The following is a 121,896-nucleotide window of genomic DNA, read 5'->3' as shown; positions in this document are numbered from 1 at the left end:
GGGAAAAATTCATCATTTTTGGTACGCACCTCATCATGCCTCCCGGAACCAATTAACGAGTACCGAGGTACCACTATGCAGCGAAAAATATAAGCTCTTCCAAGTATCAACCTTAAACAGTATAAATATTTTCTTCATTCCTCTCTGCAGCATATGTCTCACTTCCATACAAATACAATGATACACTCCTCACAAAATTATTCTTTTATTCAAAGTAGATTTTTCTCTTACCACTGTTGCAGCTTATCCCACTTTCCAGTAATATCATACATTTGCCAAGGTTATGCTAGCCAAGAGAACATGGTACAAAGATGCCAGATCTGTTAAACAAAATAATATGCATGACCGTGACTGGGAGAAAATTCTCATGGTTTCACAAGAAACCTTTCATAGCTTCATGCTGTTTAGCTTTTTTTTTTTTTTTTTGAAGTAGAAACATCATAGATTGAAACTGGGATCTTCTGTATGTAGAGCATGACTTTCATGAATATCGTCCTTACCAGAACCAGCTGGCTATACACTTCCTCATATGTGATCTATACCAAATTTATCTAACGTAGATTTTGAAAATCAATAACAAGCCATTTTATAAAATAATCAGAGGTTTAAGCCAAGGTGCTCAGATGAACAAGAAGTGTCTCAATTGAACAGGCATATATCATCCATGGCCAATATATATATATTTTAAAAAAAGATCCTAAACAGCTTTCCCGCCAGTCAAATATTAAGGAAATAACAGTTTTATCAGAAGCAATGTAAAACCAATCCTAAACTGTCCAGTACCTCAATCAATGGAAAATTCCCATCACCTATTATAAAATTGGAGATACAACCTGAAGCTGTGACGGCCACACTATCATCACCCAAAGTTAATGCATAAATTAAATTTCAGAATTAAACAGCTGAGAGATTGTTGTCACTTGATCCCACCAGGTTGCTACAAGACAGAGAATGGTCCCTTTCTTCAATTAGATCCAACCTTCTCAGGATCTCCAAAAATTTGTATCAGTCGGAAGAGGCCCCCTTCTCAGGGAAACCACTATAGCAGAGTCCAACATTTGCAGTTACCTGCTAGACTCAACCTATATGAACTTGACAATCATCTTCTGATTTTGAGGCAGCTCCCACAGTCAGAAGCCCTGGCGCTTGGTGGGCACCCAAATCACCTGCCTTTTCAGGCACCCATGAATTAGCACCAACAAGACGAGAAACTGATGGCAGTCCTGCTGGTGAGTGGGAATGGTTCTGGACGCACAGTTCTCCCATAGCACCAGCAGTGTGATGTGGTGTGGGACTCTGAAAGCATGGTGATCCAGGTGCTGGAATTTGTGCGTTAGGATGCTGCATGCGCATGGCAAGCAACGGAGGAGGGGGGCTGTGATAGTTCTGAGTGGGATAAGAACCTGGCACTGGATTTAACCTGAAAAAGACCAGAGAGAGATGTGTTAACAGATTAAATGCATAAATGCAAAATGACACACTCAACCAATTATTATAAGGAAGGCAGAAGTTACACAGGTCCCATGGGAATTATATCTTTTTATTTGTTATCCCATCTTTTAATAAATAATTAAAGATGGCAAACATATCTAATAATTCTACCTCCTATTTTCCCACCAACAATCCTGTGAGATTAATTTCAGAAATTTCAGCCTTTCTAATATTGTAAAGAACAAATGATACATTAACCAGGCTACTCTTTGTTAAAGTTCACATGTTCCTATTCTGGGAACAAATTGAGAAGTGAATACTCATCTGGACCTGGAGACCTGAGGAAAGCATATCTACTTTCTTTATGCTCCAGGGAGAAAGGAAAGCATCAACTGCTCTTCACAGAAGAAAGCTATCAAAATCAACCTAACCACTTAAGTGCCAATTAATTCCTGTAGTTGAAGATTTACCCTCCTTCTTTGCCCCTAATCATATTTATTAACAGATATTAATAAATTAATGACATGAAAGAAGCAGCAGGGAATAAGCCTTCATGATAAAGGCACAGGCATAAATCAAGCTTGCTATTCAAAATAATACATCCTTGTAATCTTTGTAAGACTCCTGTTGTGTATTTTCACTTATGCTATATAAAGCAATCATCCTAAACTAAAAGACTTATAGTTGACCTCTATTTTTTCTAGTCCCATATGTTATTGACTAAAGATGATCACAAATCATATTTTGTCAATAACATTCCTAGCCTGAATTTGCATAGGTAACATTTCCACTACAGGTAGTCCTTGACTTACAACAGTTCACTTAGTGACCATTCGAAGCTGTAACAGCACTGAAAAAAAGAAGACTTCTGACCAGTTTTCATACTGATGACCACTGCAGCATCCCCATGATCATATGATTTATATTTGGATGCTTGACAACTGACTCACATTTATGGCGGTTGTAGTGTCCCCGGGGTCATGTGATCCCCTTTTGCAACCTTCTGACAAGCAAAGTCAATGGAGAAACCAGATTCACTTAACAACCCTGTTACTAATTTAACAACTGCAATGATTCACTTAATACATGTGGCAAGAGAGTCATAAAATGAGGCAAAATTCACTTAATAAATGTCTCACTTAGCAACATAAATTTTGGGCTCAATTGTGATTGAGTTGAGGACTGCCTGTATCTAGCTTAGCTACAGAACAACTAAAATCAGAGCTACTATTAGCCGTGATGCTTTTACTTAAAGACGATTAATGTTCAATAGAGTTAAACCATTTTTCCACCTTTCTGAAATTTTATGTAGTGTGTCTGGACCTATACACTTTTAGTAGAACTTATTTTTTTTGTAATTCTTAAGACACATAACACAAATTTACAAAAGCTTTGTATCTAAGGGGAAAGCATATGTCAAAACTATGTGTTAAGATTAAAACTGCCAATATTTAACATTAATACATTCAACAGAATGCATCTTTATCTCAAATATACATCTTTTAAATAGTGAGGCTACAACTCTTATTTACAAGCTGGCATGAAAGATAATACTGATTTAAATGTAGGATTAAAAACAGAATTATTTTTTAGGTGCATCAATTAACCAAGACATTAAATTTTAAATTCTGTGAAGGTATGGAAACTTTGAGAAATGCTGTTATCAGCAGAAAATTAAACAACAAGCATTATGATGTGGGTAGCAGACTTACTTTCTATTCTGGGAAGCCCTTCTTTCTGCCAGGGATCCGGGGACATATTTCATCCCAGGAATCCTTTTCAATAGCCGGAAAGGGAACTTCCGATCTAAACAAGAGGCTGTTGATTCAGAGAAATCCAAAGCAAAACAGTAACCATAACCATCTAAAATTCAGCAGATAAGGAGAGCCAGAAAAAGGATGTGAAAGAAAGCATTTTTAAGCCTGGTCTTCTGAATATATTTTTCCCAGATGTGTTCAGAAACCTCAATGGAAACTGGGAGAGTTCTAATAAGCACAAAACACCAATATTATATTTTCTTCACTTCCCTGCATATTTTTGAACTGCACTAACAAGAAAGGAAGGACTCAAGAATGCAAAGTGGATGACTTCCCCCTTGCTCTTAATGTAATTTGCTATCTTTGCAATTTTGGGTAGGGGGAAATCTACTTAGTCCATTCAAGCAATAGTTAAAATGATCTTGTTATATGGAAAACCCCAAAATGGTAAATATTGTTGATGGGCTAATATAATAAATCATTAAAGAAAATAAACTTCAAGTGTATCTGTGCCATTTGTAATGCTAATCTAGCCTAAAATGTGTTACAAGTATTCTTTAGATATGGAAGATGCAACTTGATAAGTTAAAGGGGTAGGTTATGAAGTTCATTATAAAAAGATACATATGTTCCCAATTAAGAGGCCACAGAGGTTTGCTAGGAAAGAAGAACTTGGGATAATCCAGGCCATGCAAAGCAGCAACCAGGGCACAAATGTCATGTGGAAGTTCACTCCAAGGAGCACTGTTTTCCTCATCCGAGAGCGAGCAATTGATGCAGCCAGCATGGCAAAAGCCACAGGAGTGAATCCTTCAGCATCCATCATCTTCGACAGGCTGGATGCCATAGTCCTGAGTACAAGGTAGAGTAAAGCTAAGGAAACTGCAAATGCCAGAGTGAGGAAGGAGTGCTTCACAGTCCCCACCATCGTCTCAAAGCTGCCGGCAAAGTACCAGATGATAACAGCACTGCATACCAAGGAGATCACATCCTCATAAACGAAGATGTAGGTCACCAACCTATAAACTGTGCAAAAAGAGCCAAGTTGGGAAATAAATGACAGACAAGAATCTGACACAATGAAATCATTCCAAATATATTCATAATTTTGGGAGAATGGTGCCAACTCCAAAGACAAGCTGAGTTGAAAGGCTGGAATAGGGTTAAAGCAGGGTGGAGAGCTGCATTAAGTCAAAAGTCCAGAAGTGTTGGGCTTAGTAAGACACTTAAGTGAAGTATTTTTAAATCTAATTTACATAGTCACCTATTTCACCAAAAACTACTTTGGGCAGCGAACAACAAGCTAAAACAGTTTATAAATACTAAAAACTACTTACCAGTTAATTATAAAAACATTTTTAAAACTCTAAAAATAAATCAAACAAGAAATAACAGATGGAGGGATGTTAATAATAGAACTCTAATAATAGAGTTCACTCAGCTCCTGGGGCCCCTAGGCTTTCTGACATTACCAGATCTTAAGGGATTCTCAGCAGCTCATAAGTGAGACCAAACTCACCTCAGGTGGGAGAAGATTCCACAATGTAGGTGCCACCACAGAAAAGGCCCATTACATAGGGTCTTCTTAGCTGGCAGTACCTCTAAAGCAGTGGTAGTCAACCTGGGCCCTACCACCCACTAGTGGGTGTTCCAGCTTTCATAGTAGACGGTAGGGCTTTTGTCTGATACTGAAGCACTTTCCTTTTCTAAAATTTAATTGACTTTTTAAAAAAAATTCATAGCATTATTTAAAAAGATTTTCATTAGGTTTTCATAAAATTCCCTGTGAAAATTTAAATTTCTGAAAATATACTATTTGTATCGTCCATGCCTAAGTTTAGTTCACGTTACGTAAGTGAAACTAAATGGCGCTATAGTGCGACCTCAAATAAAAGAGCCTCGTCCCAGAATAGCTCATGCATCTCCACCATCACCACCCAGCTGTAACAGACAAGCAGAGCTGGTAGCCGCCCCCCCCCCAAACCCCAAAGTTACTTCCCTACTTTTTAAATCACCATTACTGTGGAACCGGTGGGCTGTTAGAAAATTTTACTACTAACAGATACAAAAGTGGGCGGTAGGTATAAAAAGGTTGACTACCCCTGCTCTAAAGTATACCTTACAAGGCTTGTGATCTGGCCATTTTATAACAGACTGAACATGCCTGGTTTTGCAAGATTGGAGAGAGAAGATGCAGGCATATTAGTTTGGTCAGTCTGAAGAAACATACTTTTTTTCTTCTTCTGGAATTTTTAATATTAGACAAAATTACCCATGATAGTCTTTTGAATTGCCTAGATAGAATAGATTTGGGGTGGGGGGCAGTATTTACTCTGTGATACCTCTAGTTCTTCCTAAAATTGTATATTCAGTAGTTCACCTATTGCTTACAACAGCATTCCAATTTATTCAGCAAATTTATATACTGCCTATACTTTTAACAATTTAGGGTGTCACATAAAGATGTATGCAGTTGTAATCTATAAATATAATAGAAAAAAGCAACAAAAATCAGTAAATGTGCTTTAATATTGTTTGTCTCCTGCATTTCAGCATGTATGACAAATCACTGGGAAAAATAACCTGAAGAATGTTTCCGTCCATCAATAACATTCAGCTTTATCTGGTAAGCTCCTTAAGATTCAAAATCAATGCAAAATCAATGCAAAATCAATGCATAAATAGGGGAGATAAGAGCTAAAAAAAACCAAACTTGAATAGTGTGCATGGCTGAATGCAGGCTGTCATAAGTAGAATGTTTCTGAACAGAAGAGATCCTGAGTTAGGCATCCTCAATCAGGCATTATGAAAATATTAAAGGATCTAAAAATGAGGTTTCAATACTGCTTTTGGCAAATCTAAGCAAATATTAATAGCATGCTTTTGGGGGGGGGCAGGAGCAGCTTTCTGTCACATTCTTCAAAATATAGGAGCCTAACATTTTACAGATTGCCTGCAAATAATCCAGACCTACCTTTCATTCGCTCCTGCTTTGCCAATCATCAAGAAGCCTAAACTCAAAATGTAACAAAAGGAAGACGTCTGCTATGTAAGATTCCTCAGGAAGGGGGCTAGCTGCCTAGATGAATTGTATTCACTCCCAGGAAGAAGCCAGAAAAGACTGTGGAAATTAAGAGGATGGTCTAGCAGAGCTTAATAGAATTGTCTTCTATGGCAGCCTTGAAGAAATCAGTCTTTGCTAGGAGAATTTGCTTAGATTTGCCAAAAGCTAGGAAATATTTATTATTGTTGTTAATAATAATAATAATAATAATAATAATAATAATAATAATAATAATAATAATAATAATAATAATAATATAAATTTATAAATAAATTAATTAATAGGCTGCCCATGTTCCCTCGAGGTAACTGGGCAGTTTAAATGCTGAAATTAAATAAATGCTGAAAAACAATAGAATGACTCATGTAACTGCCCCAGGACCTCTTAAAGTTCTTTCCAACAAAGACCTGCCAGATGTCCTTCATGAAGCATGAAGAACAGAGCTTTCAAGTCGTCTTTATCGTAACTGTTATGGTAGCCTGCTCCTTCCCATGGAAGATCCATTTCCATCTCTCTTGGCTTTTATCATCCTCCCCCTCGGTTTCTGAAAAGACTCCATGGGTAGGTAGGTAGGTAGATGGGTGGGAAGGAAGGAAGGAAAAAGAGAGCTCATCCTTCGAGCTCACCCTGTCCATCCCGCACTGCCGCCGGCCGCAGCAAAAACGCGGACAGAGAGTCACCGGGCATGCCATTACTCCTGCTCCGCTGCAGCAGGCCCGGCCCGGAGACCAGCAACGAAAGCAAAATCGTGAGGCAAGTTGCCACGGGAAACTTTTCCATGCTTTCCCGCCTTCACTCTCCACAACCGACTTTCAGATCGCCCGGGTTACCATGCTTCCCCAAATTCTGCTTCCGGGTTAGGTCACGATTAATAGAGCTAAGAACTCTGACAGACGGGAAGTCCCGCCTTCCTGCTGAACGAACTCTTGGGCGGATGAGAGTGTATTCTCCCCCACACACCTCCTGTCCGGAAAAGCAAAGCCGTTCTCCGTTGCCGTGGTAACCGAATAACATGGATTACCCCAGCCCTGAAATGTGCCTTCAAATAACAACAGCTGCAGAAAAGAGGCGGAGCCATCTAAGGCTCCGAACCACTGATAGGGCGGCTGCAGTGGTCCTGCCTATTTGTGCTGCCTTCAACATGTGAGCGGGGTTCCGTAGGGAGACCTCGACTTACAACAGTCCATTTTGACACAAAAAAGAGGGAGTCAAGCTATTCTCCAAGGCACCTGAGGGTAGAACAAGAAGCAATGGGTGGAAACTAATCAAGGAGAGAAGCAACTTAGAACTGAGGAGAAATTTCCTGACAGTTAGAACAATTAACCAGTGGAACAGCTTGCCTCCAGAAGTTGTGAATGCCCCAACACTGAAAGTTTTTAAGAAGATGTTGGATAGCCATCTGTCTGAAATGGTATTGGGTTTCCTGCCTAGGCAGGGCATTGGACTAGAAGACCTCCAAGGTCCCTTCCAACTCTGCTATTGTATTGTCTATTAGTGACTGTTCAAAGTTGCAACGGCACTGAAAAAAGTGACTTAGGACCATTTTTCACAGTTCCAACACAGATCAAAATTCAGATGCTTGGCCACCAGTTCATACTTATGACCATTGCTGTGTCCCAAGGTCATGTGATCATCTTTTGCAACCTTTTGACAACAAAGTCAATGGAGAAGCCAGATTCACTTAACTGTGGCAAGAAACATCGTAAAATGGGGCAAACCTCACATAACGAATGTCTCACTTAAGAACAGAAATATTGGGCTCTATTGGAGTCATAAGTCAAGGAGTACCTGTATTATAGTTCTGTAGGAAGTTAGCACTCCACCCCCCTCCTAGAAAAATGAAATATCCTAGGAAATATTGAAAAGACAGAATATTATATTTCCCTGGATGTGAAAAGGGGGAAACATGTTTTAAAAACAAAGTAGCTCCCTGCAGCTTCTGCCCACCCCCCTCTGCCAATGAGCCATTAAAGCCTGAACTAGTGTACTTTACATAATAAAAGAAGGATTAGCTTGTTTTTCCCATTTTTGCCCTCCCCAGCCCCCAGGAGCATTCTATAAGCCTCCTAAAGGCTATGCAGGGCCATTTTGGTGAAGGAGGCAGGGTTTCAGGAGGCTAAAAATGCTGTATTCAGTGTATACGACACACCCAGATTTTCAGCCTATTTTTTGAAGAAAAAAGGTGCATCTTATACTCCGAAAAATATGGTAATTAAATGTCATGATTTAATGTTATACATGAACAAAATTAAGGTGACCAATCGTCCTCCTTTAGGAAGGACAGTCCTTCTTTTGTAAGTTCTGTCCTCCCTCGAAAAGTGTCCTCCTACATGTCCTCCTTTTCGATATTTGAAGACTAATCTGTTGCGCGTTATGTGACATATTTGTATTTGACATGACAATTTGTCAAGGCTCGGTATAGTGCGGTATAAGACACGATTATGAGACCCATGCGCTCCGCACGGGAGACCTTGAGAGAGAGTGCCGCACACAAGTGGCTTTGTTTACTTCTTACCAAAACATGACATGGCACATAAGCATGCAGTAAACTCACGGCACGTCGGCAATTGAATGACTTACGGTAATTATTTCTTTCTCAGTGAATATTCAATTATACAGAGGTAAGTACATTTCACATTTTATTAATTCATTATCTATTTAATATTTTCCAAATATGTATAATTTTATTTACAAGTTTATACAACCCTGTTTTCAACAGAAGTGTAAAATAATTTAAATTTAAATTTTAGTAAAGTTTATTCGCTAATGTTATTAAAGTTTCAGTTGTAATAATTAATTTTATTTAAACTTTAAATTATTCTGAATATGAAAAACAGTTAGTTGCAATGGAGGGAACATTTGCATTTCATACCATAATTCACAATCAAAGTTTTAATTGTAGTATGGATTGTACAACTAAATTATTGAAAAAGTTTCACAATGCTAAATTTTCATGTGCCAGGACAAAATGCGAGGCTATTATTAAATCAGTATTTAAAAATTACTGTGATAAAATACTTACAGCAGACTTGAAAATTGCAGCATTTGTAACGGTTTTATCTGATGCATCAAATCATAATGAAACCAAATTGTATCCAATACTAGTAAGATATTTTAATGTTACCAGGGGGATTCAAGTAAAAATTTTAAATTTAGAATCCATTGAGGGTGAAACATCACGGGAAAACAGTTTTCAATGGTGTTTTTTGACTTCATTGCAAGTATATTGGACAGATATTGAATCTTGTATTGAGTTTTTATCTAAAGAAATGCCAGACATTAAAATAGACGACAATTGTCTCTTTGAAGAAATTAGAAGACTGAATGTATATTTAAATTCTTTAAAATTAATACAATGGGAAAATCAACACGTTGAAATCGATAAAAGATGGGTGGATATTTTCAGCCATTTCAAAAATGAACATATTCCATGTGAAAATTTATTTATACTTGTTCAATTTACGTTGTGCTGCCCTGGAACTAATGCAGCAGTTGAAAGAGTTTTTTCAATTGCCACTGATTTTGGGACAAATGAGAAATCGAGATTGAATGTTGATACTCTAGCTGCAGCACTTGTTGTAAAATTCAATATGAAGGATATTTCTTGTTCAGATATTTCCAATATATTGTTAGAAGATGATACATTGACAAAAAATATTAATTCAATGGAAAAGTACTCATTTAAATAATAATTAACAGGCATGTAAGCATAATTACAATATAAAATGTTACAAATGTTTTATTATGCATATATCATATTTTAGTGTATTATTGTTGCAGTGAATAAAATATTTCTTTTATTTACGATATTTTTTTTCCAATTTATTTGTCCTCCTTTTCATTGTAAAAAAGTTGGTCACCTTAACAAAATATATCTCAAAACTTGGGCTGTTGCTTAAAACAATTTATTGATTGTGTATAGGGCTGGCAGGTTGTAGCTGCATATACATCTAAGCATAGCCAAACCTTTCCAGTGATTTTCAGCTTTTCTAAGAGCCATCGGATATAAAGATATATTCTATTTCTCCAGAAGTGGCATCAACTATGGCTATTCAATCTCTTGAACTGTGTCAAATATGTTGGAAATGTTAATTTTTTAAAAATGCTCAAGAACAGAAATAGACATAAAAATTATTTAGAGAATGACCTGTGAACATTTAAATTGCTAAGGTATACAACATTTATACTTACAAACTATGTTTTAACAATTGTCTACATGATATGAAAACAGCAACAATAGCTTTGCTAGACTAAATATTGCAAAGTAGTGTAGGAAGTTATCACCCGGCCCTCTCCCGGAAAAATGAAATATCCTAGGAAATATTGAAAAGGCAGAATATTACATTTCCCTGAATGTGAAAAGGAAGAAACATGTTTTAAAGACAGTTAGCTCCCTGCAACTACCTGCCCACCCCCTTTGTCAATGGGCCTTTAAGATGTCCAAGTCAGTCCCTTTACATAATAAAGAGTTCTCCCCTTCAGCTCCAGGGGGGTGGGATTAAGGCATGACTAGCCTTCACCAACTCACCACATGGCATCTAAGAACTCAAGCAAACCTGGATTCAAAGCACAGCCTAGAGAGTTGCCCCTGCATGGTCCCATGGGAGTCTGACAACCAATCAGAATACATTGCTTACACAGGAACAGGAAACAGAGAGGTGGGACTGAACAGATTATAAAAAGCCCAGCAAGCCCCTTCTCAGCCCTTCTCTTCTTCTGCACCCAACATCTTGAAGAATGTGATCACCTTTTCTGTTCAGGAGCTCAAGCCATGTGGTCCTGTCCACCATTAAACCATCTTTCCAAGCAGCCTCCACGTCTCCAATGTCTTTTTCCCCACTTGGAGCCGAACCCAGAAGGACATTTCTTTCAACAGTAGGAAAAGCATTCACAACAGAAGACTTTAGGCCGTGCTTATTCCGTTTCTTAGGGAGGGAGCCAGCGTTGTCCGAAGATATTTCCATGGTCATGTGGCCAGCATTATACACCGAGGTGCACAGAACACTGTTACCTTCCTACCAAAGTGGTACCTATTTATTTACTCTTATTTGTGTGCTGTCAAAATGTTAGGTGGCCAGCTGGGCAAAGATGGGAGCTCACTCCATTGTGCAGCACTTGGGACTGAGTGTAGAAATTGTGGGTTGACTTGGTGGGTAATTAGAAATATCTAGTTGGATTCTGCCCTTGCACAACAATTAGTTTCAGACAGGGGGAAAAACCAGTACAAACTGAGAGACTATCTGGGAAGCCATTTCATTTCCCCAAATGTCTTGTAATTACTAGAAAAGAAAATCATCCATGCAGTTGATTTATATTTCTTAGGTTCTCCTTCAGAGTATTGAAGGACAATTTTACACTCCAGCTGTTTATAAGGGATGGAGATGCACTTCTAAAGGACAGCAAAAATAGGCCCTGGCCCCATATTTTGATATGTAGAATTTCAGGAAAAAAAACCTCAACTTAGTTTTCTTTCAGGGCACCAAAACTAAATCAGAGGGTTTAAAAAAAGATATTGGCGCAACAGAATAAGCTTTTCTCCCTAGAATCCACTGAAAAAAACCACATTACTGTACTCATAAAATAAAGCGACTACTTGAGAAACAAATGCATTCATCTTCTTGCTTTACCAGGTGAGTATCCCTGCCAGATGGACTGGTCGGTTATTTTGGTTGCACGAAATCACAATGTATTTCCATCTGCTCTCTTCTGCCTTGTACTTGCAATCTTTTCCATATTCCTGAGAAAGTCTGCAACTTGTCACACGAAATTTCATGCTACTCTTTTTATATTCCAAATTTTGGATCACGTATGGTTTCCCTGCCACACAGGCTTGGTTAATAAGCTTCTCAGGGGCATGGATGAAAGTGTTGAGCCGTTTGCATCCACTCCTAGTCAAAGCAATCCTTCTGTTTTGCATCTCACTGTTGCATCTGTTATGATCTATGTTATCCAGAAATGTCATATGTTTCCTTTGAAAGGCTTGTGGGTTTTGAGACCAAGCAATATTAATAACAGAGATGGAGATAAAGAACAGAATCTGCATAGATATTCCGTTTGAAGCCATTTTCTTTGGTTGGACCTAAAGTATTAAGAAAACACTGATTACCTACTTATTTCCAGAGAGTTATCATTTAGAGTTCCATAAATTTGCAGGAAAAGTCACAGGAAGGAATTACATTTCATACTAAGCTTTACTGAAGTTCACACAATACGTTAAATTATTTGAATATTAACACACATATCACATACAAGTCTTAATAATAATAATATTGAATTTATTAGCCGCTCCCTTTCCAAGCAGGACTCGGGGCGGCGTACACTAGAAACATATAAAACATAACACATGTGTACAAACACATAAACATACATATATACAAAGACATACATGTACGGAGGAGGTAATAAATTACAACATTTAGACAATTAAAACCATTTACATACCCCAATAATAAAACCCAATATACAATAAAAATTTAAAATTTAAAAGACAGTCGGGAAAAACGAAAAAATTACGGTTGAGCCAGGCCAGATAGTTGAAAAAGGTGGGTCTTCAACTGTGCACGGAAGGAGCGGAGATCGGAAATAATCCTGATGTCACGGGGGAGGTCATTCCACAGGGCTGGGCCCATCACAGAGAAGGCTCTGCTCCTGGGTGTCGCCCCCTGACACTGTTTGGAGGACGGCACCCGGAGAAGTCCCTCTCTGTGTGAGCGAATTGGTCGTAGGGATGTGTGGGGCAGGATGCGATCCTGCATGTAACTAGGTCCTGAGCCATGAAGCGCTTTAAAGATCATAATCAAAACCTTGAAACGCACTCGGTAGACCACAGGAAGCCAGTGCAGCTCGCGCAGGAGAGGTGTTACAGGGGAGTATCTAGTCCTCCCCATAATCACCCGCGCGGCCGCGTTCTGGACCAACTGTAGTCTCCGAGTGCATCTCAAGGGAAGCCCCATGTAGAGAGCATTGCAGTAGTCCAGGCGAGACGTCACTAGCGCATGGGTGACTGTGCGTAGGGCATCCCGGTCCAATAAGGGGCGCAATTGGCGCATCAGGCGGACCTGATGGAACGCCCCCCTTGCCACGGCTGTTACATGGTCATCCATGGACAGCCGGGCATCTAGGAGGACGCCCAAATTGCGCACCTGTTCCATGGGGGCTAGTTGCACGCCCCCAATGGCCAGAGATGGAAGCACCTGGTTGAACCGGGGGGCCGGAAGCCACAGCCACTCCGTCTTGGAAGGGTTGAACTTCAGAAGTGGCTCTTTGGTTCTGCATAAACACTTGTTCAAATTTTGAACTATTCAACATTTGAATTAAATTTACTGTTCTGGTCCAAGCATAAGATCTCTCTTCTCAGACAGATAAACTTTACGCAAAGGTTCAAGCAGATCAGATTTATTATCAGGCATTCTCAAATCAGTAATGTAGTCAATGAAGAGATTCCTCCAAATTGATCATAATCAATTCAATTGTCCCATTCACATAATATGAAAAAATGGTAGAATTACTCCAGTGGTGAAATTATTATTTTTTTACTACCAGTTCTGTGGGCGTGACTTGGTGGGCATGGCAGGGGAAGGATACTGCAAAATCTCCATTCCCACCCCTCCCTGGGGCTTGCCAGTGGTAGCATTTGTCAGTTCTCCGAACTACTCAAAATTTCCGCTACTGGTTCTCCAAAACCTGTCAGAACCTGTGGATTTCACTCCTGAATTACTCCCATGATAAGAAAAGCACGCTGTTCTTCATTGGCTGTGATTCACAATGCCCGGGCTTTGTGCTGCAGGTACAGTGGCCAATCAAAAACACAGGTGTGACCACATGACATAAAACTACATTTCCCTGAAGGCAGTGCTGCATTACCCAAGAGGCAGTTCATTAAAGAAACAGTAATTAATTCCTAAACTAACTTAAACAGTATTTAATTCCTAGACTAATAATATCCTTTAAACAGCACATTTACATTAAACTGAATTTACATTGAAAAAGTAAGAAGTAATACTTGTGTATTAAGAAATCTAAGAAAAGGTCATCTAACTAAATATACTTTACATTGCTTCAATTCATTATACTTGCACTTCTTCATATCTTCAAACCTGGTTTCTGCCATGTCTTATTCCAAGACTCAAACTGTTGTCACTTAGAATCCTGATCTTGTACTTTCTTGACCACCCTGAATGAACCAACTGAATAATTTTATCTTGGACAAAAGAATTTAATTATGCCCTCAAATAGCTAATTAGGGCAACCTTAACTTTATAATATAATAGTATAATCAAAAGACTACAGCAGTGTAGTATTGTAATTGTGCCCCCATCAATAAATGAAATGCTTCTAGCATTTGAAAGGGTTCAGTAGTCATGGCATGTTGAGCATCAGAAAATAAAAAAACATATTGGCTAGAAGATCCGGAACGACTCTAGGAGGTTGGGATACACATCAGCATTTTGTATTGCAGAATCTTCTTGTTCTCATAGAATGAAAGTCGTCATAGCTTTGAGGACTTTGTTTCAGGACTAGGAAGAAGAAAACTCCACTCACAGAAAAAGAAAAACTGGTCCCACTGCATTTTGAGGAAACATTTTTACTGTTTTTTACTTTGCTGATTGGTTGCTCTGCCTGTTAGACAAGATTAATCCATCCTATTTTGACTCTATCAGCTGTTTACCATTTAATTTCGAATAAAATTGTACTTACAATTTTACCTTCTCCGGTGGATGATCCTGTCTTAGCACCAACTTTCACTGTCTCTTGGACTGCTGATCCAGAATAGTCTGCTGACAAAAGAGAGGATAGCTACGCCCCAGGTTAGATTTGTTTTTCTCCCAACTGGCATTTTTTCTTTGTTGAAACATGTTTTCTTTTCAAACTTGAACATTTAGGCTGTTCTGTAATTCCTGGAGCACTCCTGATTGCACCTTTTTAGACAGGCAGCAGCCAACCCCTTTGCTTTTGAGGAAATAAATCTAATGGATTAAAAAAAAAAGTTTATTTCTGGGAAGTAGGTGTAGCAAGAACATTAGATTCTTTTTGGCAGGGATGGGTAGATTTCAGGTTGATGGAATTTGATTCGTTTCTAGAATCCATCGAATCTGGGACTGTACAAAATATGTAAGCTTAAAATTGATCCCTGAGTCAAGGGATTTGTTTGGGTTTGAAAAATAAAAGCATTTCTTAAACTCTGATCTCCCCAGTAAGAGGCATGTTGGGAATCCTGGAAATCAATTATGGCCTCTCCTAAGAGGGAATAAGATGAGTGCTGATGGCAGCAGCAGAGGAGGGATCTCTTTAATTAATGGTTTCCTTCAGAACCCTGGGGTGTAATCCATCCGGTCCTGGTGATTTGAACTCGTCTAGGGTAGACAGACCCTATGTTGGGCGTTTGGTAACTGGCTGACCTTTATAGCTGTTTGTAGCATCTTGCGGTCACATGACTGTGATTTTTGCCTGTTTTTGGCACTTACTTTCCGTTTCCAGCATAAAATGCTCATTGGAGAAAATTGATTTTTCTTATTGACTGCACAGCTCAATTAATGACCACCACAAAAAATGATGAAAAACCAGGTCTAGTCAGATGATGCTTAAACGTACAACCGCAATAACTTACAATTATAATTCTGGGCTCAGTTATGATCTTAAATTGAGGGCCACCTTTACTACCTTGTTTCCCAAAAAAATAAGATCTCCCCGGATAATAAGCCCAATCAGACTTTTGAGCGCATGCGCTAAAATAAGTCCTCCCCCGAAAATAAGCCCTCCCCTAAAATATTTAAATGCATGTGTAGCTGGTTCCTGCCATTTCCTGGGGGGAGAAAGAGGAGGAACATGCCCCATGCACCCCTGCGATCCACGAGGAATGGCCTTGCGGAGGCTGCTCCCACAAACCCTAGCTACCATGCCCCTTCTCTTAGTGGCAGCCGCAAAAAAAAGTGGCCGGCCCAGCCATGCTAGGGCTGGCAAGAGTGTGCCAGAAACAGAACTTCCAGCCCTCTTTGGGTCAGCTGATCTGCGGGCCATGGACAGAGATTAAGGGGCCTCTTGCACCTCAAAAATAATAAGACCTCCCTTAAAATAAGGCCAAGTGTTTATTTCAGGGGCCAGAAGAGAATAAGACCCTGTCTTTGGGGAAACACAGTAGTGTTAAAATCTCTCATCTTTGAAAACCTTTTGCCCACTGTGGGTGTAATCAATAGGTCTAATATCCTGATTATGGCAAGAGTAAATTACAAGAGTAAATTACTCTTGTAACTCTCAGTAAGTTACTGTCAACCATCGGTCCACAACTCTTAGCCATTTAGAGGTAAAAAATGCAAAACAATCAAAATAAGCAGATATAATTGATTGGTGTGCAAAACCAGAGCGTTTTGGAATGTTGGAAAGTTTTAATATGTGGACTAATTGATTAAAATTTGCACTGAAAAATAATTTGAAAGAAAAAAAATTATAATATGTCTCACAGGCATTGTCAAAAATATATAAAGGAGTTTTAGATGTATGTTGGAAATGCAGCTGCAATTCCAAGGGTATTTTTTTAAATATATATTATCCCTGGTGGACTTATGATAAAGTAAAGAAATACTGGGATCAGACATTTACTTTAATCAGAAGATTTTTAAAATAAATATAAAATTGAAACCAAAAGTTTTTCTTTTAGATTTGCGAGGCCAAAAATTTGACAGAAAATTTAGGGCTTTGTTATCATATGCGCTGACATATTGAGAATACATGTTGAGAATATTACGGTATATGTCAGTACTGAGTTCCAGATCCCGTTGCAACTGGTACAGTGCAACGTGGCGGGGTGCCCACCATGTGCACACGCGCAGCATGTGCATGCGTACCCACAGCCTGCGACGTTCCAGCTGCTTGGTGGAGCTTTGTGCGCATGTGCAAATGCCCTGATCGGGTCAAATAATGGTAAGGAGAGCGGGCGGGCGGGTGGGCCCTCCGGAGCACCGTACCGGAACGCTACCTGGTGCTCCCAGCAGGCACTGGTATGCCCGTACCGGGGTGTACCGGTTGTATCCCACCACTGGTATATGTACAAAGATGGAAAGAAACACTAATTTTGGAACAGTGGATGGTCCAACAGAGATGGTGAAACAGCTTTAATCAAAGAGAATAATCTTTGTTTCTATTTGGAAACTGCTTCTGGACTTTTCCCTCAAAACTCATGAAAATGAAACTTTGGTTTTAGATTTTGATTATTAGACTGGTTTTGTTATTATAGAAATAGCTTGAAATATTGCAAAATGTAAAGGAGAAGATTGAGGTTGTAATTCTTTTGCACTTTATTGAAAAAAGTTGAAAGTCATTACTTTTTTCCATTTTCTTTGTACTTCTCTTTTTTTCTTACTTCTCCACTTTGTTCCTGTGTTTTCATTTCATAATTACAGTTAATAAACTCTATATTAAATAAAGAAATGTTGGAAAGTTCGGCAAGAATCAAAGAGCTGTAATCACACTAGGAACTTCAGGCAACTTGTGATTGAACTCTGCCCTGGGGAGATACTCGTATCATAATTCACCATCTTTATTTCTTAATCTTTATCTTTCTTATTTATGGGTCCAGGCACTGATTCAGAAACCAATACATTTGCCTGAAATTGGATGAAAAGAAAAAAAAATACAATCTCATATCTAAATGTCTTATATTTTTATGGTGGTGTTGCTGTGGTTATATGCCCAGAGTTACCAGGTGAAGTCATATAAATTGTATCAATAAATAGCTTTAAAAAACAACTTTCACCTTGAACCTTAAGTTCCTTACATAATAAAATCGTGGATTTTGTAACTGAAGTTTCTGGATAGGAATCCTACGAATTTCCCTGCAAAATCTGGAAAAGGTTATCATCCCCACTTCTCTCCTAAGCACTAGGCATTACTATTATTTATTTTTAAAAATTGCAACTCTGGGCGGCTTACAAAAGTTAAAACCGATAAAACTATATGTATAGCAATAAAATTATAAATTATGGTTAAAAGATGTGGAGGGAGGTAACAAGGTGAGCCTGCTGCTAGGGAATTCTGGGATTTGAAGTCCACACATGTCAAGGCTCTGCGACTGAGCAGTGACCTAAGCGATTCCGTAGTTGTTGCGAGGATCAATATTCTGCGGACAGAAACTTGTTTATTACGTTAAATTCCTTGGATGAAAGACATGATATAAATAAATTAAATTCATTTTGCCTGAAAGCAGATTATTTATTATTTAGGTTTCGATGGGACATTCCTTCCTAGCCTGTCGTCCTCCCCCTCCTCTTTAATAGCCATGGTGGTACAGCCCATTGGGGAACAGAGACTACTACTTATTCCTCTCTCTCCCCCAACATCCCGCAAATGAGTCGGGTTATTCCAATTCCCTTCTTTCACTTTCCCCCTTTTTGCTGCAGGCGTCGTTCTAGTTGGTATCTTCTGCCACCTCTGATTGGCTGCGTTGCCCCGCAGTCGAAGCGACGGCGTCGTCGATTACGCTACCGCCACCAGAGTCAGTCAGCCTGCTGGCGGAGGAGGCGGTAGATACAGTGTGTCGCTCGGGGGGCTTTTTGCTTTCCCCCGCCGCTGGTTTGCCCGTTGGGGTTGGTGACCGGGATGGCGTCGGGTAGGTTTATTTCCTCCCCCTTCTCCCCTTGTTGGGCGAAAGAGGAAAACTGAGGCCTGTCACTAGAGGGGCTGAAAAGAGGCGGGAGAGGGCGTGGTATATGCAGGAGGCGGGAGAGCCCTAGCGGGACCGTTCTGGCCGTCGCCATCTTAGAGGCTACTACGCCTGCGCTCTCGGTCGACCACTCTACCTTCCCTCAACCTCGAAATCTCCGCCCGGGTCTTATCGGTCTGATTCAAGTTAGTCTTGACCAGTCTGGGCGTGGCCCACTCATTTATTATTATTATTATTCTTTCCCCCGAACTTGAATCCGTGTCCGTGTATTAAATTTACAAAAGAATGCTGTGTACTCCTTTATTTTTTAACTCAGTTTTTCAGAATACGAAAAAAAAGCCTCTCTGGGGCTGACCCAAATCTTACCTTCTCCAATAACCTGTTTCGTACAGAGACCTGTGTGGGAAACTCGGCAGACAGGACGTGCCTGAAATAAATCTGTGTGTCTCCTCATCCTCACCGGACCTCGCAAATATGCTGTTTATAATGAAGGCTTTATTTTATTTGTACTTTCTCTTTAAAAAGAAAACCCAGTGTGTTGTAATTAATGTAGGATGGAAAGAACTAATTCAGTCAATAAGTTGAAAAACAGCTTCTATACCAGGGCAGTAACCATATTGAATTCTATGCGTGCCAAAATCACGTGTGCGCGTGCAAGAGCATGCGTGTGCGTGCCCATGCATAATGCAGTGCGCCCTCCCCCCCCTCTGCGCATGTGCGCGCAAACCCCCTGCTCCCCGTTTTGGGCCTAGCAGGCCTCCCTGAAGCCTCCTGGGACCAAAAATGAGGTGTCCCCCCACGCATGTGTGCAAGACCACTCCAACCCTCCCTGCATGCGTGCGCTTCTCCTGCATGCACTGCAGAGACCCGAAAATTAGCTGGCCAGCAGGAGGAGCACGCACATGTAGGGTGGAGCTAAGCTGGTCGACGGCTCGCTTGCCTGCAGAGAAGGGGGCTTGTGTCACCTGTGGCATGCGTGCCATAGGTTCGCCATCACGGGTATAGTGCAATATCGGGTTTTCAATTTCAATTATATAGAAAGTGAAGGATGTATGTTTTTATTTTTATAGTTATAATGTACACTGAAGATGGCATTTAATTTCGTTAAACCATGTGCAATGGCAATAAAGTAAACTAAACTAAGCTAAGTTTATTCATGAAGTTCTCAGGCACTCTTGGGCCAGTTATTTTCTTAGCTTAATATATCTTATATAGAGAGTTGTTGTGAAGGTACTTCTCTTGATTCCTTTATGACATAATTAATAAAAATGTAAGAACTACCCTGACAGGTTCTGTAGAAAGTGTGACTTTGTAGGATATGAATAATAGTAGTCTTAGAAAAAAATCTGTCCTTAACAGTGTTTTTGGGGAGGGGGCTGGTTAAAAAAATGATGGAAGAAGCAAGTAAAAAAATATTTTTCAGAATGTGCTCAGACACCACATTAAGTTTGTCAGGCTGTTTTTCATTTTTGTTTTAGTTTCTTTTTAATAAAAAATAAACTATTAATGGGAAATAGATATAATTCTCAAAAAAATGCCAGCATTATTATAAATTAAAAGGATACTTCTCAGCCCAATATGGGCCTTATAACCATTCCTAGAAAATGAACTATATACAAGTGCAGCATAGTCTTTAAGATGACATCTATATGTCTCTTCCCCCAATCCCAGATACTTAAGCTAAAGTAGCAAGGAATTCTGAGGTTAGCAAAGGGGTGTTTTGTAACAAAGTACAAGTAGCAGGCTCCCTGTGTTAGCTATTCTATAAGGTTATCCACAGTATGCAAGTGACATAAAGATTGTAACAAATAGGGAGGAGATTATTTATTAGATCAATTTACTAGGGGGACTGTCTCATCTTTCCTCTTGCAACAAGTTTGTGTGAATACTACATCCTGCAATTTTGCTCAATATCAGTCTTGCTCTTGTGGACTGACAGATAAAAAACTAGCTTCAAATTGTCCTGTGGGCTTTTATAACCCAGTGGAACCTGAACCTGGATCTCCTGTTCCCAGTTCATTATGTTAAGCACTACACTACTTGATGGTGAAGAAAAAGCTTTTCAAGGTTTGAGAATAAGTCCTGCTTCGCCATATATGAAAAATATATCCCTCAAAAAGGATTTCTATGCAGGTTTTAATGATTGGAGGGCAAATTTTTAACAACACAATCTTCAATATAGTGTTTTAAGGCATAGTACTTTAACTTAGTATAAAATAATTAAAATAGACCCCCTTCTCTTCCATATGTATTTTAAGGAATAGTATGAACCTCTTTCTGATAACAACAGGATTAGCATAATAAAGATGAGGACATATTAACTGAGGTTTAAGCTTAAGTATAAAAGCTCCATATTTACGTCTGAGGCACCTTTTTTTAAGAAACAGGTATACTTGTGACCAGTTCTCTTCTGCAGTTAGGTGCATTTTTTAGCCCATTCTTTCTCTGCTTTGCTTTGCCTTGTATTACATTTAAAGAATGTTTAGCTTACCTGTTCTTTTTTGAATTGTAATTGAGATCACCAGCTAAAGGTAAAGTGTCCTTCAAGTTTATCTCAGGTTTTGATGGCTAATGAACTACATTTCCCATAAAGGCTGTGTTGCTCATTTTATGTTTTGTGAGCTTAAGTAGTGTCTTTCAAATGTGAGTAAAGCTACCATTGCGAATCTAGATTTTCTACAGTTGTGTCAGTCCTCTGTTTGTGATTTGGACACATTTAGAATTTATTGCCTTCTAAATTTATTATAAGAATGTACATAATGTTAAAAAAATTATTTCGATACTAGTTGCAGAAGAGGTTAAGGAATGAAAGGAAGCATCTGCAGCATGCATATGTGTATGTGGTAGAAAGCAGAACCCTTCCACATGATCATAGCATGTTTTATAATCAGACTTTGGTCTTTGAAACAAAGTACAGGTTTCCACATACCCAGATTCCATTACACAGGATTTACTTGTGTGATATATACATTGGATTGTGTTGATGGTGACTGACTAGCATTAAATAACAAGTAATATCACAGATGAACTATTTATAGTAATAGATGTAGCATATCTCATTCACTGTGTCTAAAAATCACACTTGATCCAAGCACCAATCCATCTCTAGTTACTGACTAGAAAATAAAATATTCTTTATATTTAGTCAATGAATTATCAAATATCTTGAACTTTGGTCTTCTGTCTGAACTTGTAAGTTGTGTTCTTCCTGTCATTACTATAATGAGTTGTACTTGGTTACACTGAAATTTTTATGTGCATCCTGTTGGATTAACTGGATGTTAATCCAAACTGATTTTAGAGGAAGTCTTGACGATCTTTAGAATATGTTCTAAAAAATCACATACAAAAAATATTTTTATTACATGAGAGCAACACCTTTGCTTTGACTCAAACAGTTGCCTGCTCTCAAACCCCAGGACCATCTAGTTCAACATTCTGTTCACACAATGGTCAACTAACTGCACAGGGAAGCTGACAAGTCTCCCAGCAAATGGCCTTCAAAGGCAGTGATATTGCCATCAAAGTCATTGATCCCCATAACTTTCATGAATTTTTCAATAATGTTTTTAAGGACAAGCTGGTAGCTAGCATATCTCATGATAGAAGTTGAATTCTGTAGTGTTAAAAGTTATTATTTTTTAAATAATTTCTTTTATCCTGATTCTTCCAGGATTCAATTTTGTTAGATAACCTTTGTTTAAACTATTTTGGTACAGGTTAAATAGCATTCCCTTATTCACTTTATTCATACCTGTGCATATATGTAGTCCTTGACTTACAACCACAACTGGGACCAGAATTTCCATTGTTAAGCAAGGTGGTTATTAAAGTGAGTCATGCCTGATTTTATAACCTTTTTGCTACAGTTGTTAAGTGAATCATGAGTTAAGTGAATCTGGGTTCCCCCATTGACTTCACTTGTAGGAAGCTATCTGGGAAGATGTCAGATGGCAGTCTCATGATGATGCAACTTTCGTAAATATATATTGGTTGCCAAGTGCCCAAATTTTGGTCATGTGAGCATGAGGATGCTGTGAGTTATAAGTGCAAGAACTGGATGTAATTCAGTTTTAATTCAGTAATTTTGAATGGTTGTTAAATGAGTGATTGTAAGTCAAGCACTACCTGTGGTTTTATACACTTAGTCTTCTCACTGATCTCCTTTCTAGACTAAAATACCTCAAATGCCACGTGTTTTTCTCATAGGTAAACTGTTGCAGCCTCTTTATCATCTTAATTTATCTCCATTGAACTTTCTCTAGCTCCACTCTATTCTTTTTGAGGCATGGCAACCAGGACTGCATACAATATTCCAGATGAGGTTGCACCATTGGTCATTATGATATTGGCATCTCTATTTTCAGTGCCATTTCTAATTATCCCTAATCAGTTCTAGGTCTTTTTTTTTATAATGGATGCACACTTATAAGTATGTCTGTTGGTTTTCCACTTCATCTAAAACTGATATTCCAAAGTGAGAGGCTGATCTCGTTAACCTATTCCCAACCCCTAATTTATATGTTTCACACCATTTAATAGTTTGCATAATAAAACAAACTTACATATGCAGTTCTTTCTCCCAGGACAGAACCAGAAACTGATGAGTTAAGTCTTGTGTTTTTAGTACTGATTATTGTAATGTTTGCCATGTTGAAACAATTAAACCTGTCAATTTTGGTGTACCAATGTCTCTGATTCTTGTTTTGGGGACTTTCAAATATCATTTGCTATATTTATACTCCGCATACATCCTGATTTATTTCAACCAAGTATATGCTGTATTTTCTTTGCTATTCTTAATCAGTCTTATTTAATTATCAAACAAATGTATATGGCTGCCCAACTCGGACATAGTAACTCCGGGAGGGTTACAACATTACAAATCCACAACATAGAATCTGATCCCACCCCTGTTGCAGCAGCAACACAATCAAATCAACCACTTGATCAACTCCATCTCCGTTTGTGATCCCCAGGCCTGCTGACAAAGCCACGTCTTCAGGACCTTTGGGATAGTCCTCTGTAGAAATGAAGATCTGCTTTCCAAGCAAAATTAGACTTTCCTATTTATTTTCATTTGCACAGATTTCAAGATTAAAAAGTCCCTGTAAAATGTTAACAGAAGAAATTAAACATAATACTCTGCACAACAGAATGTGGAATTTCGTCTGAATAAAGAGTTTCCTAATAAATTTTATGGGCTTCATCATAACTTACAATTATAGTAGTTCAAAATTCTTAGATGTAAATGTCTTCTTTGACTACATGATTAGTTGCAGTTTATTTATATATATTTATTTATTTTTAAGATTCTGGAAGTTTCAGTCAATCTGGGGATCAGCAAAGGTATGTGTCCTTACATGTTATGGTCAAATGAGAATGAGGTATGTTCAGTGTCCCCAGTCTGTGATACATGTTCTTTTGGCTTTTTTACCACAAAGTGCTTATTTCCTTTGACAACCTTTTTACTTCAGGTCCCATATCTAAAACACTATGAACTGCACATGCCATTCTAGTTTCCTTGCTTTGTCTTCACTGATGCAATTCAAAGCACTTTCATACCATCACCAGCCTTACGTTCCAATTCTTTGAAGCAGTTTTGGTCTGTGTCTGAGAGTTTTCAGTGATACCATTCCTCTGGAGTAGCTACTATGCCACAAGCTAATTGACTGAGCTGCCAAAATGCTCCCAAAGGCTGTGCTCTCAGAATTTATGCCAATTGGCACAAATACAAGTAGTACCAATTCAAGATTGCCTTGTGTAGAAGAGGACTAAAAATGTTCTACTTTTCCTAGAAGACAATTCTACAAGGGAGAAGTATCTTTCTCTTGGATCTTTCCCAACAGAGGATACATTTGGAGGATGTATACATTTGGAGGATACATTGTATGACATCTTTAACACAAAATAAGTATTATCTTCAGTTGGTTGATACCCACCCACATAAATACAAGGAGAGAGGAGACAATGAGAATGTACACATGAAAAAAGTTAAAGGGGGAAATGGGGGAGGGGGTGTATTTGGCCACAATGGCTAGGGAACTAGCAAAATTAAAAAAAAACATTCTACAGATAATCCTCAAGTTACAACTGTAAGATAGCCTGTCCATTATGGTCATAAGTCGTAATGGTGACATCCCAATTTTACAATACTTTCATGGCAGTCAATAAGTGGATACGGCAGTCATAAATCAAATGCTATGGTCCTTAAGTAAATGCACAGATATAGGTCATAACTTCAAATGGTCTCTAAGCACCAGTCATAAATTGAGGACTACCTGTATATAGCACCAGCAGGGCCATGACATAGTTTAAAAACAATGACTGACATTCGGGGTTGAATTTTTTGGATACAGAAAGGGTTCTTTCTGTTTTTTTATGTTAGCTACTTAATAATTATTTGTTGTGAAATTCAAAAATGTATAAAATAATAGTAGATTACTTTTGCATTTCATCCAATATTCATTTTCCTTTGCAAGGTTGGATCTTCTGATCTTGCTGGATAGGAATATTTCCCCCTTTAACTTTTTTCATGTGTACATTCTCATTGTCTCCTCTCTCCTTGTATTTATGTGGGTGGATATCAACCAACTGAAGATAATACTTACTTTGTGTTAAAGATGTCATACAAGGTTTTGCTTTATCTAAATATTTGTTTTGTCCCAATAGTGGGTGGTAATTGCACTTCTTTTAAATGTCCTAACTTTTTTCTTCCCAGCTATGCAGGGTATGGCAGTCAAGGAAATCAAAATTATGCACATATGCCACAGGTAGGCTGAGCAGTTGCATCATTGCTTCTTTATATGCAAAATGTTTTTCTTTATGATCAAAATAATTATTGTGCCCGCGCACACACCCCAACTTGCTTCTGTGATTATGACATAGTAAATAATATCTTACTCTCCTGTAGAGGAGGAGTGAGGCAACACTTGGGGAGAAAGGTTAAAAAAGTATTTCTGAGATGACAGAACATAGTCATACTAAAATTACTAATTAGTAGAGTCCTATTGCCTTGATTATATGTATCTTAATTTATTGAAGCCATTAATTCATAAAGTAAAAGCTGGCTATGATTTTGTGCCAGTCACTTTCTCTCAGCCCAATTCATCTCATAGGATTGTTATTGTTGTGGGAAAAATAGGTGGCAGAAGAAGAAAAGGCTTTTAGTGTAGGACCATCTCACTGCTGATGTGCTAATTGGGCTCTCACCTGACTGTTCATCCCAAATTTTCAAAGTTCCTTTCCTTCCCTTCTTTTTACCTATTACAGGGGTGTCCAAACTTGAGAACTTTAAGACTTGTGGACTTCAATTCCCAGAATTCCCCAGCCAGCAAGTCTTAAAGTTCTCAAGTTTGGACACCCCTGACCTATTACTAGTGTCCCAACACAGCATCCCATCTTCCTCCAACATCCTTCCCAACACATTCTTTCATCTACCATTATCGGTTTGTCAACACAACGTATTCCACTGGCGTGCCTCCCTGGCCCACTCACATCTTCCCACAGCTATACATTCTTTGCTCCTCTCAATAGCAGCCACCAACGTGCCACCCATCATATAGCCATTCAGTAAATCAAATACATTAAATCAAAGATTTATTGTAAAATGGTCCATCCTTTCTCAGTACATGCCGAGATAGATAGCTGGAGTGTTTTCTGTGCTTAGTGCATTCTCTCTTAACTTTCTATCCTCCAGTTACCTTGAGACCTGAGGTATATTGGGAGTTAGTCTGTACATACCTGGAGTAGGCCATATAGCAGAGGGCTAATTTTGTAGTATTCATACCTTGAGTAAAAGAAACAAATGGATATAAAGCAGGCAGTTGAGAGAATTAACGGTATTGGCTTCCTCAGTAATCTTCACAATAACCCTCTAAGGTACAATTATAATAAAATGTAATCATTTAATGAACTGTTGTGTAAAACTTTATGTATATACCTGTATGATTTTTCTTTTTACAAAACAGAAAAAGAAAGATTAATTAAAGGCAAAAAAGAAAAACAGTTTCCCAGAAACACATTAGACTAAGAGATGTCAGTTTATCTAATTGCCATTTAAAACCTAAGTGTAATGCTTTTTGAATGTAAGTGACTAGACTCAATAAGCCCAGCCTTATTTAATTTTTTACCTGCTTATTTATTGCAGGGATATCCTGGCTATGATCAGAGTGGAGATACTTCATCATATGGGCAAAGCTATGGAAGCTATCAAGGAAACTATCAAGGGAACTATGCACAGACACCGACAGGTTTGGTTGAGCATGCTGACAATTTTGTATGTGTACACCGTTCAAGGGCACAGTTTACCTAAAGCATTCCTTATTGGATCTTTAGGTTATGGGCAAAGTAGCCAGCCAGGATATGGCGGATATGAAAATCAGAACCAGAGCCCGTACAACCAGGAATCTTTCGGCAATCCTGGGCAGCAGAAAGATTTGTCAGGCAGGTAAGCAATCTTGCTTTCCTCTTTTACATTAGTTGTAAAAAAAGGAAACTGAGCGCATTACTGATGTTGCCATGTACATGACGGCTATAAAAACTAGTTCTTTGTAAAAGTTCTACGTAAAACTTTTAATAAAAATGTAGCAATTGATTGGTTTTTGTGGGGATTGGGTTGGAGATAATAGTGGCTAGATCAGACATACCATATTTTTCAGACTATAAGATGCACCAGACTATAAGACACACATAAATTTACAGGAGGAAAACAAGAAAAAGTTTTTGGCCTCCGTGCGTCGTGTTTTTACCCTCCCTGGCCCCCAGAAGCACTCTGCAGTGTTCCACTAGGGCCTGTTTTTGATGAAAACAGGACATGTGGAGCACTGCAGAGTGCTTCTGGGGGCTGGGGAGGGCGAAAACACAACGCACAGAGGGTTCAGGAAGCCAAAAACGCCTGTATTTGGTCTATAAAACACACTTAAATGGGTGGGGAAGGTGCTTCTTATACTCTGAAAAACACAGTAATCCAATATAACTTTTACCTCTGGTTGGTATGACTTTTACATTTAATTTTTGTCTGGGAAATCAGTGGAGAAAACACTCTCAGGAAAATAAGAGCTCATAAATGATTTAAGATTTTGGTACCATGTTTCCACAAAAATAAAGCACTGTGCAGGCCATGGAAAAGACGAGAGTCATGCCGGAATGGCCGGCTGGCCGCGAGAGCTTCGTCTTTGTGCGGCAGCACCAGCAGCAGTTGGAGGCAAGAGGTGCAGGGCGGAAGGCAGGCGATCCAAACACGCTGCGGAAGGCCGAGAGTCAGGGTGGAGCAGGCGGCCGGCTGCAGGAGGCCTGTCTTCATGTCTCTTGCTTTCTCTGCAACCCACACAGTGTGTCCGGATCACCTTCTTTCCGCCCTGCGCGTCTGCCTCCTTCTGTTGCTGCCCTGTGCGAAGATGAGCCTCCCACAGCCAGCGGGAGAGTTCTGGTCCACTGATAAATTGTTTTCAATGTTAACAAACATTTTTAAAATTTTCTAAATTGATTTTATATAGGAAGTAGTCTAAACCAGAGGTCCCCAACCTCTGGGCTGCGACCTGTTGGGAACCAGACTGTGCAAGCAGCGGATGATCATGCAAAGCTTTATTTTTGCAATTGCAGGATTATACTGCTCCCATATAACCTTCCCCTCCCCTCCCACTATTGCCACTGCCAGTCGGCACATCCAAAAAGGTTGGGGACCGCTGGTTTAAACAACAGAAATAGCCTTTGTTTTGTTTTTATTTGAGCCTAATTATATTAATTCTTCCTACTTCCTACTTAATTGGATTATCAGTTGTTACCCTATATTCTTTTTGACGTTAACCAATAATTTTCAATTATTGATTAGGGAGGAGAGAAAATGTCTAGGGGAACCTCTGTTGTGTCTTCTACCCATATCACAACATCAGTATTTTGACAGGGAATTTTGGCTAATCTAACTGAAGGGATGCAGTCGTTACTTGGAAGGAAGAAAACGTAGACATGACTATAACTTGGTAGTTACAATCTTCACATTCTTAAGTCTGACTTAATGCACAGATCCAATTCAGGAGTTGAATTTATATACATTAGCAACACATGTAAACTTAATTATGAGCAACGATTCTTACAAAGTCAGCTGTGAATGATCTCCCCCCCCCTCCCCCGGCTGGGTATCCAGGCAGAACTTGAGCGTTGATTTGTTAAGGATGCTCTCGTTTAGGTTCCTGTACTGAGAAGGAAATTGAATTAGATGTCATACATTTTTTCTTTATTCTATTTGATTGTATCTGGAGATTTTGACATTCTTTGTTGCTTTGAATGGATAAGACCATGAAAGTTGTCTCTGTATCATTGTATGCACTTCTGAATAAAAAAGAGAGTGCAGTTAATTTCTTGTTTGCTTCAATATAAGGTCTTCCTATGACCAGAAATCCACCTATGGGCAACCAGGGTCATACAACCAGTCTTCAAGCTACAGCCAACAGCCAGGGTCCTACGACCAACAACAAGGCTACAGTCAACCGCATCAACAGTCACCTTATAACCAGCAGGGACAGCAAAGCTCATATGACCAGCAGTCAGGATACAGCCAAAATCAGCAACCTCAGCAGAGCTTTGGGCAGCAGCAACAAAGCTCATTCAACCAGAAGCCAAACTACAGCCCGCAACAAGGCTCATATGGTCAGAACCAGCAGTCATACCAGGCACAACAGAAGGAAAGCTATGGACCCAACATGCAAGGTAGGCATTGCATGGAATCCAGACAAAAATTTTTTACAGAACAAAGCATTGTGGTAAACTTTATAGAAACTGGAGGGTTTTAGTACCCAAGAGGTTGCAAAGAGTATATTTCTGAAATAGCTGAGAGTATAACCATAAATAGTTGTATGGGTCAACTACATCTTGTTGCTGCATTATCTTTTCTCTGATATGGGCATGACAGGAAGACTGAGTTGCTACATTCCAGTTGATTTTTAAAGCAGATACTATGATAAGAGTTTATTAAATTACATTAGTTCCTGTTCTTGCTGAGTTTTTTTTTTACATTAGAGGTATAGTAGCATGCCTTTTTATTCTCATGTAGGCCAAGATGCCTATTCTATAATCTCGCCTGCTGTGGCATATACCATGTTTTCCTGAAAATAAGACAAGATCTTATTTTCTTTTGATCCCCCCCCCCCAAAATAAGCACTTGGGCTTATTTTCGGGGAGGTCTTATTATTTTTGAGGTGTGGAACGCAACGAGTAAGGTCACCTCATGGCTGGTGCTGTGTTGCAATATTTTCAGGGAGGGCTTATTTTCGGAGAAGGGCTTATTTTAGCGTATGCGCTCAAAAACCTGATTGGGCTTATTATCCAGGGAGGTTTTGTTTTTGGGGAAACAGGGTAAATAACATCCAAAGCCAAATAAGTATTTCCCTCCTTCTACAAGTATTTCAGTATTTACCAGTGTAATTGATTGAAAGACATTCATTTAAAATATTAAGAAATTTTGACTGAATGGGAGTTCTAATATTTTTTTCATTTTCAGGTCCTAATAGTATAATGTATTCAGTGTGTAATTCTAAACTAATTAGTCACTTTAATCTACTAAAGAATAATTGCTTTGAAATTCCTTAGATGATCGCCGTGACAAAAATAGATATGGAGACGATAACCGAGGCTATGGGGGCCCACGAGGTGGAAGCAGATTTGATTCTGACAACAGAAATACTATGTCTGGCATGAGGTAAAATATTTAAGCTAGAGATGGATTATGACACCAGTTTAGTCCATTGTTTTCCTTGCTTGCTTGGATGAATGCTCTTAAAAACTACTTGAAAGAGTACTTTTTCTTCCTGAAATGCTAATATTAATGATTAATTCAAGTCCCCAAATACTAATGTAGGTTACCTTTCTGGCTGATTGATTCAGGCACCTACTAAGCCATTCATGTTTTGTTTAGTTTTGGCTTAACATGGTATATAAAACTAGTCATGGCTAGAATTTACTCAAAGCCTATGTGGATGGCATATAGTGTTCAGGTCTGAATCCAGTCATTGTAGCCTCTATTTAGTAAACTATTACTAAAAAATAAAAACTACTACTTAAAAGTCATTGCTTAGTATAACATATAATCCAGGCTATACTTACCTCATACAAAGAATTGATTAGGGATCCAGAAAACACTACAGTTTGTAACTTAACTCTAAAATGTATTTTTTATCAAAGATAAAAGATATTTGAGATTCTATTCTATGCCAGGCTTTGCCAATTATACTTTTATTCTTTTATACCAATATCCATGTTATACATGTAAGAGGAGAGGCAACTGCTCTTCCTCATTAGCATCTGAGAAGCGGGATTGCTGAAGATTTTGTTGTCCACTATTCCTGAGCCTTCTACAATACTTTGATCTAAAATTTGTTCATGCCATGAAAAATTTAATCTGACGTTTTCCAGATTATGCAGCTTTTACAGACCAAGGAATAAGGCAGACAAGAAATTATGATTCCTTCACAGATCTTCTCCTGCTAAACTATAAGATTGGCTTTGTAATGATTGCTGTATTAGCAAGTACAGCCAACATATTTCTGAATCTTAATAAGCCAAATTAGATGCAGGCTTTGTCCACCTACAAGTAACCAGTGAACAATATCATGTTTTACTTTTAACTGGACCTCATAAGTTTTTTCCCCATGTGGATGAAGCAGTCTCTTATTGGAATATCACACTAAGCTTAAATTATCAAGTTACACACTATTTGCCAGCTGCACTTACTTAAGGATGTGGCAACAAGTGTGTACAGTTGTATTTACGCCTGAATTTGGAGGCAGGTGTGAAGGCAGTAGCTATGTCTTACTTTGAATTTACAGCTCTGTTTCAGCATTGTTTTTAAACAGATACCTGAAAATAGAATATTTTCTATATTCTATTTGCGTAGCATCATTGCATTGTACTTGATTTTGTGTTGAAAGGATAGATTCTCGGTGTGCAGTTACAGTTAATTGGCATCTAAGCTGCCTTAACTTGAATCATTGCTTTTGAACCTGATGGAACAAAGTTAAGAATGACTTAGGAAGAGAGGGGTACATGGTCGAATGAGTTCAGAATTTTCTGCACTGACCAGGGGAAACTCTGCTTTTATCAACTGCCCTGTTTTTTGCTCTGTGCTGTATGTTTGTGTTTGTTTGCAATGTTTGTAGCCTGCCCCAATCTGTAGCCTGGATACTATGTAACATAAAAAAGGAAATACAAATATAGAAAAAAGGAAAACGAAAACAACACAACAACAACAATAATAATAATTTTAAAAAGAACTACTTCTTAACATGTGCAAAACAAAGCAGTCAACCCTCAAGCTGGAACCATTTTCTGAAATGCTGGAAGGAAAACACAAATCTCTCAAGAATAAAGATGCCATAGCACATGGGTCACTGCCAAAAAGACCATGCCTCCCTAACCTGTATGTGGAAGAAACCAGAGGAGGCCTTTATCAGACTTGAATTTAAGACTGCCATTGAATAAATTATTGAATCTGAAACTGATGTTTACCTATTCTAGTCAATGTCTGATTTGATTTAAATTGTACCTCAGGGTTTTGGCTGGGGGATTTCAAATTCGAACATAGCAAATGCCTTGTTGCTTGGCATGGGTATAACAGATCTCATCCAAGTTTTGGGAACTGCCTCAAAGTAAAACAATGGATATAAAAACGGTGTGGAAAATTTGCATTTATAAATGTTAGATATTCCCTCATCTGTTTTGGCAAAGAGAAAGGGATGAGGCTGTTTCTCAAAATAAATTAGAAGATTGAACCTGGGCAGGCCATGCTCAACATATAGAATAAATAAGTGCTGAATCAGTCTATTGATACCTCTGTATATAGAACGAACAAGATGACAGAAACTGAAGCAGTATCACTTGTTCTGTATTTTTTATTAGGTATAAGGTAAATACACTTGTTGGACCTACAATAGATGCAAAAACATCTCTTTTTGATTGTTAACAAGTCCTCCTCCTCAATCTATTGATCTCTTGCTTTTATCCAACCACTGATTATTCTTTATCAAAAAAAGTAAAAAATAAAAATGGCACGTGTCTTCTAGAATGTTGCAAAAAAGCAAACAACTCTTAATCTCTGATTTATTAAATTGGATTCGGAAAACAGCATTATATGGAGATGGTTTTGGGAGGATGTTTACTTCCTCCATCTATTTTTCCCTCCCTTAAGTATTTTGCCGTTCAGATTCTTTTCTTGACTGTTTAACTGGTTCGCTTAATATAGTTGACATTATGATGCCTCTTAAAATTAATGTGAGGTCATCGCTCAGTGATGAAAGTGCATGTTTTGCATGCTGACACTCCCCAGCTTCTGGCACTGCTGTCTAAAGATGTCAGTAGCTTCAACTAAACAGTACTAGCTATATTAGGGATATAACTTTGATACAAGCCAGGTGTTTTATATAGAAGTCCAAAAAAAGCCTACATTTGTTTTGCCTTGCTACTTTGAACCAGAGAAACTTGAGCCACATTCACGTGCTTGATGGCAATTATTAATAATTTATTTTTTAAAGTTTCATTTTCTTCATCAGCAGTTTTAAAATATCTTAGACTAACTAATAATTACTGAGAGACCACCAAGTCCAGTGACTTCATATATTTTGTCTGCAAAAGTAACTTTATGAAGTGGCTTGAAAAAGTGCAACCTTTATCTAAATGTGGGTGGTAATATCCTAGGGAACAAAAGAAATCAAACTGAGAATCAGATAACAGAGGGCAAGAAGTATAACTTGTGAATATGTATAAACCAACAAGAGAATGCTAGCTTTTGTTTGCCATCAATATCAGCCAGTCATTGAAGCACTAAATCAGTAATAGTAAATAAGACGGGAATACCATGTTTCAAACTAAGTGACAAAAAGCATTCTTATATGTACATACCTAAAAAGCACAGTTGACCTCCATTGTGAAACTTCATTTGGATATTTTAAAATAATAGAGACAATTAACATATCATTTGGATGCTTGATTCTTTAACAGCCTTAACTGGCACACCCATCTGCAATTCTTGCCTAAAATGAGAATTAGTAAGACTTCACAGAAATTATTTTACAAAAGGTACAAGCTATCCCTAAATATGCAGAATTAAATTAATGTTTTAAAATTGGCAAAAGCAAATAGACTTGGATATGAAGAGGTAGCTAAAGCAGGAGTGAAACCGAGTGTTATTTTTTGGCATAAAGGTTATGCATCCTAGAACTGCTGTGGTTCTGGCTACTGATGCTATGATACCACTTGAAAGACAACCAATACTTTAAGACCTGGGAAGTAGATCGATGGAATGATAGGGCCAAATGTTCCCAGAAATGTTGTAGAGTTAACTCTTGCATTTTGCCCTTTAACTACTAGTACATTTGGGGGGGGGGGGGGTTTGTCCTGAAGTATTTAGCTTACCCAATATTGAGGCTTCAAATTAAGTGCCTGTGGATTTGTAGGTTGCTCAATTCTCACATAAAAGCTTCTGCTATATTAAAATCCACGTCCTTCTTGACGTGCTGTCATCTGTTCATATATGAGCTCTGAGCATATGCTAATATCCAGGATAAGCATGGTTTTCTAAAGTATATAAATGTGAAGTGTTTATGGTATTCATTTATTCAGCTATAGAATTAACACTTTGAAAACTATTTGGCGGAATACCAACAATGTCTTACCAGTACAAAGCACAGCTAAAGAAAAGGAATAGCTATTGTTTGAGATAAAGAACATGTTGCCAGATCAGGAGGTGGAGAATAATAGCAGCCCAAGAGGAGAACATCTAGCTATAAATTAGATGCAAAGCAGAGGATATAAGCAAATAGAGGGATAGAAACATAGTAGGCCGTGAGTGTTAAAATAGCAATTTATAAAATATATAATTTTATGTTCTGTATCACTAACTAAATTGGACCATTCTGTAATGTTGAACGAACAACATTGCCTTTTTAGACATCCTTATTTTGCCTTTGAGAATAGTTTTTATATATAAATTTTTATTTATATAAAAATAATTGGAACTCATTGTATCCAGATTTACCTCCTGTTGTTTTCTGATAGCCTTAATCCTATTCTTAATACTGTAGAACTTCATTATATTCTTAATACTGCAGAACCAAAGATTCATGCTTAAAATTCCCCAGACTAAAATGGCTTTACTGTACCCGATTCTGTCCATATTACTCAGTTTAATTGACGCTGTTTAATTTACTCAGTTTAATTGATACTATGTAATAGTACTGTAATGCAAGGATTCCACATTTGACCTTGAGATATTTTTGCCTTGTTCTCTGGGAATTTACTCTCAAGTAAGTAATGAAATGAATCGATTAGTGATTGCACATTATTTGATCATCTTTCATGTGTCTTTATTAATACATAAAGATAATAAAGGGGCCTGGATAGAATTTTTTTCTCCTTAAAATTTAGATATTTTTGCTTGTTTTTACTGGCCTTTAAATAACTAAGGATGGTTTATCTCCTCCCCCTTGCTTAAAGCAGTGCATATTGTTTTAAATTGAATCATCTCAACAGATTTTTGAGATAGGTAAGGCTGAAAGAGGGCACTCTGGTTCTTAACTGAAGATAAGTGGGATTTGAATCCATGTATGCAATATCGCTTAAAGCAAGCATTCAGTTTTCATTTTCATAGACTATTTGCTGTCTCACCACATTGTTGGGAAGTTTGACACTGAGAGCAAGAGGAATTCTACAATTAAATACTCAGTAGGTTTGGGGTTTTTGTAAAAAAAAAAAAAAGACATATATAGTTATGTCAACTACAGTATAGTCATAAACAGAAAGTTATTTTCCTTGTTTAATCTCTGTGGTGCAAAAAAGTATATACTACAAATTAGACTTCTTTTTGTAGAACATACAGTAAATAAACTTTCAGTAAGTGCAGCTTTTGAGCCTTGGGCTCAGCATGTCAAGACTTAAAGGAGAAATCATTTCTTCAATTTTTCCTCTGCAGTGGTGGTGACCGAGGTGGCTTCAAAAATTATGGTGGTAAGTGCTGAGCGTCAAAAAAATATTAAAGTGGAAACCTCTATATTAAAAGGTGCCAAAATATCCCAACCCCTAACGAGCCACCAAATACTTGTATTTTCATGTTTCTATCCATTAGAAGCATTTGATTTTTCCCCCCTGTTTGAGCTGAGGCTGGTGTGTGTGTGTGCTTAGCTTTTTTTTTTTTTTAAGTTTTTATAATACATTTTTAAAAATGAGATTTCTGGTTTTGTTTTATTTTTTATTTCCCAATTGCATGAAATGATTTTTCTGGCAACTCATAGTTGGCTTCAGATGGCATCTACAAAAAAAAATCTTCTAAGCACAGTGTCTTAGTGAGAACATTTTTGTGGCAAAGAGCTTAGTTATATGGACCAAGAGCAACTACAAGACAACCAACCGCCAGCATAAACCTGTGTGGCATTCTTCAGCTTAGAGACCATAATTGGTTTTCTTCTTGGGCAAAATCTTGTGACATTCTTAATTGCAATTTCTTGGTTTCACATATCTTATTGCTAATATTAATTAGATCAAGACTAAATAGTTGATTCTCCTTTTTGTGTGGTGTTGCTTAGACGCCCATTGCTTTTTTTCTCCTGATTCACAGGTCAAAGGGATTTTGGGCCAAAGCCAGATGCAGGTAAATGTAGAAGCCATATACCGGTATGATACACAGTTTTATGATCGTCTCTTTTAGTTTTATATAAGGTAGTCATTCCCAGTCTGGTGCCATCCAGATGCCAGGGGCCAGTTCCCAAAAATTATGGCAGACTTTGGGCAGGCTCGTTCATAGCATTTTGGAAAGGATAAAATTGCAGATAACTCAGCCGTCTCAGTTCATGATGTCACTCTGTTTTCTTGGCACCATTAGTAATCCTTTAATTAGACTGGAATAAAACTAGGGAAAATTTGGAATAATCATTGAACATATGCGGCTAGGAATTCCTTTCCCAGACTTATCGGGAAATGCCAGCAACAAAGCTTTCCTGAAATTCTGGAGGACTAATATTGGAGTATCTAGATTCATGTAACACACTAAAGCAAAATCAAATAAACCTACTGTTTAAACCTGACAATTGTAGTTTGTAAATCATGGTTTATTAAATCATTTCTTAGCACAATCTGCAATCTCAGTCAACAAAGAAAATTCTGAGTTAGCGGGACTGATGGTTTCCTTTGGTACAAAGCAACTTGTACTATTACTAAATACTATGAATGATAGGGAGGGAATGGGTAAAAACAAAACCTTTGTTCCCTGTTGAATACTGTAGATGGGTAACAGAATCAGTTAAAATGAAAGAGATGAGTTTACGTTTGATAAAATGCATTGGCTTAGATGGCTCTAAGACAAAAAGAGGAGGACAGACTAGATCCAAGGTGCACACATAATGGCTGCTATGTTTTAGCCCTCTTTACAAACTTTCTAGAGCCATTTGGTTTATCACTGTTGGAGAAAAGAGATGCTAGATTATGTAGCTCCTCAGTCCAGCAAGGGTGTTTGGGGGTTATTTGATGAGAGCAGGATGGTTTTTGTTTTCTAATCTTAATGAATATGATCTTTTGATAAAATGTAGATTTCCTAAATGCTGTACAGAATCCAAAGAAGTACATAAGAATGGCCTTAGTTGGTCTTTTACTGTTGAGTAGCAGGATTGCATGCCAAACCTTTTTTGAATTTTTAACACCAGTAAAGGGGGTTATTTGAAAAGATGCCTTAGCTGCATAATAGCAAATGATTCTTTGTTCAGGGTGAATGGTAACTTTTCATCTAACTATTTATCTGTTTGATACTTTGAAGTAAACAGCAAAATGCTTAACAAGAGTCTCCGAAGCAGAATATATGTTGAAAGATTAACAATTCATAAAAACAAACTACAAGTAAAGATCAAATATTGTGGCAAGAACATAAATGCATTAAAATTCTTTGCAAATGACTTGTCTAGCTGACTTCTGAATTAATAATCACAATATATGCATGCTTTCAGTTTGTGGAAAGGAATTTTAGTCACAGGGCGTTTTTCATGGTGGTGCTTTTCCAGAATTACCGTATTTTTCAGAGTATAAGACGCACCGGAGTATAAGGCACACCAAGGTTTTGAAGAGGCATTTTTTTTAAAAAAAGTAGGTAGGTAGATAGAGGGAGAGAAAGAGAGAGAAATACAGTAGGTAGGTAGTGAGAGAGAGAGAATAGGTAGGTAGGTAGATAAAGGGATAGAGAGAGAAAGAGAGAGAAAAATAGAAATAGAGAAATACAGTAGGTAGGTAGGAAGCGAAAGAGTGTGTGTAGGTAGGTAGGTAGAGGGATAGAGAGAAATAGAAAGAGAGAAATACAGTAGGTAGGTAGTGAGAGAGAGTAGATAGGTAGGTAGATAGAGGGATAGAGAGAGAGGGAGGGAGAAATACAGGTAGGTAGGGAGAGAGGGGGTAGGTAGGTAGATAGAGGGGGGGAGAGAAATACAGTAGGTAGGTAGGGAGAGAGAAAGTGTAAGTAGATAGGCAGGTAGAGTGATAGAGAGAAATAGAGATAGAGAGAGAAATACAGTAGGTAGGGAGAGAGGGTAGGTAGGTAGATGGGAGGAGAGAGAGAAAAAAATACAGTAGGGAGGGAGAGAGAGAGAGTAGGTAGGTAGGTAGATAGAGGGAGGGAGGGAGAGAGACAGAGAGAGAAAGGGAGAAAAACAGTAGGTAGGTAGGTAGATGTTTCCAGGTGTATTTATCCATGTGCTGGAGAAGGAAATCGCCTTTGTTCCTGCTGGCACTTGATCAATGTAATTCTCATCAATCAGTTAAAGAGCTTTCCAAAAGGGGGGGGGAAGGGTTTTGTACTATGCAACCCCCCCCCCCCAAAAGGGCCTGTTTTTCACAAAAACGGGCCCGTTTTTTTTTCAAATAAAAGGCATGAATAGCCTTAGGGGGGTTTGCAGAGTGCTCCTGGGAGGTGGGCCCCCCAAAAAGGAGCAAAAAAGGCCAGTTTTTCACCAAACCGGGCCTGTTTTCTGTCAAAAAACCCTGCATGCATAGCCTTATGGAGGCTTATAGAGTGCTGCTGGGGGCTGGGGGGGCAAAAATGGCTCATTTTTTGCTTATTTCTGCCCTCCTCACCCCCAGGAGCTCTCTGAAAGCCTTCATAAGGCTATGCACAGCCATTTTGGTGAAGGGGCGGGGCTTCAGGAGGCAAAAAAATGCTGTATTTTTTTGTATAAGATGCACCCAGATTTTCAGTCTCTTTTTGAGGAAAAAAGGTGCATCTTATACTCCGAAAAATACGGTAATGTACATTGCCTGTGAATTAGACAATTAATCAGGCTCATATAGGAGAAGATAGCCTTTACAGGTCTTGGTCCAAATTTAAAATTGTGATCGGAAACAAATTCTTGCAAAAAGCAATTTATCCATTTAACAGTCCAGCTGCTGTAATGTTCTGAACTGTTAGTTGTTCATTGTCACTGGCATTGGGTGAAAAATGTCATTGTACACCTTTTAGCAAATGTTAATATTTCTGATTAAAAATGCATTTAGAGTCGATTATTCATAATGGTTTTCCTTAAGATAGACATGGGTAGTTCTTTGCTTTTGGTTTCTCTGCTTTTATAGTGTGTATGCATTTCCTCAACTTGATGGAGTTCGAATGTCTTGATTTAATTCTCTTGAGTGCATTGGGGGGGGATTATAAAGACTTGTTGGTTGATATAGGAAATTAACTTTCTTGGACATTTTGGAAAAAAGCCTGTGATACTTTGTACAGCATCAGTTACACACTTTGGCTAAAAAATAAACACCAGGCTCTCTTAAATGTAGATTCGGAGTCTGACAATTCTGATAACAACACGATCTTTGTACAAGGACTTGGAGAAGATGTTTCACCAGAACAAGTGGCTGATTACTTCAAGCAAATAGGTGTAATTAAGGTATTTAAGGTGGTAAAATGGGAGGCACATCAGTTAAGAATACAGGCTAATAGAAGAACAAGGAGGAATATGTGTTTAAAAAAAGAATGTATCAGTGCAGAACCAAAATATTTAAATAGGTAAATTCGAAGTAAGATACATTGAAATTATGTGGGCTATCAGAATGTGAGCTTGAATTAAAAGGCAGTATTTCTAACAAAAGGATTAATTGGATTCAGATTTGGCAGATCTCTAAATGTGGCAGATCTCCAGTACTGTGAAGCAGCCATTATCCATGTTCTCCATCTTGATGAGTGTAAAGTCTAAGTGGTTTCTTCCGTTGGGTCTGGGTTAGTAATAGTATTCTGGTAGTCTTCGACTTATGACACAATTGGGACCAGGATTTCCATCACTAAGCCAATAATGGTCATAAAGCCCGATCGCATAGCTTAGCAATGGCAATCCCTATAGTCCTAATTGCCATTAGTAACCTAATTCCTCCATCATTAGCTGAAGCAACCTCCAACTGGCTTTTGGCAACCAGTCAAGAAGCTGGCAGGAAGTTGAAAGTCCCAAGTCAGCAGCCAGTTAAGTAGCTGCTTCCGGGTGGGGGGGACGAAGCTATGGATGTGCAGGGGAAGCGTGAGGGTGGAGAGAAGCATGGATCAGGTGTTAGGGTGTGTGGAAAAGGTGTGTGGGTCGAGGAGAGTGTGAGCAGTGCAAATCAGGCAAGGGTGCAAGGGAATGCGGGAGGCCTGGGTCAGGGAGGGCATGTAGGGTGCGCCAGTGGTACGAGCACAGAGGAAAGATTTAAATAAAGGAAGAGATAGCATTACATAAGTGTGTCAGCCCTGGAAGCCATTTTTACTGTTGGAGCTTCAGGGTTGCCACATTTAGTGCCTGGGAAATGGGGGGGGGGGGCGGGGATTACACGGAGTGGATGAATATTAGCCATTACAACATTCCTTTCTCTGGGAGTCGAGGGCATTTGGCCTTCACCTGGATGGGAGTGACTGGGGGTTGTGTCCAGTTGAGATGGTAAATTGATTGGACCATGTGATAGACATGTGGGCAGGGACTTGAACTTTCATTTGGGTGGGGAAAACCTGGAAGCTTTCATATTCAGGTTTTCCCAGATGTGCCAATATGACATCTCTAATAAAATGGAACTTTGAGGAACTTCAAGCCTTCTTCTTTCGTTGGGGGTGTTATTTGGAACCCTGGCAAAGTGTTCTAGTAGGCTGTGCCAAGCAATACAGTTCAGCAGGAACAAGGGGATGATCTTTTGAAGGAACAGATTTTGGACAACAAAGGATGTTGGAGGAGTTCATGGCAGAATTCACCATTATTAGATTGTTAAGCCCTTACATGAATGGTAAAAATAATTTTTTTCTCTGTTTTTTCCAGACAAACAAAAAGACAGGCAAACTTATGATAAATCTATATACAGACAAGGATACTGGCAAGCCAAAGGGAGAAGCAACAGTGTCTTTTGATGACCCTCCATCTGCTAAGGCCGCCATTGACTGGTTTGATGGTAAGACGGTCCCATTAGGGCTTGTCAACCAATTAAATCATGAGCGCCGAAATGTCTCCTCAGGCAAAGATTGTAAAATTGTTAAGCCAAATTTATTTATGCATTTACCTGTCAAAACCACTCATCTCCTTCACAGAGGGACTCTGGGTGATGTATAAATAAAAATGTTAAAAACCATAATAATGATGGCTCTTGCTGCCACAGCAAGGGTGGACTCTGTGGAAATGGAATCCATGGGTGGGAGACAGTTTCCTTGGCCAGCACTGAAGTTCAGTTGATCAGATGGACCACCAGGTTAGAGAAGACCGCCTTATAAAATGTGACTAAGCAGAAGCGAACTCTGCATTGTTATCAGTTTCGTATGAAGTGTAGTTTTTTGGATTCTTTGTTTAAATATTGCATTTTCTTGTTGCAGTTGGCCACTAGATTTATTCTTGATCGCTATTCTTCCCTCTACAGGAAAAGAATTCAATGGCAGTGTTATCAGGGTTTCCTTTGCAACCAGGCGGCCAGAATTCATGCGAGGAGGAGGTAGTGGTGGAGGTGGTGGTGGAGGACGCCGAGGTAATAACAGATCCAGATCCTTTTTACGTGGTAGTCCAGTAGTACACTTCCGTTTTGGGTTGTTCATCCAAGTTTCTCCCTGAGAACGGGAGCGACACTTCGGCCCAACCGGTTGTCATGATTACCCCTGATCAAACAGCTGGTACATATTGGCCTGTTTTGATGTCAGAGGCTATTCATACTGCATATTGTGAGTCTTTGCCATAACGGCCACATACTCATTTCCTTGCTTTAATTGTAATATCATTGTGCTTTCAGGTTCACGTGGAGGGGGCTTTGGAAGAGGAGGGGGTTTCCAGGGCCGAGGTGGAGAACCCAAAAGTGGTGATTGGGTTTGTCCTAACCCGTAAGTCATTTTCAGTCAGATATCGAAGTAGCCTAGAAGTAGATTACCGTATTTGGGGCAATAAGTACAGCTGGAATTTTGGAAAGGTAGCATCGCAATTCTAGCAAAATGTGTTCCACAAAATGGCTGCTATAGGTATGGGGGTTGATCACCCATAAGAAAAAAGAATCCAGAATATAAAGTAGTGAGGTTGCTTAAACCGTCTGGTTTGTCTACATCTTTATTCTGTGCAAGATTTCAAACAAAGCCCTTGGCTGCAACTACCCCATCATTTTTATTTCTTAAGGATCTTTTATTTCCAAGTTCATTCTTGCAAATAAAATGATGCTAGATGTTTTGCAGCATTCTAATTTTATTTTTCCAGTGAAAATATTTTTTAAAATAATTTAAATGGAACAGGGAATCTGACAGTAGTCAAGGAAAGTGTTTGCACTTCCAAAGGAACATCAAATTGCCATTTCATAGACAGTAGCTCTTCAGGATTGCTCAAAAGTGCAGGTTGAAGCCGATGTAATCTAGTATCTTTAACTAGAAGCATTTGACCTTTCCCTCGGAGGTTACTGGTTTCTATCTGTTTGAGCTCCCTTCCTGCTGATCTCATGGACCAGTAGCAAGAGTCTGCCAGAGGTTGTAGATTTCACTCAGAGAACCATTTGGTAACTCAAATATCTTGCTACTGGGCAATGGCACTTTTTCCCCTTTATATTGTTTGATTATGTCCATCATCTGGACTCAATAATTATATCAATACTATTGTAGCTTAATGAGATTTGGAGTCTAATAAGATGAGCAGGCAAAGGTCAATGTTTCTAAATAAGGGCCTAAACAGTTAATTCAGTGACTATTTGAAGTTAGAGCGGCACTGAAAAAAGTGACTTACCACCATTTTCCACACTTACGACCACTGCAGCATCTCCATAGTCACGTGGTCAAAATTCAAATGTTGGCAACTGACATATTTATGATGGTTGCAGTGTTCACAACCCTCTGACTTTAACGGGGAAGCCAGGTTCACTTTTCAACCATGTTACTAATTTAACTATTGCAGCGATTTCTATGGCAAGAAGGGTCATAAAACGGAGCAAATTCACTTAAACACTTGTCTCGCTTCGCAACAGAAATGTTGGGCTCAATGGTGGTCGTACGTTGAGGACTACCTGTATAAAATGTATGGATTATGTAGCCCTTACCTTCATTCTTGGTCTCTTAGCAATTACTGAGAGGTGTTTCCTGTCTTTTTAAGGAGCTGTGGAAATATGAACTTTGCTCGCCGGAATTCCTGCAATCAGTGTAATGAGCCCAGACCGGATGATGGGCGTCCCTCTGGAGGAGGTGTGTGAATGGTTGCCACCATTAAAAAAATGGGGGAATGTTGTTGGCTGGAGTGACATTCAGAATTTCTTGTTTTATCTTCTTTCTTCGCAGATTTCCGGGGCAGAGGTGGTTTTGGAGGTGATCGGGGGTTCAGAGGCCGTGGTGGTGGCTTCGGTGGCAAAATGGGAGGAAGGTTGGTACTGAATTTTTACAGAACTACAGAGTGTGTTTTTTCTCCAAATGATGCAGAGAAATGGCAGATATATCAAAGTTCAGTAATGGAGAAAGTTTGGAGGCCTCCAGAGACTCACCTGCAGTGAAAGCTGCCCTGTTCATTCTCCTAGGCGCTGCTTGGAGTGTCCAAGCATGGGTTAACTTTAGCTTGCCAAGAATGCCAAGCTACCTATCAGGAGACAGTCTCAAAAGAGTGATTCATAAGGAAACCAGGGACCAGATTTTCTGGGAGAGGTTGATTGCACTTTTGTTTTTAGCCACACCAGAAACTTTTGGGATAAAAAATGCTTCTGTTGTAAGACAGAATGGGGTAGTGGTAGAAGCGAGATGGTTTCCTGAAATTCATTGGGCAGTTTGCTCTGTTGGGATAATCTCCTGCATAGGATAGTAACGAGGATAAAATTGGGGATTTGTGTTGGCTGATTTAGCTTCTGGGAATAATGGATGGGTTGCTCCTGGACCTTTAATGGCCAGTTGTACATTTGTCTGAAACCTTAAATCCTCAAGGTAGATAAGCACTAGTTGTCTGAGTTTATTGTAAATTCCTCAATGACTTATTTTTAGTTCATGGTTTTCTTTTATTTACTTCCTGCTGTTCTTCAGTATAAATTCCCATCCAGGCACAGCTAAGCTTTGACATAGTGAAAGTATCAAGCCACATCTACCCCCATGATGGTGAACCTATGGCACGTGTGTTGGAAGTGGCATGCAGAGCCATCTCTCTGGGCACGCCAGCCACCACCCGTTGCTCTTCTGGGTTCCAGTGCCCCCGTGCATGTGCGCCGGTGGGGAGCTGCTCTTCCAGTTTCTGGCGCTCTCCTGTGAGCGCACACGCATGCTCCCATTTTGGCACTTGGTGCCGAAAAGGTTTTCCAACATTGGTCTACCCCATTAATGAACCATCTTTGCATTCTAACAAATCCAGCTGTTAGTTTGTTAATTAAGTTCCATATTTTTCTATTTAACTATTGCTAACAATTTGCTATTTGATTTATTTATCATTCAAATGTATGTAGTCACATTGCTTTGAAAACAAGATAGATATATAAGTATATACAGGTAGTCCTTGACTTAGAACAATTCATTTTAGTGACTGTTTGAAGTTACAATGGCACTGAAAAAAGCGACTTATGAACCATTTTTCACACTTGTGACCGTTGCAGCATCCCCATGGTCACGTGATTTACACTTGAATGCTTAACAATTGGTTCATATTTATGACTGTTGCTGTGTCCCAGGGTCATGTGGCTCTCTTTTGCGACCTTCTGACAAGCAAAGGTAGTGGGGATGCCAGATTCACCTAACAACCATGTTACTAACTTTAAAACTGCAGTGATTCAATTGAGAAATGTGGCAAGCAAAGTCATAAAATGGGACAAAACTCAGTTCACAAATGTCTCACGGTAACAAATTCTGGACTCAATTGTGGTCATAAGTCGAGGATTAAACATAACATATTATGTAAAACATAATAAAATACCTAAAATTTGCAGCATATAATCCCATCATTAAAGCAATCAGTATGGGCATTATACCCGCTCCACCACACTCCCACTTCTCCGTGCCTTTTGGCAAAACCGTGTCTTCTGGCCCTTGTAAAAAACCAGCAGAGTTAGTACAGATCCAATTTTTAAGGATAATATTTCCAGAGGGTGGGTGCCACCACAGAAAAGACTTCCTGGGTCCTGCCACATGCTGGAAGCATCCACAATATGCCTCTCTGTGTTACTTAAGAAGTCATGACTATCAAGCTATATTGGAATTTGTTGGCGGAACAGATAGAAGTAGGTGCAGCTCTGTTTATGGATCTTCCTTTGCAGATAATCCAAAATTTGGAGAGTTTTTGAGATATGCTAAAGCATTTAGCTAGGATGACATTTGGTTATGAAGCCTGGACCTGTTGGGTGATCCTAAAAAATTACAACAATGGTTGCTTTAAATAGGAATGGAAGAGTAATGTAAATGAAAGAGTTGATGTAAACTTCTGACTATATCTTATTGCCATTGCTGGTTGTTGTAATACTTCCAGTTACAATATTCTGAGTTTATTTAGGGGCAAAGTTGAAAACCAGAAAGCTCTTTTGGAAGAACAGGACTTTCAACTAAACCAGGTTTCTCTTTTCCCCTTATCTCTTGATGATTTAACTCAGAGGTCTTCAAACTTGGCAACTTTTAAGACTTGTGGACTTCAACTCCCAGAATTCTCCAGCCAGCTGGCTGGAGAATTCTGGGAGTTGAACTCCACAAGTCTTAAAGTTGCCAGGTTTGTGGACCCCCGGTTTAACTCCATGTCTTTTGCTTTGTGACTGATACCGATGTCCTTATTAGGCATCCCTTGCAGCAATTAGCTTTGTGCACTTTGTATATGCTGCAAGGAAGTTAAGTGTGAGAATTGAATATTGTTTTCCTCTTTTCCAGAAACGACTTCAGAAGTGATCAACGTAACAGACCCTACTAAAAAAAAAAAAAACAGAGAATGTCCCCTTCCTCTTTCTGATGGCTTTTCACAGCAGAATTGCTGAGTTTTGCCTGCTGCTTTATCCCATGGTCTCTTGGATAGTGGAATTAAATGTAAAAACTGGATTTATAATTTGGTGGGAGGGACTGGGATACTCTTTCCCTGTTTTTTTTTCCTTTCCTTTCCTTTCCTTTTTTTTTTTTTAAGCAAGTCCATTAAAATTTCATCTTTCTATTTCCAACATTCCCCCATTTCCCCCCAGCTATCAACTACACTTGTTCACAGGCTCTTAAAATAAAGATGGAGTAAAATTGTAAAATATTTGCCAAAAATCTGACATGTTTTATAATACAAAAAATAAAATAAAAGCTGATTGTTTATTTGTGACATGCTTGACTGCTTTTAGCCATTGTTATTTCAAGAATTTATTTTTCTGTATTTCAGCTCGGAGGTAGCCTTGCCTAGAGTGTGCTTAAATGGTGATCTGGATTGTTCTAAAATGTGAACAGTTTTGGAATGAAACCATTTGTGTTCTTTAGATCTAAATTATGCAAATTGGCATATACTAACAAATTTGTTAGCTGAGAAGAGGAATTGCCAAGATTTATTCGAAATCTTTTTGAGCTTGAGAATTTTAATGGGTATTGTCTATATCTACACAAGCTAATGTTAAGGATTGTCTTTCTGTCTAATCTTACATTTTTTTATATGGCCACCCATCTACCAAAAGGAATCTTGTGTATTTTTGTAGAAATAAGAATATTTTGGAAGAGAGAAAAAAACTGCACTGAATTGAAAATAGAGATTATTGAGAAATAAACAGAAACACAATGCTTTGGGATTTTTAAAAACATGATTGTATACACTCATGGCAGTAATCATACAATTTGATTATCGGTCTAATATGTTCATGTTGCTCTTAACACTAAAAATTGAAGGGGAAGCAGTTATGAATGGCTCCCAGGGTTTTAGGCGTCTCCATCTATACCTCTGCAAGCGGAGAATTGATGCATTCAGCAGGTCTCCATCTGGATGAGAATGCAATGTTTGTGGGTTTATTTTGGTTAAGGCTCAAATGGAGCACCATAAGCTAATTAATGGAAACAGCTCTCTGAGCATATTTCCCATCACTGAATGCCCTTATCCACTTGCACCTAGAATGAAAAGCTGACTAGCCATCAAGCTAGAACTGATACCATCCACTATCAAATTGTTTATGCCACCTAATTGGCAGATTCTTCTAAATCTGTATTTGAAAGGGAGTCCTTATTGGTATCTATTCCAATTGTTTGTAGTTTTTAGTCCCATCTTGAGAGGCAATGCAAAGTTAATCCTTACATTTTTTTTTTCATTCTTTCACAAAAAACGAAACTGCTGAGTTTTGAAAAGTCCTGATTTGTGATAATTTGCAAGCTGCAGCACTCAGGATGCTGGAAATTGTCAGTAGATTTCAACACCTGGATGTTCCATATGAGTGTTTCATGACAAGGAGTTGGGATTGTCCTGTAGGAAACGGAGCTATAGGTGGTGCTCTTCCATCAAAAAATCAAATGAATAGCTTAACTTGCAGGGAGAAGGATTGCTCATTTCTAGGAAGGATTCTCAATAATGTTGAATTGAAAAGGAAAAATAGACAAATTGTAAATTTGGAATTGTGTAAAAGAGATTGAGAATAAATTGCGCCTATACCAGGAGTATGAGACTGCCGGCCTGCCGGCCAGATGTGTCACAAGCAGACCACACCCACCCCAGCTCCGTGGAGGTGGGAAACGTTGCAATATGTCACGTGATGGCAACATGACGTTATGAGTTTGATACCTATGTGCCACACAGTTTAGGGTCTGATGCCATATTTGAAACGTACTGCTATTTTAAAGAGGCTATATAGAAAAGACAGTTGAGATTATTGGAAAGGGGTACATAGGAAGGATCGTATCGTATAAATAAAACCTGCATTAAAGGAATATTGGTTTAAGGGGAATAATGGATGAATAAAATAAAAGGTGGTAAAATCATACTAAGTGCGGAGTACTGGGAGAGAGTGAAGTGTTTCTCCTTTTAGGAGAATTTGATCATCCTTCAATAAAGGTTATTGGCAGATTCAGGGCAAACTAAAGGGTTTAGTTCTCCACTAAAGATGTGGAGACTCTAGAAAGAGTGCAGAGAAGAGCAACAAAGATGATTAGGGGACTGGAGACTAAAACATGAAGAACGGTTGCAGGAACTGGGTATGTTTAGCTTAAGAGAAAGAAGGACTAGGGGAGACATGATAGCATTGTTCCAATATCTCAGAGGTTGCCACAAAGAAGAGGGAGTCAAACTATTCTCCAAGGCACCTGAGGGTAGAACATGAAGCAATGGGTGGAAACTAATCAAGGAGAGAAGCAACTTAGAACTGAGGAGAAATTTCCTGACAGTTAGAACAATTAATCAGTGGAACAGCTTGCCTCCAGAAGCTGTGAATGCTCCAACACTGGAAGTCTTTAAGATGTTGGATAGCCATTTCTCTGAAACTGTATAGGGTTTCCTGCCTAGGCAGGGGGTTGGACTAGAAGACCTCCAAGGTCCCTTCCAACTCTACTATTGTATTGTATTTTAGGTATGTATGCACACATACAGTATGTAAATGTATAAAATATACTTTCAACTGGGTATCTTCAGGGGGACATTACAGTTTAGTGTTACATGGATATCTTTTTTTAAAAAAAATTAAAAATAGCTGAAATCATCACCAGATATCAGGGATAGACACAAATCATGCTGACCTTGGCTTCCAAGATATTTTGGTAATCATTACATTAAAAAATAATAATTTTGGAGAGGTGAATGACATGCACCCAACCCATAACTGAATTATTAATGGGTGTACAGGATAGTGTGCGCGGGTAGTCCTCAACTGACAACCACAATTGAGCCCAAAATTTCTGTTAAGTGAGACCTTTGTTAACTGAGTTTTGCCCCATTTTATGACTTTGCCACGGTGGTTAAGTGAATCACTGCAGTTGATGTTAGTTGAATCTGGCTTCCCCGTTGACTGCTTGTCAAAAGGTTGCAAAAAATGATCACATGATCTTGGGACACAGCAATGCTCATAAGTATGAACCAATTGCCAAGCATCAGAATTTTGGTTACATGATCACGGGGATGCTACAAAGGTGGTAACTGAAAATGGTCATAAGTCACTTTTTTCAGTACCATTGTAACTCTGGTCAGTAAATGAACTGTTGTAAGTCAAAGACCATCTGTACTGACTCTTGGTGACTGGCTGGATAAGCCCCTGAAGTTTCTTTGGCAAGATTTCAGGAGTGATTTGTCATTGCCTTCTTTCTAGGGCCAAGAGTGTGTGTCTGGCCCAAGGTCACCCAGCTGACTATGCCTGAGGGAGAACTAGAATTCCCAGTCTTCTGGTTTCTAGCCTTAACCATTATACTAAATTAACTTTGATCATGTAAAATGGAGTTTCCATATTCAAAGATTATCTCTGAATGTCAGCTTTTAGGTTGGTTGGCTGGCACTGAAGAAATGATATATTATTTTTATGTTATTTGACTGGCCTCTGTGGAAAGAGAAAACTACTTTAAATGGCTTCTTGATCCATGATCACTGACAATCACAGGAGAGGATAGAAAATACCCGAAATTGATGCTTCACAGAAATTTGTCTCAAACGTAACTGGACTACGTGTTTTCCTTGAAGACATTCCGCTTCTCATCCAAGAAGCTTCTTCAGTTCATGGACTTCTTGGATAAGAAGGGTCTTCTCCCTCAAGGAAAACAACAGTGCAGTTGCCTTTTGGAAAGGCACTTTTGAGACAACCATGACCTGGATGACTGAAGCTCCCTAGGCATTCACAGAAGTTGCGTCTGAAAGCAGGACAAAAAGCAACGGATAGAAATTAATCAAGAAGAGAACTCACCTAAAACTAAGGAGAAATTTCCTGGCAGAACAAGCAGTGGAATGACTTGCCTCCAGAAGTTGTGAATGCTCCAGCATTGGAGATTTGAAAGAAGAGATCAGACAACCATTTGTCTGAAAAGGTATAGAGCCGTGATACCGAACCTATGGTATGTGTGCCGCAGTTGAGACACAGAACTCTCTCTGCGTGCAGACCAGCAGTCGCCCCGGCCCAGCTCCACCGCGCATGTGCATGCATGCCTCCCGCCGGCCAGCTGGTCTTTGGGTCTCTGCCATGCATGCACGGGGGGCGGGACACATGCAGGGGAGGTACGTGCATATGCACGAGGGCATTGCAGCAAAAGGGGTTCACCTTTGTTGGTGCAGCTGGGCATGACTCCACTCTGAGAGACTGGCCTGTCACCGCTGCCTCTTTGCCAGTGTGAACAGCCTGCTGCCACAACCTCTTTGCCAGCATGAGTCCCCCCAACCCATTCTGGCTTTCAGGTTAGTGCAGGAGGGTTTCCAGGCCCAAAACAGGGTGCAGGGGGGGGTGTCGCACCAGCAAGGGGATGCGCAGAAATGCGTGAGGATGGGGTGCATGCATGGGGGCCGGGTGCATGTGTGGGGGTGGGGCGCATGTACGGGGGTGCTCCCATTGCATTTTGGGGGTTTGGGCATGTGTGCATGCCTTTGCACACACACGCACTTTGGGCACACGGCACCAAAAAGGTTAACCATCCGTGGTGTAGAGCCTCCTGCTTGAGCAGGGGGTTAGACAAGAAGACCTCCCAGTCCTCTTCCAACTTTGTTATTCTGTTTTAAAAGTTGCTTTTTCAGGGCTGTGGCTGCATTGCAGGTACAAGGGATTAACCATTTCACCAAATGCATGGACAGACAACGATTGATGCGTTGTCTCCTGAACAGGTTGGTTCCTTCAGAGTGTAAGTGTGGCCACTGAAGGCTGCCTTGTCTAGACAGTAGACAAGATCAGGATCAGGAAAATAGCATGTCTCCTAATTGGAGTGATGGTCCATCCTTTTAAAAGCTTCATGGTGCCTTGTCAAATGTGATTCATGCCTCTGGCTTGCTGAGCTTGGAGCTTTCATCTGGCTCCAGACAGTTTTATCAGCTGCTGTTGGGTGCTACTCAGTTGCCACTCCTCATTCTTTAAATAACTGGTGCCAGAAACTGCATTCCTTGTATTTTTATGACCAGGAAGATTTTTTTCTCTCCTTTTCTCATTAATTTAAAAATTTTACCGAATAAAATTGATTGATAGTTGAAAAGACTACATCAGTAACTACTCTCACTGATGCCTTGCCTCAATTGCTGCCTAATAACATAGACCAGGGGTGTCCAAACTTGGGAACTTTAAGACTTGTGGACTTCAACTCCCAGAATTCCCCAGCCAGCCATGCTGGCTGGGGAATTCTGGGAGTTGAAGTCTACAAGTCTTAAAGTTCCCAAGTTTGGACACCCCTGACATAGACCATCCAGATGCTTAAAAAAAACCTCTATGTATCGTGATGTGCCAATCGCAAGGACATCCAGTATACTTCAAAAGCTAATTTAAAGTGGACTTAATCTTTAAAAGTCCTGAACAGTTTGGGACATGCATAACTAAAAGTCACTGTATTCCTTTACAGGCAATGCGGTATAATATTTAAGGTGCTGGATATGTTCCTGGCCTCAGGCACTTAAGCCAACTGGATGACTTTTGGCCTGTCACTTAATAATAATAATAATAATAATAATAATAATAATAATAATAATAATAATAATAATAATAATAATAATAATAATAATAATAATAATAATAATAATAATAATAATAATAATAATAATAATAATTTGAATTTATTAGCCGCTCCCTTTCCAGGCAGGACTCGGGGCGGCGTACTTCCTCTTAACCCCTAAAACAACAACAAGCTGTGCAGCAAACCAGTTCAAGAGTGAGACCAAGCGCTTTGCCCCACTGCATCAATGGCTTTGATGTGGGAATGCAGTGAAAACTAGAGGATCTTGCAACCAAGCAAGATAAACACTCAGAAGAATTACATACTGAGACAGGAGCTGATGTCGCAACGGTACGACGTGTGATCTCGGAGCTCTGAGATTGCAGTCGATACTTTTGCTGCTGGACGGTCCTTTTGGACCTAAACCGTCCCGAAGAGACGGTGACAGGGAAGAGTACGTCTTGCTGATCTCAGGGACATTGCAAAGTCCCTGATTGATCCAAGAGAATCTCTTCTTGCCGGCGACAGAAGCGCAGACAAAAGCTGCTGAAGTTGGGACAGCTCCGCAATGGGAGGAAAGCGGCAAGAGAAAGTGTGTCCATCTGGTGAGGAAATTTTATTGTTATAAAAGAGACTGCCCCAAAAAAATCAAAACTAAATTAAACTTGCAAAGAAAAGAAATAAGCAGTGAAATTAAGCTATATTGGATAGTTTGTTATCCTTTTTTTCATTTTCTTTTATGGATGTAAGTTTTGCAAATATTTCCTACTTTTTAAAGTGAAAGTATTGGTTTTTCTTCTTCTATTTCTTTTTTTACCTATGGATTAAATCTTTTTCTTTATTTTTATAATATTGGTTTGGATGGGTTTCTCTCTCTATTTTGCTCTATTTAAGAATTTTGTTTCTTTTAAGCCTGGAATATAAAGAAGATATAAAAGGAATATAAAGAGGGTAGTAACATCAGAGGGAAAAGAAGTTACACTGCCACTTGGAGGTTGGAGGTTGAGTCCTGGAAATATTGCTTTCTCTTTTTTCTCTTTGATCATTTTGACTTTGCACTTCAAAGGCTTCAGCTTGTTTACAAAAGAGATAAGGAGAAGAGCATGGGTGGTTTATACAGGTGCTCTTTGGATGCTTCTTTGGCAGCTGGAGAGAAGTGAAAACAAAACCTTATTTTGAAACTACAGTGGCAGTGTTTACTAGTTGGAACAATGGCACAATACCAAAAAGAAACCATAACATTACAACAGATTGTGTTTGAAATTCAAAAATTATTAGAAACAACAGAGAGAATTGAGAAGAGATTGGAAAATATAGATTATAATGCAGTTAAAATTAGATGGAAAAATTGAAGATATCCAGCACATGAAAAAAGTGGAGGTTAGAGTCCTAAAAACCCAAGGGAAAAATGAACAAAGAGGCAAGATAATTGTGGATACTGACAGTGAACTGAGTGTGGTTGGAGATGGAAAGAGTGGAGCATGGAAAGGGAAGATAGATGGAAAGGAGCTCTACCCCAGATTTCAAGGTAGAGAGGAAGAAAAAAGACAATAATTGATGGATTCAAGGAGAGAAGCTTTGACAAAAGCACTACTGATAACCAAAGATAAGCTGATTAAAGATGCTGATGGAGGGTCTCGAGATTTTACAAGATATGTAAAAAGCAACAAGTTGCAAAGAGAAGTCCACACAAATTTGATTAAGGAAATAACCAGAAGACGAATTCCACAAATAGCAAAAGACATAAGACTGCACGATTACTGGAAAGACACAGGTAGATATGAGATATGAAAACTAATAACACAATATTAGTCCAATTTAGTTAAAATTAGAGCATTATGTTAAAAATGAAGTGATAATGGATATAGTTAGATAAATAATTGATAATGATAACAATGTACACATATGTATTGGTTTGATAAGAGGAAATTTGGTATAAATTCTAAATGGTGATCATGAAAGGAAGTTTAGAAACTCTGTTATGTATGAAAGCTTATAATAATAATAATAATAATAATAATAATAATAATAATAATAATAATAATAATAATAATAATAATAATAATAATAGTAAGTCAAATTTAGTTAAAATAAGACCCCCCCCCAAAAAATGAAATGATGACGGATATTGTTAAATAAATGATTGATAATGATAATAATGTAATATTTATATTGACATGATAAAAGGGAAATTGGATATAAATTGTAAACAGTGATTAAGAAAGGAGGTCTAGAAACTTTGTTATTAAACATAATTAAATTTTATTTAGAAAGTGTTATAAAGATGTAATGTTGCTGGATGATATTGAAAGTAGATAACGGAATGCCACCATGTGGTTTTGCTTTAAATTTTGGAACGTTTTATACAAAGGGACGTAAAAACAATTATAGTCATATGAAGATTGACGTATGATGATAGTAATATATATAAATATATTTGATTTAAAATATATACTTGATATGAATTGTAGGTGATGACTGTGGAAGGGATGCACGAAAGCTCTTTGTAATCAATTGACACACTCTTTACAATTTGTAATGGAAGATATTTTTGTGGTGTTTGTTGTGTTTTGTCTGTTTGTGTTTATTCAAATATATATATATATATATATATATATATATATATATATATATATATATATATATATATATATATATATATATATATATATATATATATATATATATATATATATATATATATATATATATATATGTATTTGTGTTACAACCCCTGGTATGCCTGACTGATAAGGAGGACAGCCTGTGGCTTAGTGGCTAAGACTCCTGCCTAAGATATAATACAGCCCAGGTTTGAATCCCAGTAAGGGTATGGCTAGCTGATGAGAGCTAATTAGCTCGAAATAGATCTATCCTAGTCTCCCTTTATTTATTTATCAGTACAATTACAACACACACACACACACACACACACACACACACACACACACACATATATATATAAAGAATTGCATACTTTGATTTCTGCATATTAGAATCCCCAAAGTTATGGAACACCTTAAAATCACAACCTTTAAATATACAGGTAGTTCTCCACTTACAACAGTTCACTGAATGACTGTTTGAACTTACAACGGTCGCAGTGCCCTGGGATCATGTGATCCCCTTTTGCAACCTTCCAACAAGCAAAGTCACTGGGGAAGCCAGATTCGCTTAACAACTGTGTTACTAATTTAACAACTATGGTGATTCACTGAACAAATGTGGCAAGAAAAATCGTAAAACGGGACAAGCTCACTTAACAAATGTTTCACTTAGCAACATAAATTTTGGGCTCAATTGTGGTCATAACCCGAGGACTACCTGTATTTGCAAGAAGTGCAAATGTATCGCAGCAACCCAGAATACAAGAAAAAAGAAACAAAATGTAACTACAACACCCAACAAAATGGATACCCATGAAACTTCATCAAAAAGTGCCTGACCACTCAGCCCACCACAGCACAGCCAACAAGAGCTATGAAAAGGAGGACATTGCCCTACATCAAAAACATCTCAGAATCAACCAGCAGACTATTACAGCTGCATGACATCAGTACAGCAAACCATCTAAAACAGAGGTATTAAACTCAATTTAATTGAGGGCCACATTAGGGTTGTGTTTGACTAGCGGTGTGTGTGGCCAGCTCGACATCACTTATCGAGGCTCTGTTTTCAGCTGTGATGGCCTCCTGCAGCCATCTGCCAGTGAAAACGGAGCTCCCCAAGCTCCCGAGCTCTTTTCGATGGCTGAGGCAGTCCTTCATTGTTTCTAGGGCAACCCCACGGGCCACATCTAAGCACCCCGTGGGCCAAATCCGGCCCACAGGCAGGGCCGGATTTTCCTATAGGCTAACTAGGCTTCAGCCTAGGGCCTCAAGATCAAGAGGGGCCTTTTATTTATCCGTGCCACATTTTTTATAAAGGTTAGTACCAATTACAACATGTTTCATTTAATATATTGATATATATCACAGTAATGATGTATTTTATTATCTCTCATGTAATTTACAAACTTAAAAATGGGAGGTGAAAGGGCCCCATAAGTGGAATAGCCTAGGGCCTCTTTTCATCTAAATCCGGCCCTGCCCACAGGCCTTTTAGTTTGACACCCCTGACTTAATACATGTTAAATAAACCCAAGACACAGTAATCCAAAAAGCAGAAAAAAGGGATCATCAATAGACAGAGTAAGAATTGTAATAGCCATTGTGTAAGACAGACAAGCAGAAGACTAGCAAAGTACATCCATGTACGCTTATTAGCAATTGAGACAAAAATGTGTGTCTCAGAAGTCTCACAACACGTAGGCAGACTCTACCATAGTTTTTAACTGGAAACTGCGCATCCTAGACAGAGCTAAACTTTAAAAGGCTAGGGAATTCCTGGAACCTTGACATTCAGACAATTCAGCCATCAATACCCTATAGAAATAAACCATATTCACACACCATTCAAAAGTGACAATAAAGAAAGCTAAAAAGGAAACGAAATTCAGAACACATCCTCTCTAGAGCCAACACCCAGATAAGTAGGGATTAACATTAAGTAAACAATCAAACAGAAAACAATGCCCTAATCAAATCACAGCCCCACCAAAATGTGCAGTGCAATTTACAGTAAATAAAAGTGAGCAAACCCCATCCTCCCTGGCATTAATTATGTTACCTACAGTTCAGCGGTTTTAATCCCTAGCGCCGCGTAACGGAGTGAGTTCCTGTTACTTGTCCCAGCTTCTGCCAACCTAGCAGTTCGAAAGCTTGTAAAAATGCAAGTAGAAAAATAGGCACCACCTTTGGTGGGAAGGTAACAGCGTTCCGTGCACCTTCGGCATTTAGTCATGCCGGCCACATGACCACGGAGACGTTTTCGGAGAGCACTGGCTCTTTGGCTTTGAAATGGAGATGAGCACTGCCCCCTAGTGTTGGGACCGACTAGCACATATGTGTGAGGAGAACCTTTATCTTTACCTTATAGGCAAGGCTTCCTATGAACAGGTTTTTCCATTGCTCTACTCCAGGGTTGTCAAACTCCGGCCCGTGGGCAAAATGTGTCACACGCTGGCCAAGCCCACGCCCGGATTAGCAAAGGGGGAAAAAGTCCCAATACATCACTCCAGAAGATAGGCTAAAGATACAGAAGGATCTTGACAAACTTGAACATTGGGCACTATCTAATAAAATGAAATTCAATGGTGAAAAGAGTAAAGTTCTACATTTAGGCAACAAAAACGAAATGCACAGGTACAGTATAGGTGGTACCTTGCTCAACAGTAGTAACTGTGAAAGGGATCTTGGAGTCGTAGTGGACAACCATTTAAATATGAGCCAGCCGTGTGCAGCAGCTGCCAAAAAAGCCAACACAGTCCTAGGCTACATCAACAGAGGGACAGAATCAAGATCATGTGAAGTGTTAATGCCACTTTATAAGGCCTTGGTAAGGCCACACTTGGAATACTGCATTCAGGTTTGGTCACCACGATGTAGAAAAGATGTGGAGACTCTAGAAAGAGTGCAGAGAAGAGCAACAAAGAGGATTAGGGGACTGGAGGCTAAAACATATGAGAACTGTGGGTATGACTACTTTAATGAAAAGAAGGACTAGAGGAGACATGATAGCAGTGTTCCAATATCTCAGGGATTGCCACAAAGAAGAGGGAGTCAAACTATTTTCCAAGGCACCTGAGGGTAGAACAAGAAGCAATGGGTGGAAACTAATCAAGGAGAGAAGCAACTTAGAACTGAGGAGAAACTTCCTGACAGTTAGAACAATTAATCAGTGGAACAGCTTGCCTCCAGAAGTTGTGAATGCCCCAACACTGGAAGTCTTTAAGAAGATGTTGGATAGCCATCTGTCTGAAATGGTATAGGGTTTCCTGCCTAGGCAGGGGGTTGGACTAGGAGACCTCCAAGGTCCCTTCCAACTCTGCTATTGTATTGTATTGTATTGTATTGTATCACATAACACCGCCGTGACAACATAAGTTTGACATCCCTGCTCTATTCCCGCTTTCCCTAACTAACTTTCCCTAACTACTTTTTATCATTCCAGGTTAAACTGACTTTGCCCTGGGCAGGTATAAGTACTTTCAAACAAAGAACTGGGCAATTGATTATCAGAGGTGGGTTCCTACCAGTTCGGACCGGTTCAGCCGAGTAGATAGTAACTCGGCTTGCCACGCCCCCAAGCTGGTTCTATGGTGCCGCCATCTTGTTTTTGGCTCCTGAGCATTCGCAGAAGCATTTTTAGAAGTACTGTGCATGCGCATGTAGCGCGCATCAAGCGTGCATGTTCATAGCGCACGCACATACACAGCGCATCCCTGAGCGAACCAGCAGTAGCAGCAGCTGGAACCCACCCCTGATCATTGTTATATTTCACAAATGCTAAGGGACTTATTGATACGGACTACTGCTCATCTGGGCTTCGATCAATCAAGATTTTTACATAATATAGGCAGCCCTCGACTTACAAGAGTTTGTTTAGTGACCCTTTTAAACTTACAATGGCACTGAAAAATGAGACTTATGACTGTTTTTCACATTTACAACAGTTGCAGCATCCCCCATTGTCATCTGATCCAAATTCAGACCCTTGGCAACTGACTTATATTTACGACGGTTGCAGTGCCCCGGGGTCATATATTCACCTTTTACCACCTGACAAGCAAAATCAATGGGGAAGCCATATTCACTAAACAACCATCAAAGCAACCATCACAAACAACTGCAGTGATTCCCTTAACAAGTGTGGCAAGGAAGGTGGTAAAATGGGATAAAATTCACTTAGCAAATGTCTCACTTAGCAAATGTCTCACTTAGCAAATGTCTCACTTAGCAATAGAAATTTGGGGCTCAATTGTGGCCATAAGTTGAAGACTACCTGTACTCTTTGATAAGAAAGGGTTTAAACTAGGTTACCAGCCTGTATCACAACTTTGCTATGTGCAAAATTTTCTCCTGACAGAACAGTTCTTGTCCAAATCAATTTTCAAACAGGGTCACACTGTTGTGTGTGCACTTAAGGTTTCTCATCTGGCGGTCACTTTGCAAGCCAACCTCCTGCTGTACATATCCTCTCCCACTCTAGCTAGCTGCGGGTCACAAATGTGCCCAAAACCTACAAAGAAACCATAAAATTGACTTGTTTCTTCTGGAGTAGATAAAAAACAACAAAAATCAGGAATGATAGGTGCCAGTCAGAGGTGGGTTGCTCCTGGTTCGGCCCAGTTCAGCCGAAGCGGTAGTGAAATTCAGGCCTGGGTCACAGAACCGGCAACGACCCAGGCCTGCCATGCCCCCGAACCAGTTCCCTCGCTGTTGCTGGGCCGCCGCCATTTTGGTTTTTAGTGACTGCACATGCGCAGTTCAGCGTGCGTTTGGCGCATGGGCATTGCACTTGGGTTGCTAAATGGTAGTAAAACCAGCAGCAACCCACCCCTGGTGCCAGTCCTGGCCTGATTATTTATTTAGACAGACCGAATAACCAAAGACTGGGGTTTGACCATAATCATACCATTTTCGGGAAGGGAAAGGAAAATTTCCCTGAAAATTTTCACCTACAATAGCTAATTTACTTAGTACAATAATGAAGCTACACACAAAATATTTATGCTAGAAATTCCCAGACTGGATGGAGACAGAAAATATTCTTTCTTTGGAACAGAAAGTTTTCACAAGAAAAAAAAAGTCTACATCAGTGTTTCCCAAACTTAACAACATTAAGTTACGTGGACTTCAACTTTCAGTATACCCCACCCATGAATTCCCCAGCCAGTATTCCTCAGCCAGCCATGAATTCCCCAGCGAGTCATTCTGGAAGCCATCCTGTGAGTTGACATTCACATATTTTAAAGTTGTCATGGTTGACAAAGTATATCTGTCTGAACTTCTTTATGGAGTGGAATTGGGGCTCCATCATTACTGCCGGGTGAGTCTATCCCCGTGATGGCTAAACTTTTTTTTATCATGTGCCGAAAGTGCATGTGTGCACCCATAATGCAATGCATGCGCCCCCTGCGTGCCCCACCCCCATGCATGCACATGCGACCCCCATGTGCCCTGTGCATGAATGCCAACCTCTGCACTCCCTTACCCCCTGCACATGCATGCATGACTCAACCGCATGCACCCCTCCCCTGTACATGCGTGGCAGATACCTAAAAACCAGCTGGCCGATGGGAGGCACGGTGGAGCTGAGCTGGGGCGATAGCTCAAGTACCCGCAGAGAGGGCTCTGTGTGCCACCTGTGGCACGTGTGCCTTCGGTTTGCCATCATGGGTCAATCTGATCCAGGTTTTTAAGGAAAATCAAGTGGGATGTTGTACTTAATACAGCCTTATCTCCAAGTCTGTTACCAGTCTGGGTGAGAATATGTAATGTCTGGCTAAGTAGAATTCCTGACCTGGCCCCATTGATATTGATGGACTCCTTCCATGCAGCCTGGAAAGATAGGTTTGGGGCAGAAGATAGTGTGCAATGGAGCTTTCCCCCAGGATTTAGGAACGGGGTAGGGCCATGCCAAATACATCCTGGAATGGAGACTATGAAATGGGCAGGTAGAAAAAGATTAAGCAAAACTTCCACAAATGTGTAGCTAGTCACTTTGTACATATTTCATAAGCAACATAATGTCTTAGCTCATTTTCTCAAAATATTGGAGAGTTTTCAACTTCCCTTGCTTTGATATTCTCCCATCAGCAAATCTTGAAGGGAGATATAAGAGCTCATGTGAAGTTTCTTAGAATGTTGAATGTATTTTAAAGATTGGTATTATTCTCTTAAAATTAAGAGAGGGGTTTTTGTAATGTTATTATCTCTATACTAAAAAAATGAGAGCCTAATGCTGGGAAAGATTGAGGGCAAAAGAAAAAAGGGAGGACAGAGAATGAGATGGCTGGATGGAGTCACCGAAGCAGTCCATGTGAGCTTAAATGGACTCCAGGGGATGGTAGAGGACAGGAAGGCCAGGAAGAATGTTGTCCATGGGGCTGTGATGAGTCGGACACGACTTCACAACTAACAACAACAAAAACATAGCAAACTGCCCAAAATGTGCCAAAGCTGACTTTGCTGAGACTTTATCTTGCCAAAACCACTATTGAGAAAGTCTCAACTAACCAAAGCCATGAGAAGTAACAGAAGTGCATTTTCATGGGCTGATGACCAGTGTGATTAAAGATTGAACACATGCCAGTTCTACTTCCTTTGGCTCTTAGCATGTGTATTCTGGAGATGGGTAGCCATGCACGTTCTGAAATCCATGGGGAGCACTAACTAAAAATCTCCCTGGGATTTTGTTCGAACGATGTCATTGGCCAGCTTGTTTTGGGGAATCAATGGCTCTGGTTTTTGCTGTGGCGAGTGAACGGGCAACACCCAGGTTTACTTTTCCGATTGCTGTTTGCAACATATCCATTTACTGGATGCAACCAACCAATCAACAGATCTACGTAGTCAAGCTGTTCTCCAAAGCACCTGAGGATAGAACAAGAAGCAATGGGTGGAAACTAATCAAGGAGAGAAGCAACTTAGAACTAAGGAGAAATTTCCTGACAGTTAGAATAATTAATTAATTAAACAATGAATCATTGCCTCCAGAAGTTGCGAATGCTCCAACATTGGAAGTTTTTAAGAAGATGTTGAATAACCATTTGTCTGAAGTGGTATAGGGTTTCTTGCCTAAGCAGGGGGTTGGACTAGAAGACCTCCAAGGTCCCTTCCAACTCTGCTATTCCATATTCTAGTTCATTCCCCAAGCGTGTCTTCCAGGCAAGTCCCACTTCCACGTAGCGTTTCTACTTTCCTGCTGGAGAACACCGGCTCCCATAGAAAGTATTAGGAAGGGGATCCTTCTGTTCAGAAGCAGCGGGGACTGCAAACTAAGGGGTGGGGATTAAAAAAAAACCTCCATCGCAAGTGCTGGCCTGCCTTTTCCCCCCAAGAAAAAAAAGGAACCGGGATTTTCGGGAAACGGATTTGGCTCTTCCCCCGTTCAGAGGCGCTCAGGGCGAGAAAATCCTCCCAAAGGCTGCACTTTAGCTCCTGCCCACCCCGAAGCCCCAGGAGGCGCGGGCGAGTTACGCGGCGGGGCGAGGCGAGGCGAAGCTACCTTCTCGGAGGGCTTCCAACCGGCCCTGCCCGCGAACTGGGGCGTGCTCAGTCAGCCCTGCCGGATGGGAGGAGTGACCGGAGCCGAAGGGGCTGAACGTGGCTAAGTTTCCCGGCTCCATCGATCGGTTCCTTCGGCGGGACGGGAGACGGAACGATGGCCGCGGCTGTTGCTCTGATCGCGGCGCTGCTCGGGCTCCTGCCCGCCCGGACGAGCACCGGCGCCTCCGGAGGGAGAAGCCAACCCGGAGCGGCCCAGGTGAAGGCAGGCAGGAGGGAGGGAGGGAGGGAGGCTGGAGTTCGTGACCGAGCAGGGCTTAGTCAGCCGAGAAGGGAGAGAGAGAGAGCTCTGTACATGCCCAGAGACACGATCCGCATTAGATTTCGGCCTACCGTCCCTTAAGAAAAAGGGGACTAGATAAGAGGTAACTTTCATCATAAAACTTACTTGAACGAGGCTGCGGTTCTAAAGGTTAACGATGCCATTCATACTATACGGAAGTTTTCCTGATGTGTGGGTCTAAAATTCCTCCTCCCGCCCCCCAATATATTTTGTATTATTATTTTTAAAATTATACATTTATATTGTGTGTGAACAGAGTTGATTCTGGGTATCATTCATATTAATTCAATTCACAATGACAATATTAATCATCTATATCACATTTCTCAAATTTAAGTAATCATCATTATATTGTTCAAACATACATATTCAAAAAATGCTTAACTCCTCATCTTCGCCTCTACCTTCATCTATATCTTTCTTGTTCTATCTAAACATTTCTCTCTTATATATGAACAAATGTAACTAAGTTTCATTTATATTGATCCAATTCACGTTAACATTGCTGATAATCTCTATCACATTTATCAAATCTATATATTGAGACGTCTCTTCAGTACTTAAATTCTTATCCATAAAACTCCTTCTTAGAGGATATGGAAATTAAGCTAGTTGGAGAGCCCAGACTGGCATTCCCCAGTCCTATGTTCCTGATCTCTGACAATGCTTCCTTTGTGTAGAGAGGCTCTGTTAACTCTCTACCTTAATAACTCTTAGTAGGAGTGAATGTCCATAGAGATTCTCAGTCATCCAGGCCATGGTTGTTCCAAAGGTGCTTTTTTTCTCCCAAGAAGCAACTGGACTTTCTGGTTTTTCTTTGAAGACGTTTCGCTTCTCATCCAAGAAGCTTCTTCAGCTCTGTCTGTTAGTAGGACTGTTCTTTGTCACTACTTTCCTCATTCCTTTTAAGGGCATTTAAACTAAGGGTCACCAACCTTTCAGACCTCAGGAACAACTCAATTCATAATTTTAAATCCCTCGGACCACTAATACGAATTTTTGAAAAAGATTAATAGGATTTAGTGCAATACAAAAATGCAAATAATTTTTCTGCGGACCACCAAAATTTTCTCACAGACAACCAGTGGTCCGCGGATCACCAGTTGAGCACCACTGATTTAAACTGATACCCATGCTGCAAGCCAGTTTGATGAAGTGGTTAAGGATCCAGGCTAGAAAACGGGAGACTATGAGTTCTAGTCCCACCTTAATATACAGCTGAGCGGCCTTGGGCCAATCACTCTCAACCCTAGAAGAAGACAAGGGTAAACCATTTCCGAAAAAACGTGCAGAATAAACTGCTGGGATTTATCCAGGCAGTTGCCAGGAGTCAGTGCTGACTCAAAGGCGCCCCCCCACTCTACTGTGGTCAAAGCCAGAACTGCAAAGAGGAATCTGTGGAAAGGGGGATGTTAAAAAAAAGAAGAAGATGGCAGCCACAACCATGCAACTGAAGATACGTTCCAGTGGTGGGTTCCGGATCCTGTTGCAACTGGTATGGTGCAACGGGGCCGGGCGTTCACCACATGAACACGCGCAGCATGCATGTAGCGCACGCATGCATACTTACCACCCGCGATGATCCACGAAGCCTCCGTGACGTTCCAGCTGCTTGGCGGAGTGCCGCGCAGCCGCCGTATGCTCCATGCGTGGAAATGCCAAAGAGCTCAAATACAGGTACGGACGGTGAGAGGGGGGTGGGCCCTCCGGAGCACCATACCGGAACATTACCTGGTACTCCCGGCAGGCACCGGTATGCCCATACTGGGGCATACCGCCTGCAACCCACCATTGGCACTGGTAGTCCTCGACTTATGGCCACAATTGAGCCCAAAAATTCATGTTGCTGCCAAGACAATTGTTAAGTGAGTTTCGCCCCATTTTACAAACTTTTTTTGTTAAGTGTTGTTTGTTGGTTTGTTTGTTTATTTGGATTTATATGCCGCCCTTCTCCAAAAGGACTCAGGGCGGCGTACAACATTAAAAAAAACACATATCCCAAAAGTTAAAAAAAATTAAATACGTATCCAAAAAAAACAAACCGAATTTAAAAAACAATACATTTAAAATAAGTTAAAATTAACAGGCCAGGCCGGCTTGCTGGAAAAGCCAACTTGTTAAGTGAATCACTGCAGTTGTTAAGTTAGTACCATGGGTTATTAAATGAATCTGGTTTCCCCCATTGACTTTGCTTGCCAGAAGGTTGCAAAAGGTGATCACATGATCCCGGGACACTGCCGCTGTCATAAATACGAGTCAATTACTAACTCTCTGAATTTTGACCCTGTGACCATGGGGACGCTGCAATAGTGTGAAAAATGGTCGTAAGTCACTTTTTCCAGAGATGTCATAACTTTGAACGATCACTAAATGAATTGTTGTAAGTTGAGGAGTCTCTGGGGCTGGTCTCTTCCTGAGTAGCTCAAATGAGGGAGAAGCATCGCCCGTTTGCTGAACCTTTAAACAGAATCTCCTAACCATTTTCAAGCTTTGGATTTTCAGCGTGGGGACTCAGCCAGCTGGTTGATAATCTTGCCCTTGCTGTATCGATCAATTGAGTTAAGGCAGATTAAATTATCTTTGCACCTCAATCTGAAAATCCCCCTAATCCCCAACTTCAGACTATAGATTGGAAAGGAAATCTATCTTTTGTCTAGTCATGATAGCCCAAAGCAATTTCCTACTGCATTTGCTGCATTCTGCCCCGTATACATGATACAGTTAGGCTTTGATTTACAACTCGATTTGCAACCGTTCATTTAACAACTGCTCTATGTTACGGCGGGGCTGAAAAAAGTAACTTACAACCAGTTTTTGCACTGAGGGCCATCACAGTGTCCCCGTGTTCATATGATGAAAATTGGGCCCCTAGGCAATCAGCGTAAGTTTACGACAGTTGCAGTGTCCTGGGTCACCATTTGTGTGCTTCCCAGTTGATCTCCAACAAGCAATGGAGGAATCTGGCTTGCTTAATGACTTAATAACTGCAGCAAAAAAAGGTCATAAAAGTGGATGTGATTCACTTAACAACTGCTTCACTTAGCAATAAAAGTTACAGTCCCAATTGTGGTTGTAGATTGAGAACTACCTATACCAGAGGTCCTCAACCACCAGGCTATGGCCCATTACTGGCGGGCGAGTGAAAATGTGCATATCCCACTTGCAGGAGCGGCGTGTGTGTGTGTGCGCAAAGCTCCATTTAATAATAATAATAATTATAATAATAATAATAATAATTTGAATTTATTAGCCGCTCCCTTTCCAGACAGGACTCGGGGCGGCGTACAATGGAGCATATAGAACATAAAACATGAGTACAAACACATAAACATACATATATACAAAGACACACATGCACGGAGGAGGTAACAAATTACAACATTTAGACAGTTAAAAATCACCATTAAAATACCCCAATTGTAAGAAACCCAATGTACAATTAAAATTTAAAATTTAAAAAGACAGTCAGGAGGAGTAAGAAAAATTACGGTTGAGCCAGGCCAGATAATTGAAAGAGGTGGGTCTTCAGCTGTACACGGAAGGAGCGGAGATCGGAAGTAATCCTGATGTCACAGGGCTGGGCCCATCACAGAGAAGGCTCTGCTCCTGGGTGTCGCCCCCCGACACTGTTTGGCGGACGGCACCCGGAGAAGTCCCTCTCTGTGTGAGCGAATTGGTCGTAGGGATGTGTGGGGCAGGATGCGATCCTGCATGTAACTAGGTCCTGTGCCATGAAGCGCTTTAAAGATCATAATCAAAACCTTGAAACGCACTCGGTAGACCACAGGAAGCCAGTGCAGCTCGCGCAGGAGAGGTGTTACAGGGGAGTATCTAGTCCTCCCCATAATCACCCGCGCGGCCGCGTTCTGGACCAACTGTAGTCTCCGAGTGCATCTCAAGGGAAGCCCCATGTAGAGAGCATTGCAGTAGTCCAGGCGAGACGTCACTAGCGCATGGGTGACTGTGCGTAGGGCATCCCGGTCCAATAAGGGGCGCAATTGGCGCATCAGGCGAACCTGATGGAACGCCCCCCTTGCCACGGCTGTTACATGGTCATCCATGGACAGCCGGGCATCTAGGAGGACGCCCAAATTGTGCACCTGTTCCATGGGGGCTAGTTGCACGCCCCCGATGGCCAGAGATGGAAGCAACTGGTTGAACCGGGAGGCCGGAAGCCACAGCCACTCCGTCTTGGAAGGGTTGAGTTTTAGTCGGTTGCCATCCATCCAGACCCGTACGGCCTCCAAACACCGGGACATCATTTCGACGGCCTCATTGGGGTGGTTCGGGGTGGAAATGTATAGCTGAGTATCATCAGCATACAGATGATATCCCACCCCAAAACCACGGATGATCTCGCCCAGCGGTTTCATGTATGTGTTGAACAGGAGAGGCGAGAGCACCGATCCCTGTGGCACTCCACATGTGAGTGACCTCCGGGTCGATCTCTGCTCCCCTGCCAACACACATTGCGTCCGGTCAGAGAGGTAGGAGCCAAACCACCGTAAAACGGTGCCCCTGACTCCCAGCCCCTCTAGCCGGTGCAACAGGATACCATGGTCGATGGTATCGAACGCCGCCGAGAGATCTAATAGGACCAGAATAGAGGAACGACCCCTATCTCTGGCCCTCCAGAGATCATCAACCAATGCGACCAAGGCCGTCTCCGTGCTGTGCCCGGGTCGGAAGCCGGACTGGCGCGGGTCTAGATAATCATTTTCCTCCAGGTGACGTGGGAACTGCTGTGCCACCACACTCTCTACAACCTTCGCTAGAAAAGGAAGGTTGGAGACTGGACGATAATTGACTAGGTCCGTTGGGTCCAGGGAAGGCTTCTTGAGCAGGGGCCTCACCACCGCCTCTTTCAAGGCGGCCGGTAGAAACCCCTCACCCAACGAGGCGTTCACTAGGCCCAGGAGCCAGTCGCGCGTAACCTCCCAGGATGCCAGTACAAGCCAGGAGGGACACGGGTCCAATAAACATGTGGTGGGTCGCAGACGTCCACGCAACCTGTCCAAATCCTCGATGGCAACCGAGTCAAACTCCTCCCAAAGCGGTCCCTCAAGACTCGCCACGGGCGTCTCTACTGGACCACTGAAAGGGGCCCATCCCATCCGGATTTGAGCGACTTTGTCCTGTAGATATTTCCCAAACTCCTCTGCTCTGCCCTGTAAAGGGGCTTCTCGCGGTCTCTCAAACAAGAGGGAGCGAGTCACCCGAAACAGGGCGGCAAGGCGGTTATCTGCGGACGCAATAAGAGCGGCGCAATGTTGACGTTTGGCCGCTCTTAATGCCACAAGGTACGTCCTCAAATAGGCTCGTGCCTGTGCTCGGTCAAATTCGGAACGGGAGGATCTCCAACGACTCTCTAGGCGTCTCTTGTGGCGTTTCATCACCCTTAGCTCCTCGGTAAACCAAGGGGCCAGGGTGGTTCGTCGCCGCAGGAGAGGCCGCAAAGGCGCCACCCGGTCTAGGGCCCCGGTAGTCGCACTATTCCATGCGTCCACCAGGTCCTCCACTCGGGGGCGGGTCAGGTCCACAGGAGGTGGCCCAAGCTCCGTCTGGAACCTATCTGGTTCCATCAGGCGCTTGGGGCGGAACCATCTAATACCTTCCAGTTCCACCTCCTCGTGGCGGGGGGGTAGCACCAGGGAAGTCAAGCCGGAGAAGTGAGTGATCCGACCATGACAGGGGAATAATGGCTGGATCCCCTATTCCCAGATCACTCATCCACTGGCCAGAGACAAAGACAAGGTCCAGCGTGTGGCCTCCCTCGTGAGTAGGGCCCTGAATTAACTGGGTCAGGTCCATGGCTGTCATGGAAGCCATGAACTCCCGAACCCCCTCAGACGCTTCTCCCATCGACGGCAGATTAAAATCCCCCATCACTAAAAGTTTGGGGGTCTCAACCGCCACCGATGAGATCAGCTCAAGGAGTTCAGGCAGGGCCGCTGATGTATAGCGAGGAGCCAGGTATACTATCAGCAGGCCCAACTGCCTCCCTGGGCCCCATCTCACGACAAGGGACTCACACCCGGATGTCTGTGGCACGGTGAACTCTCTCGGCTCTAAGTCTTCCCGGATAATCACTGCTACCCCACCGCCCCTTCCCTGGGCCCGAGGCTGGTGAAATGCTCGATAACCTGGCGGGCACATTTCCACGAGGGGTAAACCTCCCTCGTGGCCCAACCAGGTCTCGGTTATTCCTGCGAGGTCCGGCTCCCCCTCCAAAATTAGATCGTGAATGAGGGGGGCCTTATTAACAACGGACCTCGCGTTGCATAACAGCAGTCTCAGGCCTTGGGTCTGTAGATCCTGACCACCTAGTATGCAGGGGTTGGTACAAACGACCAGGAATGACCAAAAACCCCGGTCTCCCAACCGACTACGCGCTCTTAATCTGTCCTCGCACCTGCCCCTCCCCACGACCGTTGGTATCAAAGAGCCCTGCACAGGAATGCTATCTTCCCTCTCCTCCCCCACTCCGCTCCCTCCTCCTTCGACCACACCAAGGTGCCTGGCTCTCCCATCCCTCCTGTCTTGTTCCCCCCCCCATCCCTGTAACCCCTTACAATTTTTAAAAAACAATTAATTAAAAAACCCCTCAACGAGCGCTTCCATTTGCGCAAGTAGTGGGTGCTTGCACAGTTGAAGCTCCATTTACACAGTAGAGCGTGTGCAAATGGAGCTGTGCACACTTGTACATGTGCCTACCACTCACACAGAACCATTCCCTCCCTCCCCTTCCTGTCCACCAAGCCAGAAAGTTTGGGGACCGCTGTGGCCTACACTTTATACCATTTTGTAAACAGGAACTGGTTCCTGAGACATTCCCCCAAGATCCACTGTTGAAAGATTCATTCAGTTGGAACATGTACTCAAAAGAAGTCTGGTTCTTCATAAATAAAGATATGTGTCAGCCCCAGTAGATAGCCCAGACCATAAATTCGGTTCAACGGGAAGGCTAAAACTTCCTTTATTGGGTTTGACTCTAATACCAAAATCTTGGAAATTGTTGTGGCCCGCTGGCAGCCAGTGGAGCTGGCAGCAGAGTCAGACAGTGAGGAGGTTGGGGAGGAACATGGGCCAGTCCTGGGGGTTGAGAAAAGCTCAGATGAAGGCTCTGCATCGGAGGCAGAGAGGGAGTTAGACAGCAGTGAGGCAGAGGAACAGCTGGAGCCTGTTCCCAGTGTGCGCATGCGCAGAGCTGCCAGAAGACAAGAACAACTAGGAAAGCAGGGTCGACTTAAGAGTAAAGTCACACCTTGGAGGTGATTGGCCCCTCCCATAGGAAACAAAAGAGGAACAAATGGGGAGTGGGCTTTTGCAGGAAACAATTTGTTCATTCGGTCCAGAAAGTTCTGCTTGTGATTATAAGAGACTCTGTGCCAAGTTTTGCTTTGCCCTGTGTCTGGAAACTAGTTATCTGGCAGCCCTCTTAATGAGATAAGGTGCATGTGGATAAACACTCCTCTCACAGTCGTGTAAATAAAAGAGGTTTTTATTGGGACTAAGACTTTGGTTCTTGCTTTCTAAGGAAGCCTGGGTCAGAACACAAGTCTAATTGTGCTATATTTCCTCCCCCTCCCCCTGATAATTCAGTAAATTAGGTGGCATCCAGCTGAACTGATTCTAAATGTTATCTGGCTGCCCTGGATTTAAAAAAAAAATCAGCCCTTTTGCCTCCTACAAGGTAATCTTCCTTACTCTCTACACCAGGGGTGTCCAAACTTGGGAACTTTAAGACTTGTGGACTTCAACTCCAACTCCCAGAATTCCCCAGCCAGCCATGCTGGCTGGGGAATTCTGGGAGTTGAAGTCCACAAGTCTTAAAGTTCCCAAGTTTGGACACCCCTGCTCTACACTACCTGTACGTGAATTCTGGACCCCAGAAAGGGCTTTGGCTAAATCCTGATTAAAATGAAGGCATTCATTGGGCAGAAGGTATATAAGCATCTGGACTATGAGGTTAAGCATCAGCACTGAAATCACCTGCCGTATCTGTCTGGCTAGACCAGTGGCTATGAAAGTCATTCCATGGGCTAGCAAACAGGATTCAGCTGGAAAAGAAGCTGGACAACCAGTGAAAATAGGACAGGCTAAGGCAGGGCTGTCAAACTCGATTTCATTGAGGGCTACATCAGGATTGTGTTTGATCTTTGGGGGGGGGGCAGGTGGGCATGGCCAGCTCAACATCCCTCTTGTCACGACGGCCTCCTGCAGCCCTCTGCCAGAGAAAACGGAGCTCGTGCCCCTGAACTCTGTTTTTGCTGGCAGAGGTCTGCAGGAGGCCTTGCGGCCGAAAACAGAGCTCCCCTAAGCTCTGTTTTCACTGGCAAAGGCACAGTGGGCTGGTTCTTAGCTGTTTCCAGGGTAACCCTGCAGGCCACATCTAATCACCCCATGACAGGATCCGGCACATGGGCCTTGAGTTTGACACCCCTGGTTTAAGGGGTGCAAGTGTTACCCAAACAGCTCCATGTTCCCACTCATTGCCAGTCTTCTCTGTTCAGCATCAGTGTCACATTGTAGTTGGTTCCCAGACTGATAAGGATTTAGGAGACCATTGTATAAACAACCAGCTGCCAGATTTCCTGTTACCAGCAAAGACACCTGCTGTATAAAAGTTGTTTGACAGAAAATCAGAACGTCTCCATCCTGTAACCACATGGGGAGGTGCTGGCTGTAAAGTCAGCTGCTGTAATTCTTGCAGCCCCATCAGAAAAGAAACTCCGAGGAAATTGTGCTCGAAAAAGATGTGGCCCTTGGCTTTGAGACAGCTGCTAAAGAACTTGACAGTCTGCCACCTGCAGCAGCTCATCTACCAGTGGGATAGATCCTGTAGAAGTGTGCGCAGGACCTGAGGCTTCTGTTGAAATGACAAAACTAGCCACATGCCAATGTGATGCAGGCTTCCTTTCTTCTGCGTATGCTTGCAACATTACTTGTGCTTGCAAAGAGCTGTGGTGGCGCAGTGGTTAGAATGCAGTACTGCAGGCTATTCTGCCGGCTGCCTGCAATTTGGCAGTTGGAATCTCAACAAGCTCAAGGTTGACTCCGCCTTCCATCCTTCTCAGACGGGTAAAATGAAGACCCAGATTGTTGGGGGCAATAGGCTGACTCTCTAAACTAGTTAGAGAGTGCTGGAAAGCACTGCGAAGCGGTATATAAGTCTAAGTGCTAATGCTAAGTGCTATTATGACACAGGCGAAAGAGGAGTGGACCTTGTATCCTAACAGTGCAATGTTAGTTTTGTCATTTGTCAACCTCTTGGCCCCCTTTCCCATTCCTTAACTCCCTGGAGTAACCCTCCTAATTTGCAGAAAGCATCTGCTTAGAAATGCTTTTCCCAGCCTCTTTCTTTGGCATTACTACTTCATGTCCTAACAAGAACACACAGTTTAATTCTTGCTTTCTCCGCTGTCTTGTAGGAACAAAGAGCTTCTCTCCCATCCTCTCTAAAATTCTGGTCCTTATGGGGCTACTTGTCATACAAGCAGCAGTCAGTCTTGACACGCCTTGATTTGTGGTTTCTGGGGGCAGCCTCTGGACTTAAGCCCGGAGAGAAATTAATGAGGCGAGTGGGTTGTCTGCGTCTGTGCGTCTTTCCTTTTTTCCCCGTTGCACAGAACAAATGGGAGAGATATCTCTTCAGTTTAGAGCATGTTTTGCATTGTGTTTTCCCATGATGCTCACTTCTTTATTTCCTGCTGTTTCGGAGTATTCTATAGAAAATGGAATTTCCTCCTTGGGGAAATTAGGGTGGGGGGAAGAGATCCAGATTTACTTATGGCTCCTGTGGTCAAGAACAGAGCTGTTAAAAAGCTGTTTTGAAGGAGAGTTGAGAGCCCTAATTTGAGTTGACTCATGAAGCAACTTTTAATCCTGATGTTATCTGGCCAGTTAATAGCGTTAGGTTTTCTCTGCCAAGTGTCAATTTGGAACTGGTGTGCAGAGGAGGGAACTCAAATGTTTATTTTTTATGAACACATTTTATCTCTTTCTCAGCCTTACAAAACTTACCAAATTAGACATTCTCCCCAATTAAAACTGGATCAGTTTCACTCCTCGAAATGTTGACTGTACAAGCTAAATATCACACATTTAAATTCTTTTCATGATTGCTTTGAAATCTTCTGCTGACTTCTGTGAAATAAGATTTCTTGGCAAACCTTTTCAGCACCAAGTGCCAAAACAGGAGTGTGCGCTCCACGTCTGGGGCTGCGGAACTGGGTTGTCGATGGGGATGTCCGCCACCCCGATGGGATCAGGGAAGTGCGAGCCCCCCCGAAAGGCCAGACGAAGCTGGTGCATGTGCACCACGCACCCATTCGCGCCAGAAACCAGAAGACCAGGCAGCAGCAGACCCACATCCACATGCTGGAAATCAGAAGATCCTCTGCCTGGCGCAAGCATGCACACCAGGCAGCTGCTGTTCTGGTTCCTGGCGCTCCCGCATACGTAAAGACCAACTGCCCAGCGAGCTGGAACTGGGAAGACGGTTATAGGTTGTCTGAAGAGGAACAATACCACATTCTTTCTACTAGGACTTTGACATTCTCTGTTGCTCAATCTCGGTCTAAACAGCTGGATTTCCGTCTGCTCCTGATTAACCTCCCTACTGCGGCTACATAAAGCAATTATTTTATTTGTATTTCTGTCAAGATGCACATATAACCTTTCATCTCTGCTTCCAAGGCACTTTACAAAATCTTACAAGAACAGACATTTTGTACTGTGGGAGAGTGAGGGAAGTGATAAAAATAAGAGATTAAATAACATATAATACCATAGGTATATATAAATAATTACATATTATCCACACACATGCACAAATATAAAAATAATCATCGCCAGCTAAACCCATTGCAGGATGAGGACTTTTTAATGGAAAGATCTTACTAAGCTAGTCCAATAAAGTTAGCATAATAGATCTTTTTGGACTATTCAATTGAAGGCCTAAAGTCACCCAGTCAGTTTCTGTGTCTAAGGGAGGATTAAAATCTGAGTCTCCCTCTCAGCAATATTTTAACTATTACATTATATTGTCTCTTGCATATGTGTGCACGATTCCAAAAAAACCCCAATACTTTGATTTTCTACAAGGATTTTTTCCTTCCCATTACAACTGAAGCTATGGAAGTCTGCTAATTACCGGTCAGGAAAATGTCTTCCTTGCACTGTTTATATTTTCCCATAATTGATACAAATCTGGTAGCGGTCACCCATTGTTACCCATTGTTATGAGGGCATTTCTCAACATCATTACAATTGTATCCATGGTGATCTTGTCACAGCAATTTCCTGAAATGCTGATGAATATGCATAACTAATTTTTTTGGCAGAAGGTATTCTCATTAGTTGTTTTCACATGGTAGAGATTAAGGAAATTCTTTAGGTGATACATTTGTTGTTGCACAACAATCTGGGTGATCACCAGGGTCAACATTAACTCAAAGGCACGCATACCCATCCACCCACAACTCCATACGCAAACGTATCTTTTGACAAACTCTACACAAGCATACCAACTGACTGGCCTTGTATGTTCCATCTATCCTGTCCGTCTGTCCACCCACCCACCCACCCATCCGTCCATCCATCCATCCATCCACCCATCCACCCATCCATCCATCCATCCATCCATCCATCCATCCATCCATCCATCCATCAATCCATCAATCCATCCATTTGCCAGTAAGCCATCCATTTTGTCTATTGTAACATGCCAGGAAGGAAAACAAAAAGTGGAAGGGAAACATAATTGTGTGTGTTATTTGCCTCTGATCTCCTCCCATTGCCCAGGGATGTTGACATAGTGGTAAAAAGCCTTGTCAATTTCACTTTGAAGCTGATAGGAATAAAGGGTCAGTAACAACTAATTCTTCTCCCCATTTCAGGATTGATGAAAATGGCATTCCCCTGCCCCCACCTCTCCACACAGTGTTTTTCGGGCCCTTCCCGAACCCAAACCCTTCCATTCTGCTATTGTTTCCAGATCTTCTAGAAATATTTGATGATGGTTTTTGTTGTTTTCATTTTGTTTCTAAAAAAAAACCTCTGGCAAATATGGAGCAAATGTCGCTCCCTTCCCAAACATTCCATTTCTGCATCAGTAAAAAATTACTTTCAGTCCACACAAGAGAATTAAAAGAAAGTGTAGATGGGGGAATCACCTGTAATTTGGCACTTTCTGCTGCGCTAAAGCATAAACATAAACAATTAAGGGTTTCCCCCCCTCCTTATTAATCTCTTTCAGATTTCCTCCTTTTCCAGGCTTCTCCTTTTTTCCCCCCAAGAAAAATGTAGTCATGGTACATATTGCAGATATTGCATTATCAGGTCTTCTGTTGTGGGGATGTCTTTGTTGATTATCTGGTCTTTGGAGAATAATAGGGCTGGAAAAGGAAGTTCTCTTCCTTTTGCTCTGCTCAGTCTGGAATGAATTTGTTTTAGGAATCAAAAGCTGATAAGGAAAGGGAGTGCTGGGAAAAACAGAGGTGATAGAGACAAAGATACAATAACTACAAGAAATCTGGCAACTCAGAATTGAAAGGGGCTCCTCGGCAGGCACAAACAGGGTTTGAAGTGGGAGGCATGCAGCTACAAATGGATATTCTTTCAGCTGAGTATTTAAAAGAGGGAGCTAACTATAATTTCTAAAACAGACCAAGAATATTCAGAATACCAAGTATGTAAAGACTTTCACAATCCTTGCGTAGAAAAGTGGTGGGTTTTGTTACAAGGAAATAATAAAAGAATGCCAGGGGTTTGTTTGTTTGTTTTTCATATAAAGCCTAGTGTCTTATCTATTATTATTTATTTTGATTTGATTTTAGAGGTTTCTGGAGAAATATGGCTATTTTGAGTCTGTGCACCAAGTACCGGACTTAGCAGGATTCCCCGATGCCATAAAGTAAGCCTGTGATTCTCATTCTTCTCTTTCTGATTTTAGTTCTTGACTTCCATCTCCGTTTAATATCTAGCTAATCCCTAAATCCCAGGCCTTCCTATGCACTCTGTTGTTAGCTTAGACCATGCAGCTGGCCAGCTTTCATTGACAACGGGTTCTGCTTATTGGTTTCCCTTGTATGGGCTTAGTTTCTTTTGTAGTATGACCAATGCAGCAGTTTTGACACAGCTGGTAGATTCCTCAAATGCCAATGCTGCCTCCTGGACTCAGGCCATCTGCCACTGCTCCCTCTTTCTTTCTTAAATCTTTTATTTCCTTTCCCTGCTACCAGCTTCATGTTTTGTAGGATTATAGTGACAAATGCTTAAAAATGGCATGGTAGCCTAGTGGTAAAGACGCTCGCCTCACATTTGGATGGTTGAGGGTTCAATTCTAGGTAGCGGCAGACGTTTCTCTCCTAGGGCGCAAAGAAAAAATATCTGTTATGAACTCTGCCTAGGTGTCAGGAAGGGTGTCCAGCCAGTAAATGTTCAGCTCTACCCAGTTGTGACTCTATCCAGATAGGGACTATAGGGCCATAAAAAGGGGAAATTGTGTGTTTAAAAACCAAGGGCTAAATCAGTATTTCTCGATTTATTTATTTAAAACATTTACCGTATTTTTCGGACTATAAGACGCACCAGTGTATAAGACGTACCAAGATTTCAAAGAGGTAAATAGGAAAAAAAGGTTTTTGTCTTCCTCAGCTCCCAGGAGCACTCTGCAGGCTTCAGCAGGGCTGGGGGAAGGCAAAAACACCTTCGTTTTGTGAAAAATGGCCCGTTTTTCGGGGTCAGGGCTTCGGGAGGCCAAAAATGGCTGTATTTGGTGTATAAGACGTACTAACATTTCCACGCTATTTAGGGGGGAAAGATGCATCTTATATAGCCACCCATCTTTCAACCAAATCTGGATGTCTCCAAATCAATGCTGTCAACTTTAAGATGTGTGGACTTCAATTGCTTAGCCAGCCATGAAGTCTGCGAATCTTCAAGTTGCTGAGGTTGAGAAATACTGGCTTAAACGAAGGAGCGTCGTGCGACTTCCATCCCACTTCTTGAACTCTTACAGGGAATTTCAAAGGATTTCTCACCTGCCCGTCAGTGGCGCCCTGGATGCCATCACTCTCCATCACATGAGTCTCCCTCGCTGTGGTGTCAAGGATGCAGAGAGCCACACGGCATGGAAGAAGCGCATGGACGCCCTGTTCTCAGGAGGGAAAGCCAGGAAGAGTCGCAGGAAACGATACTGGCATCAGAGTAAGTCTGCTTGAGTTTGTAAATATGTATCCTCCTCCTGGGGCAGGTTGTAATTTCCAACTGTTGTTTTAAAGTGGGAACTCCAAGACTCCAAGGCAGAGGTCTTCAAACTTGGCAACTTTAAGACTTGTGGACTTCAACTCCCAGAAGTCAATAGTTGCCTGGAGAATTCTGGGAGTTGAAGTCCACAAGTCTTAAAGTTGCCAAGTTTGGGAAGCCCTGCTCCAAGGAGATGTCCAGCAGCCCCATGGAGTTTCTGAGCATCTACTCTATGTCTAGTACAGATCCAGGCACAAGAGACCTTTGGAAACTCTCTATTCAATTTCTGGGAAGAATAATTGGATGGGTAATTTTTCTAAGGGAAGGTGACGTTATCTGATGGTCTTTGAAGGAGAAAGCTCCTCTGTTAGCAGCATTACTCCTGAAGAAGTCCAATGTAAAGATTTCCGTCCTGAGGTCTTCTCTTGATGTTGAGTGGAAATGTGGGATGCCTGGGAGAGTTGCAGACCAAAGAAGACTTGAGTGTAGCAATAGCAATAACAACAGCATTTAGACTTATATACAGCCCCAAAGTGCTTTAGGGCATTCTGTGGGCAGTCTACTACAATGTAGACGTGTTTGCATACTAGCCCCCAACAATCTGGGTTTTTTACCGACCTTGGAAGGATGGAAGACTGAGTTAACCTTGAGCCCCATCAGGATCAAACTCCAGGCTGTGGGCAGAATTTGCCTGCAATACTGCACTTAACCACTGCACCACATCAGTGTACAATGAGAGACGGTCCTATGCCCGTGCGTACATTCATAAACAATACAGTTCTTGGCTACTTCCTAATTAAGAGTGCCATGCATTAGAAATTCTTTTCTTTATGAGGAAAAGTTCTTTCGTCAGCATGTATAAGAATGAATAGAGGAAAATACAATAGATGTTCTCTATCTGCACTTTACACTGGACATACTTTTCAAAGTATGCAGGCCAGTTTCCCAGACACACCTGTAATTCAGGAAGAGCATCGGCAAACGACCTGGCCACCTAGCCTTCCAAAGCACGGCCACTTGGAGAAAAGACCATTAGGAGGGATAGTTAGGACAACTTTCAGTTTCTTTTTCCTTTTCATTTATTTATTTATTTACTTACTAGCCAATAACCCGCCATTGCCCAGGTATTTATTTATAGGGGGGAAATGTTTGGATCAAACATAATTTCTAATGTTGGATTTTCCCCCTTACCAGAGGGAGCCCCCTTGTGGATTACTAGGAAGCCATTACCATGGCAACTCCACTGCACTGCACAGTAGAAGCCATTTTATGGCAGTACAGTAGAATCTATTTGAAGGCACAACAGGCTGTATCTTAACAGAACACACACACCAAGGGGTTTAGGGCTGTCTTACCCCCACAGTATTTGTTTCCAGAGAGTAAGTCATCTGTGTACCAAGTTTGATTGAAATTGCTCTAGGCATTCCAGAGTTATGCTGGAACATACAAACACACAGCCTTTTCTATATACCATATTTTTCGGAGTATAGGATGTGTTGTGGCCCAGCAGGAGCCGTTGCAGCTGCCACCAGACTCCGAGAGTGTGGGTCCCTATGAGTCGGCTCTGGAGAATGAGGAGGATCTTGGGCAGGGTTCTGACTCTGAGCAGGGATCGGAGAGTCTGGTCGGCCACTAGGAGGCACCTGAGGCATGGAGCAGCGGTGAGAGCCAAAGGAGGGGGGCTCCTGATGCCATGCCTTGGAGCAGTGGGGAGGAGTCACGGGACAGTGAATCAGAGATCAGCAGGGAGTTCTTGGACGCTCGTTATCGCCGTGCCCACAGACGCAGGGAGCGAGGGCGCAGTTATCGGCGGTAAGGGCTCTCAGCTGCTGATAAGTAGACTCCCCTTCAGGCTATAAAAGGGTTGACTGAGCATACGCCCTTTGCAGCAGTCAACAAAGAAATCCTGCAAGAAGTTTGGTCTTGGAAACGTAGCAGGCTGGATAGCTGCTTTCCTGTCTTGTGTTTGTGAGCCTTGTCGTGGTGGTTTACTGCCAAGGATCTGTCTGTCTGTCTGTGTAATAAACCCTGTTAAAATAGTATTGTTCCGGAGCATGTTCTGTGTGGGCAAAGGAAGAAGGGGGGTCAGAACAAGGATTATTATTTTTATTTATTTATTTCTTCACACTTCTAGACCGCCCCCTCTCCCAAAAGGGACTTGGATGCATCTTTCCCCCCCCAAAAAAAGAGGGTGAAAATCTGGATGCGTCTTATACACTGAATACAGCATTTTTGCCTCCCGAAACCCCACCCCCTTTGCAAAAATGGACGTGCAGAAGGTTTGGGAGGCTTGCAGAGTACTCCTGTGGTCTGGGGAGGGCAAAAACAAGCAAAAGAACAAGCCATTTTTGCTCATTTCCCCCCCCCCCCCAAGCCCCCAGGAGCACTCTACGAGCCTCCCAAACCCTCTGCATGCCCCCCCCTTTTTTTTGCAAAAAACAAGGAGTGCAGAGGGTTTGGAAGGCCTGCAGAGTGCAAAAACTTTTTTTTTTAATCTACCTGTTCAAAATCTTCTTCTTCTTATGCTCCGGTGCGTCTTATAATCCAAAAAATATGGTAGATAGATAAAAATGATATAGCTGCCCATCTCACAACAAGTGACTCCGGGAGGCATACAGGGCAAAAAAGTACAAAAACAATAAACATGTCAAACACGTTTATATTAAAAAAAGAAAAAAAACCCACACAGGGAGATTTAATCAGCAACGAATGTGTTCTGCTTGCTGGACTCATTCCAGAAAATTTAAAAAAGAAGAAGTGCTGACTAAATAAGCCCTGAACCACTTATTCACGTTGGGAATTTCAAGTGCCAGGCATTAAGCTCTTTGCCTACTTACCAGCTCGGTTGGCTTAATAGCTTTCCTAGACAGCAGAAGTCAGAGAAGCTGAGAGAGCAGCTGTTCGGAGACACCCCCCCCCCCCGATTAGATATTTGCTCTAACTACAGTGGTTTCCACCAAGGTCCTCTGTTCCAGCGGACCTAATGGTCGAAGGGTCTGACAGCTCCCTATAAAAGGGCTGCTGTCAGACTCAACCTTCGCTGGATTGTTCTCACTTGTACTTAATAAAGAGCTGTTGTTACCGTTAAGCCTGTGTGTGCCTATCCATTACCCGATCAAACACCCCCCGGAAACATTTGAGTGGAAGGATTAAGTAAATTGCCTGTGCAAGCTTCAAATTGGGCCTGACAAGGCTGCATCTGGGTAGGAGGCCAGAAAACACCGGGTTGCCGACCCCCCACCTGCGAAGTTTTCACGGTTGTCTTCTCTAGCGTGAAACCGGCCTGCTCTAGCGTGAAATCGGCCTCCTTCTTCCCCTCCCTGCATTTGTGCCTGAGGATACAATACAATACAATAGCCGAGTTGGAAGGGACCTTGGAGATCTTCTAGTGCAACCCCCTGCCTAGGCAGGAAACCCTATACCGTTTCAGACAAATAGTTATTCAACATCTTCTTAAAGACTTCCAGTGTTGGGGCATTCACAACTTCTGGAGGCAAACTGTTCCACTGATTAATTGTTCTAACTGTCAGGAAGTTTCTCCTCAGTTCTAAGTTGCTTCTCTCCTTGATTAGTTTCCACCTAATGCTTCTTGTTATGCCCCCAGTGCTTTGGAGAATAGTTTGACTCCCTCTTCTTTGTGGCAACCTCTGAGATATTGGAACACTGTTATCATGTCTCCCCTAGTCCTTCTTTTCATTAAACTAGACATACCCAGTTCCTGCAACCGTTCTTCATATGTTTTAGCCTCCAGTCCCCTAATCATCTTTGTTGCTCTTCTCTGCACTCTTTCTAGAGTCTCCACATCTTTTTTACATCGTGGCGACCAGAACTGAATGCAGTATTCCAAGTGTGGCCTTACCAAGGCATTATAAAGTGGTATTAACACTTCACGTGCTCTTGATTCTATCCCTCTGTTGATGCATCCTAGAACTGTGTTGGCTTTTTTGGCAGCTGCTGCAGACTGCTGGCTCATACATATTTAAATGGTTGTCCACTAGGTTATGTACCTGGATTTATTTATTTATTTATTTATTTATTGCATTTGGAGGGTGCCCTGACTCTAAATGACTCGGAGAGGCTCGTACTATACAACACAATAACAGAGTTGGAAGGGACCTTGAAGGTCTTCTAGTCCAACCCGTGCCTAGGCAGGAAAAACCCTATACCATTTCAGACCAATACTAGTTTAAAGAAACACGAAGACCAGTGAAATAATAGAAAAAATGATACACCTCTAGAGAAAGCAAGGTAATAACCAAAGAAGAACAAGAACCAGGTTTGCCTAGTAGTTTTCAGAAGTGGTATTTATCCAGTTCTGGCCGGTTCTAGCAAACCGGTAGCGGAAATGTTGAGTAGTTCAGAGAACCGGCAAATAGCACCTCTGAGTGGGCCCCACTCCCAATCTATTTGCTCCCTCCTGAGTCCCAGCTGATTGGAGTCTCAGCTGATCGGCTGGGTCTACTTCTGTTGCCCTGCACAGGAGAACGGAGCTGGAAAGCAGGTTAGCAGGGTGGGGAGGGAATGGGGATTTTACAGAATCCTCCCCCACCCCAGGAGTGGGAAGGAAATGAGGATTTTGCAGTATCGTTCCCCTGCCACGTCCACCAAGCCATGCCCACAGAACCGGTAGTAAAAAAAATTGAATCCCACCACTAGTAGTTTTATCTAAACTAACGAGTGGTGGGATTCTGGAAGACTGTGAGTTCTAGTCCCGTCTCAAGCATAAAAGCTGTCTGGGTGACTTTGAGCCAGTCACTCACTCTCTCAGCGTAATCTACTTCACAGGGCTGTTGCTTTGGGAAAAATAGGAGATGGAAAGAACGCTAGGTATGTTTATTGCCTTGAGTTGTTTATAAAAATAATGAAGGTGGGATAAACACATTCTAAGCTAAGCTAAAAGAAGAAAGTATGGTTCTCCCCCCCCCCTTCCTCCCTATCTGTGACCAATTGTGGGATCCTTTGGGGAAAATCTACCCTATTTCTACTGAGTTGTCTTGTCTTACGTGAAATATATGCCTCTCCCTCAACCTCTCTTCACCGGATTTAGCTTTCAGTCCTTCAATCATCCTCACTGCCTTCTCTTGCTTGTAGCTCCAATTTGTGAGAAAGTGAAACCTTTGTAAAGTGTGGTAACACAACCAGACACTGTACTTATTCTGGGGTTTAGCAGAACAGAATGAGATGAAAGGTAGCCCTAGACTTAAGATCATTCACTTAGCAACCTTTTAAAGTTACAGTGGTGCAGAACAAAAATCCATTCCTCACGCTTCTGACCAGTGCTTGCATTTACAACCGTCGCACTATCCCCTTAGTGATGTGATCGCAGTTTGGTTGCTTCGCAGTTGGCTCACATTTATGACCGGTTGCAGTGAACCTGCATGAAACCGGCATGAAATCACATGACTGCATTTGACAATAGTTTTGTTGAAAACCGGCATTTACTTCAGGTTTTCAGCAAAACTGGTCCATAGAAAATCATTGGTTCACTTAACAACTAGGATATTTGCTTAATGACCACTGCAATAAAGGACATCGAATTGGGTGGGCCACATAGGTGACCCCATTTAAGAGTGTTGTGACTTACAATAACCATGAGACAGCACTGTGCAGCAGCTACCAAAAAAGCCAACACAGTTTTAGGCTACATAAACAGAGGGCGTGAAGTATTGATACCACTTTATAATGCCTTGGTAAGGCCACACTTGGAATACTGCATTCAGTTCTGGTCGCCACGATGTAGAAAAGATGTGGAGACTCTAGAAAAAGTGCAGAGAAGAGCAACAAAGATGATTAGGGGACTGGAGACTAAAACATATGAAGAACGGTTGCAGGAACTGGGTATGTCTAGTTTAATAGAAAGAAGGACTAGGGGAGACATGATAGCAGTGTTCCAATATCTCAGGGGTTGCCACAAAGAAGAGGGAGTCAAACTAGTCTCCAAAGTACCTGAGGGTAGGACAAAAAGCAATGGGTGGAAACTAATCAAGGAGAGAAGCAACTTAGAACTAAGGATAAATTTCCTGACAGTTAGAACAATTAATCAGTGGAACAGCTTGCCTCCAGAAGTTGTGAATGCTGCAACACTGGAAGTTTTTAAGAAGATGTTGGATAACCATTTGTCTGAAGTGGTGTAGGGTTTCCTGCCTGGGTAGGGGGGTTGGACTAGAAGACCTCCAAGGTCCCTTCCACCTCTGTTATTCTATTCTATTCATTATGGTCATAACTCAAGGACAGTAGGGCTAAGAAGAACCAGATTGTAGCAAACTACTGAATAATCAATTTTTAAAAATGATGTCGGAAGCTTTAGAAAGGTTTTACAAACAAATGGTGGCAGTTGGAAGTGGGCCTGGCCCTTGCTCTAAGCAAGGGGGGGGGAAAACCCCACACAGTGGTTGCTTTTTTGCCATGAAAACTAATACTGCAAGAAAACCTTTCCCCTTTGTAAATGATTTTTTGCCTTCCTGCAAGGAACACACCTACAATTTGAGTCTGAGATCCCTGCGGCTCATTTTACAAGGTTTGAGTCATGGTTCCCCCCCCCCCCCTTAAAAATCTTAATTGCAGCTGTCATTTGTAGCTATCACTTTGTGGGGAAATAAACAGTTTGCACCCATCCCAAATGCAGGTGTGCTTCTTCGGGCCTGTTGAAACTGGACTGTGTGTTTCACTTCCAGATAAACATTGGAAGTGAGGCCCTTATAAAATGGTTGATCCTGTTATCAGTTGATGCCTGTTAGGACAGACAGACTTTTGTTACGGTTTTTAAAACTTTTGTACTTGAGCCCCTGGAGATAGAAAGAGTAGCTCTATTCACAAATCATAAACTTGTCAGTCCCATTTTAGCCTAACATTTTGTCCGTGCTTTGTTTGTAGATTTGTGCTTCAGTGAATTCTGTAGAGCTAGAAAACTAGAATAAAGTAAAACCGGGTTTAAATTAACCGAACCTGAATTCCCACTCAACCTGAGGGCCAAAATAATCGATTTCCTGCATTTGCACAATTCAAGCTTGGTTTTGAAACACACTAAGCCGGAAATAAGTTAACATGCTTAGCCTTAATCATATTAAGCCTGCTCTTGAATACATATTTTCTTCCAGGTTCAGAAGATTTTATGAGAACGCAGTCTAAAAGTGCCATGGGGGGAAAAAACAATTGGTGGATGCCTCAGAGCAAATCTGGCTGTCGGGTTTTGGAGACTGTCCAGCTTTGGCAAATTTAGGCCCAGAATTAAACAGCAATGGCTGCGGGGCAGCTGTGTTTCCCTATTTACAGAGAGTGATTACAGAGAGATAGAAGAGAATAATTGTAGCTCAAGGTTATACTGTGGCATCCTTGGTGCTGTGTGAGCTTGGCTGTTTTCTTGCAGATGTTTCATCCCCATACTAGACAACACCATCAATGCTAGAGGGGAATGGGGTTTACTCTATTTTTGTATGCTAGTGGCTTGCCCTATAAGTGTTAGTGGTGTATTGGTGGTAGTTCCTTGTTTAATCTGTTGTTTATTGTTAGCTTGTTTGTCTGACTTGGTAGTTCCTTGATTGAGGTATTGCTTACTTCTTGATTATCTATCACTAATCTTGTGTTAACCCCTGCTCATCTTGGTGTTGATTGCTGGTGAGATGTTTTGATCTTTTTGTTTCCTTTTTTGGTTTTCTGATTGTCTCATTTGAATAGTATGTAGATGCTGTTTATCTCTATGTGCCTGTTGCTGGCTGATTTGTCTGAGGGCCAGTCTTCCTCTGTGATAATCTTCTGTTTGAAAGCTTGTCAGAGTAATCCTTTGACTGATGGTATCCTTTAAGGGAAGTCTTACAATAGCAAATCCAGTTCTTAAAATTAATTATAAGGAAGGAGAGTAGGGGCTTTGAAGTTGTCCATCTATGGCAGAAGTGGGGAACTATGGCTCTTTTACGACTTGTGGACTTCAACTCCCAGAATTGAAGTTCACAAGTCATAAAAGGACCATAGTTCCCCACCCTTAATCTTTGGTAAGCATGTGAACACAGGAGGAATCATCCCCCCTCAAAAATTGAAATAACCAACTTTTGATTGCTTTCCTCAACCAGTTGGATGGAAAGGAATCTTTCAGGGGAAGGATGCCATTCCAGTGTGTGTGTGTGTGTGTGTGTGTGTGTGTGTGTGTGTGTGTGTGTGCGCGCGCGCGCGCGCGCACAATGGACCAAGAGCCACTTCTAAGAACCCCGTAGATGACATTCGTTAAAAGAGGGCACCCACAAGAAGTCTGCCATTCTCAATTTAATTGGGTGGGAACCTATGGTCCCAAAGAGGTATTAATTGAACAAGAATGGTGGAAGCTTGGTCTATAGCCCCTGGTACCTGAATGCTGACGAGGGATAGTAGGGGTTGTTGTACACCCAAACCTCTAATCGATGTTTTAATAGGCATACAGGCAGAATCTAAAACACAGCATTTGTTAACGATTTCTTACAACCAAGCTCTGCTTTTTTTTTACCCCAATCAAAATTTATGCGCCAAGCCATTTTGCAGTTCATAGAGTCTTTAATCTTCTCTCCGGGGCTTGTTATGTTTGGCAGATATAGGTCTGGATGATCTATTAGAGTAATTGGAGGGAGGAAGATTGACATCTTGGCCCCCAAATGATGGTCTGTGAGGCTCCCTTGATCCCTAGGATGAGCTCATTTGTTTTTCCTATGCCCAAAGCAGGAAACAGGGGGATGGAACTGCCTTTTCTCTTAGAAAGGAAATGTTTTCAAGGATCCAAAGTCTGAAGGAAGCAGTCCATGTCCTATTGCTTACCGTGAGAATCACAGCAGGCTGCTGAATGTGAAGCTCTTTCTGACCGATAAAGACTATCAGTCTGATGTCGACTCACTCAGAGGCCTAGAATCACGCTAGATCCAAATTCCTGGGAACAAGCAAGCTACTTCTATATTCTCACTTGCTCTAAATTGAGGAAATGGGGTTTTTTAAGGGCTAGATACACTGACACCTCTGGATGGGAGGTATGCCCACATTCGTGCAGTCCATTGTGGGAACAATCGCAGCTTGTTTTGTAAGAGAATAAAACCCATTTCCACTGCCCCAAAGCCACCCATTAGCCAAAAAGGCAAGAAACAACATAGCTAAAGATTGCTAAAAGTGCACTGGTCCAAAACAAAAGAACTGAAAGGCAAAGGAAATTAAAAAGACAAAAAAACCCATGCCCATATTTCCCTTCACCCACAGAACGAATAACTAGACATCATATACACAACAAAGAAAGAAGCCCACGGTTATAGAAAAGATGCTGGGAAAGATTGAGGGCAAAAGAAGAAGGGGACCGCAGAGAATGGGTAGAGGACAGGAAGGCCTGGAGGAATGTTATCCATGGGGTCAAGATGGGTCAGACACGACTTTGCAACTAACAACAACAAATAGAAAAGAACTAATAGAATTGCTCTCTGGCTATAAAGCACCAGAAGGCAAGACAAGAAAACAATCCATGGAAAGTAACCAAGGAGAAAAACAACCTAGAACTAAGGATAAATTTCCTGACAGATAGAACAATTAATCAGTGGAACATCTTGCCTCCAGAAGTTGGGAATGCTCCAACATTGGAGGTTTTTAAGATATTGGACAGCCATTCATCTGGAATGGTATAGGGTCTCCTACTTGAGCAGAGTCCTAGAGGAGATCAACCCTGACTGCTCTTTAGAAGGCCAGATCCTGAGGATGAAACTCAAATACCTTGGCCACCTAATGAGAAGGAAGGACTCACTGGAGAAGAGCCTAATGCTGGGAAAGATTGAGGGCAGAAGAAGAATGGAACGACAGAGATTGAGGTGGCTGGATGGAGTCACCGAAGCAGTAGCTGTTAAATGGACTCCAGAGGATGGTAGAGGACAGGAAGGCCTGGAGGAACATTGTCCATGGGGTTGTTATGGGTCGGACACGACTTTGCAACTAACAGCAACACTTGTGCAGAGGGTCAGACTAGAAGACCTCCAAGGCCTCTTTCTGTTATTCTGTTATATTAGCATGACTCAGGATTTGAGGAGGAAATTACCAAGCCCATTTTAGCCTGACATTTGGGTTGTGTCATATGTGGTAAAAACGTTGATGTACGTCCTGCTAAAGAGAAGGAAGGGTTACTGATGTTAGAGAATACATTTTTTTCAGCTGTAGGGGATTGGGGTGGTAGGAATTTTATGAGGTAATTACAATTGGAGAGGCAAAATTTGGATGTTGGTGTCCTTGACTTTTCAAAGCATAATTTATGCCCTTAGTCCCTTATGACTTCATCTCCTTTGTAAATGAATGTGGGCTCTAATTAACAACATTTTCATTTTCACTTGAATTTCATTTAATGGTTTCCTGCAGAAAATCGCAGGATTTCAGAATCAATACACACAGACACAAGTTACTGTTGTGGGACAATGCATTTTAGTTGTATTTCTTAAATTTCTGCTCTCCTGTAACTCTGAGGGTGTTTGCACATTTCTTTAAAACATTCACTTTGAAGATGCTGAGAACGTGCTCTTGTTGTTATTGTTGATGTGCCTTTAACAAGGAACAGGATGCTGGAATTAATCACCTTATGTCTGATTCATTTTTTCTGATCTTCCCTCCCCTGATTTCTCTCCCTCCTCCATCCCAATCTTGTAGGTGGCAAGTGGTATAAACGACACTTGACTTACCGGCTAATCAACTGGCCTTGGTACCTGCCAGAGCAGCAGGTCCATCTGGCAGTGAAAGCAGCTTTTGAGCTCTGGAGCAACGTCTCCTCCTTGGTTTTTTGGGAAGTAGCAGAAGAGCCTGCAGATATTCGCCTGACATTCTTCTATGGGGATCACAATGATGGAGTTGAGAATGCCTTTGATGGCCCAGGTGCTGATTTGTTATGTCTTCCCTCATAAGCATCCTTTGGCTATAAGGCCATATCGGTCCAGAGCATTTTTTTATATATTATTCATAAACATTTTAAATACAGTGTATTGTCAGAATATATGATTTACAAAAAAAGCAAAGGAAGAACAAAAATAAATATCAACACATATATTAACAACGATAATAATAGTGTAACAGAATAATTTTAATTAGATTTCTCTTTATATTAGCTTATTTGTAATTCTGTTAATTATATTAGCATATCTATAATTGTAAACCATCTTTATATTTAATTCATACGTAGCAATAATCTTTCTAATTTCTACCTCTTATCTCTAATCACTCAAAGTCTATTCCATGTTAAATAATATTCTGTGTCCTCTTTGTCTTTTATTTTTAATATCAACCTATCCATCTCTGCACAGTCTAATATTTTCCAAATTACATCCTCATCTAATGGAGTGTTCTCATTTTTCCAATATTGTGTAAATACAGTCCTTGCTGCTGTCAATACATGCAAAATTAAATATATAGTCCCTTTATCATAGCCCTCTGGCATTATACCCAACAAAAACATTTCTGGTTTCAGATCTAGATGCTGCTTGATCATCTTTTCCAACCAAGTATGTATTTTTGTCCAATATTTTCTTGCTTTCATACAAGTCTACCACATATGATAATAAGTACCTGGAGTCCGATTACACTTCCAACATTTGGCGCATATATTGCTAAACATTTTTTGCCAATCTTGCCCGTGGCATATTGGCCCAGAGTTCTGATTTCATGCATCTTCTGTCATGAGATTCTTACTGTTTCTGAAGTTACCTCCAAAAGGTCAGGACTTATAAAAAAATATGCAACCAAGAGCCCTGGGCTTAGAGAGAGGCAGAGAGAAAGGTGGTAGGGCAGAAATTAGCTTTACCCATCCCGAAGTTTTTCAAATGTGTAGAAAACACCATTTCCTTGATACTGTAATCTGCTTTTGCTCTACATGTCAAGACATGTTGTAAATAAAATAAATATTGGTAGTCAACCTGGCTGAAGACTTGAGATTCTGATCCTAAATTTGAGGAGCCTCATAGTTTCTGACATCCTTCTACATGGAATCTATGCAACCTTCAAAATGGGTTTTGCACCTGTATGCAAATTCATCATCATCATCATGTTTGTCTGGCAACTAAGCAACTTAATTTCTCAGAAATTATCTTGGTTTTTAAAAACATTTTCAGTGCTGAAGTCTTACAGATCTTTTCCCCGAAGAATGGTTTTTAAGAACCTGTCTTTCTTCCAGACCTTCAATCAGCTCAAGCAGGTCTTTTAAGGGGAAAGGTGACTTGGTGGCTTTTCACTTTCCTCCCCATAGGAATCACTTAGATATTTCCCAATACAATTCAAAAAAGCACACAGTATTAAGTCGGAATATGACAGCAAATTATTTTATGTCTCTTTGGCCTGGAATTAGGATGAGGGCTTTTTGTTTCTCCACTGCAGCCTGGCACTTATTCTTCTGCTCCTAAAATTGGGAAGTTGGCAGCAATAAAGATGATCATAGAAGCAGCATCAGCAGTATGGAATTCTCTGATGGATGGAGTTGACTGACTTTCATAGCTAAATATAAATAGTGTTCAAATTGATCTGATTTCTTTTTTTCTTTCCTTAGGGGGTGCTCTGGCACATGCCTTCTTCCCACGCCGTGGCGAGGCCCATTTTGACAATGATGAGAGATGGTCCCTGGATGGTGGGAAAGGCCGTAACCTCTTTGTGGTGATGGCACATGAAATTGGACATACACTGGGACTGGAACACTCCCCCGTGTCTAATGCTCTTATGTCCCCCTACTACAAGAAGCTGGGCAAGGGATTTGTCTTGAACTGGGATGATGTTCTTGCCATTCAGAATTTATATGGTAAATAGAACTTAATTTTTCAAGAGTAAAATATTCTGAACAGTCTGCATGACTGTAGCTTTGGAACCAATTGGAGTGAATAAGACTCTAGAAAGAACAAAAAGGATAATTAGGCGACTAAAAGCTAAAACGATGATGAACAGTTGCAGGAATTGAGTATGTAATCTAACAAAGAGAAGGACTAGGGGTGAAATGATAGAGTCTTCCTATATTTGAGGGGCTGTTATAGTGAAGATGGGGTCAACCTATTCTCCAAAGCACCTGAGGGCAAGACAAGAAGTTACAGATGGAAGTTTATCGAAGACAGATCCAACCTAAAATTAAGGAAAAATTTCCTTTCAGTGAGAACAATTAATCAGTGGAATGGAACAGAAGATATGGGTGCGCCATCACTGGAGGTTTTTAGGAAGAGATTGGACAGCCATTTGTCCAAAATGGCATAGGGTCTTCTGCTCAAGCAGGGGGTTGGACTAGAAGGCCTTCAAGGTCCCTTCTAACTCCATTATTCTCTAACTTTGGAGTAGCCCTTTCAGAATGGCTGCTGTTCCAGTTGAAATTGCTGTTGCAATTTCACTTTCTGCTTTACAAATGTTATCTTTCCATCCAACCACCCAATATTCAGAGATGTGTGACTCCTATATAAGGCTGTGCTATCTGGTCATTATGCTTATGACACTGGGAAGTTAGGAAATTTTAGGTATCAACTTTTTAAATTGCACCATGCCATTCTTCAGAGAGCCACAAAAACCTTGTGATTTTTCCTTTTCCACCTGTGCCTCTTTTAGTAAGAAAATGACTGGCCCAAAATTACTCTATTATCCTGTCTGCAGCTCTTGCTCATTCTCCCAAGATCATTCTCACATACTACCATATTACAGCCATTGACTGATCTTACAGTAGAACTTTTGTCTTGCAAGAATTCTAATAACCACCAGATGGCAGCAAAAAGACCTTTCTCTTACTTCCCAGTTTGGAAACTCTACATTGAAGGATCTGGTTGCTTATCCCACTAAGTGGAATGGTAATGTCAAGAGCTGCTTTGATGGCAAAGCAGCTACTTGAGATTTTTCAAAGTTTAAATTTGTTTTGGAAGGGTTGCCACATTTATCTTAAAAGTAGAGAACAAACCTAAGTCAGAAAAAGAAAATGAATGTCAATATATTTTATTTAAGGCATCCAAATAAGCTTGCTTCCATAATATGTTCATAATATGTTCAAATAGCTGTGGTGGCACAGTGATTATAATGCAGTATTGCAGCGTAACTCACTGCTCACCGCCAGGAGTTCACTTCAGATTCGGCTCAAGGTTGACTCAGCTTTCCATCCTTCTTTTTTTAAATTTTTCTTTTATTTTTAAACAAACAAGCACAGACAAACAAAACATAAAACCATCTTCCAGTTTCATACAGTGTGTCGATTGGTTACAAAACTTTTGTGCATCCTCACCATAGTCTTCACTTACAATTTACGTGGAATCTTGTATTATCAATCTGATATATATGTATACAATTATTATCATTGTTGAACATTTATTTGACTATAACTATTATTACTTCATTTTATGTGAGATATTCTAAATTTTGAATAAATTTATATTATGGCATTTCGTTACATCATCCTAAATCCATCTAGTAGTAGAACAATATTTTATCTCTTGCCATTTGTGGTATTTGTATTCTAATTGCTTTTTTAGTAAATCTTATATGGACATCTCTTGGCAACTTGTATTTCACTGCATATCTTGTAAAGGCTCGAAACCCATCTGTTCCTTCCATCATCTTCCCTTTGGTTATCACCAATGCTTCTGCCAGAATTTCTATTATTACTTCTGCCAAATTTTCTCCCCTTTCTTCTTCTATATTCTGGAATCTGAGGTAAAATTCTGGTCTGTCGATCTCCCATTCCAATATTCCACTCTTGTATTTTTCAACCACGCTCAATCTGCTGTCAATATCTCCAATGTTCTTATCTCTTTGTTCATCTTTTTCTTCAATTTTTTGAAATTTGTCCTCATATTTTATATCATTTGGTGGATATTCTCAATTTTTCCATCTGTTTTTTCTGTTTTTGTTCAATATTTTCTGTTCTCTTTTCAATGTTCCCTGTTTTTACTTTTATTTTTTGAATTTCTTGCATAATCATCTGCAATGTCACTTCCTTTTCTTTTTCCTGCTGTAACATCATCTGTATTGATCTTTTCCTTCAGATAGTAAGCACTGCCACTATATAGAATCCAAGGCTCTTTTCCAAACAGTTAACAGTTCTCTTTCCAAGTTCACTGCAATCTTCTTTCTTTCAGCTCCAAGCTTTTCACTCCAATCCAACTACTGATAGTACCCGGAGGAGCACCTGTATCAACAATCCATGCTCATTCTCAATAAACAAGCTCAGAGTCCTTGAAATGTAACACCAGCTCTTACTTTGCACAAGATTATCAAATGCTCAACACAGAAAAGAAAAACAATATTTCCAAGCCTCTAAGTGGCAGTGTTACTTCTTTTCATCTACTTTCACTTCCCTCTTTATATTCCAGGAAAGAAAGAAAAAAAGTTTAAAAAGAAAATACTATAGGGCGTTGAAAAAAGAAAAAGAAAGAAAGTCTTTTAAAAAATAAAAATAAAATTAGTCCAGTTTAAAAAATAAGAAGCGTTTATAGAAATTCCAGCAGTAAAAGGATTAAAGAAAAATAACACACTAAGTTTGACTCAGGGTTAATCTCGCCGCTTGACCTCTTCTGTCTTCAATTTTAACTTTACTTTTAATCTTTTGGGGTGTTCTCTCATCTAATAATAAAAATTATCTCACCAATTCGACACATTTTCTCTCCAGCTTGCCTTCCATTTCTGGAGCTGTCCCAACTTTCAGCAGCTTTAATAGCTGCTTCTCTGTTGCTGGAATAAAGGGCTTCTCCTGGATCTACCAGGGACTTTGCGATGTCCCTGGGATCAGCAGCATGTGCCCTTTTCTATCACCGTCTCTATGGGATGGTTTAGGTCCAAAAGGACCATCCAATGGCAGAGATATCGACGGCGATCTTGGAGCTTCAAGATTGCACGTTGTACCATCGCAATGTCAGCCCTGCCTCTCCGGAGCCTTCCATCCTTCTGAGGTCAGTAAAACGAGGACCCAGATTGTTGGAGGCAATATGCTGACTCTGTAAACCGCTTAGAAAGGACTGTAAAGCACTATGAAGAAGTATATAAGTCTAAGTGTTATTGCTAGTGCTAAACTGCTGAATTGGGGTGTTGTTTTTTATGAGAGGCAAGATTTCACTGTTTCCCCAAAAATAAGATCCAACCAGAAAATAAGCCCTAGTATGATTTTTCAGGATGCTTGTAATTTAAGCCCTACCTCCAAAATAAGCCCCAGTTAAGATTGTCAACCAGATGGACAAATTTAACACTTTATTTCCCCCCAAAGAAGCCCTAATGCATCTTTTGGAGCAAAAATTAATATAAGACCTTGTCTTATTTTTGGGGACAACATGGCTAGCTAAATTTTTCAGTATATATAGTCTATGTAACTATATAAAGAAGTTGATTGAACTCTCCTGCTCAGTTAACACCAACAATACATACAGATCTTGGTTTGAGCTTTTGATTGTTATCTTTTCTTTTGAACAGGAAAACCATCCCGAGGCCCAATAGTCCAGCTTCCAGGAAAATCATTTGCTCGTTTCCAGAATGGGAAGCAGTACCTTGAAAACAGAGAGCAGAATCAAGAGACAAATTTCAGGTTCCATTACTGCATGTCATTTTTTGATGCCTTAACTGTAGGTAAGAATGAATGGACTTGGGTATTGTAGCACAGTTTCTCTAGAGAGATCTGCTGCGAATGCCACATAGGTGTCAGAAAGGGCATCCGGCCAGTAAATGCTCAGCTATATTGACTCCACCTTAATGCAAAGGATTACAGGGTCATTAAAAGTAAAAAAATATATATAACAATAGTTAAACAAATTTCATGATCATTGTTTGCTATGGGCAGTTTTTGCAGAAAAACTTTTGCAGATGTATACACCAGTTTTGGGCTAATACTTCATCAATTGCAATTATATGACCATGGGACACTGCAAATGTCTGTCAATGCAGGTTGGATGCCAAGTACCCAAAATACAGTCATAGGACGGCTAGGGGAGATTAAGCAGTTGGAACTTCAAAAACTAGTCTGGTTGTAAATACATTGTAACTGGGTCCATTGTAACTTCAATCAGTCGCTAAGTGACTGGTCATAAGTCAAGGGCTACTTGGGCCCAGTCACATATGCTCTCATTATCTTGCAGCTGGACTACTGTAATTAGCTCTACAAGGGCCTATCCTTGAAGGCTATTTTGATGTTTCAGCTGGTACAGCATGCAATTGCCCAAGTAGTTATGGGGACATTGAAATTTGTCCATGTAACACCACTGTTTTAGGAGCTGTGTTAGTTACCAGTCAACTTCCAGGTGCAATTCAAGTTATAAGTTATCTAAAGCCAGAGTCTGTATAACTTGGGACTTACGGCTCTGCCTTTTGCAGATTGAATCTGATAATGAGATCCAGACAGAAAACTTACAAAGGTTTCCTTCTTTGAAGAATAGAATAGAGTAACGTAGCATAGTGTAGCATTCAATTCTTTATTGGCCAATTGTCTTTGGTGCATATGCTCTCAGTGTACATAAAAGAAAAGATACATTCATCATGAATCATAAGGTACAACAGGATAGTCATAGAGTACAAATAAGCAATCAGGAAACAATATCGATATAAATCGTAAGGATACAAGCAACAAAGTTACAGTCCTGTAGTTATAAGTGGGAGGAGATGGGTGATAGGAAGGATGAGAAGATTAATAGTAATAGTAATGCAGAATGCCACTTACAGGGACTCTGAGGAGGTAGGGGCTTTTCAGTGATGAACCCCAGGTATGGGACTGCTTATTCCTAGTTATCTGACCCCCTCTTTCACCTTTCTGGTTTTCTAAAGGACTTTATAAAAATTTGAGGCCTTAGGGAAAATTTGGAGATATGGAGGCTTTCCCAGCCCCTGTGAGCAATTCTATCACAGCAAGTTACTAGAAGCATTTTACATATTAGATGCAGTTAGCATTTTTGTGTGTTATAAGCCTCTCGGAATCCACAGCAATGGACAACATAGAAGCATAGTAAAAACGTAAGTGATTTATACACTTCTCCTGAGCCGTTTTATAGTTTTTCCAGGTGAAAAGGCTGCTATACTCTTAATACTGTGCTATTGAACACTAACATGGTTATTATGGAACAATAGTTCTTTAGTAAAGTTTTAATGGATTTTATTTATTAAAACATTTGGTTTTATCTTTTCTCTCTCTCAGAAGCTCACAGTTGAACTTCTGAGGGGGGTGGGGTTTAAATTGAAAACCTCCTATTATCTAGTCAGCTGGGAGGGGAATATAAACCTGAATTTCTTTAGCTATGGTTCAATGTTGATTAGGTTTTGCTATAATCTTGATTTCATTATAACTATAATTTTGTTGTGTCTTTATTATTATGTTATTGTTACTTACCTTGAATGCTATTCTAGGGAGATTTGGCAAGTTGTATATTTAAATAAAAAAATAATAAACTATAGCAGAATTCCAATCAATGCCCATTGGTATCGATCAACAGCAGCAGTGGGATTCACTTACCTTCGCTAGTAGTTTGCAAATGTGAGCGCTTGCGTAGTCGCACGCATGCATCTGTGCATGCTCACCACCTTCTGTGCATACGTACTGCTTGCGCATTATGTTGGGGCAGATGGGCAGAGCCTCCCACAGCCACCGCTGCCGGTTCACCCAAAGTGGAGAGAACCATCTGAATACCACCTCTGATCAATAGATCAATAATTATTATGTGTTTGATTAAAATATTCAAGGCATTTACATTTTATTTTATATAGATATGGAAAATAATCTGTACATCTTTAAAGGCAAGTATTACTGGATGGTATCCAAAGGAGAGTCCCCTGCTGGTCCATACCTCCTCCAAGCCAAATGGCCAGGTCTTCCTTCTGCCATTGATGCTACAGCCTTCTCCGAGAAAGATAGGAAATTCTACTTTTTTAAAGGTAGTTTCATTTGATTGTGGATAACAAATCAGATCTTATTTCAGCTGCATCGTTGCCCAGAGGCTATAGATAAAATATAATATTTTATCCTCCACCTTTCCGTTTACAATTTGCCTGTAAAAATTAGAGCACTTAGAACAATTAGAACAATTTTCAAATTGTTCTCAGAATTGCTGAGATACAGTGCTTGCAATATTTCAAAAGCCATTCTCTATCAATGGAGGAACTGCCTGCAAAAGTTGATGAGGTTAGCAGAGATGGTTAAATTGACTGCTTTGACCAAAAATAAAATAAAAACCCACACTACAACCCACCATAAGTACTTTTGTTTCTACTTGGAAACCGCTTCTGGACTTTGTGCTTGAGGTGGAAAAAAACAAAACTTGGATTTTTGGTTGTACCGATTAGATAGATCTGTTGTTATAGAAATGGCTAGTTTTATACTATTACGTAAAAGTAAAAAGTTGAAGTTGATGTTAGTATCTTATTATATTGCACCAAAGGGAGTCAGAAGTCAATGCCTTTTCTTTCTTTTTCCCTTCTTTTCTGCAGTCTTCCCTTCCCCTTTTTCCTTGTCTATCTTTCCTACTATTTGATTCTATATTTTTTTGTATTTTATATTATAAGCAAATAAAAAAAATGCAACAACAACAAACAGGCAGGAACTTTTTATAGGTCTTTCTCCCTGTGACCTGCTTTTATTCTCCAGTTAGAAAAAAACACCACATAAGCATTGGTGCCATCTGCTGATTCTCTGTGAAAAACATGCTTGCCTATTCTACTTTAATTCTGTCTCCGATTTAAATTAGTCCTCAGCTTAGCTGTGATGACCCATTTTTCAGGGTCGAAATGCTGCCAGGAATAATTATATTGTTGGAACACTATTCCATTGTTGCATACAGAGAAAATTGCTGTATTAATATCAAGATTTCCCCACGTGTAGAATATGGGCCCTGCCACAGCTATCACTCAATCATGAAGTGCAGCCCTTGCAGCCCATTTCAATAAAGGTAACAATCCCCTTGCACTTAAAAAAATTAAGTTGGAAGAGATATTAGGAAGCTGTCAAGAGTCCAGCCAGGCCTCTCTCTCTCTCAATCCAGCTTTCTGTGTAATCTCTTGACTAGCCAGGTGCATTCAGGAAGGTGAGAACGCTCATGTTACAGGTAGTCAGGAGTGAGATTCAGCTGGTTCGGACTGGTTTGGGTGAACCGGATGTTAATTTTAATCTGGTTTGCCAAACCAATAGCTACAAGGATGGGCTGGCTCTGCCTCTCTTACCGTGACCCTCCCAGGAGTCTCCACGTGGCCTTCATTATGCCAGGTAAGTGCAGGACCTGCACAGATGCTCTGGGAGGGCGAAAAATGGGCCTACCGGAAGTACAGGAAGTCTGAAAATGTGTCTGTTTCTGGCCTCCGGAGAGTCTTCAGAGCCCAGGGAGGCCATTTTCATCCTTCTGGAGGCTCGAGAAAAGCCACCGGAGCCTGGAGAAGGTGAAACGTCCCCTCCCCTGCCATGGTGCAGGAAGCCAACTAGGCCACACCCCCATGGTTACGCTCACCCAGCAACCAGGCAGAGAACTGATTGCTAACATTTTTCAATCCCACCCCTGCAGGTAGTGCTCAATTTATGAGCCGTCGCTTAGTGACACTTCAGAGTTGTGATGGACCTCCCCAGAGCGAGTTATGACCCAGTTTCAAAGTTCTGACAGCGGCCTCCCCTCATGGTCATTTAATCACATTTTGGGTGCTTGGCAACTGGCCCCACATTGCCGTTTGCAATGACCCATTTTCATGTGATTGTGATTTGGAGCATTTTTGGCCGAAAACCCAACTTTGACTTCTGGTTTCCTGCAAAAATAAAAATGCCCACTGGGTAGAACAGGTTTGTTTAACAATTGTGGCACTTGCCTAAAGACTGCTACAAGAAAGGCAATGAAGCCGGGTGCAGTCACATGGCAACCCCCTTAATGACTGCCACAACTGATGGAATTACAGTCATAATTCCAGGCTCAGTTATAGAAGTAAGCCAGGACTCTCTTGACTGGTTTAAGCCATCTCTGGCTCACACGTCAGTGTACATCCATTAGCACAGGTCATTGCTTTATTACTTGTGACAATTATAGCAACAGCAATAGCATTTAGACTTATACGCCGCCCCTTAGTGCTTTACAATGGGGAGTTTACAATATCAGCATATTATTACCCCCAACAATCTGAGTCCTCATTTTACTGAGCTCGGAAAGATGGAAAGCTGAGTCAACCTTGAGCTGGTGAGACTCAAACTGCCGAAATGCTGGCAATTGGCAGTCAGCAGGATTGAACGACAGGCTGTGGGCAGAGTTAGCCTGCAATGTGGCATTCTAACCACTGCGTCGCCAGGACGCCTTGCAATTTAATGCAAGCAATCATGAAAATTCTCTATCAAATTATACAATGAAATACTTAGGAATCTCAGTCTGTAAACAATATACTAGCCCTTATTGCACCGTAAATGAAAGTGGGCCAGCCTTGCTTGCTATAATTGCAGATGCCAGAGGGTTGGAACTGATTTAGGGGTTTTGGTGCTGGGCTGTGGAACAGCAAAAACAGTAGCTATAGAATGCCTTTCCAGTATTAGCTCTTCAGAGAAGGAGAAAGCAAGGTGCAGGCTGGAGATCTTTGTTCCCGCAGCAGGGTTTAGATGGCAGTGTTTCTTGCTTGGACGTGGCTCTCTCCCAGCTTAGGCCTTGAGAGTGAACGGGAGTGACATGCAGGCAGCGGCCCCTGTAAAAAAAACTTGAAATCATGAATCCTGTTTTACAGTTCTAGATATTCTGAACCTCTCTGTGGAAACAAGAGAAGGAATTGGGGGTCTATCTGGATACTATTAACAAGGACACGGTGGTTCAGTGGCTGAGCTTGTCACTCAGAAAAGTTGGCAGTTCGGCGGTTCGAATCCCTAGCGTCGTGTAACAGAGTGAGCTCCCATTACTTGTCCCAGCTTCTGCCAACCTAACAGTTCAAAACCATTAAAAATGTAAATAGAAAAATAGGAACCACCTTTGGTGGGAAGGTAGCAGCGTTCCGTGTGCCTTCGGTGTTTATTCATGCCAGCTACATAACCACGGAGATGTCTTTGGACAGTGCTGGCTCTTCGGCTTTGAAACAGAGATGAGCACAGCCCCCTAGAGTTGGGAACGACTAGTACATATGTGCGAGGGGAACCAGAAGTGGGTAGTGGCGGTGGTGGGAGGCTTTGCCCACCTGCCCAGACGCTTCTGCGCATGCACAGAAGCGTTGCACGAGCGCACACGCATGAGCAAGCTGGTAGCAAAATAAATTGAAACCCACCACTGAGGGGAAACTTTACCTTTACCTGGATATTTTGCAGCTGCTGCTCTGGCTTATTCTCCTGACATACTGTCTATCCCACAACGAATCTAACACACCAAGCAGGTTATATACCAGGCATGCTATATAAATAATGTGCTGTGTCCTTTAGGGTGTGTATTTGCTCTTGAGTCTTTTTGGGTCTCAGCAGAGTCTCTTTGTGGAATTGAGAGGGAGGGAGGGAGGGAGGGAGGGAGGGAGGAAGGAAGGAAGGAAGGAAGGAAGGAAGGAAGGAAGGAAGGAAGGAAGGAAGGAAGGAAGGAAGGAAGGAAGGAAATATTTATACTTAGCTGGTTAGTTACAGAACAAATGACTTCATTCACACAATATACTAAGCATAGCAGGTTACAAAAATACATACAAATCCTACTAATAAGACCAATGTAAAACAGAATAAGATTAAGAATATTCATCATACTATAACTCACCTACCAGTAGGAATATTGACCTCCACCAATGTTCTCGCCCAATGGTGAGGAAAAAGCCAGGTGTTTGTGGACTTCTGAAAAGCAAATAGGATCACGGCCATCTGGATCTTGAGGCTGTTCCAAAGTCCATTTCCTTGTGACAAGGAAATAATGTCTTGTGAGTTCTATAGGATGACATTATTTTTAGAGGGCATTTGGTGCATGCTCAGCCTGCACAATGATACAAGAATCAATGTATGTTTTCTTAACTTAAATAACTGTGGTTTTCAACTACAGGTATGGTTTTATGATTTAGTAGTCCTGGTGGCACAGTGGTTACAATGCAATATCATAACGGCTTTGTAACTCTGCCCACTGTCAGGAGTTTGATTCTGACCGGCTCAAGATTGACTCAGCTTTTCATCCTTCCAAGATTGGTAAAATGAGGACCCTGATTGTTGGGGGCAATATGATGACATTGTAAGTCTCTCAGAGAGTGTTGTAAAACACTATGGAGCAGGGTATAAGTCTAAATTCTATTGCTATTTAATGATTGACAGGCTTTGTTTCCTTACAACTGTCATTGGGGGTGTTACTTGGAATCCTGACAATAACGTTCTTTTCCTTTGTTGCTTTCTACAGGTGGCCGATGCTGGCGCTACAAAGGATCTTCCCTGGAAGTTGGTTTTCCCCAAAAGTGCAGCCTTACGGGTGATCTCCCGCGCCATCCTGACACTGCCCTGTTCTTCCAGCCACTCCATCAGCTGGTGCTTTTCAAAGGACCTAAGTATTATGTAGTCAATGAGGAGACCCTCCAAGTGGAACCTTATTATCCCCGAAGCTTGAAAGACTGGGGAGAGGTTCCAGCTCTGGCGAATGGTGCCGTCACACATCAGGATGGCTCTGTCTACTTCTTTCGAAATGACCAATTCTGGAAATTCAACCCAGAGAAGTTGGAAGTGGTAGAAACTGGAAAATGGGCTGTTCAGCTGAGGTGGCTGGGCTGTCAGGATGTCAATCTAAATCAAGCTGAGGCCTGATATTCCTGTTTACCTCTGGATTTGTCACACATTGTTCTAGTAAAATCTCCAGAAGGTGAGAACTTCGTGTTCTGACCGAGGCTTCCCAAGAGCACGAAACAAACTCCTTGTCCCAACGAAAACCCCTTTTATTAATTTGCTGTGAATTCTGCTCATTCACATCCAACAAAGTCTTTCAGGGGAGGATTTACAGTCACAGAATTTAACTGGCTTGGAGAGCTGACAGGCCGGTATCTGCAAAACTTGGTAAGGAGTCTTGGAGAGTCACAAGCCAATTAAGTGAACTAATTGTCTCCTGCAAACTCCACTTTCGCTCCTCTTTTATTTCCTGTGGGAGAGGCCATACACTGGCCACCAGTGGCCTTACTGCCAAGTCGATTCCTGTTCCCTTCGTTTGGCAACTCTGCGCATGTGCACACTGGGAACAGGCTCCAGCTGTTCATCTGCCTCACTGATGTCTGACTCTGAAGGCAGCTAATAACTGGCATGTGGCTCTGGCCCCCTCTCTGCCTCCGACACAGAGCCCTCATCGGAACCTTCCCCAGACTCCAGGACTGGCCCATGTTCCTCCCCAACCTCCTCACTGTCCGAATCTGCTGCCAGCTCTGCAGGCTGCTGGCAGGCCACAAGACTTCTTAAACTATTCATTCTGTATTCATCAGCCTTCAAATTTGCTTTTAATCTGGTCCCAAAGAGATTATCAAAAAAACCCAAAAGCCATACACAAGGCCTCAGCCAAAATTGTATTTTCTGGAAGAAAAATGCAAACACTCCGGAAGCAAAACAATTTGATATGAGGAACCATCAATCAAGATTTGCACCATCAATGTTGAGTGTTAATTTATTGGGAAGTGGGTGAGACACAGTGGTTCTTGATCTGCAATGATCCTAAGACACTAAAGCGATGTTTCTAGTGCCTTCTAGTCAGTCAGAGGCAGTCTGGAAAGGAAAACAGAAGATAAGCATTATTCTCCACTGGCAAATGGTTGCATCTTCATATAGAAACAGGTCGTCTTCTTACAGCTATCAGTTTAACTTGGACTCTTCCGTATTATTGTCCATTCTTATTATCCAGAAGTAACTGCCACGGAGAATGCAAACCAGAAGGTCTTTTCAGAAGTAAATTTTCCTCTACAACTGAGCCTCCAATACTGGTGCCTAATCATGTACCGTCTGCCTACTAAGTTTGTTCCACTTGATACTTCTTCAGCATGGAGATTTCCCCACCGTCCAGTTAGAGCTGAAGAAGCTTTTTGGATGAGAAGCGAAATGTCTTCAAAGAAAAAAACTGGAAAGTCCAGTTGCCTCTTGAAAAGCATCTTTGAGACAACTATGATCTGGAGGCCTGAGAATCTCCATAGACATATGGAGCTAAGCAAATTACTACCTCTCCTTCCTGTTAGATATTGTAATTTTTCTATGGTGCTTCTAGTTTCTTTTTTACACAGGTAGCCATTTTGTAGGATCATGATGTTATATTACAGCAATCCTTTATTCTTTTTCCATGTATATACTTTCATTGCAACAAATGTATAAAGAAAAAAATATGGGACAATGGTACACCCAGAAAGAACTCCACGCCATCACAACAGATTGAGGCATGAATCTGAGGCTTCCCTTTGGATACCCAATCTCCTTTGAGTGCATTAAATTGCTACAGGATTATTTCTTTACCTAATATCTCCCAGGTCTTCTAACATATTGACAGGAGTGGGACTGAAAAATTTAAACAATGGGTTCTCTGCCAGTAGCTGGGTGGGCGTGATTATGGTGGGCGTGGCCTAGTCAGCCTCCTGCACCATGGTGGGGGGCCGCTTTCACCCTCCCTGGGCTCTAAAGGCTTTCCTTGAGCCTCCGGGAGGACAAAAACAGCATCCCCCAGGCTCCAGAGGCTCCTTGGAGGCTGGAAATGAACCCATTTCCGGCCTTTTGGAGCCTCCGGGAAGCCTGTTTTTCGCCCTCCCCTGGCCTCCTGCACTTACCTGGCATCCAAAACAGGCTGCATGGAGACTCCTGGGAGGGGTGGGGAGCGGCAGGTGGGGCCAGCCAGGAGTGGGATTTGGAGGTTTGCCGAACTGCCCAGAATCTTTGCTAGAGGATCGGCCAAACCCGGCCAAACCTGGAGCAGCCCACCCCTGCATATTGATATTATTTCTGTCAGGCCTGAAAAATCAGGATCAGATGGAAGATTTATTGCTCAAGCCTGTACATAAGAATCTAGTCAAGTAATGGTTGACACTACATCGGTGTTATTGTAGATAAGAGTTAATGGAAGTCAAGAGGAGCTGGGCTTGGAGTGTTTGTGGACACATAAGGATTCTAGGCTGTCTCCTCTCTTGATTCTGTCCCCAGACTCTGCCTGCTCTTCTCCTACAATTTTCAGTGGACATGCAGTTCCGAGATAATTTTTCTCAAACGGATATTTTTGAAAGATGGTGCTATTTTTAATAGATGTCTCTATTTAGAATTTTATTTCATCATTGTTCCCAAGAACATATAAAGAGACATTCTGATTCAACAGATATGAGATCCATCATGACTAGCATTTGATTTCGCACATTGAATGTGTAATCCCCTGATGTTCCCAGCGATGGTGATTGAGACAGTTACGTTTCCAAGCTTCGGTGATATCAGTGGCTTGTAAACTGTCTTCTGGGATGCCTAGACCAGTGATGGCTAACCTTTTTGTCTTTGCGTGCCCACACCCATAATGCAATGCATGTGCGACCCCCCCCCTCTGGGAATGCTCCTCCCCCCTGTGCATGTGTATGTGAACCCCACGCTCCTCCACCCATGTGCATGCAGCCCCCCTAGAAGGCCTCTCTGAAGCCTCTTGGGATCAAAAATGGGGCAAGGGGAGATGCCGCTCCCCCCTGGGCTCCCCCCTGACCCCCCCACCCCGCATGTACATGTGTCTCCTGCGTGCACAGCAGAGACTTGAAAATCAGCTGGCCAGTGAGAGGCGCACGTGGATGCAGGGGGGGGGGGCTGAGCTGGGGTGACAGCTCGCGTGCCCGCAGAGAGGACTCCATGTGCCACCTGTGGCACATGTACTATAGCAGGGGTGTCCAAACATGGGAACTTTAAGACTTTAAGCTGGCTGGGGAATTCGGGGAGTTGAAGTCCACAAGTCTTAAAGTTCCCAAGTTTGGACACCCCTGTACTATAGGTTCGCCATCACGGGCCTAGACAGCTGATCTGGCACTCAGAACTTGGACTGAGCTCAGATAGTATTATGCTCTATCAAGCAACCATGTCACCATATCTTGGTCAGAGCACATGAAACAATGGGTGTTGTGCTAAATGTACACTTGGATAATGGATATAACCCTGTGTCTGGGCTGTATATATCTTAAACTGTAGGTTCAGGAAGAACACAACGCTTTGTTTCATTGCAGGAGACACATATATAAGAAAACATGTGTCAGAAACATGTGTCAGAATATTTTTTTTCTTACTTGTAAGACTAGATTTATGGGTTTCTGTGTGGCTTGTATGTGTATGGAATCATGCATAGTTTCTAGCCACATGGGGATTTTTCTTAAATGACTGGTACTCAAGCATTTGCCTTTGTTCACACCCATTTACAATGTAATGTCTTGGGGAAAGTAATTTATTTGTTAGAACGTTAGAGCAGGAAATCAGCTCCATCATTTTTCTGTCCTTCCAGGGCTTCTAGAATGATGTAGTGCCAAGTTTATGATTACTGAATTTTAACTTTCAGGAATTGAATTATTATATATGTATGACAATTACATGTCATAGAAGGGTAAAGGGGATTATAGCCATTTTCTGGCTTTATGGTTTCTGTCTTCTCCCCCACTTTAGCTGTTAGGCGTTGACAGTGATCTATCCTGATACTTTTCTGCCAGGTTTTAAAGGCATAGATCAGGGGTGTCCAAACTTGGGAACTTTAAGACTTGTGGACTTCAACTTTCAGAATTCCCCAGCCAGCATAGCTGGCTGGGGAATTCTGAAAGTTGAAGTCCACAAGTCTTAAAGTTCCCAAGTTTGGACACCCCTGGCATAGATAATTGAATTGGTGTGTTCACTTGCAGCAGTTAGAGCATCCTGTACATTTTGTGAATTTTCAAATTTATCGGGGGATAAGCATTCATAGGCTCATGGTGAAAAAAAGAGTTCCACTTTTGACACCTAATTGATGCTTCCCATGCTGAGGAGTTTCCAGTATTGTAGCTATTTTCATGGATTTACCAAAAAGGAATTGCTGAGCATCAAAGAAACCATGGCTTTGATGCTAGAGATCCAGTTCTACCTCAAACAACTCTCAGGTTAAGTCTTAAAAAGCTCTTCTGGCATCTTTAAAAAAATTGTTTTGGGTTAGAGTAGACAAGGCTTAGACAATGAGCCACACCACACCATCACTCATCAGGCTTAGAAGCTGTTTGTAATTTATTTATTTATTTATTTATTTTATTGAACTTATTAGTCGCCCCCTCTCCCCACAGGGACTCGGGGCGACGTACAGAGCAATAATCAAGATAGCACCATATATCGTGCAGAGGAGGTAAAAATAAGTCCATAAATAAGCATACTTACAAAATTTAAAACCCCAAAAATATTAAACTCTAAGAACTTTAAAAAACAAAATTTCCCATTATAAAATGACCTGGGGTGGCAAGATTGTAACGTTATGCCAGGCCGGCTTGACAAAACAGGTAGGTCTTCAGCTTCATACGGAAGGAGCGAAGGTCGGTTGTTGTCCGGATGTCTGGGGGGAGGTCATTCCAAAGGGTAGGGCCCACCACAGAGAAGGCCCTACTCCTGGGCACCGCCCTCTGGCACTCTCTAGAGGACGGCACCCGGAGTAGCCCCTCTCTGTGTGAGCGAATGGGTCGCAGGGATGTAATGGAGGATAAATTCTTTAGAATGTGGTTTATAAGTTGCTTTCTGGAAATGGTGAGGAAGTAAGGGCTGTAGCAGGGATGATAACCCTTAATCAAAGTATGGGTTTGCTTTGGAGATTGATTGGTGGCATCTTATTTGAACATGGTCATCGTGTCCTTATTTTTGCAATATTTCATCAAAATGGTAACACAATCATGTTCTTCTGTTGATGATCAAGACTGCTGAGGAATTGTTTTCACCTTTGATTTCTTGCTGCAATGTGCCATTTGGACTCCTTGCCTGAAGAATGCAAAAGGGAGTTGGCCATTCTTTGTCCTTCTTCATGTTGCAACATGCCAATGTTGACTTTTGTCAACCCCGCATTTACAAACGGCTTAGAGGGCAGCAGCCTGTTTGCCAGGATTAGACATTTGTTTACCAGTGAAAAGGCATGCACGACGACGCGTACATATACATTGAGCAATTTTGCAATAGGTGGCAAAGCTGGAAGAGGAGAGAGAGTCTTTTTTTGGGGGGGGACAGCCAAAATGGCAAAAGGGATACTTTGCAATGGATTCTGAATGGTAAAAATGGGCAGCTAGAAGACTTAACATCTATCAATGTTGTTTCACCTGCTTGATCACCTACATTTCTTTGCTACCTGTCATTGAGCAAACAGATCATTGTTAGAATTAATATTTCTTCCGATTCTCAGAAACATTGCATTTCGGGTTAAGGACTTTATTTTTGTAGAACATGCAAAAGCAACCCATGATGGCAAACCTATGGCACCTGTGCCAGAGGTAGCAGACAGAGCCCTTTCTGTGGGCATGTGCGCTATTGCCAGCTGCTCTTCTGGTTTCTGGCATGCACATGTGCAGCACCCAGCTGGTCTTTCCCGGTGCAGGAGCCCTGGAAAATGGCCTGAGAACGGCCAAAACCCAGGCCGTTTCCGGTGCTCCTGCTCCCGCAAAGACCAGTTTGCACCCCCATGTGTGCGCCAGTCAGCTGGTCTTCGGGTTTCTGGTGCTCCGGCACGTGTGCATGCACCCACATGCAGACATGTTCCGGTTTGGGCACTCGTTGCCGAAAAGGTTTGCCCTCACTGTGCTAAATCTAACTCTTGGGTTAACAAACTACTGGAGATAGGCAAAATACTGTGTTTCTCATTGAAAACAGCCTGTCTCTGTATTCCCAGGGCTGATTCAGGTTTTCCCAGAAGTGGATTGTCCAGGAGAGGAAGTAAAAGTCTTAAAATAATTTGAGTCAGGAATACCACTTCCAGAAATGTATGAATTACTCCTGGAACACCTGGATTGACCCATTGTGATTGAAAATGGCCCATGATTCATATACTGAAGACACAGCTGCTGTGAATAGAACAATACAATAATACAATACAATACAATAGTAGAGTTGGAAGGGACCTTGGAGGTCTTCTAGTCCAACCCCCTGCCTAGGCAGGAAACCCTATACCGTTACAGACAGATAGCTATCCAACATCTTCTTAAAGACTTCCAGTGTTGGGGCATTCACAACTTCTGAAGGCAAGCTGTTCCACTGATTAATTGTTCTAACTGTCAGGAAATTTCTCCTCAGTTCTAAGTTGCTTCTCTCCTTGATTAGTTTCCACCCATTGCTTCTTGTCCTACCCTCAGGTGCCTTGGAGAATAGTTTGACTCCCTCTTCTTTGTGGCAACCCCTGAGATATTGGAACAATGCTATCATGTCTCCCCTAGTCCTTCTTTCTATTAAACTAGACATGCCCAGTTCCTGCAACTGTTCTTCATATGTTTTAGTCTCCAGTCCCCTAATCATCTTTGTTGTTCTTCTCTGCACTCTTTCTAGAGTCTCCACATCTTTTTACATCGTGGCGACCAGAACTGGATGCAGTATTCCAAGTGTGGCCTTACCAAGGCGTTATAAAGTGGTATTAACACTTCATGTGATCTTGATTCTATCCCTCTGTTGATGCAGCCTAGAACTGTGTTGGCTTTTTTGGCAGCTGCTGCACACTGCTGCCTCATATTTAAATGGTTGTCCACTAGGACTCCAAGATCCCTCTCACAGTTGACACAGTTCACAATGCACTGTCCAAACATATCATATTGTTTAACATAATCGTATGGTTCATATTATGCTGAGATGACACACTGAACCACTGTATCAGACCAGGAAAAGGAAATCCTCTAGGCCAAGGGTCCCCAAGCCCTGGTCTGTGGACCAGCACCGGGCTGCAGCATGCTAGAAACCGGGCTGCACAAACAAACAAAGCCCCATCTGTGGGATGCAGGCAGCATGCGAAACCACATCACCTCTGGTCCATGGAAAAACCTCTCTCCATGGAACTGGACTTTGGTGCCCAAAAGGTTGGGGGCCACTCCTCTAGGCAGTTTAGCAGACATGCAGATCTCCTGGAGTCCATTCACTACTTTTACATCACTACTTGTACAGGGAAGATGGAATGGCCTTGAAGAGCTGCCACCAAGGGAACAGTCAGATGAGAAAATGTCTCCGATAGGCCCCTTCCTAGTTCACATAAAATGAGGGAGGGGAAGCATGTTCAGGCCTGAAAGATTATGTCCCTATAGCTGTTCAATAAAATCTCTATAGCATCAATTTCTTAGTCTGGTTTACTTTCTTGGGCTAACAGTTTCTGGAAAAACAGAGTGATTGTTTTGCTTTCAGTCATTCATTTCCTACCAATAATGGGATTTTAGGTTGACTTCCAGATGAACTTTTCATTCTAAATGACACAACTAAACTCATTGGCTAATGACAATAACTTTGGGAGAATTCCCTCGCACTATACAGACAAAATACCCAACGCAAAATAGCTTGGGAGAAAAATTAATGTTTTTCTTACTGATCCCAAACCTGTTAATTCCAAGGAAACTTAGGAAACCACATATGATGGTCATAAGAGGTTCTGAAGATATAAAGACATGTTTCTAGACCAAACATAAAACATTGGTAGGAGAACATTGGTGGAATCAGCCAGTCCGCACCTATTCAGGAGAACTGGTTGTTAACTTTCTAAGCAGTTCGGAGAACCGGTTGGAAGAAATCTCCTTTTGTTTTTTTCCACTTTACAGGGCTAATCCTGTAAGGAAGGCAGGAAGGAAACATTCTGGTGTTGTTTCTAGCCTACTCTTTATTGCCCTGCTTACAGAAACTGTCTCTCCGGTTAACCCTTATTACATTGTAATAGCTAAGGCAAAGCGCCCATCGACCTGAGTAATGTTGAGTTGGCCATGCCCACCCGGTCACATGACCACCAAGCCACGCCTACCCAGTTGGTCATTAGGGCAGAGAACCAGTTGCTAAATTATTTGAATCCCACCACTGTAGGAGAGGTTACCAACATGGAGGTAACAGATTGGAGAACATTGATATAAATAAAAATATGAAATGGACTAGGTCATAGTCAAAATCTAGGAATTGAATAGGCAGAGGTAGAAGTTAGAACCATTTTAATCCTTAGGATGCAATACTCAAGATTCTTCTAGTATCATTCCAACCTTGCTATAACTCCATGTTTTTGGAAATCCTCAAAGCCAAATAGATTTCATTTACAACAAAACAATCCTATCTCCATACATATATAAGTAGTTATGGTGAACTTGGGCAAACTTCCTCTCTTTTAGGTTAATAAATTAAGCAGACGGCTGGTGGTGTTGGTGGACCATCAAGAAATAAATCCATTGTTCCCTCTTTATGGCCACTTTGTCTCTCTGCCTTCTGCTTCCGCTGGAGCACCAACTACATCTATGGAACCTGGAATAAAAACAGTTAAATCAGACCAATGTTTATCCAGTCCAGCATTGTTTCCACTGGTGATAAGCTAAATACCTTGTTCAGGAGGCAGACTAGGCCATGCCCACCATGGCCACTATGCTAAAAATTTTGAAGCCCACCCTGGTTGTTTCCATATGTTGAATGCTGAGAAGGAGGTGGTTTTTGAATACTAAGCCCGATACAATTTTTGTAGAACTCTGGGATAAAACCAGCGTGGAATTGTAGTTAAGAAGTTATGCTAGGATTGGAAAATCCACATTCAAACTCACATCCGTCTTCAGCCATGGAAACACATTGACCATGGGCTAAGCTGAGCCTACACACACATTTGAAGTCCTGTAACAACTTGAGTTCTTGATTCAGAGCCTGGGAAGGGGGTGGAATATGAAGCTGACAAACCAGAGCCAGAAATATTTATTAGATGTTTAGCCCTTGTTTATTTTTAGTCAGCGCAAAACATCCATACAAACAGGAACTCAGTGAGATGGATGGGTTTGAGAGACTGTGGCTTGTTCAAAGTCACCTGGCTGGCTTTCATGCTTAAGGCAGGACTAGAACTCCCAGTCTCCTGATTTCTAGACCAGCACCCTAGCCATTACATCAAAGTAACCAAAGTTCTTAACTTATCCCTTTTTGGAGCTATTTTAGGGTCTGTCCTCTCAAGGGAGCGAATCAGATGCTACTGAGAATTTCATAAGCTATTTTACATTTACCATTACCAGAAAAGAAATGAAACAGCCGTTCTTTCCATATCATTAGCACCATTCCTGGGCTCGGAAGATTTTCTCAGCTTTACCAACTTGCTAAAAAAATAAACCCAGCCACCGGTGGCTAAGTCTACAAATTCTACAATGTAGAAACCCAGAAATGTGTCTTGCCTGTGCTCACGGTGGGACTCAGAGCCTCTGGCAAGCTCTCTGTGCTGTGACCCAAGAGCCCATGTTCAATGAAAACCCGGCTGTAATGTAACGTCTCACATTTTTTGCAGAACATAATCTCACATGCTGGGCACATATTACTGGATGTTTTTTTCCTCTGGACTTGGCAGCAAACTGGCTCATGAAGAGGCTTGTTTCTGCAGCAAAGAAAGAATTAAGACACTTGTTAGAATGGAATAGAATAGAATAGGATAGGATAGGATAGGATAGGATAGGATAACAGAGTTGGAAGGGACCTTGGAGGTCTTCTAGTCCAACCCTCTGCTTAGGCAAGAAACCCTACACCACTTCAGACAAATGTTATCTGACATCTTCTTAAAAATGTCTTCAAAACCTCCAGTGTTGGAGCATTCACAACTTCTGGAGGAAAGTTGTTCCACTGATTAATTGTTCTAACTGTCAGGAAATTTCTTCTTAGTTCTAAGTTGCTTCTCTCCTTGATTAGTTTCCATCCATTGCATAGTTCTACCCTCAGGTGCTTTGGAGAATAGCTTGACTTCCTCTTCTTTGTGGCAGCCCCTGAGATACTGGAATACTGCTATCATGTCTCCCCTAGTCCTTCTTTTCACTAAACTAGACATACCCAGTTCCTGCAACCATTTTCATATGTTTTAGCCTCCAGTCCCCTAATCATCTTTGTTGCTCTTCTCTGCACTCTTTCTAGGGTCTCCACATCTTTTCTACATTGTGGCGACCAAAACTGGATGCAGTCTTCCAAGTGTGGTCTTAGCAAGGCATTATAAAGTGGTATTAACACTTCACGTGATCTTGATTCTCTCCCTCTGTTTATGCAGCCTAGAACTGTGTTGGCTTTTTTGGTAGCTGCTGCACACAGCTGGCTCATATTTTAAGTAATCACGAGGACTCCAAGATCCCTTTCACAGTTATTACTATTGAACAAGGTACCACATATACTGTACCTGTGCTGTTTAAGGTTGTGATTACAGATAATCCTCAACTTACAACCATTTATTAGTGCCTGTTCAAAGTTACAATGTCACTTTGTACATTGTACCAAGTGACATTGAGAGGGAACCGTGTTACTAACTTAACAATTGCAATGATTCACTTAACATGTGGCACAAAAGGTCATAAAATGGAGCAGAAAATGAATGTCTCACTTAGCAACATACATTTTGGACTCAATTGTGGACGTACGTTGAGGACTACCTTGTATTTGCAAATAATCAAACAAGCAGATAGCTCCAGATGTTCATTTTTATAAATAGTTTAAAAAAATTCCCTGGGGGAAGGGGCAAAACATTTTTTTTTCTTTCTAACTGTGATGGAAACTTCCAAAGCTGATTCTTACTCTGAACTCAACCACAGAGCTAGGGTGTCAAACTCAAGGTCTGTGTGCCGGAACCGGCTCGCAGGTGCTTAAATCTGGCCCATGGGGCTGCCCTGGAAACAGCGAAGGACTGGCCCGCATTGCCTCTGCAGTGAGGCCCTCCCGAGCTGCATTTTCTCTGGCAGAGCATTGCAGGAGGCTGTTGCAGCCAGAAACAGAGCTTGGGAGCTCGTTTTCTCTGGCAGAGTGCTTGGGCCACTATAGACGCCCCCAACATGAGTGACGTCGGGCTGGCTACACCCACCCTGGCCACATCCCCCCTGAGGTCAAACTCAACTCTGATGTGGCCCTATTGCATTCATCAATGATGACAGAAGGTGGGAGCAGCAAAAATGCTGAAACGATTGCCTTTGAGCCATTCAGCAATTTACAGCTTTTCTAAAATGTAGGTGGTACAGTTCTGTTCAGTTACCGTATTTTTTCAGAGTATAAGATGCACCTTTCCCCCCCCTAAAAGAGTGTGAAAATGTTGGTGCGTCTTACACGCCGAATACAGCTATATTTTTGGCCTCCCGAAGCTCCGTCCCTGCATCCCATTTTTGCAAAAAACGGACAAAAAATGGCCCATTATTCGCAAAATCAGAGGCGTATTTACCTGCCCTCAGAAGCACTCTGCAGGCTTCAGCAGGGCTGAGGGAAGGCAAAAATGCCCCCGTTTTTGTGAAAAAATGGGGCATATTCTCCCTGTTTTTTGAAAAAGCAGGACATTTTTGCCTCCCCCCCCAGACCTGCTGAAGCCTGCAGAGTGCTCCTGGGGGCCAGGAAAGACAAAAACTTTTTTCTTACTTATCTCTTTGAAATCTCGGTGCGTCTTATACACCGGTGCATCAGGCTGGCTCAAAAGGCGTCCCCCCTCCTAACCATACCGATGGGCTCCGAATCCAATGGCAATGTCTGTTTTGCTCTGTGAATTCATGGAGAGCTAACCCTAACCCTAATGGGATTTTCCCATGTATTGTTCCAGGAAAGGTACATAAGGGCGGCTCAAAAGGCGTCCCCCCTCCTAACCATACAGGTGGCCTCTGAATCCAATGGCAATGTCAGTTTTGCTCTGCAAATTCATGGAGAGCTAACCCTAACCCTAAGTGGAATTTTTCCCAATGGGATTTTCCCACGTATTTTGCCAGGAAATGTACATAAGGGCGGCTCAAAAGGCGTCCCCCCTCCTAACCATACGGGTGGCCTCCGAATCCAATGGCAATGTCAGTTTTGCTCTGCGAATTCATGGAGAGCTAACCCTAACCCTAAGTGGAATTTTTCCCAATGGGATTTTCCCATGTATTTTTCCAGGAAAGGTACATAAAGGCGGCTCAAAAGGCGTGCCCCTTCCTAACCATACGGGTCGCCTCCGAATCCAATGGCAATGTCAGTTTTGCTCTGCGAATTCATGGAGAGCTAACCCTAACCCTAAGTGGAATTTTTCCCAATGGGATTTTCCCATGTATTTTGCCAGGAAATGTACATCAGACTGGCTCAAAAGGCGTCCCCCCTCCTAACCATACCAATGGGCTCCAAATCCAATGGCAATGTCAGTTTTGCTCTGGGAATTCATGGAGAGCTAACCCTAACCCAAAGTGGAATTTTCCCCAATGGGATTTTCCCATGTATTTGTGCCCCTTCCTAACCATAGGGGTGGCCTCCGAATCCAATGGCAATGTCAGTTTTGCTCTGCGAATTCATGGAGAGCTAACCCTAACCCTAAGTGGAATTTTTCCCAATGGGATTTTCCCATGTATTTTGCCAGGAAATGTACATCAGACTGGCTCAAAAGGTGTCCCCCCCTCCTAACCATACGGGTAGCCTCCGAATCCCATGGCAATGTCAGTTTTGCTCTGCGAATTCATGGAGAGCTAACCCTAAGTGGAATTTTTCCCAATGGGATTTTCCCACGTATTTTTCCAGGAAATGTACATCAGACTGGCTCAAAAGGTGTCCCCCCCTCCTAACCATACGGGTAGCCTCCGAATCCAATGGCAATGTCAGTTTTGCTCTGCGAATTCATGGAGAGCTAACCCTAACCCTAAGTGGAATTTTTCCCAATGGGATTTTCCCATGTATTTTTCCAGGAAAGGTACATAAAGGCGGCTCAAAAGGCGTTCCCCCTCCTAACCACACGGGTAGCCTCCGAATCCAATGGCAATGTCAGTTTTGCTCTGCGAACTCATGGAGAGCTAACCCTAACCCTAAGTGGAATTTTCCCCAATGGGATTTTCCCATGTATTTTGCCAGGAAATGTACATCAGACTGGCTCAAACGGCGTTCCCCCTCCTAACCATACCAATGGGCTCCGAATCCAATGGCAATGTCAGTTTTGCTCTGCGAATTCATGGAGAACTAACCCTAACCCTAAGTGGAATTTTTCCCAATGGGATTTTCCCATGTATTTTGCCAGGAAATGTACATAAGGCCGGCCCAAAAGGCGTCTGAAAAGTACGGTACATTGACTAGGAGCTCGATTGAACCCAGTAAGACTTAACTCCCGAGTAAATATTTTAAGACGGTAGGGCAAGAGAGGGAGAATCTGTTTAATAAAATGAACCATCCAGCACCCTTTGGAAAACGTGAACAGAAGAAAGTTATATTTTCCCTCCATGAATTCGCAGAGGTGCAGTCGATAGCCTCCAAAGATCTCCCCAGTGTTAGGATTCCCCATTTCCACCCTCTGTTAACTTTAAATGGAGCCTTTCAAGTCTGACCACTATGAAGGAGAAGACACCTGGGTTAAAGCATTGGCTAGTACCTGTCTCCCAACCAGGTCAGCCCAGAGAGAAGGGGGAAGGGAAACCATCCCCAAAGCCAATTCTCAGGCTTCAGTGTTTGTTCCGCGGTTGAAGTCTGAGGACCGTCTAGCAGGCTAAGATCTGTTATGTCTGCATTGGCTTCCAATTCCTTTTCCGCTGCTTCTAACTCTTGGTGGCATTTTTCATCTGACTGTTTGTCTTCCTGTTCTTGTCTGTTTTGGGACATTGGAAATCATTTGAAACCTACTCCCCCCCTGAGAAAGAAGGGAAGACAAAACGATAACAGTAAGTAGCAATAGCAATAGCACTTAGACTTATATACCGCTTCACAGTGCTTTACAGCCCTCTTTAAGCGGTTTACAGAGTCAGCCTATGACCCCCAACAATCTGGGTCCTCATTTCACTGACCTCAGAAGGATGGAAAGCTGAGTCAAACTTGAGCCTGGTGGGATTCAAACAGCTGAAATGCTGGCAGTTGGCAGTCAGCAGAATTAACCTGCTGTGCTGCATTCTAACCACTGCACCACTGCAGCTCTTTGTAGTAAAAAATAGATCAATGAAAACTCAATTAGGCCAAAGGTGTCTAAAGGGCGAATCATGGCAACTGGACCACATTGTGTTAATCTGAGACATTTCTCTGCTCATCCCAGCAACTTCATCAGTCAGAACAAAATTCGTTAGGCAGGGAGTCAGAAAGTCGTTGGAATGTACCAACTCTTGACATGCCAACTTCAGGAGTTTCTCCCCAAATGTGTTATAATATATCAGTGAAGACTCAATCATGCAGGCCAAAGGTATTTAAAGGTGAAGAATAGTAAATAGTAAAGAACAAGAGACACAGATCCCAGTCTCTTTGAGCTGGAGACATGCTGGGCATTTGAGAATATGTTTTGGATGTTCAAGGACACTAGTTGCCATGGGGAGGGGCCTTACCCATTTACGGTGCAAAATAGCTGCAGCAGCGGTTGCCTCTAGCTGCTCTCAAAACACCCCAGAAGATTGCTCCTTCCTGTCCTCTGTAGCCACCCTTCCCATCCAAAACATTTGTTGACAATTCCCAATTTATTATTCTCTTGTGTCTGAGCAGATGAGTACAAGCAAAGCAATAGATCTGCCTTTTTTCTTTTCTTTTCTTTTCTTTTCTTTTCTTTTCTTTTCCTTTTTTTCTTTTCTTTTCCTTTCCTTTCCTTTCCTTTCCTTTCCTTTCTTTTCTTTTCTTTTCTTTTCTTTTCTTTTCTTTTCTTTCCTTTCTTCCTAGTAAGTGCAGGATTGGCTTTTTTGGATCAATCCAGTATTCAGGTCAGTCCTAGAGGAGATCAACCCTGGCTGCTTTTTAGAAGGCCAGATCCTGAAGATGAAACTCAAGTGCTTTGGCCACCTAATGAGAAGGAAGGACTCACTGGAGAAGAGCCTAATGCTGGGAAAGATTGAGGGCAAAAGAAGAAGGGGATGATAGAGACTGAGGTGGCTGGATGGAGTCCAGAGGATGGTAGAGGACAGGAAGGCCTGGAGAAATGTTGTCCATGGGGTCATGATCAATGGTGAAATTTAAAGTTTTTACTACCGGTTCTGTAGGAGTGGCTTGGTGGGCATGGCAGGGAAAGGATACTGCAAAATCCCCATTCCCTCCCCACTCCTGGGGGAAGGATATTGCAAAATCTCTATTTCCACCCCACTTTGGAACCAGCCAGAGGTGGTATTTGCTGGTTCTCTGAACTACTCAAAATTTCTGATACCGGTAAGGTGACCAACCGTCCTCTTTTAGGGAGGACAGTCCTTCTTTTGTAAGTTCTGTCCTCCCTCGAAAAGTGTCCTCCTACATGTCCTCCTTTTCGATGCTAGACATTAAAGAAATGCTAGACATTAAAATAGACAACAATTGTCTCTTTGAAGAAATTAGAAGACTGAATGTATATTTAAATTCTGAAAAATTAATACAATGGGAAAATCAACATGTTGAAATTGATAAAAGATGGGTGGATATTTTCAGCCATTTCAAAAATGAACATATTCCATGTGAACATTTATTTATACTTGTTCAATTTACGTTGTGCTGCCCTGGAACTAATGCAGCAGTTGAAAGAGTTTTTTTCAATTGCCAATGATTTTTTGACAAGTGAGAAATTGAGATTGAATGTTGATACTCTAGCTGCAGCACTTGCTGTAAAATTCAATATGAAGGATATTTCTTGTTCAGATATTTCCAATATATTGTTAGAAGATGATACATTGACAAAAAATATTAATTCAACGGAAAAGTACTCATTTAAATAATAATTACCAGGCATGTAAGCATAATTACAATATAAAATGTTGCAAATGTTTTTATTATACATATATCATATTTTAGTGTATTATTGTTGCAATGAATAAAATATTTCTTTTATTTACGATATATTTTTTCCAATTTATTTGTCCTCCTTTTCATTGTAAAAAAGTTGGTCACTTTAGCATTTTGGACCATAGAACGTGTTTTGTCCTCCTTTTCATTGTAAAAAAGTTGGTCACCTTAATACCGGTTCTCCAGAACCTGTCAGAACCTGCTGAATTTCAACCCTGGTTGTGAGGGGTCAGACACGACTTTGCAACTAACAACAACAAAAAAGTATTCATCCACTGATACCAACAGGAAACTACCAACTGACTTGTTGTCTAAGCCTGACATCATAAGCTGAGAGAGAGCGACTGGCTCAAAGTCACCCAGGTGGCTTTCATGCATGGGACAGGACTAGAACTCACAGTGTCCTGGTGATTGTCCCAAAGTCACCTAGTTGGCTTTGATGCCTGGGGGATGTGACTAGAACTCACAGTGTCCTGACGATCGTCTCAAAGTCACCTAATCAGCTTTCATGCCTAGGGTAGAACTAGAACTCACATTCTCCTGGTTTCTATCCTGGTGCCTTAACCACTAACCAATCTGGTTCCCAAATGGATTTGCCATAATTCTGATGTTTTATTTATTAAGAATGGAATTCCTTTATGGAATTCAAGGTTTTTTTTCACAACTTGTATTGAGCTTTGCAGTAAACAAGATCCATTGTAACTCGTGTTTAAGATTAATCTTTAATTTAAAATAAATGATCCCAAAGACCTTCCAATATTTACTGTTTTCAAAAAACAGTCTCATTATGAATACCATCATGAAACACAGAAACTCCAAATCAATCAACATATTCTTTAAAATCTCACAATGAAGTTTATGGAGGGTGACTACAAACATACAGACCGCTGACAGATCTGCCAACTGGACGGTATTTTTTAGCTTTGATTAGAAAAAGCAAGCAAAGTTGTGAAGAATAATTGCTAACACAAACCAGGACCTTTAATCAAAGGAAGATTCAGCTCTTACTGGATTTTCTTGTAATTCTCCCATTTTGCTAATTTGCCAAAACAGTAATAATGGTAATTCCTGAAAGGCCCTTAAGGATTCTGATATTCCAACAGATGTAGTCATAATTTCTGTGTTAATCATTGCCATCAATTAAAAGTACAATTCTGCGTTTATTTTGCTTTCCATTACTATGAACGGAAAGGAAAACTATTTTTTTTCCAGGCAGCCAAAATGCCTTATTTTCCACAATTTGGAGTCTCTTGAAGTTCCGAGGAGATATCATTATAAGGGTCAATGCTGAACTTTTAAAAATATAAATAAAACACATAAGGTAAAGGTTCCCCTTGCACATATGTGCTAGTCGTTCCTGACTCTAGGGGGCAATGGTCATCTCCATTTCAAAGTCGAAGAGCCAGCACTGTCTGAAGATGACTCCGTGGTCATGTGGCCGGCCTGATTAAATGCGGAAGGTGCATGGAAGGCTGTTACCTTCCCACTAAAGGTGGTCCCTATTTTTCTACTTGCATTTTTACATACTTTTGAACTGCTAGGTTGGCAAAAGCTGGGGCAAGTAATGGGAACTCACTCCGTTACACGGCACTAGGGATAAAGCACATGCATTAAGCCTAATGAATAGGCCTATTTCCGTGCTTATTAAAAAGCAGTGCATCTGAAAATTGTAGTTCATGTGCTACATATGGCATATAAACCACATAGGCATATGTGCAAAAATCATGCATTGCATGATTTATAATATATTTACATCTCAATTTGCAAATGTGAAAGGGCTGGGTCTACCTCATGACGTCAGGATGCACATTTTGTTATTTTCTTAGTCACTGAAGTAAGCAGTGGCTGCCTATGTCGTTTACATGCCATTTGTAGCCCATGAGTTATAATTCTGAGATAGGATCTATGACAACTCATGGTGGCCAACTCGTCACAGCCAACTCACCATTGGACAAGAGTTACACTAATATCAAAGAAATAATAGAATAGAATCATTAAGGAAAGGATGCCAAAGGAGGGACAAAATGAAATATGAATGACAAAAAATAAAAATATTTTAACAGAATAGAATAGAATAGAATTCTTTACTGGCCAAATGTGATTGGACACACAAGGAATCTGTCTTTGGTGCATATGCTTTCAGTGTACATAAAAAGACAAGATACATTCGTCAAGAATCATGATACAACAATGATAGTCATAGGGTACCAATAAGCAATCAAATCATACTAGGAAACAATCAGTATAAATCGTAAGGATACAAGTAACAAAGTGACAGTGACAGTCATACAGTCATAAGTGGAAGGAGATGGGTGATAGGAATGATGAGAAGATTAATAGTAGTGCAGCCTTATTGAATGGTTTGACAGTGGGTTTTTTTACATAAACATAAAACAAACAGACATAGGCACACACAGTACACAAAAATCATCCTCCACTTACATACAGTATGTTGATTGGTTAAAAAGCTTTGTGCTTCCTCACAATAGTCCCCACTTACAATTTACACAAATTCTCATATCATCAATCCAATATATATATGTTGTATTTGTACTGATAAATAAATAAAGGGAGACTAGTATAGATCCATTTCAAGCTATTTAGCTCTCATCAGCTAGCCATACCCTTACTGGGATTTGAACCTGGGCTGTATTATATCTTAGGCAGGAGTCTTAGCCACTAAGCCACAGGCTCGCCTCCTTATCAGTTGAACCAGGGAAATAGGTATGTATTTGTGTTACAACCCCTGGTATGCCTAAATATGGGAGGAAGGTCACTACTCCCTCTTTCTGTCCTTCGGCTCATCACAGAAGACCATGCAGGCAGAAAACCATATTTTTATTTTTAATGTTGCCTTTTTATATTTGTGTTGTATTTGTACTGATAAATAAATAAAGGGAGACTAGTATAGATCCATTTCAAGCTATTTAGCTCTCATCAGTATTTGTGTTATAACCCCTGGTATAAATAGCTTGAAATGGATCTATACTAGTCTCCCTACATAATACTCTAAATTTAACTTAATTTTTATTATGACCTTTCATTACATCATCCTATGTCCCTCCAACAGTAGTGCAATCTTATATCTCTTGCCATTTGTAGTATTACTGTTCTGATTGCTTTCTTGGTAAATCTTATATGGACTTCTCTTAGCAACTTGTTGCTCACTGCATATTCTGTAAAAGCTCAAAACCCTCCATCTGTTCCTTCCATCAGCTTGCCTTTGGTTATCACCGATGCTTCTGCCAAAATTTCTCTCATTACTTCTGTCAAATTTTCTCCCTTTTCTTCTTCTATATTTTGAGGTCTGAGACAGCGTTCCAATCCGTCGATCTCCCCTTTCCATATTCCACTCTTGCCATTTCCAACCACACTCAGTTTACTGCCAGTATCAACAATTTTCTTATCTCTTTATTCATCTTTTTCTTCAATTTTTAGAACTCTGTCCTCAGCTTTCATCATCGTTTGATAAGTATCCTCATTTTTTCCATCTATTTTCCCTGTTCTGTGTTCTATATTCTCTATTCTCTTCTCAATCTTCTCTGTTGTTACTAGTATTTTTTGAATTTCTAGCATAGTCATTTGCAATATTAATGTTTCTTTTTCATGTTGCGCCATTCTTCCAACTTATAAACACTGCCACTATAACATCCAAGGTTTTTTGTTAAATTTCAAACAAGTTCATTATAATCTTTCAAGTCAAGGCTTTCTCTTCACTCCAGTCCAGCTACTGATAGTACTCCAGAAGAGCACCTGTATAAACAACCCATGCTCTTCCCACTATCACTTTCAATAAACAAACTCAAAAGCCTTGAGATATAAGTCAAATGTTCCAAGAGAAAAGAGAAAAACAATGTTTCCAAACTTCCAATCTCTAAGTGGCAGTGTTAAATCTTTTTCCTCTACTTTTACATCCCTCTTTGTATTCCAAATTTAAGGCAAAAAGTTCTTTTTAAAAAAACAATCTGATCAAGCGTTGTAAAAAAAAACCAAATTCTTAATCCATAAGTATGAAAAAAAGAATGAAAATTAGAAGAAGAAAAATTGTCCAATCCAATTTAAAAAGTAGAAAACATTTGTAAAAATTCAACCCGTAAAAAGAAAAAAAGATAACACACTAGGTTTAATTCTTGCTTAATCTCACCTCTTACTATCTTCTGTCTTCAATTTTAATTTAACTTTTGGTTTTTTGGGGTGATCTCTTCTCTAATAATAAAATTTATCTCACCAATTCGACACACTTTCTCTCCTGCTTTTCTTCTGTTCTGGAGCTGTCCCAACTTCAGCAGCTTCAATGGCTGCTTCTCTGTCGCTGGGAAAAAAAGCTTCTCCTGGATCAATCAGGGACTTTGTGATGTCCCTGAGATCAGCAGGATGTGCCCTTCTCTATCACCATCTCTACAGGATGGTTTAGATCCAAAAGGACCATCCAGCGGCAGAGATATCAACTGCAATCTTGGAGCTCCAAGATCACATGGCGTCTTATCGCGACGTCAACTCCGCCAATGGTTTGACAGTGTTTAGGGAATTATTGTTTAGCAGAGTGATGGCATTCAGGGGTAAAACTGTCCTTGTGCCTAGTTTTTCTGGTGTGCAGTACTCTCTGGTGTTATTTTGAGGGTAGGAGTTGAAACAGTTTATGTCCAGGATGTAAGGGGTCTGTAAATATTTTCACAGCCCTCTTTTTAAATAATTAAATTGAATTGTCAAAATGTACCATGGTGAGTTGTCCCATTCCATCACCCAACACTGATTTAGTAGTAATTTAAAATCTTCTAAGCTTGCAACCAGCTTCTTCATTTTATAATCCTTAGCAGGACCAGAGGAGCCAAATGGAAACAAGACCTATGATTTCTCAGGGTTTCAACTTCAGATTTAAAAAAAGCACTTTCTTTCCAGTATTAAAGCATAACATTTTTTGTTCAGCACAAAAGAAAAAGGAAATACCGTATTTTTGGAGTATAAGATGCACCAGAGTATAAGACGCACACAGGTTTTGAAGAGGCAATTTAAAAAAAAAAAGAAGATAGGTAGATAAAGGGATAGAGAGGGAGAGAAAGAGAGAGAAATACAGTAGGTACGTAGGGAGAGAGAGAGTAGTTAGGTAGGTAGGTAGATAAAGGGATAGAGAGAGAGAGAAATAGAGAGAGAGAGAAATACAGTAGGTAGGTAGAGAGAGAGAGAGTGTGTAGATAGGTAGGTAGGTAGAGGGATAGAGAGAAGGAGAGAGAGAGAGAGAGAGAGAGAGAGAGAGAGAGAGAGAGAGAGAAATACAATAGGTAGGTAGAGAGAGAGTGTAGATAGGTAGGTAGGTAGAGGGATGGAGTATAGGAATATAGGAATATAGTATATAGGGAGAGAGAGAGAGAGAGCGAAATACAGTAGGTAGATAGGGAGAGAGAGAGAGTAGGTAGGTAGGTAGAGAGAGAGTGTAGATAGGTAGGTAGGTAGAGGGATGGAGAGAAAGAAATAGAAAGAGAGAGAGAAATACAGTATATAGGGAGAGAGAGAGAGAGCGAAATACAGTAGGTAGATAGGTAGAGAGAGAGTGTGTAGATAGGTAGGTAGATAGAGGGAGATATATATATATATATATATATATATATATATATATATATATATATATATATATATATATATATATATATATATATATATATATATATA

General features: G+C 41.2%; 4 protein-coding genes and 1 long non-coding RNA gene across 6 annotated transcripts; 2 read left to right on the top strand and 3 right to left on the bottom strand.

Moving 5' to 3' along the window:
• Positions 1-682: 682 nt before the first annotated feature.
• On the bottom strand, positions 683-7,127 carry RHBDD2 (rhomboid domain containing 2). 2 transcript variants are annotated; one of them, XM_081941209.1, is made up of 4 exons: positions 6,879-7,127; positions 3,813-4,214; positions 3,144-3,294; positions 683-1,420 (listed from the first exon to the last, which is right to left on the bottom strand). In XM_081941209.1, exons 1-4 carry the CDS (start codon positions 7,030-7,032, stop codon positions 1,078-1,080), a joined length of 1,050 nt encoding a protein of 349 aa, XP_081797335.1. In that variant the 5' UTR covers positions 7,033-7,127; the 3' UTR covers positions 683-1,077. The 2 variants fall into 2 exon arrangements, with proteins under 2 accessions (XP_081797335.1, XP_081797336.1); XM_081941210.1 differs by lacking the exon at positions 6,879-7,127 and adding an exon at positions 6,163-6,429.
• Positions 7,128-10,141: 3,014 nt separating this feature from the next.
• Positions 10,142-15,049, bottom strand: LOC309387877. Its single transcript, XR_014174677.1, has 2 exons — positions 14,950-15,049; positions 10,142-12,331 (listed from the first exon to the last, which is right to left on the bottom strand). It is a non-coding gene; the product is annotated as an uncharacterized lncRNA (long non-coding RNA).
• A 3,654-nt stretch (positions 15,050-18,703) lies between these two features.
• Positions 18,704-46,626, top strand: TAF15 (TATA-box binding protein associated factor 15). Its single transcript, XM_081944786.1, has 16 exons — positions 18,704-18,853; positions 24,220-24,256; positions 25,629-25,680; positions 27,057-27,159; positions 27,245-27,356; positions 29,286-29,614; positions 30,494-30,602; positions 35,865-35,899; positions 36,507-36,539; positions 39,698-39,807; positions 41,194-41,323; positions 41,783-41,887; positions 42,146-42,233; positions 43,477-43,565; positions 43,659-43,740; positions 46,200-46,626. The coding sequence occupies exons 1-16, from the start codon at positions 18,844-18,846 to the stop codon at positions 46,237-46,239; spliced, it is 1,464 nt and encodes a 487-aa protein (XP_081800912.1). The 5' UTR covers positions 18,704-18,843; the 3' UTR covers positions 46,240-46,626.
• Positions 46,627-61,917: 15,291 nt separating this feature from the next.
• MMP28 (matrix metallopeptidase 28) lies at positions 61,918-101,711 on the top strand. Its single transcript, XM_081944785.1, has 8 exons — positions 61,918-62,240; positions 75,164-75,240; positions 76,348-76,535; positions 87,201-87,422; positions 89,083-89,328; positions 92,952-93,104; positions 95,226-95,393; positions 99,815-101,711. Exons 1-8 carry the CDS (start codon positions 62,139-62,141, stop codon positions 100,210-100,212), a joined length of 1,554 nt encoding a protein of 517 aa, XP_081800911.1. The 5' UTR covers positions 61,918-62,138; the 3' UTR covers positions 100,213-101,711.
• A 7,993-nt stretch (positions 101,712-109,704) lies between these two features.
• On the bottom strand, positions 109,705-114,114 carry LOC309385741 (uncharacterized protein C17orf50 homolog; the record flags this gene model as incomplete). The annotated part of the gene is made up of 2 exons (XM_081940445.1): positions 109,705-109,933; positions 113,888-114,114. The coding sequence occupies 2 exons, from the start codon at positions 114,112-114,114 to the stop codon at positions 109,705-109,707; spliced, it is 456 nt and encodes a 151-aa protein (XP_081796571.1).
• Positions 114,115-121,896: the final 7,782 nt, after the last annotated feature.

The sequence above is a fragment of the Natrix helvetica genome (assembly GCF_964273705.1).
Source record: "Natrix helvetica genome assembly, chromosome: 2".
Classification (NCBI taxonomy): domain Eukaryota; kingdom Metazoa; phylum Chordata; class Lepidosauria; order Squamata; family Natricidae; genus Natrix; species Natrix helvetica.
The sequence above is the reverse complement of the archived record's forward strand: the minus strand, read 5'-3'. Positions and strand labels throughout refer to the sequence as shown.

Coding starts and splice junctions, on each gene's coding strand:
- RHBDD2 (XM_081941209.1), bottom strand. CDS start 7,032: ATGGAAAAGTTTCCCGTGGCAACTTGCCTCACGATTTTGCTTTCGTTG. Junction 3,295..3,812: donor CCTCTTAATTGGGAACATAT/GTATCTTTTTAT, acceptor GCTGAATTTTAG/ATGGTTATGGTTACTGTTTT. Junction 1,421..3,143: donor AGGGCTTCCCAGAATAGAAA/GTAAGTCTGCTA, acceptor GGTCTTTTTCAG/GTTAAATCCAGTGCCAGGTT.
- MMP28 (XM_081944785.1), top strand. CDS start 62,139: ATGGCCGCGGCTGTTGCTCTGATCGCGGCGCTGCTCGGGCTCCTGCCC. Junction 89,329..92,951: donor TGCCATTCAGAATTTATATG/GTAAATAGAACT, acceptor TCTTTTGAACAG/GAAAACCATCCCGAGGCCCA. Junction 95,394..99,814: donor GAAATTCTACTTTTTTAAAG/GTAGTTTCATTT, acceptor TGCTTTCTACAG/GTGGCCGATGCTGGCGCTAC.
- TAF15 (XM_081944786.1), top strand. Junction 30,603..35,864: donor AATACTATGTCTGGCATGAG/GTAAAATATTTA, acceptor TTTCCTCTGCAG/TGGTGGTGACCGAGGTGGCT. Junction 42,234..43,476: donor GATTGGGTTTGTCCTAACCC/GTAAGTCATTTT, acceptor TGTCTTTTTAAG/GAGCTGTGGAAATATGAACT.